The 144,179-nt window shown below is 38.1% G+C and overlaps 3 protein-coding genes and 1 pseudogene across 9 annotated transcripts; 2 read left to right on the forward strand and 2 right to left on the reverse strand.

Annotated features, from left to right (window-relative positions):
* The first annotated feature begins 972 nt into the window (after window positions 1-972).
* On the forward strand, window positions 973-15,943 carry LOC115918048 (annotated as a pseudogene). The gene is made up of 6 exons (XR_004063038.1): window positions 973-1,202; window positions 7,230-7,290; window positions 9,101-9,132; window positions 11,097-11,176; window positions 12,665-12,770; window positions 14,153-15,943. The product of XR_004063038.1 is annotated as a ubiquitin-conjugating enzyme E2-17 kDa-like (transcript).
* Window positions 15,944-21,385: 5,442 nt separating this feature from the next.
* Window positions 21,386-27,710, forward strand: LOC586593 (ubiquitin-conjugating enzyme E2-17 kDa). Its single transcript, XM_030979578.1, has 6 exons — window positions 21,386-21,725; window positions 23,773-23,836; window positions 24,626-24,657; window positions 26,139-26,215; window positions 26,710-26,815; window positions 27,626-27,710. Exons 1-5 carry the CDS (start codon window positions 21,702-21,704, stop codon window positions 26,744-26,746), a joined length of 234 nt encoding a protein of 77 aa, XP_030835438.1. The 5' UTR covers window positions 21,386-21,701; the 3' UTR covers window positions 26,747-26,815; window positions 27,626-27,710.
* A 14,714-nt stretch (window positions 27,711-42,424) lies between these two features.
* On the reverse strand, window positions 42,425-52,195 carry LOC584490 (cytochrome P450 2J6). Its single transcript, XM_030980127.1, is given in 10 exon segments — window positions 42,425-42,552; window positions 43,365-43,461; window positions 43,464-43,592; window positions 44,836-45,069; window positions 45,649-45,801; window positions 46,877-46,988; window positions 47,805-48,078; window positions 48,746-48,941; window positions 49,560-49,738; window positions 52,066-52,195. Coding segments are annotated over 9 exon segments (1,395 nt in total). The 5' UTR covers window positions 49,632-49,738; window positions 52,066-52,195.
* A 7,676-nt stretch (window positions 52,196-59,871) lies between these two features.
* On the reverse strand, window positions 59,872-103,901 carry LOC584509 (rho GTPase-activating protein 24). Of its 6 annotated transcripts, XM_030979583.1 has the most exons (9): window positions 94,173-94,467; window positions 92,208-92,323; window positions 85,590-85,721; window positions 83,964-84,114; window positions 78,455-78,580; window positions 72,148-72,280; window positions 66,547-67,633; window positions 62,742-62,855; window positions 59,873-60,531 (listed from the first exon to the last, which is right to left on the reverse strand). In XM_030979583.1, exons 2-9 carry the CDS (start codon window positions 92,226-92,228, stop codon window positions 60,445-60,447), a joined length of 1,851 nt encoding a protein of 616 aa, XP_030835443.1. In that variant the 5' UTR covers window positions 92,229-92,323; window positions 94,173-94,467; the 3' UTR covers window positions 59,873-60,444. The 6 variants fall into 6 exon arrangements, with proteins under 6 accessions (XP_030835441.1, XP_030835440.1, XP_030835443.1 ...); XM_030979581.1 differs by lacking the exons at window positions 92,208-92,323; window positions 94,173-94,467 and adding an exon at window positions 102,966-103,901 and having other exon boundaries at window positions 59,872-60,531; window positions 83,973-84,114; XM_030979580.1 differs by lacking the exons at window positions 92,208-92,323; window positions 94,173-94,467 and adding an exon at window positions 102,966-103,901 and having other exon boundaries at window positions 59,872-60,531.
* Window positions 103,902-144,179: the final 40,278 nt, after the last annotated feature.

The following is a 144,179-nucleotide window of genomic DNA, read 5'->3' on the forward strand; positions in this document are numbered from 1 at the left end:
GGGACCGGGGTAAAATGCAATAAATTATTGGAATATTTATTGCATTTTCTGTGTTTTTTTTAATTTATGAAACTGCCCCCTACCCTAGCCCCCGCTGCGTACAGTCATGGTTCAGTGACAAAGCAATGGCCTCGTAACTGTGAGGCCGAGGATCAACACCATGTCGATGTGCTACATTAGTGCCCTTTTGTGAGGCATTAATCCTCATTACTGTCATTTATGACTTAAGGGCATAGGTCCCCTAGTTGATAAACATAGTAGCATAATATACATGCTTTAGCAGTCACGCAAAACACATATTGGCAAATTATTATTCAATAAAATCTGAGACTGTATACTTTTATCTAGATCTAGTATTTTAAATTATTTTTAAAATAATTCCATAAATTGGGATAAAAAAAAATATTCCACCGTTATGAGCAACAGTGTACAACGTCTCAAGACGTGACAGATCACTTTCTCTAACTTCTAACCAATCAGAAGGCCTCGTTTTTTCTCCAAGAAGTGCTGGTGGACATTATGCGCCAAATGTGGTTCTCAAATTGCAAAAGATCCCTACTATTGGAAGGGGTAGGAGAAAGCAATTTTACGTCATATTGCTCCAGGAAGTGCCTGAAAATGCGTCTAATTGGCTCTAAAATTGCAAATGCTTCTTACTCTGGGAGGGGGCCAGAACCCCCTCCCAGACCCACCCCCGCTTGGTCGCTCCGCTCCCTCGCCGCTAAAGCCCTGTTCTGTCGCTTCATCGTTTTTCATATATTTAACCCCATGCCATTTTATGCCCCCCCCCCGGTAAGAAATTCCTGGATTTGCCACTGATGCCCATACCCCTTGAGCTTCGGGGGCTCCGCCCCCCTTGACCCCCGCCGGGGCTTTGCCCCTCGACCCCACTTTGCGAAACGTTCAGCGGAGCCTGCATGTTAGAGTGGGGTGCTGCGGATTTTTTTTTTTGTCAGCCCCCCCAAACGTTTTTGCTCATTACGCCACTGCCTGAACTAAATATCTTGTGTGCACAGAGCATGACTGATACATTTCTTCGATTATGAGCATTTAGCTCCAAACCTTTGGATATGCTATAGGCCTATTTATTCCTCAAAAGATCCGGAGGTTTTGTTCATTGCATCCAGAAAACATCAGGTTCTCGCTTTTGTGTTCATGATCTTCTCGATATGGCGTCAGAACGGTCAAAACGAATAGCAGAGGTAAGTATCAAGAAGCTTCTTCAACATTATTAACTCTCTATTTCACAAGAGCCAGTGAAATAGTGCTAGCCACTATAGATTAAGTCAATATTTTCCTTCCAAAGTATGTATTATCTGTGAAGCACTTAGATCTTTAAGAGGACAACCTGGTAACCTGACAGTCTCTGAATCCTCAGAGCACACGTCAATTTTAGAAAATTTCATCATGCGCTGAAGTTTGTCATCGCCATCAAAGTCCTGTGAGTTAGATCCGTTACCTACTTGGTTGATAGGGAAGAATCTTGATCTCTGTTATAACAAATATAATTAATTTGTCTTTGGAAGTCGGTACCTTTCCAATCGTTTTAAGAATGCCGGCACAGTTAGACCTCTGATAAAGAAATCCTCATTACATCCTGAAGATCTGAAGAATTATCTCGAAAAGGGCCAAGTATAATGCTTAGTTTTTTAATTGCTTGTCACTACCACACAAACTAAGCACACCTTGTCATTCGAAAGATTTTATCATAATACACAATATTTCAGAGGTGTTTTTTTTTTTTTTTTGTAGTGTACACCCCTAAATCGGATTTTGTGAATAATATTTTAAGAAAACCTTAAACCACTATGAATGTGGTGACACATGAAATAGAATTAAATTATCCATATTTTGATACCAATTTAAACAGAATTGGGTTAATGGATATCGAACATTAAGTAAAACCCATATTTTTGTGATTTGTTTTCGAAATATCGTATTTTATCAAAAACCGTTATTTTCCATAATTGTGTCATAAACTTTTTAGGAATTTGCCCATGTACACGGACAATATCCTGTGCACAGGAGAGGCTTATGTCTCTTTTCAGTGAAAAATTATAGCAACCAAAGTTTTTGATTTGATTTCCAGAAAGAAAGAAAAAAAAGAAAAAATTGCCCCCATGTCTATTAACTGTATTACTTTTATTATTGCATTGATGACGTGTTTGGTGTGTTTACATCGAGTTTTAAAGATAAGTTTTAAATAAAATCTCTAATCACCCATGGATATGGTGTCAAAAGATGGATACTTAAAATACCTTCAAGTTGATATCAATTTCATTGAGTTATGTAGTGGGTGAAATACCAATTTTGAGCCAAAAAGGTGCTTAATTTTTTGTAAATATTTTCCCCCTCTAATTTGACCAGTATCTCGGTATATTAACTGGACAAAAGTGATTGGACATTTAGTAGTGGAGAAAGTTCAAATGATTTGGAATGCTGAATGTAATTCATAAGTCTTCTTCTGTACTATGTGATGTTTCAGGAAATATGGGCATTGGCAGTTGCCTCCCCCCCCCCCCCCACCCACACACACACTAACAATTATTCGTTGGCACCCCCTCCATCCGACTACTTAGTAAAATCTTGTCATGGTAAAGACAGATTTTTAGCATATTTCAGCATAATCAAAGAAAGATAACTAAACAAATACTGATTGTGATTTTAATAGCTGGGATTATATAGACAGCCCACGAAAATTGCCCATTAACCTGACATGCCGGTCTTGTGAATCCATGCCATGCAGAATGCCGGAGCGTTAATGTGGTGTAAATTCTGTTCAATACATATCATATAGAAATGAATAATATTACATATCAGATTTGCCCCTGAAGACTGATCTCTAAGGTGTTCCTCCTTTAATTTTGTTTAGTTGCGTTAATATAGCTGGTACCTTTCTTCTTTCAAATTAAAAAAATTATTTGCTAAGTTGGAAGAAAAAATCTTATCTTACAACCATTAGAATACAGTTTATTGACACCACGTCAACTCAAAAGTTTGATAAACATTTTATCCTAGCATTTCACGAAAAAAATCTTCAAAACTCAAATGAGCGATTTTTCCTTTTTTTCATATTGAATATTCTTTAATCTGGTCAGGAAATTCAAATTCTATGTTTTTTTTCGTATGAATAACTTTTTCATTTTCTAAGTTACATAAATGAATTCTTTAACTTTTGTTTAAAAAAAAATAAAAATTGTGCATCATACATTGTGATTCAATTCTCAAACATTCATCCCACACCTATTTTCAGAATAAACATTGTCTTCATGTCTTATGCCTTAATTTATTCAAAAATTCAGAACTAGTTTGCGTTCTAAACACGTCTGGGTAGTTTTGAATCTCAATTTTTTACTTTCAAAGAAGGATGGCGGGGGTTGGTGAAACGTTCTTAAACCAATCCAGGATGTGCCAGGATGTACACTTTACCAAATATAGGGACTCAATCATTCCAAGATTTCTCCCACACTTACCCCCACAGTAAATGCATAATGCTGCATTTATCCATAATTTTTCTTCAAAATTAGGAAAAAAATTGCATTATAATCGTGTCTTGGTGATTAAAATCTACTTATGATGAGGGAAAGACTCTTTCCCCAACCTGCATGTATTTTTGATATATCCAACTGTTTTTTTCAAAAAGGAAAAATATTGTGCATCATTAACTCGTCTGGAGAAAAAAAACCCACATCGTTCCCATAATCATGGAAGACCTGTAAGCAGGGTCTTCTTTCCATTTTCTTCAAAGTTTTATTTGGGTCATTGGCTGATTTAAATGAACAATTGGATTTTCTGAATACAAAAAAAAAAAAAAAAAACCCAATGTTCTCAGCATCCCCTTCATTCTCTGAATATCCTTCAAATCGCTCTTAAAGTTATAACATGGTGTGCATCATAGCAAGCCTAAACAATTATACAGAATCTATCCATGTATGTGCCTCCACCCCTTTTTTTTGGCTGGCGTTCTGGATAGCCAAGATAATAGGGACTTTTAGATTTGCACAACGACAACGTGGATTGCTACGATCGACGTCCTTTTAATGCATTGCCTTGAATGGACGTCACACGTATCAGGCCACGCAAATCTAAAAGTCCCTAATGCCTATCTTGTCAGCAAACTACGTTCGCATCAGCCCCTATGCAAAATGTTATCGTGATGCTATAGAAAATACTGAGTATTTAAGGGTGTGTCTGTTTTGCTGACTAGAGACTCTAATCCTTGCCTTGAAATTAATCGCACTGCCACCATTGTGTGCTTCTTTCAAAGAGCACAAAAAGCCCTTAGATTGAACATTCCATCTACTTCAGCAAAACAACCACGCCCTTAAAGGGAGTATATCATGACGAGACTATGTGTCTTTCCTGTGGCCCTACTCGGGGCCAATCGGGTATAATACGACTACGGACGATGCGACCGCAGCATTCACGTCCTTTCAACATACGTGAAACCGAAGCGTGAGGAGAACTTCGGTCTGTTTCGCGAACATAACCCAGTTTAGCGCGCGCTGACCCAGTTAATCAAGTAGGCTAGCTAGTCTGCAGGCACAGACCCTAATTTGACACTTTATCAACAAATCATTGTGCCTTGAGAGAAGTCTAGCCCAGCTACCTACTGGTTTATAGGCGTTTTTTATTCACAACTTGCTAGGCCGTCGTCTCTTTCCAAAATTATTAATTTATTGAATTTTCTCTCTAAAAAAAGTTATAGAGTCTAAAAAGAAAAAAAGAGGAAGGAAAGAGGATGGAAGGAGAAAGAATCCTAAAAATAGTCATTTATGACATGAAATTGTACATATATGTATATATATAAATAATTCATAAAATAGTGTGTGGCAAAAATAGTCAACTGTGACTGATTGCCAAACAAAAACAAATCAAGAAGAAGAAGAAGGTTGTGTCAGGAGCAGCTTCAGTACATGGCCTATGGTAGTCTTATAGTGCAGACTCACTTTTACGACTGACCAGGGTTTGTGCTTGCAGACTATAGGCTAGCTACATTCGTTTACGTGCAGTTGTTTAAAAGAAGACGTAGATGGCGTCAACCAGTAATTCCCATGATACACTTCCTTTAATACTGGACACAACATTCAATGGGATGATGCCGACATTATTGAGTTATCCGTCTGGATAAATAGGATTTATCCTTCACCGAATAGGGACTCTTGCTATACATTGTTACCTTTCTTCGCTAAGTCGCTCAAATGATCTCGAGGCAGCAGACAGCAAGAATTATTGTGTAAACTGATAAAAACAAAGTCCACAGGAGTGGTTTTTAGAAGCTTAAAGGGCCACTCTAATCAAAACGGGCTAAAATGAATGGAAAAAAGACATGTAGTATAATTTTTGAGGGAGATTCCGAACATGACAACGATTTTTCTTAGAAAACATCAATAATTCTGGAATTTAGCTTTAAAAATGACGACTCAGAACGCGCAGAAAAAAGCCCAGTGTCGGTGATGCCGCATTTTACGTCACTGCAGATGCCTCTCCGGTGAAATGAAGGGTGATGTAGGCATTAAAATGTCTTTAAAACGGCTAACTATGATATTTATTAAAGAAAAAAAAAGACATTTATCCGAAAAAATAATATGCACCTGATAATCCCAGTACGTTTTTGGCAATTTCGTCATTCCTAATTATGATATTATGAAATTATCAAATCGGACATGCCCGCAATGACGTTAAATGCGTCATCAAACCACGTTACCGTATTACCCTTTTTTCGAAGGGTGTAGTCCAACAAGCATGAGAACTGTGTAAAATGGATGGCTATTATCTCTTTTTGGTCAATTTAGAGATTTTCTGAAAAATCAGAGGCTGGAATATTAATAAGAAGAGGTGTATTCATGTTTTGAAAGGCTATGTTAGTTGGGTTAGAGTGGCCCTTTAAACTACCTAAAACTCACACTCAATCTCTCCTAAGGACAATTGTAAACAACAGCGGGTTGTCTTGGGAACCACTTCTATCTTTAATAATGGGGTCCAGGGGTCCGCCTTAGGGCCCCTGGATAGCCGTCGTTAGCGATACAAACGCTAATCCACCCCTTGAAACGTAGATCTGTAATTGATACCTATTGTTCAGGGGGGGGATGATCTATTCATTCATCCCCCCCCCCTGAACAATTGGTATTACGTAAGGATTGACGCCCATGCCTTGAAATGTAAATTGCACTGCCCCCATTGTGTGCTCCTTTCATAGAGCACAACAAGCCCTTAGATTGAACATTCCATCTCATTCAGCAATTATGATTCCAGAACCTTGCAGCTAGTACACACCAATACTTATATGCTAGATGATCAACCTTTTCTGATCGATTCCACAACGTTTCTTTCACAATGGAATCGCATGACCATAACTGGTCTTTACCTTTACTTAAATGCACAAAACCCCTGAGCTTCGGGGGACTCAGACGCCCCGTGACCCCCCGTCAGGGCTTTGCCCATGGATGGTGGACCCACGCCAATTTACGCTCTAACCTGATCGTTAATACTTAAGCCCCCCCCCCCCACAAACACTTTGAAAAACGTTCCGCGGGGCCAGCATGTAACATGTAAGAGTGGTGGTAAAGCGGATTCTTTTTCTGCCCCTCCCCCTCCCCTCCCCCCCCCCCCAAAAAAAAAAAACAGTTTTGCTCATTACGCCACTGGGTGGCCTCAATTGAGAGGCTGCTACTGACAAAGACAGTTTAGACTGTGTATAATTATATTCTTGGACATGCTTTTGCCAACCATGTATTTTAAAAGCTTATCCGTAGTAGATTTTCTTTCCAATTAGGACACGGTGGCTAGACAGCGGGGTATGCATTTAGTTACACTCTAAGCGCTTTTTACACTGCATGGCTTTTTCGGATTTGAAAATTTTACATGATTCTGTAGTCGGCCAAACAAGACAATCCAAACACGGTGAGTTCAAACAGATCTTGGGTTATCAGCGAAAAAGCAGATTAACCAGATCCATAGTCGGGAGTCTTCAATTTCTTGTAAAATATCCATATTTATACCCTTCCAGTGGGACAGATGAAAATGATTGCGCAATCAGAAGGAAATAATTGAACTATAATTATGCCCTCTAAGTTTCATGGAAGAAAACACGCAACTTTTCTTGTGTGAACAAGAGAGAGGGGCTATTTGTTTGATTGTGCCTTCTCTAGTGGAGGGAGCATAAATAAGTATAACATTGATCAAATAGTCTATACAACAAAAGCTCACTTTTTTCCTTCCATTTTTAGGAACTAAAATCTTGGCAAAAACCCCCAAATAACTGCTCTGCTGGTCCAGTTGGTGATGATAGTAAGTAGACCTACTTTTGAAAATCAAGTTAATTCCATTTCCTCACAGCGAAGTGAGCATACCAATACAGAAGAAAGTGGGATTGTCTGTGTTTATACACTGTTGGTCATAATGGTGGAATAATTATTTTTACCCAAATTTATTGAATATGTTGACGATGATTTATTCCTCATAGATCTAGATAATAGTATACATTCTCAGATTTTATTGAATGACAATTGGGGTGTTTTTGGTTTGCGTGACTGCTAAAGCATATGTGTGCTACTATGCTAATCAACTAGGGGACTATACGTCCTTAAGTCATAACTGACAGCAACGGGGACGCCCCCACAAAAACAAAAAAACAAAGAAAATGCAATACATTATCAATAATTCATTGCATTTCCCCCCAGTCCCCGATTGAAAAAAATTCCTCTGTAGGGCCATGCATTATGGTGCAAGGCATGCCCGCGTAGAAGATTTTTTTTATGTTGGGGTCGGGGCAAAATGCAATGAATTATTGAAAATTTATTGCATTTTTTTTTTTTTTCTTTTTTTTTGTGGGGGCGTCGACGTACCCTAGCGCCCGCTGCGTGCAGTCATGATTCATTGGCTAAGCAATGACCTCGTTACTGTGAGCCCCAACGATCAAAACCGTGTCGATGTGCTATATTAGTGCCCTTTTATGAGGTATTAATCCCCATTTCTGTCAGTTATGACTTAAGGACATAGGTCCCCTAGTTGATTAGCATTGTAGCACACACATGCTTTAGCAGTCACGCAAAGAAAAACACTCCCCAATTGTCATTCAATAAAATCTGAGGATGTATACTAATATCTAGATCTATTAGGAATAAATCATTGTCAAAATCATTCAATAAATTGGGGTAAAAATAATTATTCCACCATTATGACCAACAGTGTACATGTAGATGTACAAAGAGAAGGCCAGCCTCAGATGCTTTATCTACACTCTTAACGCCCGTTCAAATATGAAGCGGCAACCCCCCCCCCCCTTTCCCCCAATTGTTTTTGATTTTGTTAGTGTTCAGATATGAATGGCGTGATTTGCCGCGCCTCTCATAAGTATAAGTATAAGTATAATAATTTATTGTCCTTTTCAAGAAATTTGGTTTCCACTGGTTACAGAGTAATACAATCAAATATATACATGAAACATGAGACAGTGATAAACAATTATGATAAACATAATGAATGAGGTAATAAATGAGTAAGCCACGGTATATAGGGTGGTTATAAAGATAATATCAGATTCCATTTTACAAAATATGAAGCTAAATTATTTGATATGATTATTCCATAGTAGGCCTAAATCTTAAAATGATAATAAATCCATAAATTATTATTATTATTATTATTGTTGTTATTATCAATTACTATATTCAGTAGTATAATTATTACCGACTTGGTAATGAGATGTGCATTACGGGTCAATACGCTTGTTAGGCATTATAATCTCAAGTAGAAAAACCACCTAATGATTCATACACTGTTAGCAGTAGCAGATGAAGATATAAAACAAATGTTGTAATACGGTCAGGAAAATCATCAACAAAACACGTGTATTATAAGATTGCCTGATATTCTTGTTGGTCCGATAGTATCCCTTGTTAGAACCTTTCTGTTTCGTGCAATGACCATGGATTAATTTTTTTGTTAAAGGTGCTGGGGAACCATCGTTACAAACTAATGTCAACAGTACTATTTCGCGTTTATTTTGGTTCTGGCAATTTCAAGTAATGTTATTACTTTATGAGCGAAAAGAAAGATATTGTTATTGTGAGTAAATTGTTTTGTTTCTTCTTTGCAGTGACCCATTGGCAAGGAACAATAATGGGTCCAGTAAGTATGCTTATGTTTCACAAAAAACATATTTTTTCATCTTGACTTGCAATTCACTCAAACATTAAAAAATAAACTGCTGCCGTTTCCTGCATCACAATGTATATGCAGAATATTGTGTATGATTCTTGTTAATTTGTATGATGTTTTTAATGTTTTCAATTTTGTAAATTCATTTTTAATTTAGCATTTGGCTACAATGAGTGAATACATACCTTGAATTGTTTTGAATTGTACAAGCCTTAAAGCCCCACTGTCCTACTTGTAGCTACTTGCTCCCTCTATATAGAAAACTTCCCCAATCGGTGCCTGTTGGTCCCCCATGATACTCTATTTCTTATGTTATTTGAGAGCTGAGTTGATGAGATAGGCACCTGTCAGTGACCTCGCTGTGTGGTCTAATCCCTCCTAGCCTCACTAGTGTTGATAAGCTTTAAGTTTATAATAGTACTGGGACTGCCTGTAAGAGAATTCAAATTAAAAAATAGTCATCTATTACCTGGATTGGCCCGGACACATTAATCTATGAAGACTATATACCTAATATAATTTAACCTTCAAGAAGTTATGCTAGAAAGAGCTTCACTTCTTAGCCTCGGTGTCCTAGCTTATGTTCTTGTAGTTCTTGTAGAAACAATCAAGTATTACACAGAAGTTGAACAGAATTGTGCAATTATTGATATACATATTGAAGACTAAGTCCACTCCAAAATATAATTTGCTTTTCATAGATGCAGAAAAGAAAGAGAGCAAAAGAATTCGAGTGAAATCGGATAACTAATAAGGAAGTTATGAATGTTGTTAAAAGTATGAAAAACTATGGAACTTAGAAAATTACTACACAAATTGCCAATTTGGTTATCACTTTGTGACGTCATTGCCTTACCATTTATCAATTGCTTTATATATTTTTTATCCCATTAATTTTCCCTTTTTATCCCCCAAAAAATGATTTCCCATGCCTTTGCCCGGGTTATATGATATGTATCATATTGCATGCATGACTTTTCAGAAAATCTTTTATGAACTTTGAAGATTTGAACCTATTTTCTGAATATTGTACATTCATAATCATTGATTTTTATATAAATAGTTTATCAAAATTCAAATTTTTCATGATTTAACTGAACAAAATTACTCTATATTAGTGCATCCGCACACAAACATATTAATATTAATATAACTTGGATGCTTAGTGGTGTGAGGAAATAAAAATTTTAGGGGGGACATTGGAAATTTATATCATCAATATGAAGAAAACAATTAGTGAATAATCAGGCAATGACGTCACAGACGTATGAGTGAGTTGCCAATTTGTCTTGTGATTTTCAAGGTTGTTCATGTCATTAAAAAAATCATATCTTTCTCATTAGTTATCCGATTTTGCTCAAACTTTTTTAGATTGGTTTGTCTGATTTTTCTGCCTCTATTGAAAGTAAGTTATTTTTGGAGTGGACTTGCCAACTAAAGTTACTCATACTCTTACCAAGTATTGCAACTTTTGTTATTGTTTTAAAAACCCTATCTGATGAAAATAAAACTTTATATCAATGGAAAGCTGAATGAACATAGAATACAAATAAAAGCAAAAACAAAATAGTATCCCCTTCAGTATTGCACAAAAGCAAATTGAAATCCTCAATTTTCACTCCCCTCCAGATTACGGGTCAACAGGGGTCGGATATGCGTACTCCACTTTCAAATCATTAGATTTCGAGTTATTAGCGAGCTGTTACTCCTCTGACAGACACTGAAATAGCTATACACTCAGGTGTAATTGATATTTTTGTAAGCTATGGCTTATAAGCTTTTCGTTGATATATAATTCATCTATTTCATTTTTCACTTCTGATAAGGTCTTTCATGATATATTCCAGTATATTCCAGATGTAAGATTTATTTGCAAAACATATTTGTCTTTAATAATTTTCTCTTCATTTTTTTCTCCATGTTTTTCCATACAGGATGACAGTCCATATCAGGGTGGTGCTTGTTTTTCCTTTCAATTGAATTGCCTGAAGATTACCCCATCAAGCCTCCCAAGGTAAAAATGAATGCACAACAATTATTTCTTTAATACATTTAACAGATCTTAAATGGGTTTGAAACTGTAAAGCTGTTAAACGATAAGTAAAATTTAATGCATTCATGATATATTTTTTGAAAGTGAGATGGTAATTTGTTTTATATCAGTTGATGTGAAGTAGGCTACGTCCACAACATGAAACGGTTAATATGTTTGTCTGAAGATCAAGTTTGGATCTGATTTTAAAAAGAATCAGTAACATGTATTTCTTATTTGAAAGTACATGTGGTATCTTCCAGTGAAGTGAAATTTGAAGATGAAAATTATATCAGAATTATTCACACTGACTTTAGAATTCACTAAATGGAAAGTCCATTTTTGTCCCTTACGTTACGAACCACATGACATGATTTCTTGTGACCATCTTGAAGAATTTTTGAACGCAAATGAATCGAAGGTGAGTCGATTCTTATTAGGAAACCCTTATTTATCTATGACAAACAACTTCTTCTGGGCGTCTTAAAGGATTTTGGAACGAAAATGAATTGATGGTGAGCCGAATAATGTGATTTTACAAAATGGCGCATAGAGGGCGTCATGGTTGAGTGACCACACTGCAAAAAGGAGGTTTTCTATTCGTGATGATAGGCCATCAATGCAATCCGTCTTTAGCTAATGAACATTGTAACTTCTTTGGCAATCTCAAAGAACTTCGAAAAGGGAAATAATAAATTTGAGTCGATTTTCATGATGAAACCCTTCTTTATCTAATGAACATTGTTACTTCTTTGGGCTGTCTAGGAGAACTTTAAAATGCCATTGAAATGGAAGTGAGTTGATTTTCACCAAAATAAACACCTTTTTAAAATTTGATCTTTGAGATCTCGTTTTGTGACTGTGGACCCGATGTTGCTTTCGTTTGGTTCGGCAGTTCAGCTACACCACTTCTCCATCCATACATCGATGGTCTGAATGTAATCTAAAGCTGGTTTATGAGTGCAACATACTCAGTCTTCATGAATACCAACCTTTGGAAGAAAAAGTTTGTTTTTTTTGCATCAAAAAATATGTTGTACTATTATAGAGGCAATATACATTAAAAAATATATATACATGTTTAGCGTCCCCTCCCGCTCATTTTTTTTTTTCTCATTTTTTTATTTTATTTGTTTTATTTTATTTATTTTTTTTTTTTTAAAGAAAAAAAACATGAAAAACATTGCTAAAATTTCTGATTTTAGAAAATAAATAAATAAATGCCGGCGGCCTCTTCAAAAATAGCCCGACCGTCAGGGAAAATGTACCGATCACCCATTTTTAAATTTTTGTTTATGGGGGGGGGGGCCTTAAAGGCTTTAAGAAGCAGTCGACAATTGAAAGTTAAATGAACCTCAGTCTAAGCAATTCATGAAATGTCTGTATAGGTATGAACTTAAGAAGGCAAGTACATTATTTACAAGGCAACATACTATCAAATTTTGGGTAAAATCTCTTTCCTACCCATAGGTTGTTTTCACAACAAAAGTCTACCATCCAAATATAGACAGCAATGGCAAGATCTGTCTAGATATCCTCATATCAGAGTGGTCACCAACTGTCACTATTGTACAAGGTATGTATTTATGGGTCTCTCCCAGATTAGAATAGCAAGTTTCATTTTGTCCATGAAGTCCTTCAAATACACTTGATATTTGATTGTAGGTGAGGTTCGGAACCGATAAGAATTGATTTGAAATTGATAATCATAATAATGATAATTTTTTTTTTTTTTTTTTTTTTTTTGGGGGGGGGGGGGGAGAGAAAGAAAAAAATCCGCATCACCACCACTCTTACATGTTACGCAGGCCCTGGGAACGTTTTCCAAAGTGTGGGGGGCCGGGGGGCTAAAGTATTTGAGATCACGTAAAGCAAAGCAAAGTGCAGCGTAAATTGGCGTGGGGTCCAGGGCAGGTGTCAAGGGGCGGAGCCACATGAAACTCAGGGGTTTTATGCATTTAATTACGGTCAGATGAGCAACCAGGGGCCCGCCTTGGGGCCCTTATTGGGGTCCAGGGGCAGAGCCCCCGGAAGCTGGCGGGAAAATCATGTCATTTCAGCAACATTTTGTAAATCACTGGTATCGAATTAGAAATAAAGCACGTTTGAATTTCATTGGGGGAGAAATGTCCCCAGAGCCCCCCCCCCCTATCATGACGTAAGTGCGAGGGAGCAATAGTGAATAAGAGGGATGAAGGTGACGAAAGTTACTACCCCCTCACAGATTTTTGAAGTTTTGCTGTATTAAAAAATTACACTTCTTAGCAAAACTATAGTATAAAAAACAAGCAATATACTTTTTTCACACTTCACTTTTTCGATATTTACTTGTAGTACATTTTGAAGGATATTATGCGAGGGAGCGTAGCTACCGAGTGAGAAGATTTTTGCATTTTATTTGTCTAAACGCTGCACTCTTGGGCCCTCCTGGGCCTTAAAGTGTGTTGAGTCAGAATTTGCTATACATTTTTGTTGTTGCACTTTTTCAAATTTTAGGGGGGGGGGGGACAATCCCCCTATAAAAATTAAGGGGGGACGTGTCCCCCCTCTCTCCCCTCCAGGGACCGCCGCCCCTGCTCCAGACAGATAAATCAACAAAGAATTTACTTTCTAAAAATTGATTATCGGCACAGGATTGTAAAATTAAAAATGTGGACTAGTTTGCACTCTCATACTCCGACGATTATTTCCGTTATCGGTCAGGTAGGACCAGTCCCTTTACCTTCCAACCAAGTCTACCGTCTGTCATATTGGTATTGTAAATGTGTTTTGTTTTTCATTTATAAATATATCTTTATTTCTTTGACACTTCTGTAGCTGTTACTCTGGTCTGCTTGCTATCTTACATGGTCTATATAATTAATTATGCATTGATCAAGTTTCAGCAATGATATTGCAGAGCTAACGTGCAACTGTATGCAAAAATAGTTGATGACTTTTTTGGTTTTGTCTTTATAGTTTTCGAAGCAATCTGCTTGATGCTAACTGACCCTAACTGGGATGACCCCCTCGTACCAGATATTGCACGATTATACAAAAATAACAAAAAAATTTCAACGAAAGGGCCAAAGAATGGACTCGAAAGTATGCCGGCAATAACAAACAATCTAAATAATCTGGAAGTATAAAAAATGGCTATTCTTACTGTGATTTACGTTACAAAACATATATCACAAATGTAACATTAGAAAAAATATTGTGTGTAACTTGCAACGTAGAGTGGAGCATAATCAGGTACTGCCATTCTGAACAGATGTGATAAAATTTTGTAACAGAAGAATTTAGAGTTGTGTCTTTTTTGTTTTGTAGAATGTAAATGTAAGGATCTTTGTAACTAGGTAAATTCTGCTCAACTATAAACAAGGTGACTAAAAATTGTTTACTTCTCAAAGAGAAGGTGAAATTGTAATCTTATTAATAAATATAAGCAAATTGAATGATAGGAGGTGAAATAAATATTAACTCATTAATTGTTGTGATATGTATATTTTGAAAACTGTTCCTCATAACTTTAATATTTTTGAATATCTCACTAGGCAGTAATCAATACCCACTTTTAGGTATATGAAACTGGCATATCTAATAACATTTATAAGAAATTCATCTTATATGCGTATATAATTTTGTATCTTAATTAACAATTCCAGTCATATCATGTCAACTTTCAATATATCGCCCTAACCCTTTGCAATGTGACTCACTTTTAGAAACTAAAGTTTCGCTGTCTTTCCCTTCTAATGTTATGTACATATTTGGATAGAGAGTTGACGGGGTGTGGGACAGAAGACTTGAGGGTCATAGTAATTCAGTTCACCTTTTCTTGTCTCAGGCAGCTCCGTCTGCTCTGTTAAAACCTCTTCACCTGTTTTGCATCATGATCAATCTAATGTTTTGTTATTGATTTTATATGTTGAACGACTTTTTTTTCTTTTGAAATGCCGAATAAATAATAATAATGATAATGATCTCTAGAAAGTGGCTGAAAACATAACTGAAACAGTGAAACTATAAGTAAGATAGCACATGCAAATGTATTCTAGCGGGGTCGTAAGGACCGCTATTCATAATTTGAGAAAAAGGTCATTATTCCTAAGGGTCATTACTCATAAGGTCCGCTATTCATAGTCGAAGAAGAGGGTCGCTATTCATGATTCAAAATATGGGTCATAATTCGTAGGGTTCCCTATACTTAATACGAGAAGAGGGTCGCTATTCACCTCATCTCGTATTATGGATAGCGACCTTCATTTCGTATTATGAATAGCGGTCCACATGAGTAATGACCCCCAATATAAATTATGAATAGCGCCCCTTCTTCATGTTTATGAATAGCGACCCCGATGTCGTATTATGAATAGCGGTCCTTACGAGTAATGGCACTCAATGTGAATTATGAATAGGATTTATAGAATGCAAATAAGTGTTAAAAATGGGGAGAATGATATTTCAGATTACATGTACGACATGTAAAATGATTCTTGCTTCCAATTGTTTTTTATATGTTTGAACATCACATCTATATGAATAAAGTTATTTGAAAACCTCAGATAATTATTCTTTTGCTGACATTTTTGCTCTGAAGTTTAAAAAAAACAAACATTATGACTTTTTTTTACATTGTGATGTATTTGATTCAAACTATCTACCCGTAATATATTTTTGTTGTATAAGTTTTAATATAATATTATTGATATTATCTTTTTTTTACCGACTCTGTTGGATGTTACTTCATGTATGCGTACAATAAGATATGTCAAATGAAAAGGGAAAACACATATGTTTGTTTAGCTTAAAATTATTACGGGTATACATATACTAAATAATGTACATTGCATGAACTGTGAAATGCATATTGTAATGAAGGATTACCAGAAAGCCATCTATCTTCATGTGATATGAAGGGTTCCACACACACATTTTTCACAGTAGGTCGGGGGAGTGTTTCACACTGATCCTAAGTTGAACCTATCTCTAAGTTGGACTTAACAATTATGGAAAGTCGTTAGCATCTTAAAAAACATTTTATGAAAGTTATTTCAAAAGGCATAAAAAAGTTGATTCAAATCATTCATAGTATCTAGGAGATTTCATGTTCTTGATGTGGAATTTATGTTAAGTCTAAAATACCTGAATTTTTCCTTTTGAATGTATTTTATGTTAAGGCTACAAATGGCTCTCCATAATTTTTAAGTCCATTAAGAATCTTTGTGACCCCCCCCCCCCCCCCCTGGAATGAAATATTTAGGTTCTATATACGTAGGTCCTCTGTTGAGATTTCAATAATCTGGGGTCCAGAATTAAAATATTTTTTACCGAACTCTCGTTGGTGTCGAGCCCTGTGATAGGCAAAATCCTCTTTGGCAATGTTAATACAATAATGAGTCCTTACATTATGTTCACTGCATGTATATGTAAAATTCTTATATTGAAAAGTTAAAAGTCGTTAAATCCCATTGCTAAATTCTGCATGGGTCTTTTAAGACGTTATAGCTATATGGTGTCAGTCCAAAGCGTTCTAGATGACAGGTAACCCGGCCGGAAACACAAACACTACACTGTGAAAAAATGGGCAACATTTTCAACACTTTGCCCAACGTTGTGCCAATAGTCAACCCAACCATCTATTGGGCAATATTTTCGTATTTTTCCCCAACAGCTGGTCAAGATTTTCCCAACAAATGGGCTACCGTAGTCGGACAGTTGAGGGGTCATTATCTTTGCCCAAATTTTGGTCAAAATACGAAAGAACTATGCACGTGTGAAGTAGGGTACTTACGTTTACCAATACCACTGGGCAAAATATTGCCCGATAGATGGTTGGGTTGACTATTGGCACAACGTTGGGCAAAGTGTTGAAATAATATTGCCCAAATTTTCACAGTGTAGTGACATTTTGTTAAAGAAATAAAATGTAGATAAGTGATTTTTTTTTCCTTCTCAATATACAGTGTGTTGAAGGACAACAATAATAATTTTACACAGTCCATTTTTTTCTCAACATATAATATGTTCAATTCTGATCACTCAACGCAAAATTTTTGTTGTGAAAATCGCATGGTTATGCAAAGTTTATATTTGGAATAAAATATTAGTTTAAAATGTGATAATGGAAAGACAGAAATTACAGTGTAGTACGAAATGTAAGATTTCAAAGCCAATTGGATCATGCAAGTGCATTTATTGCATCATAATCTAACCACTTAAAAAATAACGCCATAACCATGCTGCTGAGGCAAAATATAATATTTCAAAGCCAATTGGATTATGTATAAGTGCATTTATTGCATCAAAATCTAACCACTTAAAAGATAATGTCATAACCACGCTGATGAGGCTCAAATCATTACTTACTATTCCTAGAAACTTTTGAAGTAAACCAAAAATGTAACAGGTGATGGGGTTAAAATTAATTGAAAATTGTATTACATTATATTTGTATTCATTAAATATTGTATCCCATGACTGTGTGAGAATAAATCTAATACATAAATCAACTTCTATTGTATATTTTAACAGTTTGAGTGTTTAAAGTGGAAGCATTTAAGCGTAATCGCGTGATGTGTGAAAAATGACTGCTTTGTTTTGAAATGGTTCCTTTTTAATACTTAGTTCTTTATTCTATTCTATACAAAAATATTTAAAAGTTATATGTCAGGAATGGACAGAGAGGGGACAAGGGAGAGAGAGAGAGAGAGAGAGAGGGGGGAGAGAGAGAGAGGGGTGAAATAGAGAGAGAGAGAGAGATAGATCGAGAGGGAGAGGGGAAGAGAGAAAGAAAGCTTGCAATGTTGATGTTATCATATTTAAAATACCCTTGAGGACTCTACGAAAAAGGCAATATTTTGAAGATAAAATCGAAACAAAAAACTCCCATTTTTTCAAGTACCCCAAACTGCCCCCTTCTACTTCAGATAAGTGCCTCTTTTTCTTTTTAATATGTTCCCGTTTCACATTATTGTAATCATAGGCGCCGGAAGTGGGGGGGGGGGGGGCAGGGGGGGGCAGCTGCCCCCCCCCCCCCCAATCAAAAAAAGTGGGGGGGCAATACCCATTTTTGCCCCCCCAAACGCCCCCCCCCCCCCTCCAAAAAAAAAAAAAAAGCAGTAAAGGAGTAAACATGGTTTGTATTTTTAACCCAAAAGAACATAACAATAATAAAAACCTGAATTAAATCACATATACAATTCCATTCAAAGAAAAGGAAAGTTCACAGGAATTAAATTTCCTAAACATTGCGCATGCCACCTATACGGTATCAATGGAGGTCTTTATAATAGCGATACGCGCATATCGTGGACATATTGTGCGATAATGGGAAAGCGTGTCTATTTTTTTGTTATATGGGTGAGAAGACATGAGCCCCTGAACGCTGGCGTACTGATGAGGGGGGGGGGGGGGGGAGGGGATGTATTTCTTATTCGATACCAGTGATAGCAAATGTTGCTGTTATGACATGATTTTCCGGTATTTTACGTATCTTTACTTATTTTATGAAAGAAATTGGAATAATGATCAGCTGATGAACCATGAGTACATTAATAGATAAACACATATCGACAATATTTGGCATCATCATTAAAGGGCATTTATTCCAACTGTAAAAACATTTCTTTTGAGGGTGTACAATTACATATTACAATTAAAATGATTCTTGCCGCCATCATGACAATATACTGAGACAAATCACACGAATAGTTGCAAGAAAACTTGTATTATATTTGTTTTAATCATGTAAGATAGGGCATTCATAAGTACATTGATGATTGTTCACATAAATTTACAATATTTTCTACACATTTACAACACTATCGTGCTGATACAAATAAAGACAAAGAAGGATGATGATGATGATGATGATGAAGATGATGATGACGATGATTGTAACGATAATAATGAGGGGGGGGGAGGGGATGTATTTCTTATTCGATACCAGTGATAGCAAATGTTGCTGTTATGACATGATTTCCCGGTATTTTTCTCCATTTTTTTGTAAGTCATACCTTTTTATAGGTTTGTTGGAAAATAGAAATTCCCAAATTACAGTCTGGCGAAAAATACGCTTATTTAGAAGCCTTTATGTCATGATCTGCAAAGTGGCTGGGCTCGAGCCCCCCCCCCCCCCCCCCGCCCTCACTTTTTGAAAAAGTATGTTAAAGAGAAAAAGAAAGAAAGCCAGAGAGAAAAAATAAGTGACCTGCCAATGTCACAAATAAGGTATAAAAAATGCTCATCTGACCGTAATTAAATGCTTAAAACCCCAGAGCTTACGGGGGCTCCGCCCCCGACCCCACAAGGGGCCCTAAGGCGGTTCACTGGATGCTCATTTGACCGTAATTAAATACCTAAAACCCCTGACCTTCCGGGGGCTCTGCCCCATGGATGCTCATCTGACCGTAATTAAATACCTAAAACCCCTGAGCTTCCAGGGGCTCTGCCCCCTGGATGCTCATCTGACCGTTATTAAATACTTAAAACCCTGAGCTTCCGGGGGCTCTGCCCCCTGGACCCTACCAAGGGCTCTATATAAGGCGGGACCCTGGATGCTCATCTGACCGTTATTAAATACTTAAAACCCCTGAGCTTGCGGGGGCTCTGCCCCCTGGACCCCACCAAGGGCCCTAAGGCGGGCCCCTGGATGCTCATCTGACCGCTATTAAATACTTAAAACCCCTGAGCTTCCGGGGGCTCTGCCCCCTGGACCCCATCAAGGGCCCTAAGGCGGGCCCCTGGATGCTCATCTGACCGTAATTAAATACCTAAAAACCCCTGAGCTTCCGGGGGCTCTGCCCCCTGGACCCCACCAAGGGCCCTAAGGCGGGTCCCTGGATGCTCATCTGACCGTAATTAAATACCTAAAACCCCTGAGCTTCCGGGGGCCCTCCCCCTCCCCCTGGAACACGTCAATGGCCTTAAAGAGGGCCCCTGGATGCTCATATAACCGTAATTAAATACCTAAAACCCTGAGCTTCCGGGGCTTAGCCCCTTGACCCCCTGCCGAGGCTCATGCCCTGGACCCCACGCCAATTTACGCTCTGCCTGATCGTTAATACTCCACTTTGAGAAACGTTCCGCGGGACCTGCATGTAACGTGTAAGACTGGTGGTGATCATGTGATGCAGATTTTTCGTCTGCCCCCCCCCCCCTTCCGAACGTTTTTTCTCATTACGTCACTGCCCCTGGAAAGTGAGCCCCCTGGAATGTTTGCCCCCCCCCCCAATCCCAAACTGCTTCCGGCGCGCCTGATTGTAATATAAATGTCCCCTTCACCTTGATAATTGCCATTTTTAGTTTGAGAAGTGCCTATTCGTTTGTATCAAGTGCCCTTCCCCTTCAAATAAATACCCCTTTTAATGTGACACGTGCCATTTTTCCTTGTTGATAATATGATTGCCCCGTTTCCTTCTGAAAAGTGCCCTTTTCCCCTTCTCATAAATGCCCCATTTTAACTGTGATAAATGCCCCTATTAAAATCTGATTTGTGTCACTTTTAATCTCTGAGTAGTGCCCCTTTTTTCCTGATAAGTGCATCGTTCATGTTGAAGGGATCCCTTTTCCTTTCTAAGTGCCTCTGTTCCCTTCTATCAAGAGCCCGTTCCCCTTCTGTAACTGTTTACTCCCAAATCGTTTGTTGGCTAATTAGTGGCTAACTGATACGAGCAGTTTAGCCCCAAATGGAACATTTTCTTTACCATACAATTAAATTGATGGGCGTACAACACACTATAGCGACCAATCAGCCCGGACCTAAATGTTGGAAGCCCACAGACTCGTATGTTTAGCCAGCCTGGTGTTATCATATTTGATATAAATTGTAGCCAACAACGATTTGGGAGTAAACAGTCGCATCTCTCTTTAGTTACAGAAAATGCAATATTGATGGTACAACTTGGAGCGAGCTAAGTGGAGGTCGGTTTTTAAGTTGTAGGGTTCAGGACGCATTTCACCGGTGGACACATCTCGCCGTGATTTACGCGGCGACATGCGTCCGACCCTAGACACAATCATATCGCCGAAGCCAGACGCGTCTCGCCAGTCATTTTTCGGCAATCTGTGTCTATAGACACAGATCGCGAGCCGGACACTATTGCTGTCACACCAGCCTCACGGGCGTGCAGCTTGCTATGATGCATGCGCTATAGATATCGTCACCCAGCAAAAGAGTACATAAATGCTATCTGCGCGCGCTGCGCGTTTTTTGCACAATGCTACGCTCTAGCGCTATACGTACACTGCATGCATGATGCATGATGCGTGATATAGTCTATGCATTTACTGTGTAGATCCCTCTACGTACATAATTATATGCTAGAGAGATCGAGAACGTCGATTCATGTCGTTGTCGGTGAATTTGTCTTCGCAGAAGTGAAACCAAAGGCTAAACTAAGCCTGAATATCCACTGAACCAGACCTACTTATTCCTCAATAGATCGGAGGTTTTGTTCCTCGTGTCCAGAAAATATCGGGTTCTCACTTTGTGTTCCACCATAAATCTTCTGATACGGTCGGTATGGCATTAAAACGAATCAACAAGGTAAGTTAGATTTAGAACATGTAATACTGGATCTAGATCTAGGTAACTCAACTGTTACTAAAATAAAAAAATCTTAGTTTTTTGCATAACAAGTTAGGCAAGCCACAAGTTAGGGTGTTAATACCATCATGACTGTCCATTGTTCAGTTGTTTGTGCTATCAAAATCTAACAAAAATTACAGACCTTCCCAATATGACTCACTGCATGCTGCAGGAGTGCATGTGCAGGAACTAACTCTAGCTAGGGAGCTCTGATGCACAAGGGCCTAGGCAACACTGTGTAGATTAGGTGGAATTCACTCCGCATGATGACTGGTAATGTAAATAATGTTGGTATGATTGGGGGGTTGTGTGTCCAGAGGACTCCGGACGCTTAACCAAAATAAACACCGTCACTTTTGGCAAATGATGGTGTTTATTTTGGCTAAGCGTCCACCTTATGCATCTAATATTGAAATAAATATAGACTAGATCTAGGTCTAGGACTTACTTAGACTACCGTCAAGATATTTTACCTTTAGTTTATCACTATTGGTAGAGGCGACAGTCCGAGAATGAGGATCGTCCGCATAAAAGAAGAAATCGTTGTATACGCGGTCAAAATGCGTCCTTTTCTTACACGCTGTGCAGGTTTCACTTTCAGGTTCCCGATCCGCGTGCTGGCGATGTAAAAAACAGATTCCGCGTAATAAAATACCTCCAGTTTACCGTCTACTTTGATGGGTTGTCCGTCTTCCCAAGGATTTATCGCTCATAAAGTGAAAATCTCTGTACAAAGTCAATGTAAAATGCATCAAAAAATAATTGTGGAACCTGTTTTTCACATTGCTAACGCGGATCGTAAATCAGAATCGTCAGCGAAACTATGGAGGATTCTTGTTTTTCCGGACGCGTCTGTCCGCATTTTAATATGAAGCACTCCTTGTTTTTTCAGCGGGCCCGAGTTGTCCCCGGGTCCGAGTTGGCCCAGATCTCACTACCTTCATGTACTAGTTGACTGTAGTAGAGTCAGTTTAGCAATGCAGTATGATGACAAACCAATTAAAACTTAACCTTATTCCTTAACAACATTTAAATGATACACTTCAGTTTCTGTAAAGAGGCGGTCAGTGGAGCCAGATGTAGTCTCAGCAGAACAACCATCGATATATTAATTATAAGTAACTGAAGCTATTGCCTTTTGGTACAATCATGAATGTTACAATTAATTAAGCTACTAAAATTTGTTGGAGCTCGCTGTTTTTGGCCGACTATAGAAAGTCTAGAATCACTTAAAATGTTGGTATCCTTAAATAAAAATGGCTAATGTTGGGTTATCACTTTATAAAAGTAGCGATTCTGTTTAACTTTAGAGTAAGCTACTAAAGGCATCACTGAATGCAAACCCCGGTGGCTGTGAGCTAGCGCTGGTGTGTCAAAAAAATGTGGGAAAATATAGATGTAGGATGTACAATGTCTTGATTTTTATTCTTATAATTATTTTACAGTTAAACCTATTATTTAGTCGGGAAACAGAAACACCGGCCGCTGAAGGCAGGTGGCCTCTTTGGTCTCTAGACGTGTTCTACAACATACATGTACATTTGTCTCTCGAGTCTCGAGGGAGGCGAAATATATGGCCACTGTTGGCCTCAATGGGGTGGTGGTGACAAAGACACTTTTTTTACTGTGTATTTATTCTTGGACATGCTTTGGCCAACCAGAGTGTATTTGAAAGCTTTTCAGTAGTAGATTTATTTTTCCTTGAATACATGACATTATTGTAAAATAACAATATTTGAACATTTATATCCGTCCTGTGGATCAGATGACAACGATTGTGCAATCAGAGGGAAATTGAACTGTTCTCTCAAAGTTCATGCGGGAAAAGATTAACTATATAACAGATGGCATGTATTGCACAACTTTTCGTGTGTAAACAATTTGTTAGTAAGAGAATGAGACTATTTGTTTGATTGTGCCTGTCTAGTGGAAAGAGCATCAATAACTTTAACACTGTTCATGTAGTCTATACAACATTAATTCACTTTGTTCCTTCCATTTCTAGGAATATAAGGACTTTGAAAAGGAACCCCCAAGTAACTGCTCTGCTGGTCCAGTTGGTGATGATAGTAAGTATTATATTCCACATTCAAAGAATCTTGCGCTACGATTGGTTAAAAGTAAATCATGTGATGAAAGATAGTTCGCCCATCATTGATGGGAGAAGAAAAGTTTGTTACACTGTGTAGATATACTACTACATTCCTTCAGTTAAAGTGCACTGCACTGTGTAAATAGTAATACTATCAACACAGTGCAACACACTTTAATTATATACGTTGCGTATACGTACGTATGTAAGTATTGCATGCACTGTACGTATCAAACACCATTGCTAGCTATTAATTGATGACTTGTTGCTCTAAAATGACGGAAAAAGTGATATGATTCTGATGTGGAATATAAACATACATTTATAAGGAGAAAGCCTGGCCCCTTTTTTTTCTTCTTTTTTCTTTCTTTTTTCCCTCTTTAGGCTGATTTATTTTTCAGTTTCATTTGCTCTAATACATTTGTCTGGATTCATTAAACTTTTTTTTTCAAACAAACGATTACCGGTATTACAAAAAAAACTTTGATAAAGATTTTGTTTTGGTCGGTCGCAAAGGGCAATTAATATTACAACCACTTTTTTTTAAAGCTGGTCCATGGAGCGATGGATTTAAAAAAAAGGATGCTGGGGAACCTGGTCATCGGTAGGCTACAAACTAATGTGAACAGTACTGTTTTGCATTATTTTTGTTGTTGCAATTTCAGGTAATGTTGTTACTTTATGAAAAGAAAGGAAAGATATTGTTATTGTAAGTAAATTGAATTTCATTGTTTTTCTTTTTCTTTTTTTTTTTTTGTCTTTGCAGTGTACCACTGGCAAGCAACAATAATGGGTCCAGTAAGTATGCTTGTGTTTCACAAAACAATTGTCCTTTCTTTTTAAATGAGATACATGTAGAAGTTCGGACAGGTAAAGGCATCGGTCACCCGAGATGCAGTTAACCATGAGGGGAGGGGGGGGGGGGGGGGGGGGTGTACCTTGCATCCTCTTGACTATGTATTCACTTGGTATTGGTATTCACTCACACATTAAAGGTATAGACCAGTTTGGAAACGTCCCCTCTCTAAAAATGAAATGGAAGCTCTTATTACCGATCATGCAAAAGAATATGTTTTGACTAAGACGTGATGATAACAATTTTACCGGGAAACCGCCTACTACCGGTAATTGACATATTTGGTAAATTATTATATCTATCTGGACCCGATAGATATCGCGCATGTGTCACGCACGTGTCGCGTAGTCCCATATAAATCTTTCTGTGTACAGTGCTTTGAACTTTACCATGACTGGGCCAAATTTCTTATAATTTTGATGATTCCAGAACCTTGCAATACACAACGTTTCTTCCACAATGCAATCGCATGACCAGAACTGATCTTTACATTTGAGATAGGTATAAAATAGTGCTGAGGCTGTAAAAAAAACAACTTAGTAATCTATTACCAAGATTGGCCCAGACACAAGAATCTATGAAGACTCTAACCTAATACAATTTAACCTACAATAATGCTAGAATGAGCTTTACTCGTACTTATGTTCTTTTACTTTCATACACAGAAGTTAAACAGAATTGGATAATTAATGATATACATGTACAGTATTAAAGTTTCTCATACTGTTACTAAGTATTTCAACATTTTTTATTGTTTTTAAAAACCGTATGCTACATGGAAAAAATAATATTTATTTTTCGGGGGCTACTTTTCAAGCTTGCCCGCATGAAAATAGCACTCTAAAATTTGTTTTGCATTGAACTCTATTCAAATTTATAAGGGCTCTTTTCTGATTTTCGGGGGCTCTTTTGGGCATTTCGGGGGCGAATTGGCCCTGAGCCCCCATGTATTTTTTTCACTGATATGCTATAAAAATAAAATTTTATATCAATGGAAAGCTGAATGAAGATAAAATCATATCAAGGAATCAGAAAAAAAATTCCCCTACAGTATTGTACGTAAGCTAATTGAAATTGAAAGCCCATTTTTCCCACCCCCTCCAGATTACGGGTCAACACGGGTCAAATGTACATTTGTAAGATGAAGTCAACAAGTTGAAGCTTTAGAATTCGATTTTTGAGTTTTTAGCGAACTGTACTCCTCTTACAGACACTAAAATAGATATACAGGTGTAATTGAAATTGTTGTAAGCTATGGCTTACCAGCTTTCCGTTGATGAATAATTCATCTATTTCATTTTTATGCCTCAGTTACAAAGTCTTTAATATATATTTTATATTCCAGATGAAGATTTATTTGCCAAAAAAATAGTTGTTTTAATTTTCTCTTTTCCTTTTTTTTCTTGCATGTTTCTCCATACAGCCTGACAGTCCATATCAGAGTGGCGTGTTTTTCCTTTCAATTCACTTTCCTACAGATTACCCCTTCAACCTCCCAAGGTAAAAATGAATGCACAACATTGATTTCTTACATTTAACAGACTTTAAATGGGTTTTGACTGTAAAGGTATTATGTTACTTTGCAAGATGATGCTTTTCAAGATGATAAGTCAAATTCAATGCATTTATTGGATATTTTTCAGAGTGTGACGGTAATCTATTTCATATCAGTTGGTATGATGTACATCCCCAACATAACCTTTTTTTAAAGTTATCTTTGATTTAAGGCCAGATTTGGATATGATTTAAAGACCCACTGTACTACTTTTAACTACTTGCTCCCTCCCTCTTCGGAAGAAATAGAACCAAATAATATTTGGTTCTATCATAGTTTGGCTTTACGAAGCAGTTTACATTTAAAAGTTACATTTATCTCAGTCTAAGCAATAAGTATTCATGAAATGTTTTTATAGGTATGAAATGAAGAATGCAAGTACATCTTTACAAGGAAACACAGTATTACATTTTTGATAAAATCTCTTTCTTACCCATAGGTTGCTTTCACAACAAAAATCTACCATCCAAATATAAACAGCAATGGCAGCATCTGTCTAGATATCCTCAGATCACAGTGGTCCCCAGCTCTCACTATTGCAAAAGGTATGTATTCACGGCTCTCTCCCAATTTAGAATCGTACGTATCTTTTTGTCCATGAAGTCCTTCAAATACTCTTGATATTTGGACATGGGTTGATATTTGGACTTGATAATCAAGAGTTAAGGTGATGCCTTTATGATTTTAGTGACTTATCCTAAAGGGCTGTCCATCTGTTTTCAAGAATATGATGTAAATGGCTTTGTGGCTCCAGACATAAAAAACAACAAACAATTTACTTTCTAAAATGTGATTATCGGCGAAGGACTGTAGAATTAGACATTTGAACTTTGCACTCTCTTACTCCTAGCGTCATTTCCGTTATCGGTCACGTAGGACCAGCCCCTTTCCTTCCCACCAAGTCTACAGTATGTCATGTTGGTATATTTAAAAAAAAATTATTTAGAAATTATCTTTTTTTTGTTTTTAGTTTTAATGGCATGTATCGTTCATTTATGAATATTTACGCCGATTTCAAGTTGCATTAAAATTTTGAAATGGAAGCAGAAAAGAGAGGGGGAAAAAATTGACACTGTTCAATTGTTTGCATTTTGTGGAGATTCCAGACAGGCTGTCTTCATAAAATCATTGACCGTTTTGTATGTATCTTCTGGCCAGCCCGGTTCGGTACATTGAACAGGCTTCTCGGCTTGCATGTTCATGCATGTAGCTGTTGCTCCAGACTGCTTGTTATATTTTAACAAGGTCTATAGAGTTCATGATCAATTTATCAAGTTGCAGCACTGATATTGCAGAGCTCACATGCAACTGCATGCAGATATAGTCGATGACTTTCTTTGATTTTGTCTTTACAGTACTCCTATCGATCTGCTCGCTGCTAACCGACCCTAACCCTGATGACCCCCTCGTACCAGAAATTGCAAACACCTACAAAAAGGACAAAAGAAGTACTTAACATATGCAAAGGAATGGACTCGGAAATATGCCATGTGACCTCACTACTTTACAACATTTTTTCAACGTTAAGGTGAGAAGAAGACTATTGATTGTAAAGAAATACTAAATAATCTGTAAGTATAAAACATGGCTATTCTTACTGTGAACTATGTTACAAAACATACATTTCTGAGTGACTTTAAAAAAAAAAATCACATGTGTAACATTAGAGAATTATATGAAACTTGCAGCGTAGCGTGCCATGGAGCAGATTTTGCCATTCTGAGCAGAAGTGATAATTCTTTGTAATAGAAGAATTTAGAGCCGTATGTTAATTGTGTTATAGAATGTGAATGTGTGGACCTTTGTAGTTCAATAAATTTGCTCAAGTATAAATTAGGTGACTAAAGATTGTTAAGTTCTCAAAGAGTTTAAGCGCATGTATGTCTTCCTCATTTCAACCAAGGCTCAAACATGCACGCTGATGCTACCCCTGCACAGCAAGGGGTCACAGGGGCCGACATTTTAAAATGAGCGATCAAGTTTTGAAATGGAGAATCGTCTTTACACCCTTATAAGGTTTTTTTTAGTAGCAAACAAATATGGAAATAGTATACAAATAGTGAATGGTCATGAGTGCAATGGTACAAGATTTTGCACGAGGTGAAAGATAAGAGACGCTATATTCAACGAGGCGCAGCAGAGTTGAATGGAGCGTCTCATCTTTCACCGAATGCAAAATATTGTTCCATTGCACGAATAAAGACCATTCACTATTTGTTTTATACAACAACTCGGACGTTAACGGGCTTAAAACAGTTTTCCAAGGCCTAAATCTCAGCGATTTGTTTGTTTGTTTTCAATACATGAAATTGCTGATAGTGAGCGGGCACTATTAAGCAGGCAGCAAAACACGCGCGGAGCATGGTACGCGCGTGGTTTGCTGCCAACCTTTATGTTTATTGTTACGCGGAGTGCAATTTCGTTTGATCCTTTCGCACCATTGCACTCTGACGTCACTTAGCTCACCATATACTTTGTACATCGTTAGTGACGTCAGAGTTAGTGCTGTAGTCAAACGTTTAACCGTCCGGTATCCGACCGCCCATGGCGGATTCCGTTTTCAATTGGACGGTTTCGTTTTCCTGTTTTTTTAAATTTTTTTATTTTTTTATTTTTTTTATAATTTGTTTTTTTTTAAAGTTTCGATTTATATATGCCCCTCCACCTGTTACTATGCCTGGCAATGTCTACCAGCTCAGTAATCTGTGCGTTGACTCACCACTCCGAAACTAGAACAACACTCCAATTTGTCTGTCATCTTGGTTTGAGAGTAATCTTTGTAATAGATCTCAATATGTAGTTTATAATAATAATTCATCCAACTTTTACACACGGCGTACCACAAGGTTCTATCCTAGGTCCTCTAATGTTTTTAATTTACATTAATGATCTTACACATTCTTCTAAATGTTCTTTTAAATGAATATCCTTCCCGCATGGGTTTTTTTCACAGTCGGTCAAAAAAACAACTAAAAAAAACGATTTTTATTTTTTTTTTTTTTAAATCGTTTAACCAAAAACAGTCCGGCGATGACTGGCGGTTAAACGGAATTGGAGATATCCGTGATGTTACAGCACTAGTCAGAGTGCAATGGTGCGAAAGGATCAAACGAAATTGCACTTTGTGTCAATGATGCCGTTCAATGGTACTTTTAGCGCATGTCATGTGATCAAGAATTGACCAATGAGGTTGCAAGAATCTTAGTAGGCGTTGTATAAAAGTAATGAACTACTAGTAGATGATTATCTACACACATTGTATATTCCAATATATGAAGTGTGTTGTGTTAGCAAAGCACACACAGAAGTGAGTATTCTTTGACTTGTTTACCATTTGAGCTGCTGATGGACTTACTGCTTAGACTTACTTTACCTACATGTACATGACTATGAATATTTATAGATATAAAATGGGTTCTAGAATGTAGGCAATCTAATTGGTCAAATGACAACCTGTGACCACTCCTTCCTACCATGCCTACAAATTAAAAAATTGTTTTTGTATGATATATCACCCTCAACAGGCCTGATAAAACCCTGATTTAAATCGGTTTCCTGATTTTTACCAGATTTTTTTTCTTCTTCCCTCTTTTATCCTGATTTTACCTATTTCCCCGTTATTTTCTCTTATCTTCCCTATTTTGTCCTATTTTTTCCCCAATTTTCTTACTCGAAAGGGGGAATGTTGTTAGATTCCATTTTTTCCCCGCGAATCCTCTTCTCTTTTTTTACTCAAGGGGGGGGGGGGGGGGGGGGGGGGGGGTGGAGGGGTGTGGTTGAGGGGAAAACAAAAATCCTATTTTTTTTTTTTAGTGCTCACTATCATGCCGTCAATCTAGTACCGGTAATGTTTATTCGGTGGTTGAGTTTCCTTTTTATGAAACGCAGTTTACCACATATTGAAGTTCTTTTTCATGAAATAAGAATATTTTCAAATTAATGAATCAATGTCTTCATCTCTTCACAGGAGAGGAGTGCCCGAAGCAATATATCGATGAGAGATTTGTCCTGCTTTGACTGCACTGCAACCTCATAATCCAAGCCAGAAGCAATCAAAGGTCAAAGGTCAAAGGACGTCTGGTTATCAGAGACAATGATCATAGAATATTTAGGATCTTACTCCAATTTGCTTCTCCCCTTTCATTCTTTTTTTTTTTTCCTTATGTAATGATTTAATGGACTATGTCTCTGTGTCAGAAAATGGGAGTGGATGAAGCAAGGAGATAAACATTTGCAGCATTTAGGAGATATTGCAGGAAGAGTAAATCATCAGATAAAAACTTATGGTATATACTGTTTATGTGAAAGGAAACATTTCCAGGCTAGATCTATAAAACTTTTTTTTTTCGACCGTGAACTTTGATATGAACTTCCTCGACACATTTATGTATATATATATCTGTATATATTCATAGTTTTTATGATCAATTTTAGCCCATCTGTAGAGTCAACTAATAGACAATCAAGTGTAGATGTTTCAGCAGTTCACATGCATTTGTGACCTTTTGGGGTCATAACAATGAACTGATTCGGACCAAAAGCCCTTCGGCCTTGTCTCATGGGCTTTAAATATGCAGTGTAGATGGGATTAAAAATCATGGAACATTATACCAAGCCCTTTAAATGTAATAAAGTTTACTAGGAAAAACAAACTTGTGTTGGTTGTAGACAGGACAGAGATCCTCCCCCTCTTCCCCCCCCCCCCTCAAACAGGTTAAATTTGACTGAAGGGGCGAGGCCAAGGGGTAAATTGATTAGATTCCTTCAGATCTTGGCCAACAGAATGATGAAAGCTAGCAAAAACATCTAGAGACTAGAGCATCTTGAATTTTTCCATGAATTGTCAAATGTAAACTAAGCAAAAAGCAAAAAGAAAGTTGGGAAACTAAAGTTTGATTGATATCTCTCGATTTATTGTGTCGCTTTATAGAGGAAGATACCATGCATTCAGCAACTCTATGTCACTGCATCCGCTACAGCATAAGATTTGTTATTTGTGCTCTACCAGCAATATTCCATGACAGATTGATATGCCTCTACAAATCGAAGGGGGGGGGGGGGGGTGCCGTAGGCAAGTTTTGGTTGGGGGGGGGGGGGGGGTGTCCTCTCGTCCTGCTTTTCCTGTAATTGCAATATGATATCCTGAAATTTGAGTTATGAACATCAAATTTGGTGATATTATAGATAACTTAAAGAAGGTCATCCAAGTAGATTTGGAGATAAGTAGGTCAAAGTATGAAGCTCACAGAGGCCGATTTCTATAAAAAAAAAAATGAAAGTTTTTAGCCTAGTTATCACACTATCTGAAGTAACATTATAGAAAATACAAATTTAAACATTGGTGACAGTATGTATCACCATGGAAAGGCAAACTAATAAGATTTTAAGGTTATTATAATTAGGTCAAAGGTCGTAGATGTCAATGTACATTTATTTTGTTTGTTTTGGCCTCATTTCAATATTTCACGGACTATACTTCATGGTATCAGTATATAGGGAGATCAACTAATAGGTCTAGGGATAATTTGGTCAAAGGTCAAAGATCACAAAGTTCAATCAGTGATATGAAAGCGCGACGCTGCAAAATCACCCTGAAAATCATGCTTTGTTCAGTGCACACAAATGGAATAAAGGAAATGGACAGGTTTCCATGTTTAAAAAAAAAAAATACAAAGATATAATAAAATAAGTGGTATGATCCAATCAAACTCAAGTTTCTTAACTTTGTTTTGCCAACTTTTTGAAATCATTGCTAAGAGACTATTTCTACCCCGGCCCCCCCCCCACTCAGGTTTCAAAATGACCGCATGCGTGTTGCCAAAATGTCCTTTTCGTAACAAAAGAAAAAGGTCGAGCCGTATTGACTTTACACACCGGACTTTTGCTGAAAAGGGGGGGATGCTGAAAAAGGCTCGTATACAAAAGAAAAAGGTCGAGCCGTATTGACTTTACACACCGGACTTTTGCTGAAAAGGGGGGGTCGGTGGAACACGCATATGCGTACCCTAAATAACACTGAGTGGGGGGGCCGGGATTTCTACATCCACAAAGTTGGCTTTGCCAGAAAGATAGAGGAAAATCATCTATTTTCCAGATCATTGATACATGCTGTAGACATGAATGAGGAATACATACAAAGAAGCTTGGTCCTAAAAGGATAGCTTTTATGCCTTAACTTCACATTTGTACTTGTTATATATATGCTATGTAGTTCTGTTTCTTTTTATGTAGTAAAGGGTCCTAAAGCTATGCGGGTCCTTAAGCTACCCACCCGCAAATATGCCCAAGGCTACAAACTTCTGATATGACTGAGTATCAAGAATCTCGGTGAGGTTGCCAAAAAGAATTAGTAATTTTTCTATATTTTGCTGTAAAATTATCTTTGTTTACAACTGGGTCGAAATTCCTAACCATTAGCTTTAGAATCAAGATTTGAATATGTGAAATAGAGTTGCGTAGCTTTAGGATCCTTTTATTTGTCCATCAAAATCGACAAGGGCATCGATGTTGAGTCGGAAGTGTGTGTTATTGACGTTTGTTTGTCTTAATTATCTCAACGATTTAGCTTCAGAATATGAGGAACCAAGATAGGTGGAAGAAATTTGCGTAGACCACTGAATTAAATGACATTATACAATCTATAGCTACTGAAAACGAAGTGCGTAGTCGTGTATTTCAAAATTAAAAACCTGGCCAAGAGACGGACATATCAGTCTCGGTCATCCGACAACTTTTTGAGGGCCACCAGACCAATGGTCTTGTGGGCTGTTGGTCTAGACTGTGATGTCCCAACTTTATCTACATAAAATGTGTGCAAACTAAGACAAGACAATTAAATGTACAATAAGTACATATTATAAACTTCAGTTTTGGCATCTTCCTCGTTCAATGGTCCCTTTAATGTTAGTTTCATCTAATTTTTATACGCAAAATGTGGGAATTTCATTTGCACATAAAAAGAGCACTCATTTTCTTATAATTTGTCCAAACAGTATGTCCACTGGGTTGGCTTGATAGTGTGAAAAAACGATCCTGGCATATTACAATGATAGAACAGGGAAAAAGCAGGGAATTGGTTACCATTGATTGAATATTATTACACTTCCAAGAAAATAAATGTAAGAATTAGTCTAACTGTTAAATATTACAAATCATGACTTGATTATTTTGAAAGTTGAATGAGTGATAATTTCTTTGAATGACTTGATTTGACTTTTGGTGTCTGTAATATTGCTTCTCTCTACCCTGGTGTACTGTAATAGCTTAATTAATAGGAAAGTTGAACGATTGATCATTTAATTTTCAGACTAGTCTTGCACACGCTGCATTACAATTTCCCGTCCTGGTGTACTGTAATAGCTTAATTAATAGGAAAGTTGAACGATTGATCATTTAATTTTCAGACTAGTCTTGCACACGCTGCATTACAATTTCCCGTCCTGGTGTACTGTAATAGCTTAATTAATAGGAAAGTTGAACGATTGATCATTTAATTTTCAGACTAGTCTTGCACACGCTGCATTACAATTTCCCGTCCTGGTGTACTGTAATAGCTTAATTAATAGGAAAGTTGAACGATTGATCATTTAATTTTCAGACTAGTATTGAACACGCTGCGTTACAATTTCCCGTCCTGGTGTACTGTAATAGCTTAATTAATAGGAAAGTTGAACGATTGATCATTTAATTTTCAGACTAGTCTTGCACACGCTGCATTACAATTTCCCGTCCTGGTGTACTGTAATAGCTTAATTAATAGGAAAGTTGAACGATTGATCATTTAATTTTCAGACTAGTATTGAACACGCTGCTTTACAATTTCCCGTCCTCTACCAGGGACCCGTTTCACAAAGCCTTTTTTTCAATGACAAATGACAAAAATCAGTGACAAATCTGCTGATAACCAATCAGAAGCAAGGATTTCAGTAGCTTATAACATAGCCTGCCATTTGTCACTGATGACAAGTTTTGTGAAACAGGCCCCTGGTTAAAGATGCATGCCTGTGAATTGGCTTCTGATTGAAATACTCCCTAGGGAATGCTGCATGGGTGTTGGCTCGATTCTTGTTATTTAGTACATGTATGTTGTAAAGTGCTTGTGTATTAAGCACCATATATGTCCATGATACTATTTTTTACTATTATTACCTGATACATGTACGTCAAGACAGTTGTATTTTCTCTAAGAGTTACGTTGATAATGTTCATTTTCTAAATTGTGAATTACTTATTGGTTTATGTGCATCATAAAAATAAAGCTGTGCCACAATGATGTGTTTATGTGACAATCGCATGTACAGAGTAGGCAAGAATGACCTAACAATGTTAAAACATAAATACATGTATTGGGTAAGTGGCATAGCCTGTATTTGGATTTCTTTATAAAACATGTAAATACTGCAGTTTGGTCCACTCTTATAAGTCATAGTTACGTAATTTGCTTTGTTGGGGAAAGATGAAAGGACTTTGAGAGTCCATTTGAATATGGTTCATAATAGGAAAGTGTTGAATGGCAGCTTCACGTTAATTTTAAACTTTTAGGAGTTTTGATGTAAATTAGACTATCACAGGGACTCATCAAGATGATTGCTGTCTCTATTATAGTGTCTTACAGAAGTTTTATAAAAGAGGCAAATTATCTTTCAATGCACAGTAGACTCCAAACTAATCACTTCGGTGAAACAATTATCTTGAAAAGCAGTTTGTAATACTTTCGGTCACTTTCGTTTGCAATTTGATATGTTAAATAGTACCCCTATGGATAGTATTTTAGAAGGGTTCCCAGCGATATCCTTGAAATCGGGAAAAATGTGAAAATAAATTTCCTTCCATTTCTGGTCAGGAACTTTCGTAATGACAACTCATATGATCAGATCAGTGAATTACGTGCCATAGACAAAATGTCCTTTTCCAGTCAGGGACTTCAGGAATAATAGCTCATATGATCAGATCAGTGAAGTACGTGCCATAGACAAAATTTCCTTCCAGTCAGGGACTTTAGGAATAATAGCTCAGATGATCAGATCAGTGAATTGCGTGCCATAAACGAAAATACAAACATTTTATCACTCTATAAATGGTCTATTTTGTCACATGTTTAATAACGTACCCACTGGATGATGAAAACTTGATTGAAGAAATGAATCTGGAATACTTTTGAAAGTCTATGAGGGAAAACATTCAATTTATTTTTCAAGAAAAGCTGGGAACCTTATTTTAAATAACTGTTTTTTCCAAGTTTTACATACATGAGGCGTGATGACAACATACAAGAAATATTTCAAATATTCCAAAAATAAATCTAAAAATAGTAGAAAATTACAGATATGGAAAATACATCTGAGTATCCTTTGTTTGTGTTTGTTGATTTTCTATGTGTTTTCATGAGATTAAGAATGAAGTATAGTACATACCGGTACATGTATACAATGTATATATTTCACAAAATGGGACAGTTTTGTGGCAAAGGTTACTCAAAATCGAAACTGTCAATATTATTCTACTTTGAAATTAGGTTCGTCAGGTCATCATGACGTCATCAAGGCTCTATTTCGTGTACATCAATTTTTTTTGGTCATATCTCCAAAACATAAAGTCAAATCTGATTTTTTTTTTTTCTTTTCTTGGCGTGATTAAAACAAATTTCATACCAAACGGTTTCATGCATCAAAAAGACACGTCTGTTCCCCTTTATTTCATTCATTTAGAAATCCAATGAATCTGAAAATGTTGCCCTGGTAGATGTACATGCATAGAGAATGTAGTATTTTTGTCAAAGTCCCATGCAAGACCCTCCTGGCTGGCCTGATGAGACGAAAGAGATTAAGAAAGAGAGTGAGAGAAGAATAAGAACGATTGTAAAGGGAGTTGGCATGAGAAGGAGAAGTTAGAAAGAAGGGGTGGACGATATAGAGCTAAGTTTCGATCGAGAGCCGGAAAGAAGTTAATGATAAATGAGAGACAGAAAGAGGTAGCGATGAGGAAAAAGAAAAAAAACATTGAACGAGAAAGGGTGAGCAAGAAATATTATAGATTAATGAAAAGAATGGTGGAATTACAAATTGGGTAAAAGTGAACGAGAGAGAGGAAGAGGGGATACGTATAGGCCCGAATTCACAAAGGAGGTTTGTCGACAAACCTTTTGTTTCGCCAAACCTCCTTTTGTTCTTTACAAACCAGGTTTGTAAAAAAAAACGCGTAAAAAACGCGTCATATGGCGTACGAAAACCGTGACCAAGGTTTGTCGACAAACCTCCTTTGTAATTCGGGCCATATTGTTTACAATTATGAAGGCGTAACATGTACACGGCACAAGAGAAGTGTGAAAGCATGAATAGGTACAGGTATGTTCATGGTTATTAAGCCGAGTTGGATTTGAAGAGAAAGAAAGCCAAGTTCAAAAGGAGCGAGGGAGGGGGGGGGGGCGGAGAAGAAGTGTAAACAAATCATGTGTGATGGAGCGAAAATGATTGGAATGAAATTGAACAGGAAAGACGCAGAGAAGGGGGAATGCATGAACAATATTCAGTGACAGACAGTTTGAGGGAGGGCCAGAAATTTTTCTTCGTTTAAATTGTAACTAATAAATTCACCCCCTTAATTTTCTCTACTCCCGTTCTCTCTCTCTCTCTCTTCCTCTCTCTCCCTCCCTCTCTCTCTCCTCTCTCTCTCTCTCTCTCCCTCTCTCTCTATATATATATATATATATCTCTCTCTCTCTCTTTTCACTCACACTATTTTCATATCTCTCGACTACTTTTTCAACTTCTCAATGATTAATGCATAAAACTAAAAGCATTCAAAAAAGGCTCTAATTCATCCAGTTCACCTTTCACTCCTGAGTTAGGAAAAACACACACAAACACAAAATTTTGAAAGGGGTATGATTAATTTAGTTGATAATTGTATATAATAGAGGTTGGGGGATGAAATGGAAATGATCATGATCTTGGCTGGGATATAATACATTTTCAGGTACAAATTAAGCAGGCTTGGTTTTAAAGTGAAGTTCGAGGAGCTATATGAAATTAATTAAGCCCCCTCTCCGAAGAAATTAGTGATTTGATTCATTTTGAGAATAGACTGGTTAGTGTTTGTCATTACAAAATGATTACATGACAAAGTGCAAACTGCAAAAGTTACCCCCCCCCCCCAAAAAAAAAGAGCCCAAAACAGCAGCAATAACAACTACAACAACAAAAAAAAACATGTTATCAACTCTCCAATATTTAGATTCTTATTTTTTTTTAATAAAGTCCATATTATTTCAACTTTCACATTCAAATTAATATTATTATTATTATTTATTTTTTTTTTTTTTTGGGGGGGGGTCGAAAAATAAATTTGATGCGTTTATAATTATTCACAGAAAAAATGTACATACGACATTATACAAGTATAACATGAAATGAGTATAGAGAGAATAAACATAATTTTATAGCACTTTGACATTCATATTATATAGATATTTTCTCTAAATTTACATTTACATTTATATTTTCAATATTTGTTCAAGTAATTACCGTTCTACTACAGTTCTGTTATAGTGTTCTTAATGAAACTTTGTAAATAGGCTAATAATACCATTGAGGTAATATCTTTGAATTGTTGCCTTTAAACATATCGATATGTGTCATGTATTCAAAATACCACAAGTAGATTACGTTTTTATAAATCATGATGGGATAAGTGAAATTGGCAAAATAATGGACTTTTTGTGTGTGTTTTTTTTTCTTCAAAATACGATGTTCATTACGTTTAAGAAAAAAGAGGTCCACTGGCCACTAGCCCAATAACTATGTTGTAGTTTTCTAATTCTTAATTTTGTCCAGTGAGGAGGTAGTCGCTCGTATACCAAAGAATTCTTATTTCTGTACTGTGGATCATGGACACAAATGCAGGTGACATGGATACCCACGATTCTAAAGGTGTGGGGGGGGACAATTTAAAAATACCCCCCCCCCCACCCTTACGAATTTAGGAACAAGCCTACATGTGTAAGCCTATATAACTGTAGGCCTAATATATCAAATATTAGCATGGTGTTGTTGTTGTTTTTATTTTTCCTTGCAGTTTTTTTCCAGTTATCAAAATATAAAGTTATCAATTTTTTAGTCTGAGTTTTGCTATTGAGGATTCCCCCTAAGCCAGGTCCTACACTTTGCCCAGCTAGTCTTGACAGAACAAGCAAGGGGACTACCTTGTGAGTTTACACCTAGAAAATTGCTAATTATTTTAAAAATCATCTATGAACAGTAAATTAGTATACATCTAATAAAACAGTGTTTTTATCCAAATCATTTGGTATCATTTTTGTGTGTTATGTGTTCACGCTTGGATGAACAGGAGGCATTGTTTGCGAGAGTGCAAAATTCCTCATGTTCATCCAAGCGTGCACACAGCACACATACCCCACAAAAATGATACCAACAGATTTGGGATAAACACTCCTTCATAAGATGTATAATAATTCACTGTTCATAGATGATTTTTAATATAATTAGCAATTTTCTAGGTGTAAACTTTTTTTTGACTCACACTGTATATAGACTCGATCGCATCCTACGATGCTTCCTCCAAACTCAAAGCTTTTCCTATCTTTGAATATCAGAACATTTTGAAAGGGAATCAAATTCAGGGGATATATCTATACATGCATGATACAATAAATTATATTCTTTCGCAGAATAATAAAACGAATGAGGAAGTTAACTCAGCCTTCTCGTTAAGCATACAAAGTACAAGGACTTATTACAGTTGAATGAATAAACTGAGAAAAAAAACATTGTAATGTAAAACATAATACAGACCGATCTATATAGAGATTAAAAGATAATGATATTGTGATCAAATTAAATAGCATTGTACTTTATAAAGACCAGACATATTTTGTGCGATTTAATCAAAAATGAGATTAAGATAAAGGTATGAACACCAATTAGTTGTTAGACTGACCCCATGTTAAAGGTACTATGTCCCATTTGCAGGCCAAAAAAATGAAAAAAGTTAAATTCCAACTGCATTTGAAAGATAATACTTATTTAGAACTTCCCTAAAAAAAGGTGGGGCTTGAAAATGTCTTCAAGTGGGAAAATAATGACTATCAGTTGTCAAATCGACTTTAGGGCTATAGAGCCCAAAAGTAATAGTCTTGATTTTCAGACAATTGTACCGAATGGTCATACGTTTTATGCTGCGCAAAGATTCAATCAGTTTAATCTTGGCCATCACAAGAAGTGGGTTATTTATGTAGACAAATGCTCATGCACCCTTTACAACTCTTTTCATGTATGTTATTACCAAAGAAGAAAAAAAGCCAGTCAGTCACTCAATAGTGTCTGACAGTGAAGTCTAGCAAGTAAACGGGTTTCCTTGCATAATTTGAATATGAGGACACTGCTCACGTTTACATTTCACAGATAGGACATACATGACATATTCATAATTCCTGCAAAGTTCTACAGAATTTGAGGTTGGCTGCAAAAGGGACATAGTACCTTTAATACTTATGTTAATGTAAATACCTTGTTAAATAACTCCCCGGATAATCACCCAAGTCAACTACCCCTAGGACAACTACCCCTAGAACAACTTCCCCCTAGGGCAACCACCCTCTAGGACAACTACCACCCGGGACAACTAGCCCCCAGACATCTACCCCTTAGGACAACTACCCCCTATGGCAACTACCCCCGACAACTACCCCTGGACAACTATACCCCCTAGAACAGCTACCATCCGAACAACTAGCTACCTCCCAGACAACTACCCCCTACGACAACCATCCTCTAGGATACTACCCCCGGACAACTATCCAAGGGGGTAGTTATCCTGGGGGTAGTTGTCCGGGGGTAGTTGTTCTTGTGTAGTTGTCCTAGGGGGTAGTTGTTCAGGGGGTAGTTGTCCGGGGTAGTTGTCCGGGTAGTTGTCCTAGGGGGTAGTTGTCCGGGGTAGTTGTCGGGGGGGTAGTTGTCCTAGGGGGTAGTTGTCCGGGGGTAGTTGTCCTAGGGGGTAATTGTCCTAGGGGTGGTTGTCCGGGGGTAGTTGTCCTAGGGGGTAGTTGTCCGGGGGTAGTAGTACCAATACTCTCGTCAGCAACAGAATGACCTTATTTTCACCTGTATCGGGTTACACGGCAAAAGAACTTAAATTCCCATTGCGCCGTGGGAGGCAGACGATTAATTATCCAAAATAACCACTTTAAGTTGAACAATCAGTAAGATGAAAACGATCCAGAGTAAAAACTCCACAAAAAAAAAAAATCGAAATTAAGAAAGAGAGAGAGAGGGAGAGAGCTAGAATCTTGCAAAGTTAAATATACTAAAGACAAAACGCATAATCACAAACAAGGCGGTGTCGGACAGAAAAAATCCCGTGAAAAATCCTTTTAAAGGTACTATGTCCCTTTTGCAGCCAACCTCAAATGCTGTAGAACTTTGCAGGAATTAAATATGTCATGTATGTCCTATCTGTGAATTTAAACGTTAGCAGTGTCCCTCATATTCAAATTATGCAAGGAAACCTGTTTACTTGCTAGACTTCACTGTCAGACACTTGAGTGACTGACTGGGTTTTCTTCTTCTTTGGTAATAACATACATGAAAAAGAGTTGTAAAGGGTACATGAGCATTTGTCTACATCAATAACCCACTTCTTGTGATGGCCAAGATTAAACTGATTGAATCTTTGCGCAGCATAAAACGTATGACCATTCGGTACAATTGTCTGAAAATCAAGACTATTACTTTTGGGCTCTATAGCCCTAAAGTCGATTTGACAACTAATAGTCATTATTTACCCACTTGAAGACATTTTCAAGCCCCACCTTTTTAGGGAAGTTCTAAATTAGTATATCATTCAAATGCAGTTGGAATTTAAAATTTCGTGTTTTGGGCCTGCAAATGGGACATAGTACCTTTAAGGGAGAAGTTTCTTGTTTCGTTTAAGGATTTTTTAAGGGATTTTAAAGGATAATTCAGTGATGACAGACAGGCCAATTATATGGATAACCATGGACGGCGATTTCTTTTCATGACCGGGGGGGGGGGGGACGAAATGCGAGGGACAAGGGAGCAGTGGCGTAATGAGGATTTTTTTTTTTTTTTTTTTTTTGGGGGGGGGGGGCAGAAACAAAGCCGCATCACCACCACTCTTACATGTTACCCCCACAAGTTCAGGGGTTTTAGGCAAGTACGGTCAGATTAGCATAATTATCTTGATACCTTATTTTTGACATGCACTGACATGCAGGTCACTAATTGGAGTGGGTCCAGGGGGCGGAGCCCCCAGGAAGCTTTTAGGCATTGAATTACGATCAGATGAGCATCCAGAGGCCGATTTAGTGCCATTGGTGGGGTCCAGGGACAGAGCCCCCGAAGCTCAGGCATTTTAGGCATTAAATTACGGTCAGATGAGCAACAGGACCCGCCTTAGGGCCTGCCTTAGGACCCTTGGTGGGGTCCAGGGGGCGTGGCCCCCAGAAGCTCAGGGAAAATGCCATTTCAGCAATATTTGTAAATCACTGGTATCGAATTAGAAATAAACCACGTTTGAACTTCTCCAAGCTCCCCCCCCCCCCCCCCCCCCCCATCCATCAATACGCAAGGGTGAGAGAGCATAGTGAATTGGAGGGATGAAGGTGACGGAAGTGACTACCCCTCACAGGTTTTTGAAGTTTTGGTTGTATTAAAAAATTACATTCTTTCGCAAAACTATAGTATAAAAACAGGCAATATACTTTTTTTCACACTTCACTTTTCTAGGTACCTGTACATTTTTAAAGGATATTATGCGAGGGAGCGTACCTACCGAGTGAGAAGATTTTTGCATTTTACATGTCTAAACGCTGCACTCTTGGGCCCTCCAGAGCCTAAAAGTGTGTTGCAGTCTTTAGTCAGTATTTGCTATACATTTTTTTTCTCACTTTTTCAAATTTCGAGGTGGGGACGTGTCCCCCCCCCCCGTCCCCCGGGATCGCCGCCCCTGTGGATAAACTATAATCTGGATAACTATTTTCCAGATAATTGGCCTGTCTGACACCGCCTATTGATTACATTGTGTTTTTAGGTAAAAATATACCAATCATCCAGGCAATATTTAAATGTTATTCTCTCTCAAGGCGCATGTGGTGTACGGTAGACAACTCCTTGTGCCGCCTAGGACCCCATCGAGGACAATGGTGGCGAGTTGTCTGGTTTCTTGAAGGTGAATCTGTGAAGAAGACTGGTAAAACCAAGGAACGTCTCCATCCGGGCAATCTGCTCTCCGATACAAACACGGCGTCCTGAGAAACAAAACAAATGTTGAAAAATTGAGGGGAAAAATGAGGGAGGAACGCCTTAATCTTGAAGTGCTGTCAGGGTTATCAAACAAGGTAAATGAGATCAACTTGTCACGAGTTTAACTTTAAGAAAATTTAGGCCTAATAATTGCCTAGGTGAAATACGGGGTCCTGGCGTACTTATCCGAATGTCAAATGTTGTTAGGTCCAAGATTCTGAGAGCGACAGAGCCAAAAATCCTGACACTATATACAGTGACAATAAACAGTGATTATGTTATAAAAATATAGTTAGTCAGACAAGAAAATGACAAAACATATCGCGGCTCGAAAAAAAAACATGTATTGATGATTTCAAAATTTATCGGAGGTGACTTCACCCCTGAGCCCTCATGACCCCCCCCCCCCCCCCCCCCGCCTTGTAGCCTACACTTGCATTATGACACGAATACAAGCCAAGACACGGTCACAACTGCCCTTGTACCTCTTCGCATCTAGTAATGTTTTATGATGGATTTCGCAGAAAATTTTTGCGTCGGACGCACAGGCATGCATTTCTATCGTAGGCACGAAGAAACGCGCAAGCTTCTACGATAAGGTGTTGGACATAAATTTACGAGGAGGGTGGAAAGCGCCTATACGAGGAATGAGGAAGGACGTGTGTGAATCGCAGGAGTTGGCCCACGACTCGACTGCACTGAGCTGAGGAAAAGTACGTGCAAAAAGACACACGGTGCAGTTGTGACCATAGCTTTAAAAATATCATTATATTAGTCCACATAATTATGGAGAGAAAAAAAAAAACAGTGAGCCTACCAGTACTGAAAATTATCAGATCATCTCTCTTGACCAACGTCCCATCTTCGCTAAGAAACCTCTCAGGTGTGAAGGCATCAGAATCATCCAGAAGTTCTTGTTGTTCAACACATTCCAGATGTTTGAGAAAATGATAGTGTCCTTTGGTATGGTGTAGCCTTTGATTGTGACATCAGCAGCAGCCACGTGGGGCACACCCATTGCACCTACAGCCCCTTTACGCTGGACCTTAACGAAAATACGGACATTAATGGACAATTCTTAATTCATGTAATAAACATAACATCAAAGGCGTTTCATGCCCGTTGGGGTCATTTGTCTGACGTCATAGGACTGGTTCGATCAACCCATGGTGCGGTCATTACTGCACCGTGGGAGGTGGCATCGTACATACAAGGCATTAGGGAATTTTAGATTTGCACGACGAGAACGTGGACTGCTCGTGTGACATCCTTTTAGGCAATGAGATAGTTTACAGATAGCACATGGTACAAATTAATGACCCCAAATATCCACAGATCTTTTACACATGGAGAACTTCCACTTTGAGCATCTTACAATAATAACTGCCAATTAAAGTCCTAGATGTGCTTCATGAATACCTTTTGTTTGCCCTCTTGAAGATAATACTTCCACCTGCGTATCTTAGAATGTTCCGTTGGTGCATAAATGAATAATGTTACATAACTTTCATGAGCGCATATCCTGTATTCATCTCTGGATGGTTTTACCTTTTTGGTGCAAATGACCTTTATCTGCCCATGCGCAGATTGTATCTGTGAACTTTCTTATTGTGACGTCCTTTTAAGGCACTGGTAGTGCCCGGCAGTGCCATAAAAGGATGTCGCATTGCCTTAAAAGCATGTCACACATAGTCCACGTTCTCGTCGTGCAAATCTAAAAGTCCCTATTGACAAGTTGACTGTGCATCCATGGCATCGAATCGCTTGAATGATCGTGGTCTAACTGCATGCCTTCATTGAATTGATCAACGCAGGCTAATGACGCAATCGAAATTATTCCTTCTGTGTATATTTATGTACGGGCATTAGAGGGGCATATCATTGGCATCGCGTTATTTCCTAGTCCGAATAAGCATTGAAAGACATACCTTCGCCGGTAAGCACTATTTTTGTTTTGTAGCCCTCGAAAATGAGGGGACCCATCTCCAAAAAAGGGTAAAATTAACGTGTTTTTACCCTTTTTTCCAGGAGAGGTGGGGGGGGGGGGTGGCCTTGGATGCGCCACTGCCCCCAGGAACTTAAGTTACGTGTGCGACAGACATTATTAGACAATATAGTTTGAAGGTTTACTGGACCAAAGGTAACAGTCCCCAAGACCAGAAGTGGCGATCAGTAGTTGACTTTTTTTTTTCGTGCTGTAGCCGTCCAAATAATCATAAAACATTGCACGCGCCAAGGCCCGCTTGATCATTACTGAAAATGAGAATGTCACAAACGATCCGACTCACCTCCATCAGCACAGCGCACGTGTAAGGGAGATTCTTTCGATCCTGCCACCCCGGCATCCGTTCTCTTCCGACCACCTGATCGAGCTCTGCCTGGACACGTGACTGGACCTCAGGGAAGGCCATCATGTAAATGAAACACCACTTGAGCGTGGTCGTCGTCGTCTCGGTTCCCGCGATGAAGAGGTCACTGATGAGGTATTTCAGGTTCAGTTGATCGAAATACGAAGCTGCTCCCTACATTGAAACAAAGAGATACGTCCTGGACTAAACTCAAGCTAGCTGTTCCAGGGTTTAAAAAAGATGGGTTGTACGACACTTGCTCCTATATATAGTACAATCACTCCGCTACAGTAAGCGAATTCTTTATCCAACCCTTGACCCAACACTAAGCCCAAATATTGCAATATTATTTAGGGTGATTCATACATAACAAGACTATTTAAGACGTATATGTTACAGAAACGTGCAGCTCGCTTAATTACAATATATTTGATCAAACTAAATACATCCATATTTATGTTTAAATTTCTTACTTTACTTTTAACCATCTGTTTTTATTAATACGTTCTAAACAAGTCTTCTATTTAATAAATCGTGTCACCCGAACAGAGAGGTACCCGACCTTTCTTGAATATGGGGGTATGATTTCATATAATGTTCGTGTAACCGACAGCCCGACGCGACGCGACGCGACGTCACGGTGCGGTGGAACGAAGTAAGCCAAATAAAAATGATACAATCACTCTAGACCATGGTGTGGTGTAAATTTCCTTCAATAATTCGGATCTCTTTATCTGTAACTGTAAGCCTCACCTGAGTCTCTTCCAACTTAATCAGATACTGGTCGATGAGATCCTTTGGGTGATCAGGGTCTAGGTCCTTCATGTGGGAATCAAGCTGGGCCTGGCTAAACGCCAATAACCTATCGACAGTGTTCACGAATTGCTTAACGAATCCGAACGGAGTCTTCGAAATGCCTGGTATGGGGAATGAAGAAGGCCCAGCCTCCGGTCCCCGCGAGTCTCGCGATGTTGTTCAACAAGTATAGAACCTGAAAACGAAAGAAGGAGTATAAGCAGGGGTGGTGTTTCCAGCGACGTCACTCGATAAATTGACATAACGCCCGGTTATTTTGTACTCTAAGGGCCGGTCGAGTCAAATTTCGCCAACCGAATTGCAGACTCAGTCCGCCTCTGGCGCTGGGAAATGTCTAGCATACCGAGTCTATCAATGCTACATATTAAACTTGTATTGTGATCATTTTGTTGTAATACCAAGAAAAGTATTTTAACGATGTATCACTTTTTAACGGAATAAAGGAATGGAACAGACTAGTCTGGGGCACACATAGCCTATTATACAACAGGAGATTTCCCCCCATGATTTCCAACATTATTTAGCTCTCTATTGTCCCAATTTTGTTGTGGAAGTAAGATCAAATAACAGTGCCGTTCAACGAAATATATCACACTTTTACATAATCAAATAATCAATGGTAAACTTTGGAGGGGCGAGGTGAGGAATCGATAAAAGACGAAAGATTTCCATTCAACTTAAAAATTGCAAAATGTGATTAACATCAAGGTATTTCCCTTTTCGAAAGGCTTCAGCCCATGATCGATTGCCAAAAAGAGAGAGGTGGCGGGAGAAAGATTGACACGTACTGTCTGTGTCCTTCTCTCCCGTCATGCATTCGGTCCTCGGTGTACACGAGGCGTCATTTACATTGCGCTTTTTAAGGACATTCAGGTAAACATTAGTTTACAGAACAGGACCAAATACGTTTAATAGGCCCTTGGCAGCGTCTCAACAGACCATCATACTAAGGACTTTTAGATTTGCACGACGAGAACGTGGACTGCCATGTGTGACATCCTTTTAAGGCGATGTGACGTCCTTTTAAGGCACTGGCAGTGCCCGGCAGTGCCTTAAAAGCACGTCACATTGCCTTAAAAGGATGTCATACATAGCAGTTCACGTTCACGTCGTGCAAATCCAAAAGTCCCTAATACGTACAAGTTCACCGACATCTATTTAAAACGCGTGCATTGGGCAGAGATGCAACACCTTGACGCTGGAATGCAATGGCGAGGACAAGATTTCTGATCAGTATAACGAAGGTCTGCGTCGAACACATCACTGGATTTATAGGCCTACAAACCAATATGAGTGGTATAACAAGTTGGTTTATTTCAGGGGTATTCGATGTTGATATTAATTTGGTTTTAATAGAAGCAGAAAAATGAGAGAAAAGGCGAAAGTTTGAACAAAAACCAACTAAAAATAAGAAAGTGATACAGTCATGAAGGTGCGATTAATCAAAAAACATATAGCAACTAGGTGACGGTGACGTATCTAGCCAGGTGCTTTCCCATTTGCCCTGTACAAATAATAATAATAATAATAATAATTTTCAATCATGGATTTACCCTAATATAATTATCGGAAATATGTTTTATGCAACCCCCGTAAGAAACAAATCTATTCCGTCATCAATAATTTAAAAAATGAAACTTTATGAAATTTGATGTATTGAACTAATTTAACAGGACCTCGCAAAAACGTCACAGCTTTGCAAATTTGTTCACCTCTGATGCAAACTTCAAAAATTCATATATCTTCCTATTTTCAATCGGATATTGTTCAAACGTCCACTAATTTATTTCTCAAATTTTATCTGCTTTTGACAAAACCTACTTAATATCATGGTGGACTTCCTCATACCAAATATCCTTATCTGATTTTCTTTCCTCTTTCCTGATTTTAGCTAGGTGTCATTTCAATTTATCCAGATCAATTTGAGTGACTATGTGCGAGTAATGCAATGCAATGTTTTCCCTGCTTATTGTTGTTGTTGTTATTGAGATTAACGGCGTTTCCAAAGAGCGTCAGAGAGCGCGCCAGTCTCTGACGCACATATATACCAGCAAAATAACGCCTTGTGTGCAACAACGGGCATATAATGCTTTCAAAGTAGAGACCATACATGCTGAAAATCTGTATCGCTGTACTGGTACTGCGTTCCGAAGACAATCGAACAGATGACGTTGGCAACGGCTTGCTCGAAGAGGACATTTGGGTTGAAGGCAGTTCCTTTCTTTTCCTCGATGGCGCCCCCAAGCTGGGCCATCTCTGCTGCTATGGTGTCTTCGTAGCTCTTCTTGCCAACCCCGAGACTGCGAAAGACAGAGAAGGTAAACTTGCGATGTTCCTTCCACGAATCTCCAACACCAAGAATCAGACCTACAATCGTTATTGGATCAGAAAATAGAATCCCTGTACCTTTAGCATCATACTATGTGAATCGTGTCGCAATTGCGTGAAAACGGCTGATAGCAGGAAGACTCCCCAGGGAGAGGAGATGTTGCAAATTCATGCATGAATGAATTCGATGACTGGGGTAATAATGCAAATAATTTAAATTTGATTTACGCCTTTGTGTTCCTATTTGGTCGAGAATATAAATGACATTGTAACCATACAAGAATGAATCCCTATTTGCATATTCTTCAAATATCTGATTCAGTTTTTCTGTTTCATAATAAGTCACGATGGACAACGTGGAAGATGCACAGACGCCGAATCAACTCAAAAACGAAACGCAGGGCCAGTCTTATTATGCCATATATAGGTACATTTTTCATAAGTCTGTGCTATCATGCTAATCAAACTTTCGTCTTCAATAAAAATGGTTAAATCAAATTGAAGACTACCAAACTATTTGGAATACGGGCAGTTAAGGGCGAAATCCTGGGATCCGTTTTACAAAGCCTTTTTTCAATGACAAATGACAAAAATCAGTGACAAATCTGTTGATAACCAATCAGAAGCAAGAATTTCAGTAGCTTATAACAAAAAAACTGTCATTTGTCACTGATGACAAGTTTTGTGAAACACCCTCAGATCTTACCAAGTTGTCCCACTCCAGACATTTCAGTCAGCATTTGGCTATGTGGTCGGCTCTGCAGATCAGGATGGCGGAATGCTTCCGAGATTACCTCATAGAGTTCAAGTGCACCACTAACTTGGGGCCAGCACGGAAAGAAGTTATATCTCCGTACTTGTCCGCCCATGACGAGAAGAGGGCAAGGAGGTCCGACCGGCTTCTGCAAAAAAAGGATGATGACATGGATGTTGATGACGCTGACGATGATGTAATAGATTATGATGATGATAATGGTAATAAGGGTGTTGGTGATAATTATATGTTGGTGGTAATGATCAGTGAATTGATAGTAGTACTCACATATTAGACATACGGGGATGTGCTGCTCTAATGGATCACTTTTTCACAAACAATACCTAAATATGGGTCCCAATTTGAACAAAAATATAACTAAACATGGGTCCGTTTTTTCAAAGTTTCCACAATTTTGTAAAATGGGCCTTTATTTATAGAAAATGGCCTGTAAAATGAGTAGGAGTTTCGAGGCTTGACACACCCCCGTCCAAACCAAATCTGATTACCCCCCCCCCCCCCCACCCCCTTCCTGGTGTGACGCAGTCCTACTCCAGATGAATAGGGACTTTTTAGATTTGCACGACGAGAACGTGGATCTAGCTGCCACGTGTGACATCCTTTTAAGGCAATGTGACGTCCTTTTAAGGCACTGCCGGGCACTGCCAGTGCCTTAAAAGGACGTCACAACGTTCTCTTCGAGCAAATCTAAAATTCCCTAATGACGCTTCGTGTGCAACGGGCATTAGAGAGTAAAAAGCATTACCTTATGAGTTTGAAAGCAACGCGAGCAGAGGTATTCCCGTCGGCCCGGGGGAAGGTTCTTAGGTCGAGTCATCAGGTGTTTCACAATCACACAGCCACTAGACCAACTAAAGCCGTTACCAATAAATGGTAAATTGTCATCTGATTCAAATCCATGATGATAGTTTAATTACCGGCTCTCTAATAAAAAAGGAACAACAAAATGATTAAATTAATACTTTGAACATTGACAACGTAGGATTAACCATCATTTTTGTTAAATCATTATCATTGTAGACCTATTGCGTTCACGAGTAAAACGTCGGTAAATTAGCACAAAGCATGACAGGAAAGTCCTAAGTTTGAATATGATTTAGTGCGCCACTTATAATCTTGATAATATGCCCGTTCCATAATTATGTAGGCAACATTATTATTCTTACGACAACAGCAAAGGGAAAGATATGCAAAACATGGCTACATTACATTTAATTGTTTTTACACTAAAAAAAAAAGTACAATCCACTAACACATGAATAAAGAATAGTATCACAAAGCGTTTATTTAAAAATAAATATACCTCGACCTCCAGAGAGGAATCACTAAGAACTTTTAGATTCGCACGAAGACAATGGGGATTGCTACGCTCGATGTCCTTTTAATGCACTGCCTTGAATGGACGTCACATGTATCAGTCCACGAAAATCAAAAGTCCCTATTGTGGGGCTTCGACGCCCTAAACTTTTTGTTTGATGCCGCCTCTTAACCATTGCATACTGGATCCTAGTGTTCACTGTATTAAGCCTATTGGAATGAGAAAATTCAGTAATCAACAGGTTAAAACCCGCGGTCTTGTGAAAAACGGCTGAAACCAGCACGAACCTGTGCCTCTTAGGATTCATATCTCGACAAATCCTGTATTTGGGGCAGAGATCTTTCTCTTTCTCAGTTTTTCTCCTTTTATCTCATTAATTAGAAGTAGTCTGGCGGTGCTAGGGTATTGGATATTAATTGTTCCTTAAAGGGACTTAGTAAAATTATTCAGATGAGAGCAAATGCTGAGAATTAGGTAGTGACTTCAATGCTAGATGTAAAATTAAAGGTAATCTGAAAGTTTGATTGAAAACGGACCATCATTAACGATACAATGGAAAAAAATGATCTGGGGGGCGTTTCACAAAACTTGTCATCAGTGACCAATGACAGTTTTTGTTATAAGCTACTGAAAACCTTGCTTCTGATTGGTTATCAGCAGATTTCTCACTGATTTTTGTCGTTTGTCATTGAAAAAAGGCTTTGTGAAACGGGTCCCTGATCGATTCCTTCATTCTCCCAACTATATTATAACAATTTAATTACATTTAAGTGAATGTAAATCGTCACAAAGCAATGAATTGCTCTATTTTGCCTGATAGAGGGTAATTATAAGCACAGTAGAAGAAATATAATAAGTAACATTTCATACAAAAAGATACATTTTTCATCAACCTTCAACAATGTTACAGAGTCACTTTAAATGTATTTACACAATAACACTACCGGGGCTATGGTGAATTATGTATTCCTGGAAAAATTTCCTGGGGAAATCCGCAAGTACTTTTTGTATAGCTATTCTGTATAACTAAATATATTTGTGGGTTTCCGTGACAAAATCTCTTCCAAATTCTGACCACTGTTGTCCCTCTGACGGTCGGTAATGAAAATACAGTGCGTATCAAAAGAGTGTATACCAAACTTTGGTAACTTCGGATTACATAGTTATAATTTAAGGGTAACTTATACCCTGTGTATACCATATTCATAATTGTGCTGAAACGGATGAGTGTGCAGCAGCTTTTCAAACATTAATTGAAATCATTTCGCTTTTTCATCCAAAGTCCTCGACGATGATCGCACATATGCTCGAGGAGGAAGAGCAAAAGAAAATTATGTGTAAGCAACAAACGAAGGATCAAAACTTAGCCTATGCCACTACAACTTCCGGTACAACTTTCTGAAAGCAGCATGAAATTTGCTTTAAGTAGGCGCCTTCCAGGGGGGTAGGAAATTTTCCATAAAAAACTAAAAAGGCTGGAATACATTGAGAAGTGCGAGTATAGATCAATAGGGACTTTTAGATTTGCACAACGACAACGTGGATTGCTATGATCGACGTCCTTTTAATGCACTGCCTTGAATGGACGTCACACGTTTCAGTCCCCGCAAATCTAAAAGTCCCTAATATCACACTCTGATCCCCCTTCCATCCACCTTCACCCCTTCCCCAACTTTTGGGAAAAGAGTCCTGGATCCGCCACTGTATTATCAGTGAATGTGCATGTATTCCGCAATTCAACATATTCAACAATACAAACAGTGTTGCATAATTATAATCAGCAAATGAAGAATCCACTGCACTCTGCAAACATTATAGGCCTATATATACCTTACAATATTACAGAAATCTATAATGCCATATTATGCGGATTGTAATCATTCGGTAATTATGATGTCAGAAAAAGACCGGATTAATAAAAAAATATATTTACCTTGCTCAGATCTAGACCCTGTGCTTTGACGACTTAACAGTTTGTGCCTGCAACATTTATTAGTACGATGGTTATTGTACGGTGGTAAACATGCAGGTACTCAACATGATACTGTACAGTGGTTATAACAATAGTAAGCCTTCAATCGGGGGAAAAACAAATCTAGACAGAAGAGAAGGCAAAGAGCCATAAAAAAGACGGTAAGCCGAGCGTCGAAAAGGCCTCCCCCCCCCCCCCACCATTCAGTATTATTTAGGGTGCGCATATGCACGTTCCCTAAGATCCCTTTGAAAGCACCCCCCCCCCCCCCCCCCCCCCCCCCTCACACTAGCTCCCTAATTAGTCCGGTGTGTAAAGTCAATAAGGCCCGATTTTGTGTGTGTATTACGAGCATGCAGACTTTGTTGCGTGGAAAGTACCCCTTTACCGGAGATTTTGGGAACATGAATGCGGTCCTTCCGTTCCCGGAGTGGGGGGGGGGGGGGGGGGGGGGGGGGGGGGGGGGGGAGATAACAAAGTTTTTTAAAAATCACAGGGTAAAGAAGGTTACAAAGAAATAAATATGGAATGAGATACCAAAATGAGCAACGTGAAAAAGCCCTTCACATGACTTCACGTCACGGTCTCAAGAAATCGAAATGGTTTACAAAATGAGGCCGGGAGCATCGTGCGAAGACCGTCACAGTCGACAACATGAACATATAAGATAACAAAATAAAATAATAAAAGTCTTGTGCAAGTTCTGGTGAGGAGCTGAAACACGTTCATGTGCTTTTTGTTATAAATAAAAACGAATACTTTCAAGTCGTTATTGACATCTATGACAACATACTACAACGTGCGTATACAGGTTGTTGGTTCTCATTATATTTGTGTTATTAAATGTGCCCCCTACAACCTCCGGCTATACTGCCTTTCATCGTGGTGGTAGAAATAGGGTATACCTGTTACTACACAAAGCTTCTCCGAATGTCTTATGACCCAAAAGGACACACTTTGAAAGCGACAATGGGTTATACAGGTAAAAGTTTAAGGGGCACTTATGAAAGGGCAGTTATATAGAAAGGAAAATTGACACTCAAAATTAGCAAGGGGACAGGCCTGATAAAATCCCGATTTAAATCGGTTTCCCGATTTTTTTTATTTTTCCCGATTTTTCCCGATTTTTTTTTTCTTTCCCGATTTTAAAAAAAAAAAATTCTCTTTTTTTTCTTCTTTTTTTTGTTTTTATATAATTTTTTTTTCTTCTCTATTTTATCCTGATTTTCTCGATTTCCCTATTATTTACTCTATTCTTCCCTATTTTTGCCTATTTTCCCCCCAATTTTGTCCCAATTATCTTACTCGAAAGGGGGGAATGTAGTTAGATGCCATTTTCCCCGCGAATCCTCTTTTTTTTTTACTCAAGGGGGCGTGGTTTAGGGAAAACAAAAAATATTTTTTTTTTTAGAGCTCACTTATCATATGGAAAGGTGCATTTATGAAATAGGAAAAGGGGGTAGGCCTATAATGTCAAAGTAAAAAGGACCGACATTAGATTTGGATAGCCCTAATTATCAGAGGTGAAAATTAAGGAGCAATTGTGCAAAGGAGAAGGCAGTTGTCAAAGAAAAGGGACACCTTAATAGTTTTGAAAAGGGGCACTTAATTATCAGAGATGGAAAGTACACTTGAGAATTAGGGGTAAGGGACATTTATTAGAAAGAAAAAAGGGTACTTATCGGAAGTCAAAAAAGGGAGGGGGGGGGGGGGCTTTTCTTATGCAAAAGGGGGGGCAGTTTTGGGGTAATTGGAAAAGTGTAGGGTCCCTTGCCCCCCCCCCCCCTCCCCAGAGCCTCTGCACATACACATAATGTATACCAGCTGATGGTTTTAGACAAATTTATAGCACACTTTCCTCATCCGTCTGTCTTTTGTGCAGTACATGTATGTTTTTATTTTTAAATTATTACAATCTCTAAGTCTATGAACGGTCTCTAACCTTCTACATATCTCCCTCTCTGTACGCTCTCTAACAGCATCTCTCGTCCCTTTTCCTCATCTGAAATTTCTCTTAAAGGGAAAGTCCACCCCCAAATAAGTTTGTTTTCGATAGAGGCAGAATAATAAGAAAATCAGGTGAGTGAAAGTTTGAGCAAATTCTGAATGAAAATAAGAAAGTTATGAATTATTGAAGTTGTGATCAATCAAATACAAATTGGCAACTCTGTGACTTATTATACGAGCTCTCCTCATTTGCTTTGTGCATAATATTCCATAAAATCATGTTTTCTTCGTTATTGATGACGGAATATATATTTGTTCCTTGCAGGGGGAGTATAGAAACATATTTGCAATTATTATATTTAGGGTGCATGTATGGTTGAAATTTTTCTTGAGGAAAATGAAAATTTTAGATTTTTTAGTACTGAGCAAATGGAAGTTGAGCTCGCATGATACGTCATAGAGTTGCCAATTTGTGTTTGATTGATCACAACTTCAAAAATCCTAACTTCCTTATTTTTAATCGGAATTTGCTCAAACTTTCACTTCTTGTTTCTCTCATTTTTCTACTCCTATTAAAACTAACTTAATTTCAGGGTGGACTTTCCTTTAAGGTTTTTCCCACATTCTCTATTTCACCAAAGACTACAATGTTCACACATCCTTTTCAAGATTGTTTAAGGGGCAGTCTCTTCCAAGAAAGTAAGAAGACAAAACAACACACACACCAGGTAGTGAACTGCTTTTGTCATTGAAAATTCAGACAAAAGTACATTAATTCAAGTATAATACCTCACACAGGAAATTCATCAAAAGTTATTTCATTTATTCGATATAGTTATCTCATGTCATATACAATATACACAAAATATAATGTCCCAACTTTCCCCATACACAGAAAATAAAGTATATAAAGCCATACATATATACACAATTTGCTATTTCCAGTATAAAATATACGATGCATGCAAATTTGCATGCAAGTTGACAAAATAAATGTATGTATGGTCCAGCCACAAGTTTTGCGATTTCATCAAATTTAGAATCAAGCGGAATATTATTACTGGCTGAATTTTCAAGTCAAAATGATTTTGTCATGATCTGTAACAACATAATATTGAGGGACTATAAATCTATGATACTGCATATAACTCAGTTAAAAGAGGCAGACAATTGACATTATAGGTAGTTGAACCTTATTCATTGCCAGATTAATCTCCAGTAGTCTTTAAAACATTTGTATTTGAGACTTCTAAAATATTGTTTTATCATTGGTACTACATCTAGACATACAAATTTGTATTACCCCTCATATGCATGGGTGTCGATCCGGGGGGGATGGGGGGGATATATCCCCCCCAATATTTCAGTGGGGGGGATGGCCTGTACAATCATCCCCCCAATAATTCACCATCAAAAAATCAAAAAAAAATGAAGAGAAAAATTAAGGATGAGAGCCCGATGAGAGTAGTTAATGGTTATTACTCGCAAGATGACCATCAATATACACATTTTGCTATCTCATTTTCATAATACATACATACATGTATATACGAAGTAAATAAGGCAACCGTAAATGAGACAAGAATAAATTGAATTCTCGCTATCATATGGCTTCATCAGGAATTGATGTATTTATTCAATTTGTTCAATCAAGTACACGATACAATGAAGCGTCTTCTTTTACGAATAATTTAATGAAACGTAAAAGCTTCCGCGGAATGGGCGAAAAGGAATACAGACGAGGATTAAGAGTAATAATTTATTGAAACGTTAAAGCTTCCGCGCTTCGCGCGGTAGGGGAGAAACTGAGTTCATGAAGGACACGATACAACAAATCATTTTCTTTCACTAATGTGAAAGCTTCCGCGCTTCGTGCAGGAATGGGCGAAAATGAATTCAGACAAGGATTAAGAGACGAGAATGGTACACAGGATCGTCTTCTTTCTTTAATCATCTAATGAAAACACCAGAGCTTCCGCGCTACGCGCGGGGAAGGAGGAATTTGATTTAAACATTAAAGATTAAGATTCGAGAATGGTACATCGAATCGTCATCTTTCTTTAATAATCTGTCGATGAAACGTCAGAGCTTCCGCGCTTTGCGCGGAGAAAGGAGATCTTGATTCAAACAAGGATTTAGAGTCGAGAACGGTCCAACGAATCGTCTTCTTTCTCTTATAATTTAGTGAAACGTCAAAGCTTCCGCGTTTCGCGTGGTAGGGGAGAAACTGAATTCATGAAGGACACGATACAACAAATCGTCTTCTTTCTCCAATGTGAAAGCTTCCGCGCTTCGCGCAGGAATGGCGAAAATGAATTCAGACAAGGATTAAGAGACGAGAATGGTACATCGAATCGTCTTCTGTCTTTAATAATCTAATGACACGCCAGAGCTTCCGCGCTACGCGCGAGGAAGGGGAACTTGATTCAAACAAGGATTAAGAGTCGAGAACGGTCCAACGAATCATCTTCTTTCTCTAATAATTTAGTGAAACGCCAAAGCTTCCGCACTTCTGGGGGGGGGGGGAACTCCCCCTCCCTGCACGCAACCCCCTAGGGACCACGCTTCGCGTGCTCACTACCGCCCCCTGAAATGAAATCCTGGCTACGGCTTGGGAGGGGTGCAACTTGCCACACGCTTCTACCTCTTGATTGCTTTGATCCATTGCCGAAAATATTTTGGCACCTATCATCCCCCCCAACCACGGATACAAATCGACACCCTTGCTCATATGTCACTAACAAAATATATCATGTTCTTTCTATAAACCATAAGCTATAATTGTATTATCTCTACAAATCTATCCTGTAGCCGACAATATAATCCCAATGTCAACAAACACACACTCGTTTCTGATCCCTAATTTGATTTCGCTGATCCCATAACTTGTCAGAGGGCCCCTGTCCTCAGTATGAGTCATTTTGGTAGCAAACAACAGATGCAGAGAGCAAATTGGTAGCAGAACATGTCCTTGTACACCCAGGGCACAAATGCAATTCCCTCTCCAATCCCCCTCTCCTCCTCCCCCTCTCCCCCCCCCCCTCCCCCCCCCTCCCCCCCCCCCCTCTTCCCCCACCAAAAAAAAAAAAAATAAATAAATATTATATTCGCTATGGATTGAATTCCAACACTGGCACCTTATTTTGAAGTATGTTTTACATGCACTGTCCGTGTGACAAAAAGACAACTTTGGCGGCTCGCTGTTTGTTTCTTCTGTCTACGAAAGCAGATAAAATTAAAGAATGGTCAACACTTTGGAATGTTTTTTCTCTTTCTCAACATGGCATCTATTGTCTGACTTCACATCCGTTTGTGCCATTCTGCTGGGCACATGACCATGTACAACTCTGTAATTCACTTGATTCTGCGTGTTGATGAAAGTAAGCTAGGTAGATGGCAATATATATATCTGTGTATCAGGAATTGCTGAAAGTAGGGTTGAAGACTTTGTACAATATTAATATTTTTGTCACAATTCCAGCACCATAGAAGCCCATTATATTAACTGTACAAGTTATGCCAAAGAGACTTTGCAACATGAAGATAAAGCATAAATATAAAAACAAGACAGATGTGACTGCCTCTCCAATATGCCTCTGCCCAAGTTCAGTGAAGATCATGGCTTGAATCATCATTAAAATCACGATGAGAACAAAAAGCCTTCACTTACATAACCCTTGACCTTACAACCTTTGACCTCACAACCCCCAAATATGATCACCTGTGATGTGTAACAGTTACAGGTTCACAGCTCAAATAGATTATATTTGTTATTGATATGGTCACAACAAGGTTAAAGAGAGCAAACGTTGTCAAGCGTTGTTTCGCCTGCCTCTTGCGATGTGAGTGTCAGTGAGAACACAACATGTATATGAAAATTATGACATTTCAGGTTTTCAGAATGTGTATTTCGGTTCCGGCAGTTTACACTAAGCAATAATGGTAAAGTTGCATGAACTTTGTCCCTTGAGAATGAGAGAACACTGCTTGGGAATGCTGGTAATACTATCTCAGTTTACCATAATCATCAAGTGTGGAAACCAATGTTACAAATAAATAAATAAAGGCACAAAATAAACAAATTAAACTGAACGCAGTTAAGAATGATGCCTCCGCCTCCGAGTACAACATCCCTCATGTGCGACGTTTCTCATCTGACATGACCTCATGACCCCAAATCCTCTTGAGATTGTTCGTCCCTCAAAACATACCAAGAGGTTTGACTTGGATCATCTTTGAGAATGTATTCCCTAAGATAGCTTTGAGCCTTTGATCTCATCATCAAAGTTATAGTAATGTTTTGCATATAATTAGCCTACTGTACTTTTCATGGAAAGTTCATTGACCTTTCAATATTCAACCCGGGTCAGAATTCACCAATTCTGAACTGCGCCTTCAAGAGAAGTACCTGTGGTTTGAACTTGGTGATCCTACCTCAATGCTACAGAATACTATTGTGTGAACAGAGCTTTTTCATGGACAGTTCATTGACCTTTTGACCTGTGACCTTGGTCAAATTTTATCCATTTTCAAACTTGAACTGTGAGTTCAAGAGATGTACCTGTGGATTGAATTCCTACCTCAATGCAATAGAAAGTTACTATTACTGAGGTTAAAACTGGTAATTTCATAAAAATGACCTTTGACCTAAGAGACAGCAGGTCGGACATCCCCGAAACCATTTTGTCTCCAGCACCACATTAAGTAGGCAGAGGCATACAAATGTAATACAAATCTCTTCACAATACATGAAAGAAGGAGAAAGGCCAATCTATGATAACAAAAAGTTTACCAAAATTCCTTAGGATACTCAAACATATAAAAAAATAATTTCAGATTTGTTTCATATGCTCAATATTTAGAAGAAAAAGTATTTACACTTTGATACAATAGGAAATTCACACAAATATAATACATGTTAGAATGTTTAAAGCCTTCCTATATATAACATATTTATCTCTGCCCTGCATAATTTGGCTCGTAGAAAGGAAACGCTTCTTCATTTTGTTATCTAATAAAATATAATCTGTAAAAGCAGTTCATGGTAACAAAAGGCCTGCTTTCATCAGCTCAAGTTTGCCAAATAACCCGCTATTTTCAGACTTTGGATATTATCCCGAAGCTCGAAATTGCGTCTTCACCAGACCAATACGCTGATCACAAAATAGCTTGGACGGACGCAAATTACCCCACTATTTCCCAAATAGCGGGATAATTTCTCAGGATATTTTCATCGCCAAATATCCCGCTAATTGCAACTGAGAGCTGATGAAGACGCAAATTAACTGACTAATTTGCGATTCGGGATAGTTAAAATAGCGGGCTATTCGGGAAACTCGAGCTGATGAAAACAGACCTAAAGGCTAAAAAATTAGGCTACCGGTAGTCCATTCATCAAAAAAGAGCAATACTCAATGATGAATGCACGAGTGATTTATTGTCAAGATTCTGTTCATGCATGATCGATCAAAGCTTGACTATAAGGCACTTAGTCTAATTCCTTTTGCTTTGGCAAACTGTACCAATTAACAAAAGTGGTTGATTCTTTGTCATTTCTCTTATACGAATGACAGCTCGAAGAAACAAATACAAATGTAAGACACATGTTTCTTTAAAAATACCAAAGGCAGTATTCATCAATGAAAGTAGCTTTCCATCACACAAGTTGTCTCTCATCAGTTTAAGAGATGGATAGAGGAGGCGAGTCGGCTCAGTCGTTAAAGCGTCTGCCTGTCCTACCAAAGATCTTGGGTTCGAATCCAACCCAGATGGATGACTGAAGCCTGCGTTGTGTGTTAACGTACCCCTCCCCTTGTTTCATAGACGCAGGCTACCATATGTTAAGTAGAAAACACTCCGTCCCTCAGATAGGATGTTAAATGGAGGCCCCATGTAGAGGAGAGTCCCCAGAGAGAACCCACTGCACTATTTGTATATTAAAGAGTAGGGAAACCCTGGTGTAGTGGTCCACCTGTACACCCCCAATCATTTATAACAGGAGGAGACACCCGAGGGTTACAGTGATTCAGTTCGCTTTTCGCCTCCCAGGCACAGGTGACGCCAAATAATGCCAAATAAGGCACTTGTTCCATTAACTACATGGGGCAGTACTCATCAATAGAAGCAATGAGTTGCGATTGTCCATTTCTATTTCTACTCGATCCGTCAATGAGTTGTAATTAAAAGGATTCTATTTGAAACACAAAGAAAACACTTGAATGTACATAAGGCACAAGCTACTGAGATCTATACCAATCCATGATATCATTAATTGGTTAATCCCTCTCCCCATGGGTAGGAATCATAAATGTAAGCTTTGAAGCATTGAAATGTCACATTCTGTCCATCCCATGTAGATGAACTCTTGGAAGGCTCTATCGGTATTCCATTTGACTATTGCGGTCCATATTCATCGATGAAAGCGTTGAGTTGCTTTAGAAGCTGCTTGTTGCGTTCATCTGTCGCTCTCCTTGCACTTTCCTGATTGTAGGAAGAAAGAAAAGATTAAAGATTCAATAGAATAATCATTACTGATTATATACTTGTAATGATTGAAAAAGAGTACTGTAGGCAGTTTTGAAGTATTACCGGGGTGTGTTTCACAAAGACTAAGATCGACTTTAAGTTGAACTTAACTATGGCAGGCCATTCATGCCACTGGTTGCTCTCACCATTATGATCTTTAGATAATTTTTTTCCTTCGATAATGTATTATTGAACTAGATGGAATTTTGACTGCGCGCAGTCGAAAATGATGCCTCCGCCATAGAGCAATTTAAACAAGTTTGGAGTTTAAATCTCCAGTGGTTCTTGAGATATCATGATAACAATCTCAATGTATGGAATTTCATAAGTTGACCTCTGTGACCCTTGACCTTTGACCTACGTGCTCCAAAATCTAATCAGATTGTCTTCCTATGGTGATACACACTATCATTAAGTTTGAAGTTTAAATCTCCAGTGGTTCTTGAGATATTATGATATGGTGATACATACTATCATTAAGTTTGAAGTGAAAATTCTCCAGTGGTTCTTAAGATATCGCGATAACGATCTCAATGTATGGAATTTCATAAGTTGACCTCTGTGACCCTTGACCTTTGACCTACATGCTCCAAAATCTACTCAGATTGTCTTCCTATGGTGATACACACTATCATTAAGTTTGAAGTTTAAATCTCCAGTGGTTCTTGAGATATTATGATAACAATCTCAATGTATGGAATTTCATAAGTTGACCTCTGTGACCCTTGACCTTTGACCTACGTGCTCCAAAATCTAATCAGATCGTCTTCCTATGGTGATACATACTATCCTTAAGTTTGAAGTTTTTACATCTCCAGTGGTTCTTGAGATATCATGATAACAATCTCAATGTATGGAATTTCATAAGTTGACCTCTATGACCCTTGACCTTTGACCTACGTGCTCCAAAATGTAATCAGATTGTTTTCCTATAGTGATACACACTATCACTAAGTTTGAAGTTTAAATCTCCAGTGGTTCTTGATATATCATGATAACAATATCAATGTATGGAATTTCATAAGTTGACCTTTGTGACCCTTGACCTTTGACATACGTGCTCCAAAATCTAATCAGATCGTCTTCCTATGGTGATACATACTATCCTTAAGTTTGAAGTTTAAATCTCAAATGGTTCTTGAGATATCGCGCTAACAAACTCAATACAAGGAATTTCATAAGTTGACCTCTGTGACCTGTGACCTTTGACCTACGTACTCCAAATTCTAATCAGATCGTCTTCCTATGGTGATAAATACTATTCCCGAGTCTTAAGTTTAAATCTTAAATGGTTCTTGAGATATTGTGATAACGGTCAAACGGGACGGACGTACGGACGGACGGACGTACGGACGTACGGACGGACAACCCGAAAACATGATGCCTCCGGCACCACCTTCGGTGGCGGAGGCATAAAAATGTAAATTCTGTAGATTTGTGACCATGATTTCTTTACGTTCATTGAGAGACCAATGCCAGTAAATGGTAGTAACAAACAATGGCATGAGCGGCCTGCCATAGTTCAGTCCAAATTCAATCTTAGTCTTTGTGAAATGCCCCCCCCCCCCCCCGAGCTGATACACAGCTAGTGTATCTGAGCCTTTTACTAATACATGATTGTCAAAGAAGAAGAAGTTTGAGGCCACAGAAGAAATCACTCTCAGAAACATAAAACATTTAAAAACACTTAGAAAAATACACAGTACATTATTTCAGATTGTCTGCAGCATGAGTATAGAGTTAATAATTTTAATTTAAAGAACGCAGGAGGGACAACTCAAAAACACAATGCCTCTGGCACAAAATCGAGAAAGAACAGAGAAAAGGATGAGCAAATGAAAACAATAGCACTATACCCTTGCATCCCAATCAGTGGTCTTGTAAATTACCACATTATTTTCTGTTTATTAACGATGACCCGACCTCTCATGTCAGTGCCCCCTCGAGGATGGGATTCATGCATGCTACACTCCTGCACATTTCACCATGACACAGGAATGCTCCCCAGGGAGTGGAGAATGCGCATACATTGTGTGCGGGTAAGCCTGAATCCGATGACCGGGGTAATAATATATATCTGTAAAGCGCTTTGAGAGGGCCTGCGGTCCTGAAAAAAAGCGCTATATAAGAATGAACTATTATTAATATTATTACATGGTACTCACAGAATTATCATATTGTATCTGCATGCCCTCGTACTTGATTTTCCACTTCCTCAGCTTCATTTCATACTCTTCCTTCTGCTTGCTGAGTTCCTGCTTTAGCGCCCTCACTTGTTCCTAAAGGGACAGTCATGGAAAGTAGGGGAAGGGAAAAATAATATTATGGTATTCAAATTTTTGTTCCACACTTTAATTCAATAATCACTATCATGTGAATCTACATGTATTAAAGAATGAAAATACAGTTTATAACATATATCTTTGATTATGTTGATGAACTGGGAAACAAAACCTATTTTAATGCTGCTTATAAGTATCGGATTGCATGGTGATGTATATATATACAGTAGGCTTACGGTGGCACCATATGAGAGAGAGAGGGGGAGGATTGGGGAGTCCTGAAAAGGACTGTCGGTAATCTTTCTTTACAGTCCATGGTGCAACCGGAAGCCTATTGTATAACACCTATTTTGTCCCTCTAAACTTTGAGTGCGACACAAGAGTTATACAGTATCAATTGCAACTTGCAAATAAATGAACCACCCGTTGTATTAAAACAGGGTTCACAGTATTGAGCATCAATTAAACAAACAAAAAATTACTCAGAAATATGAACGTTCCCTCATAACAAACCACATACAAAATAACTATATTTCGAAAAGGAAAATAATATGAATGTTTGGAGGAGACATTTCACTCACAACTTTGGACTAACTTAACAATCTTTTCATCAGATCATTACAAGATTGGTTTATTGTATTAAAATACTTTAATCCCAGATGGACTATCTTTGAAAACAAATCCAAATTCTCAAAATGTTAAAAAAGCTGGAAAGAGAAAGCCAAGAGGATATTTAAACCAAATGTCTTCAAGGAATGATTCACTGCTATGACTCAAGATACCCAAGCCACAAACTACACCATACTCTTAAAGGGAAATCCTACCCAGATAGACAACTACTCTATTAGAAAGAAAGCAAACAAATAAGAGAAGCAAACTGATGAAAGTTTCAATAAAATCTGTCTAAACGTAAGAAAATTATTAATTTTGGAAAGTTTTAATCGTATTGGCACTTCAAATTGGCTGAAGCGGTAATGCCAATGTGATGTAGTGCCGGACTTCTTTCCCCATCTGTTCCAAAATATAAAATGACTAAAACTTAAACTTTTCAAAAGATTATGGTTCAGGAGGGTCTATTCTATTCTTTTTAGAGGACCTATAATAATATGCGATCTATAATATATTTTGAGTAGTGCCCCAAAGGAGAAGAAACTTACGAGAAAAACAGATATTAGTGATATTTTTGTGCACGACAAATGGAAGAGTTATCCACGTCCTACGTCACAATCCACTGATCAAACTACCATTTGAGATTCGCATAGACTTGGTGATCTCATAGTTCAAACATTCACAACTTCCTAACTATTGGTCTGATTCATTTCAAACTTTTGCCATTCTGTTTCAGTTATTTTTATGCTTCCACACAAATCAACTTATTACAAGGGTTGGATTGCCCTTTAACTTCAAGTCACTTATTTTGGGGACAGGAACTGTCTACAAAACACTAGATAAGAGGGAAAAAATGAGGAGGGGGGCAAGAAGAGATGTAATTTAGCTGGGGATTTTGTTTTGCTGCATGTCATCAATCTTAGTTTATTTGTTCATCCTTTCTTTATCATTTTTTTTATTTTTATATATCCCTCTTATTGAACTTTCCTTTTGTAAAAAAAAGAAGAAATTATATCTACCCTGGTTACAATTTTGGGGAGGGTGGGATAGGGAATTAGAGATTAAAACAGTGATTTCCTATTGAAATCTATTTATGCGGATGGTCATATCTCAGCCAATACTTAACATATTCAATTGATTTTCAACATTTGGACATTAATTTTGATGCTCTTTTGGAAAATGAAGTTCAAATTTGGAAACTCTAAAAATAGTTTTTTTGATAACGTCACACTTGACCCCTCTATTTTGAGTGGTATTGTACATGTACATTTTGATAGTCGAGGCAAGAACATGTGGTATTTCCCACACAAAACTGGGGATGTGACAGAATATTCAATATGACACAGTTCGGTACTGAAGGGTTGAAGCAAGAAAACAACATCACCAGACCCTTAGTGCTGTTCACCAAGAAATATTATCAAACAGAACCAAATTTTGTACCGAGTCATTGTACACAAAGAGTGATGTAACTTTCAAAGCATAACAAGATCTAAAAGGCTGATTATTTTGCTCTGGTTCACAACATTAAGGTTTTGAATAGATGTCTGTCTACCCCCCCCCCCCCCCCCCCCCTCCTCTCCTCTCTCTCTCTCTATCTATCTCTCTCTCTCCCTCATATCTCTCTCATCTCTCTCTCTTTCTCATCTCTCTCTCTCTCTCTCTATCTATCTCTCTCTCTCCCTCATATCTCTCTCATCTCTCTCTCTCTCATCTCTCTCTCTCTCTCTCTCTCTCTCTCTCTCTCTCTATCTCTCTCTCTCCCTCATCTCTCTCTCTCTCTCTCTCTCTCTCTCTCATCTCTCTCTCTCTCTCTCTCATCTCTCTCTCTCTATCTCTCTCTCTCCCTCATCTCTCTCTCTCTCTCATCTCTCTCTCTCTCATCTCTCTCTCTCTCTCATCTCTCTCTCTCTCTCTCCCTCATCTCTCTCTTTCTCTCTCTCTACCTATTTCTCTCCCATAATCCTCCTCTTACTCCCTTGGGACCGCGATCACCATGGAAACCAAGAAAAAAAGGGATTATTGTGATGAGTTTGTACTGATATGACCTCACATATGGGAGCACTAACTGCATTGTTTTGGCACATCACTCGAGGTTGTCATACACGATAGTGCTGGTCCCCTGGCAACCAGCGTACTGATATTATGAGATATTAAGATGTGTCATGAGGCCTGTCATCATCAGACCAAAGTTGCAAAATAACCCGCTATTAGATCAAGAAAATATAGAGAGAAATCTTGGTCTTGTTTCCAAAACAGCCCGCTATTTAGGAAACAGCTGGCTAATTGCGTCTGTCCGAACAAGTAGTTTGTGATGAGTGTATCGGTCTGGTGAGGACGCAATTTCGAGCTTCAGGAAAATATCTGAGTCTGAAAATAGCGGGGTTACTTTGCAACTTTGGTCTGATGAAAACAGGCCTTTATATGGGTGAAGAAAAAAGGTCGCGCCCCTGGTAGAACAAGATTAAAGGGATGTCGACCTTGTATAAGCCTTGTCGACCACGACTCTATCAATGCTCTATCACATACAGGCTTGTACATAAAATGCTTATTTCCCTACGATACTTCCTACCATTGATTTCTTTGAATTCAAAGTTAGTTTTGATTGCGTGCATTTTCAATAGAATATCCAGGGATACGAAACCAACTTCATCCAAAAACCTAAAAAGGTTGATTATTTGGATATTGTCAGAGGTATCAGACAATATCAGAGGTACGTTATAATCACTTGGGATTTTGTATTAACTGGTAGTCTTTCATTTAAAAATTTGAATATGTGTATCTCTATTTTGGTTGCGATGATAACTAATAGGAACTGATTAAAGGCTTGATGGGGAAGTTCTCCCTAACAGTAAGGTAATTAGAATAAGAGCACACCAGTCACATCATGGACCTACTAACAGCTGGAAATACATATCTGTTTGACATGCATATCCATACATTGTATCTTCTTAAAAAAAAAAATATACATGTATATTAAGTATGAACAATAGCATTACCAAATATTTTATGAAATATGTAGCAGACTCTGGCTGAGAGCTCTCATAGTGGTTCACCAGTGCATTCTCCTTACTGTACCTACCTGTAAATGTGAATATGAAAGAGTCAGATCTCCCGTGTTTGAAAGATCATTCTCCGGTGTACCCTGCATCAAGTCGATCCCAAGACCACTCCTTTCCTTGCGAGGTGACGTCTCCTGCTCACGATGATTGCTCGTAGAGTCGCACGGCGTTATCTGCAACTGGCATGCTGGGTTGATCATGACTAAGGACTCGCCGTCCGATTTAACGGTGACTGTTGACGCGATGGACGCCGTATCCGCGATTTCCGAGTATGACGTATGCTGTGACCCTTGTTCCGACGGTCCACTTGACGTGATGCTAGCAGTGTCTGAAACAGATATACTGTCCCTGAAAACAAGGCCGTCGTCTACACTATAACTACGTTTCGAGAATGCTGAGTTCCCATAATGTTCCATGTCATATTCCTCCTCTGGATTTAAATCAATGAGGAGTGAGTCTGATGTCATAGTCAGCGCTCGAGCGGTCCGCCCCGTTTGGCGATCTTGGAGTTCTTTGATCAAGTCGAAACTTCCCGTCGGCATCTGACTGTGTGCTTTATGGCGCGGCGGTGGTACGGGTGCGTTGGGAAGGTCATCATATGACTTTGCGCCATTGCTAAAATTGATGCGGTCGTTTGACGGGAACATGGTATCGTACTCCGCGAGGAGTAAGTGGATGAATTTCTGGCTCATCGAAGTGGCTTCCATCATCGCCGTTGGGTCCTCGTTGTTCGCGCGGAACATGTTCGGCCCGAAGACCGTTGAGAGGTTCAGCACGCCCATCCGATTGTACTTCTCGTACTTCTGGACATCGTGCAAAAAACAGCACATGTACTTCATCAAGTTATAGTTGCATCGCGGAAGCAACGCCAGCTCGCGGATAAGCTCCGCCTTCCCATCCTCCTCCCGCTCCTCGTAAAGTTTGATGGCCTCAAAGAAGTGTTCGTAGTGTTGCCACGGGATGACAGGCTCGGGGAGGGAACGTAGATAGAGTTTTAGAAGGGAAGCAATAGTGTGTACATCTGCTTTTAGTTCCTCAAAGTCTGGTTTTTCGCCAATATCAAAGAGGTCCTGAAGCTCTTTGACTTTGTTGGTCCGTCCAGGCAGTCTGAAATTTATTTTAAAAATTAAAAAAATCAAGCAAATGGGTATTAGAAGTTGAAATATCTAGCCGACAGGACAGGTGGCGATTTCATTTATCATATCTATCGAGAACAGATTCAATGACCCAATGGACCCAGGGCATAATATTAATACAAATAGTTTACTGCTTTCCCAGATCCAAATTCCAGTTGTTACCAGTTGATAACAGTAAGGATTTCCAACTGATATCTACTGGTTTGAACTGGTCTCAACTGGTACCAATTGAAACCAGTTAAAAACACATATCAATAAATATCAATACAAATAGATTACTGCTTTAATTGTTATTCATGCGTTACCAAGACAAAAGACATTTACACCTGTACAAACTGAAATATATCCTGTAGTACAGACATAAGACATAAAGAGCAGCCATAGTGAGTATCAACTACATCCCTCCCTCCCCCCCCCACCCCCCCCCCCCCCTCCCCCCTCTGTCAAACCACAACTACATCATTTTGTTGACACCTTTCCAACTTCTCGCCCATCCCTAGAAATAATTCCTTGAAAGATTAAGATAAGAAGGCAAGTCAAAGCTAGGAATCGGCTTTACACAGGAAATCAGCTAGGCTCAGTGCCAGAGGCATACGGACAGTACACACATAGCCACACACCTTGGCAGCGCGTATTACACTCTGGCACTGTCAAGATGGTGTCAGGAGTGGGATTAAGATTTCGAAACGGGCGGCTTGTTCACACACGAAGCGTTTGTGTATGACAAGAAGTTTCTGTATGCAACAGAGCTCCTTGGGAGTGTTTCACAAAGACTAAGATCGACCTTAAGTTGGACTTAACTATGGCAGGCCGTTCAATTAAGCCACTATTTTCTCTCATCATTTACTGACATTGGTTTCTCAAGGGAAGTACCAATCGTGGTCAAAAATCTACAACATTTCCATTTTTTGATAGTTCATTATTGTAGGAAAACATATTATCTAAAGATCATAATTGAGAGACCAATGGTGAGAGCAACTAGTGGCATGAACTGCCTGCCATAGTTAAGTTCAATTAAAGTTGATCTTAGTCTTTGTGAAACACCCCCCTGGACTTACTATCTGTATGTTTCAAGATACACAAATAAGAAGTGTATCACACTTTATTTTCATTTTCATTTTTATATTTCCAAGTCAAGATTAAAGAAAATTGTATAATCTTCAATACAAGCACATGTTATGAGATATCTGAAGTGGGAGGATCATGAAAAGAACATGAATGAGTTGTTAAAAATGATCCTCACAAAATATAAACAATAACATCTTCCACATTATACAAAATGATGGGGTCTATTATGTTAAATGTGAACACGCCTTAAAGGAAACGTAGGCAATCTCTCCATTTGTGAATGACACACCATCTCCTGTTGATGATGGCAGATTAGCTAGAGTGGTAACACATGTACCAATTTCCACAGGTGATTTGTTCAGGGGTTCTTGAGCAAACAAACAAGTTAGTCTGGTGGAGCCCTGGGAGTCAAGAAATGTCCTGGAAACCCAAGAATCATCATTTTACCGTAATTAACGTTGTACAAACCGCCCTCGTGTATTAACCGCACCCCTCTTTTTCGCCGACTCTTTCGGCAGCAAGCCAGGTCCGTGTTAAAAAACCCATGCGGGAAGGCCTTTCATTTAACTGCGAGGTGCAGCTGAATGTGTAAGATCATTAATGTAAATTAAAAAAAAGTAGAGGACCTAGGATTGAACCTTGTGGTACACCGTGTGTAGGAATTATTATTATAAACTACATATTGAGATCTATCAGAAAGATTACTTTCAAACCAAGATGACAGACAAATTTGATTGTTGTTCTAGTTTCCTAGTGGTGAGTCAACACACCGATTACTGAGCTGGGAGACATTGCCAGGCATAGCGCCAGGTGGAGGGGCATAAATCGAAACTTTTTTTTTTCGGCGGCAAAAATGTGCAGTTTATACACGGTTAATTACGGTATGTGGAAAATATCAGATGCCCAAACATTTTAGCCCGAATTCACAAAGGAGGTTTGTCGACAAACCAAGGTGCGTCGAAACGCGTCATATGACGCACATAAACCTACCTGTAGGTTTGTCGACAACTACCTCCTTTGTGAATTTGGGCCACTGTCTTTGAATGGTAGCGTTGAAGCCTTCAGTGGTTGAATGAAAGAATCTGTATATTAAGTAAATCAGTTTAAAGAGCAGCATTCTCATCTACATGTATGCTTGACACTTTGCCCTTTTCTTTCTTTTATTATAATAATTTTGTTTTTTTCGAGGGGGGGGGTGGAGTGAAAGTATTTTCATTCAAATATCTGTTTCAATACATTACATCAGATCTACATGTACGTTAATGGTCCCCTTGTCTTGTATATTTTTTAGTTGAGTTATATTGTTGCTATATGTCTATTACAATATTTCCTCACAAGTGTAAATTTGAACTGCATTTACAATTAATTTGATTATACCCCGAAGGTTATAAATGTCTCTCCTTAAACAAGCATGAGAACAACACAGTGATACTTTTTAAAGGGGGCAAAATATTATCAACAGTATCTAAAGAAGGGGACATTGCTTCCTAATATATGTAATTGTATCCCAAAATGTCTATAAACTTTTCAATCACTAATCATTGTATCAATTATGAGCATGAGTCCTTCCTGAATTGTCCCTTTCAGCTCTGCTTTAACTTTATTCACAGAGAGGATTACCATCATTTATATTCTCAGAGCCACATGTTGCTATGTCATGCCATAATTCAAAACAGTCTCATCAGGCAGAATCTAGGGTTCATGTGCTTCATAGATAATTGTCATGCCGATGAGGAAGCCAAAGAGCTTGTGTTCAGACTAAACCCTATTTTGTTATTACACATGAAGGTACATTAGGCAGTGGCGTAGGTAGGTACAGGGGAATGTGCCCTATCCATAGGATGCCCCCCCCCAAAAAAAAAAAAAAAAAAAAAAAAAAAAAAAATTGAAAAGAAAGAGAGAAAGAGAGTGAGAGAAAGGGAAAAGGAATACGAAAACAAGAAGTCACAACTGAACCCCCTCTCATAACCCCCACCCCCTCCCATCCCACCTTTAATAATCAGAGACCTTGTTACTTCTCATTTAATCCCTCTAGTATGACTGACCAGAGCATATTACCCCCTGGAGTCTATAGAGAATGCACAACTATATCAAAATCAAATCATACCCAGCAGGTCAACGTGCTTTCCCAAACCCCAATTGGTTACATGATTATTGTATAATCAAAGTATACGGAGTTTTAGTGATCACATTTTAAATGAAAAAGTGGCCCTTGCTACACCTTATAAAAACACAAGTAATCCTATCAAAATTAATTATCCAACAAAGTATGTCTCTTTGTAAGGTGCCATTTGCTGCATAAGCCATGCTAACATCTCCCGTGTTTACAAAACATAGACGGATAGCATTATCAATCATCAAAAGTTTTAAATTTGGCACACCAGAAATAACAAATTGGCAATAGAATATCAATGAACTTAGTTAAATCCTAATTTTAGAATGGGCAACTGTTTAGTTTTAAACTAATTGCCAACACTGATTTGCAAGACCTTGAAGAAGAAACATGATTGCATTTATATCACCCAACTGCTGAAAATAGAATTTACTGACATTTGATTATGACCATGGTCAATGGAATAAAGAAACAAAAATAAATAGCTTCATATGATTTGGTTTTGTCGCATTAAAGTTTCCACAGAAGGTAGTTCTAGAAATTATATTAGGCTTATCATTCAATTGGTTATGTTATTTAGTTTCTAAACAAAGCCAGGTTTCATAATGTTTTGATGAAATCCCAATGATTGGTAAAACCTGGCTAAACTCCAAGGTTATTTTTATTCCAACATTGGTTCGTTAATCTTGAGATTCATATAATTACTATCAACTAAATCTTAAGATCATTTCCTACCTCCTTCAAAAATAGAAGTGAAACTGGGGAGTGCGTAAAGATAGATCGAGTAGAATCATTGCTGCAAAAAGTGCAGTATTCAGACTTTCCATGTCGAGACTAGCCTACAGAAACTAAACTAGAATCGTCACATCTAGACAAACAAGCACTAATGACGAACAATCACCATCTTTCTTGTACCCTTGAGTAGTCATTGCCAATTTGCTACTTGAATATAGCAGTAATGATTGATCTTAACACTTTGGAAATAATACATCTCTATACTATATATATCATGTAGAATTGCAGAATATTTGCTAATTAATGTCACACTAAATTAACTTTCCCTGACTATATACCCTTTACGTATTATACATTAATTTAGCTCCTGCACTATCAGATTGCCAATTTGATACTTTGTATCAAAGGACGTTGTATGCAAATTCCTACATATACATGGAATGATTCCTAACCACTTCTCAGAATATGAAAAAAATAAATGCAAATATAGAAAGAAACAGATAAACAAAAACATGTTGTTGCCAATTTGATAAGGTGTTCCTTTACAAAATGCTACAGGGATTTTTTACCTGAAAATACCTTCCTCGTACATGCCATGGTTCTTGATGAACCTCACACACTGTTCAATGATAGATGGAATCTGCTTGGTTGTGGTCGTGCTCTCGGATGTTAACGTGTCTAGGAGACTCTGTCCAAATATACCTGTGACAACAAGTAAATGTAAAAAGAATCAGGGGTGTTTCACAAAGATCCTAAGTTGAACTTTTCTCTAAGTTGGAGTTAACAATTATGGAAAGCCGTTAGCATCTATGAAAATGTTTTGTAAAAGTTCTTTTAAAAGGCATAAAATGTTGATTTAAATCATTCATATTTTCTATTATTAAGGAGATTTCATGTTCTTGATGTGGAATTAATGAAAATCTAAAATACTTGATTTTTCGCTTTTTAATATATTTTGTTTTAAGGCTACAAATGGCTCTCCATAATTTTCAAGTCAAACTTAGAGTTAAGTTCGACTTAGGATCTGTCTAAATATATCTGTGCAAGGAGAATTAAGAGAAAAATAAATGGAATCTGTTACATTCTTTTTTTTGCTCCTAGGATCAAAACCCTGGCCTCGACCTTGAGTCTGTAACATTGTTTTGAGAAATTTGAGTACATGTGTTCCCTTTACATTTTATGTGTGACAGAAAATCTGAAAGTTCAATAGCAGATTAAAATCAGTTAGCACTATACATGCACATTATCTACATGGACCAACTTGAATTTTTTTGTTATTGTTTCATGACCAGTCCTTTATTATTAATCGTATATAATACAGTCTGAGATTTACTCCTGAATTCTGACTAAGTAGAAATCTGACTTTTTATTTTTGTATTCAGTAACTTTATTTGTCTTTAAATATCCAAATCTGTCTTTTATCTCATGAAAACCAAGTAAATGTACCAATAAAATATTGCCTGCTAAAAGCCAGAAGGGAATTAACCATTAGACACGCCGGCCCAGACATCTGGAACTCTCTGCCCATTGTAATGAGAAACCTTAGGACATTGTATTCTTTTAAGAGGGCACTTAAAACTATGTTATTGTCTAAGTATTGATCATGTCGTGTGTAATTCTACTGTATTCATGTTCGTGTGTACATTGACTGTATATTCAACAATGCTGTGTAATCGTCCATGACCTAGCATCGTTTTTCCATTCATGAATGAACCTGCATTCAATCAACAGATGTATGAGATTTATTGTATTATTACCAACGCTCCTTCTCTCCCCTTTCCTTTTCTTCTCTGCAAGTCACTCTTTTTCATTTTTATTTGTATTGTTGTATCTAAGTTGAGGGCTGCCGGCACGTCAAGCTACTTTGCTTATTTCTGTAGCCCTCCTGCATCGAATGTATGTTAATTATGCATTCAATATATTTGTTTAAATTCAATATATTTGTTTAATATTGTTTATTATCTGTATAAAATTATATACACTTGAAATATTGTATCTATGTTAATGAAAATGTATGATGAAAAAAAAAAAAAAAAAAGATGCAGAAACCAATAAATCAAATCAAATCAAATCAAATCAAATTACCCCTCAACAGATGATATAAACAGTGAATGTTTTTGTTTCATTGTCCACAAGATATTCAGAGTTAAAAACATGGACCATTTCCTTAAAGGTAAAGACCAGTTATGGTCATGCGATTGCATTGTGAGAGAAACATTGTGGAATCGATCAGAAAAGGTTGATCATCTAGCATCTAGCATCTGCAAGGTTCTGGAATCATCAAAATGATAAGAAATTTGGCCCATTCTTCGTAAAGTTACAAGCACTATACACAGAAAGATGTATATGGGACTACCCTGTATCTCTCACAGACCATGAGAGAAACAAATTTACCAAATATATGAATTAGTAGGCGGTTTCCCGGCAAATTTTTTATCATCATGTATTAGTCAAAACATATTCTTTCACATGATTGGTAATGAGAGCTTCCATTTCATTTTTTGAAATTGGGGCGTTTCCAATACTGGTCTTTACCTTTAACAAAATCTTCACAGTGCACTGCCATGGCAACAAAAATATGTGGTTTCTCCTTGCAGTAAAGGCCTGTCTTCATCAGCTTGAGTTTTCCAAATAATCTGCTATGTTCAGACTCAAGCTATTATCCCGAAGCTTGAAATTGCGTTTTCATCAGACCGATACGCTCATCACAAACAAGCTCGGACTATATTTCCCAAAAAGCGGGATATTTTCATGACCAAATATCCCGCTAATTGCAACTGGTTAATTTGTGATCGGGATAGTTAAAATAGTGGGTTATTTGGCTAACTTGAGCTGATGAAGACGGGCCTTAAGTGAAATTAATATTTAGGCCAGGGAAGGAGAAAGGAAAAATAGGTCATGGACAACTCCCAACCCGCTCAGTTGAATCATCAATGCAATATCTGTGTCTGATCTGCGTTTTTTTTTTGTTAACGGCCACCAGCTGAATATCTTCATCTTCTGTTTATAACTAGTATAAGCTGATGCAATGATACTCAAGATTCCATAAATGTACATAGCTTAGTTTATGATTAACTAGATGGAATTTTGACTGCGCGCAGTCGAAAATGATGCCTCCGCCATAGAGCAATTTAAACAAGTTTGGAGTTTAAATCTCCAGTGGTTCTTGAGATATCATGATAACAATCTCAATGTATGGAATTTCATAAGTTGACCTCTGTGACCCTTTACCTTTGACCTACGTGCTCCAAAATCTAATCAGATTGTCTTCCTATGGTGATACACACTATCATTAAGTTTGAAGTTTAAATCTCCAGTGGTTCTTGAGATATTATGATATGGTGATACATACTATCATTAAGTTTGAAGTGAAAATTCTCCAGTGGTTTTTGAGATATCGCGATAACGATCTCAATGTATGGAATTTCATAAGTTGACCTCTGTGACCCTTGACCTTTGACCTACGTGCTCCAAAATCTAATCAGATTGTCTTCCTATGGTGATACACACTATCCTTAAGTTTGAAGTTTTTACATCTCCAGTGGTTCTTGAGATATCATGATAACAATCTCAATGTATGGAATTTCATAAGTTGACCTCTATGACCCTTGACCTTTGACCTACGTGCTCCAAAATGTAATCAGACTGTTTTCCTATAGTGATACATACTATCCTTAAGTTTGAAGTTTAAATCTCAAATGGTTCTTGAGATATCGCGCTAACAATCTCAATGTATGGAATTTCATAAGTTGACCTCTATGACCCTTGACCTTTGACCTACGTGCTCCAAAATGTAATCAGATTGTTTTCCTATAGTGATACACACTATCCCTAAGTTTGAAGTTTAAATCTCCAGTGGTTCTTGAGATATCATGATAACAATCTCAATGTATGGAATTTCACAAGTTGACCTCTGTGACCCTTGACCTTTGACATACGTGCTCCAAAATCTAATCAGATCTTCTTCCTATGGTGATACATACTATCCTTAAGTTTGAAGTTTAAATCTCAAATGGTTCTTGAGATATCGCGCTAACAAACTCAATACAAGGAATTTCATAAGTTGACCTCTGTGACCTGTGACCTTTGACCTACGTACTCCAAAATCTAATCAGATCGTCTTCCTATGGTGATAAATACTATTCCCGAGTCTTAAGTTTAAATCTTTAATGGTTCTTGAGATATTGTGATAACGGTCAAACGGGACGGACGTACGGACGTACGGACGGACGTACGGACGTACGGACGTACGGACGTACGGACGGACAACCCGAAAACATGATGCCTCCGGCACCACCTTCGGTGGCGGAGGCATAAAAATGTATTTAAACCCTACATGTACATGAATATTAGCCTTTTGTGTTTACTAAGTTTTCTGCCCCGATGAATAAATATGCTAGATAGATGATGCCATTTATTAGAGGTTGGCTGGCAACACATCTACATAGATTGTTATTAGAAGGATGCTTTAAAGCGGGACTGCACTACATGGGCCCTCTATATAGCAAACAATGCCTAATCGGTGACTGTTGGTCCCCCATGGTCCCCTTTTACTTACCGGTATGTTGATTGAGAGCTGATTTTATGAGATAACCACCTGTCAGTGACCAGGCAGGGAGGTTTAATCCCTCCTGGCCAAACTAGTGCAGATAGGCTTTAAAGGAACTCCCACAGATCATAAGAACAAACTTTGCCAAGTGCTCCACCTTGCTGTATCATTATTTCAAGTTTTATCACAAAGTAACAGTCCTGGGAAAGTTCATTTTTGAATAATTTTGTCCTATTTTGTTGTTTTCTCATAATTCATAGATTGCTGTTCCATGACTCCAAACTTTGAAACCTTGTTTTAACAGTAGGGACTTTTTGATTTGCATGTTCACTAGTGGACTGCGACGTATGTGGTCACTTTTGAACCAGTGCGCATGCGCATCGACGAGCTCATCGTTCGTAGCAGAATTCTCGAACGCGTTTGCCCTTGTTTTGCCGTCGTTCGCAAACTGTGACGGTACGTGTTCGTAAGCAATCTTTTGTAGGCACGAAACATCACATTGAAGTCACAAAATGGACCCAATTGACCTTATTCTGGAACCAGAGAGTGGTGGAAGTATGAATTCTCTAGCTTAACTTAACACATTTCGTGTCTGTAATTTCCCTTAAATCAAAATTGTTGCAGAATAATTCATAAAATGAACACATTTTATTTATGCATCGCCAATTTGTTGCAGCATAATTTTCGAGATCAGTCCCATGCACCGAATTTGGTGTGTTGAATCTTTAGCTTTACGATCAAATTTCGCGCTTACTGAGCAGAATAATTCATAAAATGAACACATTTCATTTATGCATCGTTAATCTGTTGCAGCATAATTGTTTAGAACAGTCGCATGCACCAAATTTGGTGTTGGATCTTTAGCTATTTGATCAAATTTTGCGCTCACTAAGCGAGCGTCGTAGTTGTGTAAAATCGAAAAGGTAACGAACAGCAGTCAGCGTGCCTCGTCAACCCTGCTTAAAAATGACCGCATACGTCGCAGTCCACTTATAAACGTGCAAATCGAAAAGTCCCTAGTATTGAAATTTGAGCTGTTGAAATTGTGAAACACTGAAAGGATTAAATTGAGTCTGAAGTAAGTAGATTTAACCCCAAATATCTTTCTAGTTTCTACTATTAAAGGTTGTCTGTACTAGTTTGGCTAGGAGGGATTAGCCCACCCACGAAGGTCACTGACAGGTGGCTATCTCATCAACTCAGCTCTCAATTAACATAAGAAAAAGAGGATCATGGGGGACCAACTGTCACCGATTAGGCATGGTTTTCTATATAGAGGGAGCAAGTAGCTACAAGTAGTACAGTGGGCCTTTAAAGAAAAACTTTAAAAGAGAAAGGAGAAGGGATTGATGTAGAGTGTAATCCAGCCTCAGCCTATTTCCTTAGTATGATCTTTAAAATATGATTAAGAGGAAAACATATTTCATTTCATGGAAATATGACATGACATATTCTTGGAAACCAGCCATCCACATTGTTATACTTGAAATAAATTCCAGGTTTATAAACTCTTGATAGGGTTCATGATGTCCCTAAGGATTTCATATCATCATGCAAGCATTTCCTGACATGTCTTTCATCTTTTAACATTGGATGAGTTCAAAACATGTCGGCTGGTATTAAAAGTCGTCATCTCCACTACAATTTGAGCTGTTGTAAATCATAGTCCAGCTGAACTGTCATGGCTTCATTGTCATGTCCTATTAGTAATAATTTCATTTGAAAGCAGCTGTTCTTTTAAATGTCATCATCACTGTTGATATTTTTTATGCTTGAAATGATTTGAAAATCGGTGACTTCATGTTTTTATATCATTGTTGTATATCCTCATAGTGTGTATCTACAATGTACCGGGTATATAGGAAATCTATTTATTCAGATGGTCATATCTCAGCCAATACTTAACATATTCAATTGTTTTTCGATATTTGGACATTATTTTTTTATGCTCTTTCAGAAAAAATGAAGAAAAAATTGAGAAATTCTAAAAAAAATTATGACGTCACACTTTAGCGACATCTACATGTATCTAGAAATTCTATTTCGAGGCGCTTTAATTATTACCTCGGCTTTACAGCACTCCAGCATTTCAAGGAATTAATTCCTGCCAGGTACCACAATACCTCACCTGGGTTGAGTGTGGCAAATTAAGATTAATGCCTTGCCAAAGTACATTAGTGCCGTGGATCAAACCATGACCTTTGAATTTCAAGTTTAAACCACTCGACTACAACACTTCTTTATACTACTATGTACATGTGTGTATATCTCCTGGTTATCAAATCAGTTTCTTAAAGACATTTGTTTACAATACGAAAGAGTCATACCTCCCCCTCTCCTGCCGTACATGACCCTTCGTATGACCTGCGTCCACTCATCCATCTCAAGCTGATTGGTGGCCCAGAGAAGGAAGCTGTCATGGTTTCCGGCCAGACGACCTTGGCTTGATTTACCTGGGAGAGGGCGCCACAAGGGAGAAGGAAAACAAAAAATACAAAAATGAGAAAGGTAACGTGAGTATATATTGTGTAAAAGCTCATTGTGAGGTGAATTGTGAGATGCCTGGATGTGGGACGTCGCTCGTACTGTTGGATGTAACGCCATTGATGTTATGGTGTTTATATGTTTGACAATTTGTATAATTGTGTACATTGTGTGTAATACACCTGTACAATAAATCAATTCAATTCAATTCAATTCAATTCAAAGACGGCCTTTCTATAAACCAGCAAATGACTGTTGTAAGCTCAGTTACATTTTTGTTTTAATGAATCAAATTTAAATTGAAAGAATTGAGCTCGGTTGTGAATATACTGTAAAACCAGGGGGTGTTTCACAAAGATTTTAAGTCAAATTTAACTCTAAGTTGGACTTAAATATAATGGAGAGCAATTTGTAGCCTTATAATGAAATATATTCAAAAGCAAAAATTCAAGTATTTTAGACTTTTCATAAATTCCACATCAAGAATATGAAATCTCCCATGATAATACAAAAGATGAATGATTTGAATCAACATTTTAGGCCTTTTAAAATAACTTTTACAACATTTTCAAGGATGCTAACGGCTTTCCGTAATTTTTAAGTCCAACTTAGAGACAAGTTCAACTTAGGATCTTTGTGAAACACCCCCAGAAGTGTTTGCATGCATGACACTTAAACAAATATCAGGAGTGGACAAGATTCAAGAAAATGTCATGCTGCAAAGTATCTTAAATCACAATCCTCATAACACCAAACTCTGGAAATTTGCAGGAAAAAAATGGCTGTCATTTGAAATTCACAAAACTTTTATGTCACACCAGTTTCAGGTTTTATTGTTCACCTGTACTTGAAATTGGGAGGTCCAGGATTCAAAACTCAGTTTTGTCTCATACATTAGGTCATCAATAACATGAACTGCCACAACATTACCATGTATTGGCATGTTTTCTCACAGCCAATCAAATTTTTATTAATTTTTGGACTTTGTTATTTATTATAAGCTTTATGAAACTGGAACTACGTTTAGGTGATACATCATACAGTCATGTACATGTAATGTAGCTATTATACATTTGTAGTTGTGACAGGTGCCTACATGTATGTACTCACTCATACATCAATTCATGGATGCTCATGCACCTAAATAGAGATTACTTGGGAGATTGTATTTGGGAGAAACTACATTTTAATTTATTTATTTTTATTTATTCAATTCCCAGGAACATGACATCATATGATAACATAAAAAGACGATGAAAGCATACACAAATGATGATAAGAATGACAATTAGAGAAAACAGCAACAGCAACAACCAATTACTGGAATACCCCAAAGAAATATCAATTGCTGTTTATAAAGCCTAAGGGCTCTCCTCATTGGCTTTTTTTTTTTTTGGGGGGGGGTCAATGTTAATCTTCCACCCCCCTCCAAAAAAAAAAAGAGAGGAAAATTATGATGTACTATGCATGAGTGTCACAACTTTCTCTCCTCTACTTGCTATGCATGGTAAAGATTACCTTTGCATTTGGATTATGCATTTATCATATATAAAATATGGTTTTGAGTCTTTATTATGCTACTAAAATTACAAACAGGTCATCAACAATATTTTCAAAACAATAGTACAGTGTTAAGTAAATCCTGTTTCTACTGATTATGGTGTTCATTTCAAACTATCAAACTATTGCATTAGTAACAGAGTCCAACACAGGTTTGGGTCTATATTAAAGTGTACCCTAACCAACGTCTCAACATCAACACATCTTTGGTGTGGGACAGATCGAGGCTAGGAGGGGTTGAATGAATGGAACAAGAGGGGGCTCGATCGATCACCCCTCCTCTCTTCGATGTACTAAAGGGCCTCGCATGGGAGGGGTCAAAGCTACAGACTGAAGAGGGTGAACGTCTGTTTCGGAATCTCAACTGACTCATCGAGTCTCTACCAAGTCAAAGGGAAGGAAGCGCTAATTTAGGTCAGGGTGGTTTAAAGCGAGTTCTGTTCCTTCTATGGGCACGTAGGTGTCTACACTGTCTTCATTTCGTCCACATGGGTGAACCAAGATGTGTTTAGTCTGTACGTTAGGGAAGCATATAGATGATTTGCCCTGTTTTGGCTGGCCTGATATAGGGTGTGTACCACAGTCAAACATGTACACAGTACAGGTAATTTTAGTTCATGTCTCACCAATTATATTGTACAGTGGGTCCCAGAAAAAAACGAAAACCCAAATTTCATGGCAGAAATTTTCTATCATAATTCATAATCCTTGATTTTCCTTGATGAGATATACATGTCCTGTATGAAAAGCTCTGTTTCTTTTCTTTCACTTGCTTATTATTCATAATTTACAATTGACTGACTTAAAACAATAGAAAGAACTGCTGCCAGAATTTGATTTCCACCAACGAATTGCAACTTTGGATTAGTATGGAGGGTAGTAACCCTAATGATTGTTTGAGAAGAAAAAAAACATTACATGAAATTAAAAACTTTCGCTTTCATATGACACCTCATGCGTTAAAAAATGAATGATGTATGCCGGAGACAAAGTGAAATAAAAACACGCTTGATTTCTGTCCTAATTAGTGGATAGTTGGGTTAGTAGCCATTTAGCTTTCCTGACCTAGCATAAGTTATTAATAATAAGTTGTACAGCAAATGAAAGAGAAGAAGCAGAGCTTTTTAAACATGTACCTGTATATCTCATTAAGAAAATTATTCATTAAGATAGAAAATGTTCTGCCATGAAATCCAGTTTTGTTTTTTATCTGGGACATAATGTAATATACATGTACATGTAGATATTGATGGGATGAAATCAAACATGATTTAGAACTACTTTATTTCATTTTATCATGATCATTTTATTTTTAGAATGAAGGTTAGGCAGGGCTTGACACAGCGTGTATATGTTTACTGATGAATAAAAGTTCCAGACCCCCTTCCAATTAAATTTAGTAGAAGCCCTATGTTAGGATATGATGATTATTCATTGTCAGATGTCCTATCAACATTAATCTCATTTGCCCCAAAATACTTAAAGTACAGCTTCTGGAATCCTCAACTTTTGATTCATTTTCGAAAGACCATACACCGTGGCTGATGTAAAAATTATATTGTTTAATCATGATTGGAAAATTGAGTGTGCAATTTACCACTTCCACTGTGTGTTTATCAAGATTAGGTCAAGTGTACTATCAGTTTCGGGAAGAAATTTATTACATTTTGTTGTGTCATATAAAGAAGATTGTCAATAAAGGAAATATTAGTGAATAAAGAATTGTTTGGGAAGGAAATACATCGTCTGTTATTGGGAATTGAAAGTAATTGAGAATGGATGATATAATGAAAAAGATCATTAATCAAATTCCAGCATCACATTTCAAAAGTATCCATGCAGATCAGTCCATTATTGTAATGGCAAAAAAAGATGCATACTGCATGAAAGTTAATGATACACGTTCATGAGTTTCATTCAAACTTTGGACACAGGAGAAGTAGAAGAACAAGAAAGAGAATAAGAAGAAAGGGAATGAGGTGGAAGAGCTGGATGCACAGAAGAAGAAAACAAAATGAAAGGGAAGGAGAAGGAGGAGGAAGGGGAGGCAGAGATGAAGAAGAAGATGAGGAACAAGAAAAAAGAGAAGAAGAAGAGGGAGTGGAAGGGGAGGCACAAAAGAAGAAGAAGAAGAAGAAGAAGAAGAAGAAGAAGAAGAAGAAGAAGAAGAAGAAGAAGAAGAAGAAAGAAGAAGAAGAAGAAGAAGAAGAAGAAGAAGAAGGAGAAGAAGAAGAAGAAGAAGAAGAAGAAGAAGAAGAAGAAGAAGAAGAAGAAGAAGAAAAAGGAGAAGAAGAGGAGGAAGAAGAGGAGGAAGAAAATAAAGACAAAGTAGTAAATAAGAAAAAGAAGAGTTAGGACAAAGAAAAGCGTTTACCAACATACAAAAGAACACGCCCATATTGATTTAAAATACATGTATCAAGATCATATTACCATTTAATGTTTTGATATGAGCAGGACCTTATCAAGGCTTCATGCATTGCAATCCTTATATTACAATAATAAAATAAATCATTATAAATCTCTTTCCTGCAAGCATTGATATATTACATGAATGAGGAAATAACTAATAATTTAACTGTTTAAATAGACTTTGATACCAAAGTAAATACAATTCTAAAATGTTTGCCTCGTAAATCATGTTGCTCTTCCTTCCTTATTCCTGTTCAATTTCACATTCTTCAATTTGTACCCACAGTGTCTTGCCTCAAAAGATCCCCTTCAAAGGATTTTACAAACATTTTAATATGCTTTTTATTGTTTGAAGAAAAAACACTTCAAGATGCATATTATGTTTGTTAACAATATCCGGTTTTGACAGAATATAAAGCTTTTTGCTATACACTATGAAGCATTTTTATAGCAAATTTTTAAAGCAAATTATGTCAAATTAGTTAACTATTTTTTGCTGCAACCTTTGTTTTAGACATAAAGGTACACAAGGTATAGATCATAGAGGATGCAGGCCTGAACATGTACACCATGTTGATTCATACATGTGGGTGTTTCCATAACTTAGGGACCCCCTTTGTGACATTTTTGGTGTCCTGCTTTAAGGAAACCACACATATTTGTGGCTCTGAGTACAGAATTAAATAATGGAGTGAGATTGTAAAGTGATTTCCAAGCATGATATTGCATCCTCATACCTAGAATCACTTAAAAATCATACCCCACTATTTCAGTCTTTACTCAGAGCTACAGATAAGTGTGGGTTCTTTTAATTTATGTAAGCGGGACACCAAAATTGTCACAAAGTGGGTCCCTAATTTATGGAATTACCTACGTGTAGTTGATGGTTGCTTGAAAACTTTTCCAATTGAAGATAAAGCTGATGACATAGGGATGAGTGGCGGCCATTTTGTTTCAGAGGGGGAAGCTTTCCAGGAGCATTCGATTCAAATGAATCATACATGTACCTGTAGCAATTTGGTTGCTTGACAACTCTTTCAAATGAAGATAAAGCCGATGACAAAGGGATGAGCGGCGGCCATTTTGTTTCAGAAGGGCTGCAAACTTTGCTTTTAACAAAATTGCACAAGGTATAGATCATTGAGGATAGAGGCCTGCAAATGTACACCATGTTGATTCATACATGAGCTGTTGGTTGCTTGAAAACTTTTTCAAGTGAAGATAAAGCTGATGATAGGGATGAGCGGCGGCCATTTTGTTTCAGAAGGGAAGGTTTCCAGCAGGCAGCATACGATTCAAATAATGCAAGCAATCCAAGCATGCCATCCAGTGCGTCCACACGGGCTGGAAAATTGATAGAAAGATTGAAACGACACACACCTCCCTTACCTGGTAGGATTTCAAAGAGGTACTTCCCCGGTTCTTCAGCCGTGTAGGTGTGCTTCTTGAGGACATTGCCGTGGAGAGGGATGTAGCCCAGGGCGCGGACATCGTCCTCCTTGGCATAGTAGTACATGAAGTCACCAGCCACCTAGGAAGCATGTAAAGAAACAAGAAAACATGCACATCTACATAATACTGGTTATTGCATGCAGAGATGCCAACTTTTGGAAATCAGAAATAGGGAGGATTTGTAATCGACACCAATTAATGTGCGCGTAGCGCACATCTCGAGCGCGTAGCGCCCGACACATGCAGCCGGGGTCCAGGGCCCGCCTTAGGGCCCTGGAAGCTCTGGGGTTCTAGATGCTCTCTGGTGCAATCTGAGCCTTATTTTGGAGCATTTTACATGTGTATTTAGTTAAATAATTCCCCCTTTTTTTTTAAATAACATAAAAATTGTACAAAATGCATGATGAATTACTTTCAGACTTCCGATTACACAGGTACTTGATACTGTATTCGGTCTTATACTTCCGAGACCATTTCCTGGTCTTATTTTGCTGATTTTCCGCCATTTGGATTCTGTGGCAATATCCACGCATTGGTTACGGCGATCCATATGCTGAAACAATCTTTCGCTACTCTTAATTTGTCTTTTAACATAGTGGAATTATTACATGCTTAAGTTAGCAGATGATATTTCTCTTTCAATTCACAGATATATATACTGATAAGCGCCCTCCAAAAAAAATCATAATAAAAAAAAAATAAAATAAAAAAAAAAAAAAATAAAAAAAAAAAAAAAATCATTTTTTTTTTTTTTTTTTTTTTAATAAATCGGGAGGATAAGGATGGTGATCGTAAGGTCGGGAGTTGGGGTGAATTATCGGGAGCCTCCCGATAAAATCGGGAGGGTTGGCATCTCTGTTGCATGATATAACTGCAAGCAGCTTTTAGAAGAAATTGTAATGCTGGGTAGTGGGCATAATATCCCTCATGTATAGTTTTGGGCATTGCGATTGTACAGAGCACGAAAAAGGGATGGTTCACCATAAATTTGAGGGAGTGAGAAAATTTACTATTTGGCGTGGTATAGTACATTCCGGAATCCCCTTTTCCACCGATCACTGAAAAGCATCTGCCTGCCGAACCCAGGCGGATGACTGGAGCCTGCGTTGTGTGTTAACATGTGCCTCCCCTTGTTTCATAGACGCAGGCTATGTTAAGTGGATACCGTTCCGTCCCTCAGATAGGACGTTAAATGGAGGCCCCCTGTAGAGGAGAGTCACCACCTTTGCACGTTAAGAACCCACTGCACTATTCGTATAAGAGTAGGGGGAAACCCCGGTGACGGTGTAGTGGTCCAACTGCACACCCCAGTATACCCCTATATCCAGATGGACCTTGTGGAAGATTAGCCCTGTCGGCTAAACAAGCTATCCCACCGCTGTCACCATGATGAGTTTGAGGGTCTTGGTATTGTAGATAACTCAGGATAATAGAGAGTCGGCAGTCTGGTTTGTAATGGTAGACATGTTGTTTTTTCAACTACGGCGGATACCGGATATTTGGATATCGCAACATCTACTAAAATACTACTACTACTACTACTACTACTACTACCTTGAAGTATCTCCGTTGCCAGGAGCGGAATGCTCCGCCCTGCTTCTTGAGCCACCCCCGATGGATGACATCTTCATCCTGAATGTTGATGATGCGGTCCGTCATCCTCCGGTTGGAAACATGGACGTCATTCTGAGACAGAAGAGGAGGAGGGGGAGGAGATGAAAGTTAGAGTTAATTGGACAAACTGATGATTGTTTGCTATAAAGCAATATTGATTTAGAACTGAAAGATTGCTTGACATGAATTAATGTAGGTGGTCGTTAACCCAACAACGAGATACAATTTGATTTTGGTAGAACATGCCTTTTTATTTTTGGTAACATACCATCGGTAGGCCACTATCCTAAAGATCTCAACCAGTATGTATTTCACATTATTTTGGAAAATGTTCATTCCATTTGTAGATATAACACATGATTTAGTGCATTGAATGTAGAGTGAATAACAAAAGCCTGTATATCAAATATGATCTACATCCAAGTAGTTATGTAAATATTACAATAACGTGAAAATCACATTTCATTTTCTTGATTGTTGAGGCCTGAGGGGTATACTATTTTTCTTGCAATTTACAAAGTGCTCAACCAAACTTGCAATGCACCATTAGACCATTGAAACACAGGTTTGCCAGAGCAGATTAAGCAGAGCAAGAAATTAGAGGGAAAAAAAGCAAATTTGTATAAATTATTTTTACAGGGTATACAGCACTTCCTGTGGTAAGAGTGTAACTTCCATACATAAATAACTGGATAAGTACCGTTCCTTCAATATTAGCGCCTTTCATATACCGGTACTACAGCTTTTCATCCTTTCAATGTAATATAATGCCTTGTTTCTGCTGTTTTTTCTTGTTCCATATTCTTTTGTATCCTTCTTTTTTCTAATCAAATCTTGTGCACGAATATTAGACCGAATGAACCAAGTGGTCATTAGACGAAATGCTAATTAGACGTGGTGGTTATTAGACAAGTTGGCAAGTGGAGAAAGTGGGTAATAGATGAAATGATTACTAGACCTTATGGATAGAAGATGAAATGGGCATTAGACAAACTGGAAATTAGACTGACTGGTTTAGACTAAATGAATAATAGACTGAAATGGGAAGTTGACATATTGAGATACGACCTAATGGAAATTAGACCAAATGGCTATTAGTCTAATGGAAATTAGACCAAATGGCTATTAGTCTAATGGAAATTAGACCAAATGGCTATTAGTCTAAACAGTCATTAGACAACATGATATGTAGACAAAATGATCATTAGACCATATGAATAGCAGATGGGCTGGGTGCAGGCCATTTAGGAATAGACTAATTGGGTATTTAATAGACGAACTTGTTTTAGAACAAACAGCAATGCACCTGGAACTGTTTTTTTTAACCCAAGAAAATTATCATTCCTTTATAAAGCCCATAAATTCTTTGCCAGCACTAAGGAACCAAGACAGAATAGTAGATTTGCATAATATGACTATAAAACAGCTTTTAAACAAACGTTTACATTTTAATAATCCTGGAACATCCAAAGCGTCTGTCTATCTCTGAGAATCATTATGGTATCGTGCCAGAAAAAGTCAGTAGCCTGTTTTTATTACCAGAAAGCATAACAATAGGCACCAGACTGAGAATTACACAATACAAATGTGGCTAGCTCGCACCAGGGAAAAAAAGGGTAATTGTTGATGCTCTTTTTGCAACAAAGAATAAAAAACTGTACCACATTTGTTCTTGTTGTTGTTTTCTCTTTTTCTCTTATTGTTCTTCTTTTGTTGGTTCTGTTACTATCTGTCCTCTCTGTTTGTTTTGTCTGTACTTTATAAAACCTGGTCTGAGTTTAACTTTCTTTAATTTGTTTATAGTTGAATGACCTGTGATTCTGTTTTATGCATACAATTTTTTTTTATGCACCATGTAACACTTGGACTTATGAAACAAGATTTGTAACGTTATACTGTATAAGTTGACAATGTATGTATTACAATGTTTACAATGTTCACAAAAAGTATGTATCAGTTCACTCAGTTGGTTATCAATTATTTATATAATATGTTCCAAATGTGTATATGAAAAATATAATAAAATTTTGTTTAAAAAATGGTTATGACAAAAGCACAGAAAATATTCAACTCTGAAATATATTTTCCATCTATTTTTTTATCCAAAAATATCTGTAGCCTATATTTCTGTGTATTTTTTTCCCATAAGAAAGTAGAGAAAAAATTAGTTTTCTGGGAAACACCATAATAATGTAGAGAAAATGGTTTTTTTGGGGGGTATAAATATGTCAAAAACAGCCAGGATAGGCAATATAATTGGATAATTTTCTCATAAAATGAGGGATCTTCTTTAAAAGCTGGGTGGTACTGAAAGGGTTAAGTTATGCTAAATATTAAGGAAAGCTTGTAATAAACAAACATAAAATTATTAAAAATAACACTTCAAATCTCTTTTTACTCCTCAATTTTCCCAGCGAAAGGAGATCAAACCAAAAACTCAACTTCCTGACCAACTTTACTTAAAATACTCTTAAATTAGACCCGATGTTGCCTTCTTCAGAACATCACCCCAAAATTATATATATATTAGGAAACATGATGTAAACACAAAAATAGAACATTGTTCTTAACATTCAGTTAGATTCTTCTTTGTTGGTTTCCAGCACTTTCCTAATATACATGTCTGGGACTTAATCCATTTTGTACTCTAAATTTAGCTGAATGCCAGATACTGATCATTTTATAAATAACAACTCTCAGATAGATTATCCCTCATGACATTCTAGAAATGAGGTATCCTAAGTTCCTTACTATGTTTAGGAAGACACTTTATGCAAAGTCAGATAATTCTGTTGGAGTTCAGAGGAAATTTTAATTTACCCTTTTTTTTCTTACATATTTGTCACAGTAATAGCTTTGGTTTTCTGAATTATCTCACAGAATGTTTTGTCAGAAGTTGCTACCAATAATCACTACAAAAAAACAAATCAATAAACCCATCTCTGGAGCATGGTTTTTAGATGGCGGCAGAAGCTTCACCGGTTTTTCCAGTGTAAATGCTTGCTCTCAAACACAAATGAATCATTCCGTTTTTCAGTCACATACCGATAATTAACTCTCCTCAGTTCTGTGCTAACGCATTCAGGGCAGCAACAAATTATGATGCATTCTCACAAATCATCAAATAAACAAACGCTGTCGGTTTTAGAAAAGAAGATATTTTTTATAATGGTTTTGGGCTCTTTGAATGGGCCGATACATTACATGTGCCTCCAAAATGTCAAGAATGTCAGGAATCTTCTTCAAGTGTACAAACACTTAACACTTACACTTTCTGATTTAGACCCCCCCCCCCCCCAAAAAAAAAAAAAAAAAAAAAAAATGGAAACGGGGGACCGTTTAAAGAATCAAGGCAGCTGATATGTCATAATTATGATAATTATTTAAAACTCTCACATGAAACTCCAAATTGTGAAGCAGCACCTCTCGCTCATCATGAATTTTTGGAATATGTTTTGAGATACAGACAGCTGCCAAAATAACTCTGCCATAAGCTGCTGTAGTATCAGCCAAATTTATCCAAGGTTGCCACGAAAGACTGTGGTACACGCCCAGACTTAGTCAGAGGATGACAACATGTATTTTCATCACAAGAGCCTTATTTTACTTTCATGTGCAAGGCAAAGAAAAGCATGTCTAGGGTCTAGACAAGGAGGTAAATATTCCATCTTCCAAACGATTCTATCTTTAAAATGAGAGGAAATAAATGTGAGTAATAAAGTCAACATTCATGTGAGTGACCATCCAGTTGAACCAAATACAACTTTTAGACCGTGGGACGACCCTGTTTTCTTTCAGTTTGGTTTTCATCCTAAAAGGACTAAACCAATTCGATCTTAAAAGATGTGTTGTTTATTACAATAACAGAATCACATGTTCCATTTTGTACAACATGCTGATTAATTATTAACCCTAAAAAACACAATTAAAAAAATGACGTCTTTTATCATGTTATACTTTACTGTTTTTTGGCCAAAATTTTCATTTTAATAATATATCTAAGCTTACAACTTTGTTTTATTATTCACTTGAATACATTATGACCTGTAAAATGCTTTCCATAATGATTTTTAGTTTGTACAATTGTGACACTATCTACTGTAGTACTATACTAGTAAGAAATCTATAAAGATTAGTTTCAAAATTTCTGAGAACATTTTTCCTATACTGGTCACTACGTGTAGCACGCTAAATAATATTTCATCCTTATCACTTCATGTGCCAGTCCTTTAAAAGTACATATGGTTTCAGTTACATGTAAATAATTAACCAGATCAAGTCAAATTTGTAATGATAACAACATAAATTGTTCATGAATGTATGTTATAAAATATTTTTTCAATTTAGCATAATGCAAACAGTATGTCATTATAATTTACCAGATAAGAATATTAAATTGTACCCCCCCCCCCCAAAAAAAAAATAAAAAATAAAAAAAATTAGACACTTCCTCCCAAAAGATCTTGTTTTCATTTCAAAAGAACTCTACAGATCTTCAAAATTAGTTTCTATCTCGCAAAAGCAGTCTGCGTTTGATTAATGTGAATTAATGATTTATAAATGGAACATGCATAGAATACCATACGATAGTCACAAGACACTACTTATTTGAGCCAGCGTGAACATTAATTTTCATTGCCATCTACAATGTTAGATGAATAGCTACAACAGATGATGGTTGGAAACTGTTGAAGAATCTTGGAAGGATGTTTTACACACACAAAGAAGGTATCCTATACATTCAGAATTCTTTGCAAGTATGAAAGGTTTGATAATTGGTTCAAGTGGTTAAGACTGGTTTCATTCTGTAAAATTAATAAATAACAAGTGACAAGAGTTTGTTCAAGTCATGAAAGTTTGTTGCCATGACAATGGCTGTCCTGCACAAAGTTTCATGTTGTGGTTTGTTTAAGTGTTACAGTATAGGAACCATACAACACTAAGAGATACTAAAAACAAGGGATAGGGTTCTGGGGGTGTTTCACAAAGATCTTAAGTCAAACTCTAAGTTTAACTTAAACATCATGGAGAGCCGTTTGTAGCCTTAACAAAAAACATATTCAAAGGAAAAATTCAACTTCAGACTGTTCATAAATTCCACATCAAGAACTTGAAATCTCCTTAACAAGTGAAAATATGAATGATTTCAATCAACATTTTAAGCCTTACAAAATAACTTTAACAAAATAATTTCAAAGATGCTAACAGATTTCGATAATGGTTACGTCCAACTTAGAGATAAGTTCAACTTAGGATCTTTGTGAAACACCCCCCTGGATGAACAGAAGAAAAGGGTAACAGAAAAACAGATGGAAAGGGTTAATGGCAAAAACCACAAAAGTCCAATTCCACTTTTCCTCGCCAGGAATATTACCATAGCAACTGCCCAGGACAGGAAATGAACATGAAGCCTAGACAACACACAAGTAACAACCAGACATCACAATACAGATAAGTATTAGTTTTGAGGAACTTTGACAGCCTGCATGTAGGCCAATACACAAGTAAGTTTGCTGCAGTGAAATGCAAAATCACATTATGAATGCATAAACAGAAGTGACAGTTAGAAGACAGAAGTTAACCTTGAAAGTTCACCACCCATATCAGCTGCTGCTTGGGAGCAAGAAAGGTGCTAAGTCACCGATTTAACTCACAATCAAAAAGCTTTTAACGATAGCAACTGAAGGGTTAATTGCCATATCCTATTTGGCTAGTATAGAAATCTTGTTTAGATTGTGCAATATGTCACTGACATGTTTGCAAAGTACTAGGTGATGCTGGATATGATTAAAAGTGTGTTAATTTGTTTCTCTCAATCATAAGCCTTTGCAACAATGTTTATAATGCCTTTCTCTCCTCAACAGAAGATGATCTACACTATACAGACATATACAAAGTTAGTAAAATCACCATGGCACCAACTACATGACAGAAAAGTACAGTATACTTTTCTTTTAGGCCTAATAAAAAAAGATGTTGTATTGCCCTTTGCGACCGACCCAAAAATCTTGAAATCTACGGTCAGCTTCTTTTTACCATTTTTTAGAGAAAAAAATATTACATCATTGAAAACTGAGTACCGATAATATCAGCCCAAACAGGGAGAAAAAAGTTTGGAAAAAAAGAGTTTGGAAAAAACAGATTTCCTACAAACCGATCCATGTTTTGGCACCTAAAGGGCAATACAACATCTTTCTTTTTTAGGCCTTATTAAGAAGCTTCCATAAAGAGTGAATATAGTTTGTTTGGAGCCAGAAGGGCATTAACTCTGTGTAAAAATGACACAAGTTATTAACACCTTTCTAACTCCAAACACTGCAGCAGACCATACATATAGTTAGTAACATTAACAGAACAGTCACTGCACAATATTTTCTACAGAAAAGAGCTGAAGGTTAAAGCTAGGGGGAAAAAATATAGAAACATCATTTGAAGTTAAATGTACCTCTAGAAAAAGTTAGTATCACGACAGGAACACCAAGCAACAGTAACTATGCTATAAACAACACAACGATACAGAAATATAGAAGAGAAATGTCAAGGAAAAATCCCAGTTACCTCTGGATCAAGATAAAACATAATGTGCGATGAAAGTTGACCAGGTTGTGTTATCTAATCGAAGATGACGCAAATCTAAACTCTTCAAAACTCCAGATAAAATTCCTGTTTGGCAACTGTATCAAAAGTAAATTTGATAAACTATTTAATACACATGTGTAGATTACACGAAAACTCGTTCCGAACTTCCGAGGCAATGAAAGCTAAAATCAGGGAACAAAATGAATAGGTATACGAAAAGCACAACCTCTACACAGTGTATACATACATACACTATACATAAAGATTATAACTACACACTTGAAAGATAAGTTTTGGCAAGTGTTACAAGTAATTAAATAAACGTCTTCCTCTAGACTTCTCCTGTACATGTATACCAGCCAAATATACTTACATACAGCCCACAATCACGGCCCACCAAAGGCACATGACGATTCCTCCATAGGTTGTGTCAATTTTATCTTGACGCAGGAAGCGGGACATAATTAACAGGGCCAAAACACTTTCAATTCATAAACACTTTCATTCAAGCATAACAAACAGTGATCAGAAGTTTTGAGCATTGACGAACCAATCAGCATCACCTACTCAGAGGTACTAGAAAATATCTAAGAGTCCTCAAGAAATATCTATGTCTATCTGGTTTCATTCTTGCAGTTGCACAATGAAAAGTATATAGTGTCAAGTTCAGAACAAAGTATTATGTAGAAAATAGAAGCATATACCAAGTAATGCACACAGTAGTAGATAGTGTCGACAAAGCTGGCATTACATAATTTGGATAATTAATTAACAGTTTCAATAATTTGTTTTAAAGATATGAATGGTCATCTTTAAGATAACAGTTCAATTGGAAATATGTTTGAGGAGTTATATAAAAGCAATCTGTATCCCTTTATAGATAATATAATCATTACATTCACGTATGTGGCTTTTGAAATGAGGACCTATTTATGATCATGAAAGTTAAACTAAGGTAAATAAATCCCTATTAGATGTGTCATACATTTGTAGCACCATGCGTGTATTCCTAATGATATATCCTCATCATTTTTTAATATTTTTTAATTGTGCAAATACATGTAAATGCAAGAACTGCTATTAAACCTATGAAGAAAACTTTGGATGTAACTGTAATACAGGGGAAACACATGACCACAGTTAATGTGTTATGGCAAGCTAGACTATAGGTCCTATAGGAAATTCACTAACATAGACGGGAAGTATAGATCCACGATTTCCGGGGCAATTGTTCACGAGTTACCTTGAAACTTAGGTAAACTTTGTGGACATGCAGCTGCTAACTTCTCAAAAATTTGTCCCTATTTTCATGAAGTGACGGTAGTGAATGAAAATCGCATACAATTTGCGTGCAGATTTTCCTCACTACCCTCAATTTGTGAAAACAGGAACGAATTAAAAGTTCTTTAACTATTACCTTTGTGAATTAGTGTTGCAGAGAGTAAATTTTATCATATTTTTATTCCATTTTATTTTACTTCAGAGGATTGTAGGAAACTCATAATTCCATTGCCTATATGACTTCAAAAATAAAATTAGTTAGGGCGGCTTGGGCTGTAAAATTGAGGTAATTTATTATCATTACATCTCCACATAAAATACTTGTATAATAAAAACATTTTAAGTCTGCGTCACTGCTTTCATTTCACTTCCAGGCACTACGTAATCAAGCCACATGGTGTTAATGAAGAACCAGCTCATATATGACAATAACTGGACAACCCACATTAACGAGTCCAATATTGCTGAAGTAAGGTTAACAAAATTAATATTGCACACCACAAAAGTACCTATAAATTCCAATGACTGTTTACCATGGTAAATGGGCTACCCTGACAAAAGATTAGAAACACATAAATAAATAAATAAATAAATAAATAAATAAATAAATAAGTAAATAAATAAATATTTATTTTTATTTCTAAAGAGTACATGAATATTTACCAATTGCTGCTAAAAATTTATGTCCTTCCTCCTCTGCTTATTCCTCCTAAGACAATACCAATCAATTAAGCCAACTGATTAATGCAGAATAAGATCATGCTTGCACAGCACAAGAAACGGACACCCCGAACATGTCCATCCAATCAAGAGATAGCTAACCATACCAAGGCTTCCATATGATAATGACTGTACACTGGAGTATCAAAACTGAAGAACAGGTGCGACGTGACTGATCATCGTGATAACAAAAGCTTTACTAAAGAACGATATGTTTCCTTCAGGATGTATATATACTCCACACAACAACAAACAAACTTTTAATAAAATGGCCTCAGACAGACTCAGAGATGGAAGGAAACTAGAAGTGGAGAAGAAGTTTCGGTCCGGTCGACTGGTTATCACAGAAGCTCGATAAAAGCACGATTGATAATAAAATAACGCTCACAATATGTATTCACTGGCAACATCCATTATCAATCCAGCAGCAAGAACTATGTTATCTTGCTCATAACGACGAGAATGTTGACCGAGTACAGCTTACCAGGTTTTTTGTATGAATTAACTAGACTCTGCTGTTTACTGATAGTTTACTATTCACCAATAGTTTAACAATCAAGCGTAACTTCAGTGAATACACACAATATGCTTGTCTGTTCGAATGCATTGTCCCTGCTGGTTTATACAATACCTCAAAGCCGTGAGTATATCAGGTACTTTTAGGTTTAAAGATATCATTATTGCGAAATCTATCAAACAACATGAACCACAAGGATATCGGATAGTAAATCATCCATTACACATGGTAGATAACAGTTCATTGAAGCAAGGAGGAGAGGGGTTAGATGGAACAATTGGGGGTGGGATAAAAAAGGGGAAACCCCAAACCCTTTGTATCCCAACATATTTCTTAGCTTCACCTCCATCAGAAGTTCCCTTGCCCTTGCAACAATACAATCGTTCTCCTAATTTGGGCATTTTCATTTCCTTGTAGCTTTCGGTATTCAATAGCATGGGTTTAGCGGCAATGTATTTGCAGTTTATAGTAATTGTGCACTGTACCTACAAGGGAGAATGGGGTGGGTGGACTGGGCCAGGGAGAAGTGGGACACCCCATCAAACTCAAAAAGCGATATACATTTTATGAATTTGTTTAAATCCTACATAGATTCAATATTCTCAAATACATAAATCTTCAGCTGTACCACGATTTTTGGTTTGATAATCACTTCTATGTTTAATGATCTTTTTTCCCTCACTTATTTGTTGGCGTTCTGTATCAAATGTTTTGAAATGAATTGAAAATTCCAGGACTTGTTTTGTGTCAGGTTGTGATCAAACTAAACGATAAATATTTACACAATACTGATCATTCTGTAGCTTATAGTACAAATAAATAATAGTTCTATACTAACATGCGAGAGAAGGGAAAGTAATCATATATGTTTAATTGTATCTATATGTAGATGCTCTTAACAGTAAGTAAATTTTAGGCTAACAGTAGGTGTTTCATTTTTGTTTTTATTTTTTAACTTTTTAATTTGTAAAAGGGTGCTGTGACTAAAAACAAATTGAAAAATACTGGTCTGGAGAATAATGGGCCTATCATGCCCATTATTATTTCATCACACGTCTTTCCATACACTGTGGATTTTATAGGTCACTGGAACACAATGGGTATTAATAATGGTAATAATATGTGTCTATTATGGAAGCTTTATGAGGCATCAGCTTATACAAAGCATAACTTTGCTACTTTATTATGGCACATGAGCCGTGTTCACACGATGGCCACGCAATTTTGGTCGGCGTAAAGGTCCTGTTTAGAGCTAGTCGGCATAAAGGTTGGCATATACAGTGACCGTCTGACCGATAGTTGTGTTAGCTATGCCAACCTTTATGCCGACTGATATACTCCTGGATTTTCCAGGAGTAACGCGCTGACACGACTAGAGCGTAGCGTAATTTGACCGTGAGGATGCTCTCACTTGGCACCCGGAGTATCTGTGACCTTTCACAAGGGGTTGTATGACCTAACATTTGGAACTTCTGGGGTCAAAACTAGATTTTGCGAGGTTGAGATGGGGAGGGTGGGCTGAGATAGACTAGTACGGGCACCACCACTTACAGAAGGTACGCTGAGTAAGACTAGGTCATTGGAAGGTCGTGTTAACTTAATCGTGGCAAGTTGGTCCGAGTAAGAGCATATATACATGTACATGTATATAGACAACTAATGGCGTAAGTCAAATATTTATGGAATATTTATTGCTGCGGGGGAAAAACTTACACAGACTTGAAAGCCACGTCTAAACATGGCTATAGAGTTTAAAGCAGGATGTATACCGGTAGTCTCTAAATGATCTATTTTGCTAAACAGGATCACAATTATTGCAACTGATTGCAAACACTCAACGCAAGTGCAATTTCTGTACCCTATTGTATAATACACCCCAAGGAAATCATGTTTGGATAACATTCCTAAAATACATCACTGTCATGTTCACAAATTTCAATTGATGACACGGAGGCTACCTGGGATATTTGAGATTGACTTTGGTTGATTATTTTAAAGTAGTTGCAATATCAACCGCAATCAGGATAAAATGTAAATAAAAGTTGATAATGCTGAAAGTTTTGCTCAACCCCCCCCCCCACCCCCCCCCCCCCCCCCCCCCCTCTGCCCTTCCTTACATTTTTTACATAAATCTATGACATTCGAAGAAATTCTAGGAAATTATTTTATTTGTATCTGAAATCCAACCTAAAGATTTGGTTTCAATAAAGAAGGAGTTATGATAATAATTAAACCATCCTCAACCTCATTACATGTATATTATATTATATTATATTTTGCTCCCTAAAATACAAGATCCTGGTTATAGAGATATTATAGGGATTAACAAAGTAAAACATAAATAGAACTTTGAACTTTAAATGTGTTGTTAATGAACCCTCTAAATAGATATGATATTAAATCCCTGTTAACCTACAGTTCATATACCTGTGACTATTACGCACGTATCAGCTGTCAGTGTCACAGAGAGGCAAGAGAGCCATCGTTGTGTCTGTCTGCCTAGGTGCCTAAATGATTCAGAGTCTTGATGTACATGTAAATGGGGCCAGACTTTATACAAAAACATGCATGCTACTGGTCCAAAGTTTGATCTCAGGACTTTTTCCCTGCTTAGAGGTCATGTGAAGGGGAAGGGGGAGGGAGAGGGTAAGGTCACATGAAGGAAGGGGCAGGGAGGGGTAAGGTGGGGTCAAATGAAGGGGAAGTAGGGGGAGAAGGGGAGTAAAATTTAAAACAAATTGGTCAGACTTTTAGAGGAATTAGTTTAGCCTATTTTTACCTTTCAAAATAAATATGATATCAAATTCCAAAAGAAAAATAACCCCTTCAGAACATGGTTTCGATACGCTTTATGGACAACTTCTTCTTTGGCTTGCAGCAGGTAGGAATTAGAGATCACAAAATAGGACAGATTGTTAAAGCAAAACCAGCCAGAATTGAAACTATCATTGAGCAACCAAAAAGATGACCAGAAATTAAGTCGCCATCTTCATGTACAGACTCACCATAATCCTCTCTTTCCCATCTTTTCTACTCCATCTTTTCTATAATAATACCCACACATGCTCTTGTGATTGACAGCTGCTGTCCATCACACCAATTAAACCACTGATAGAGGATGAACTCACAAGACAGAGGATCATATAAATAGACCAATTTTAATACCGAGGTCCCAAGAACACCTCACCCTCTCCTAATTGCCGCTGATGACAACATTGAGGTCTTTCAAGCATAAATAGCGAGCATTCCCTGACAGCGACCTGCACATTTTTATTCCATTAAAGGTAATGCAAAGTTTTGAAAATTGGTTGGATATTAATTCTTTAATTTTTTTATACATTTGGATGCCCCTATGCACTAGAAAATTTAGCCCCTACCGATTTAAATCGTTAGCGGCTCTCATAGAGGACGGGGTCTGCATGAACAATATTATTCCTGTGGAAAGGTTTGCAGTATTAGGTGCCTATTCTACCTACAGCATCATTATGGTACATGCAGCCCATGCCACTCTGACGTAGCCGCAAAGTTGTCATTGTTTGACAAACAAGTAAGTCTATACTTCCAGTGGAAGTTGAGACAGAGACCACAGCATCCCCTCTGGGAGCCGGATCATGGCTGATAAGTGATAAAGTTTCTCTAATGGTTTAACATATCAAATTTGTCTTTGTCTGCATGAACAAAACAAGCAAGTAAACTTTCAGAAAAAGCCACCTTACACAACTTGAAACTTTGTAAGTAATAATCTGTACAGTAAGTACTGCAGCTCTTTAAACCAGGGGGGTGTTTCACAAAGATCCTTAGTCGAACCTAACTTTAAGTTGGACTTAAAAATTATGGAGAGCCATTTGTAGCCTTAAAATAAAGTTCATTTAAAAGCGAAAATTCAAATATTTTAGACTTTTTATAAATTCCACATCAAGAACATGAAATCTTCCATGATAATAGAAAATATGAATGATTTGAATCAAATTTGTATGCGTTTTGAAATAACTTTTACAAAATATTTTCAAGGATGCTAATGGCTGTCCATAATTATTAAGTCCAACTGAGAGTAAAGTTCGACTTAGGATCTTTGTGAAACACCCCCCCCCCCCCCCCCTGGGCCCATATTCATGAACCTTTGCTAAAGTAAAGTCTATCTAAGCACTAATTGGTATTCTTATAACCATACTGAGATATAGTTTGCAACTATAAGCCCTATTCCTAAATCCTAGTTGGATTGGTTCAATCATAGAGGCTGTTCACACCGGCAGAGATAGCGCGCGCTAGACCGCGCTATCTCATTGCGGTTTGGAAGGTACTGTACAACGTCGTTTCGGTCCGCCCAACAGCGAGCCACGGCGAGCCAAAACGGCGTGCCACTGGAGCACCTCTTGTGGGTGGTCCACGAGAGATAGCGCGGTCTAGCGCGCGCTAGAAAAAAGGGGGTGCTACGATAGACCGCGCTATCTGCATTATTGTAGAGCGCTTAGAGACTTCTGATAAAGTAAGTGTTAGGCGCTATATAAGCAAATATAATTATTATTATTATCTCATTGCGGTGTGAACAGCCTCTTAGTTCTGGATTGATGGACCTTCTGACAACTAGTTCAAAAGATTAAGACTGCCGCTTCATAGGAATGACAGTTTGGGTCTCTTGCTTGTACCCTTTGATGACAATGAGTCAAATTATGAGTCTAGTCTCACTCTACCAACAGTTTTATTTGGTTGGACCTTCTGACAATTACTGAAAACTTTCCAAAGACCAAAGATTCACAATCACAGACCCAAAGTTTCAGTCTCTTGGACCTTCTGACAACTAGTCAGAAGATTATCAAGATGGAATACTCACAAGACCTCCATGTATAGTCCAGAGAAAGTTAAAAGAACGAAGTCTCCACTCACTGAGCGGAAAGGTTGCAACCCCCAAAATACACCCGTCAGGAGTCAGGACTGTCTCCATTTTAACATTGAGGGTGTGTTATTTTTCTCAACACGGAAACAGTCCATAAAATGGACTACTCAGGAGCATGCTAGTACATGTATGTTCAAACTTTTCTTTAACGATAACATAATCAGTCAGAAAAAACATAATTATGGGTGAGTCAGGCAAGTGTAATAAATACCCCCACAAACTACATGTGTACATGAATGTCTGTTTACTATAGGCCCCTAATGAGCTCCACACATGAAAGCTGCACTAATCCAGGTATGTTGCGGGCACAGAAAACATTCCCGTTTTGTCAACCACAAAAAAAAAGAGACATATATAGGGCGATGTCTCAGCTAACATCCCTGTAAATCACTTCATCCATTATGCAACATTGGACTCAAAGAAAAGGAAATAAAGGCTTTGCTTCTTTGAGTCTTGCGCTATTTTTAGGGTTGCCAATGTGAGGATCTGCGAGAGTGATACAACTTGGATTCCGAAGCCGTATAAACTAGGTTAGATATATGTTTAATAGTCATCCATCTGCTCTGAGATAGATTAACACTAAAGCAAGTATATAGCTAATGAATTGCAATTAAACATAATTAGCTGCAGTAGGTTAAGGATTTTTCTGTAACATTTTTTAAAACAAAGAAAAGGAAAAAAACCTTCACAAAATGAACAATTTTTAAATAATTGAAATAATAATAATAATAATATGGATATTTATATAGCGTCGATATCCACCAGGCTCCGACGCTCATGGCGCTGTACACATATTACCTTAGTTGTAGCCGAGCTGCCAAAGTAACTAGCACTCAAGCATATCAGGTACCCATTTACACCTTAGTGGAGAGTCAGAGAGTGGCAAATGTACATTGTAAATCTCTCCAATTCAAAAGGACATTAGTGCCAGGGCAGGACTTGAACCCTGTACCTTGTGATCTGCAGTCGGGTGACTTATCCATTAGACCACACCTCTATTGGCTAAAAGATTCAATCACAAGATCCAGAACTTATTGTTCAAAAACAGAACTCAAACATTCAAACTTTTACCCATAACCAACTTTCAATACTGTAAAAATAGAATATTTCACAAACAAAAAGTCTCATGAATTGTGCAGGTGGTCCAGATTTACAAAAGTTTTTAAGGTATGAAGCGCAATGCTTATTTTTGTTGTGATTTGTGACAATTTTGTGTTGCAAATACAGCTAGCGTTTAAAATTAGCCAACATTTGTGGTATAATCATGTACAGTACTTTATGTGGAAAAGATTATACATCATTCATGAACATACCAGTGCCCGTAAAATGCAGAACTCATGCATGATGATCGCTGAAACTTAATCCAACTTGGCGAAGAACTGTAGCAGTCGATTTGTAAAAATAACTAGACGTAGCTTTCGATCAACTTGATAAACAAAGTAAAAAATCACAGAATAATTTCCAACTGATCAACTAGATATATAGCTATTAAAAGCAGATGACATTTGGATAAGTCGCCTCTATAGAACTCAATCAACTTTGCAAATGAAGCAAGCACTTTTGTTAACAGTCACAAACCAATGTTACCACAAAAGCTATATTACAAAACATGTCTACATGTAGCACTAAACAAGTTTATAGTGTGAATGCAGGATGAGCAACTGTTTCGATATGAATGTTCCTACATGTATATATACTAACCTTGATAGGGAAATAAAGTAGAGTATAAACAGGAACTATCGCACAGATCAACTTTCAAATTCAATGTTCCAAATGATTGATTTTAGATCACAGGGAAAAAATGTAATGACAATGCAATATTAAAAAGCAGGATATGGATGCCTATGGATATGTACTTCAAGTCCAAAGTCACATGCAGGTAAAAGTTGGCACTACCGTTGCAATTTACTGGACGCAGTGATTCAATGAGCAAAGGAAAGTATAAGCTACATTTTAGGGGAAAACCCTTACACTACTTTCAACATCGGCTGTACTGACTCTAGTCAATGCAAGACAGCTTTACAAAGCAATCCGCTCATCAACACAAAAGAAGAATTCATTGAAGTCGTGATTCAAATCCCAGATTTTCCCCTGGAAAGTTTATTCTTGTTAGTGTTCATTCATGTATGAGCTAGTCTGGTATTCAGCTACTACATTTAAATTTCTTGTGATACACTTGATACATTAGAGTTCCTGCCCTCCCCCTCAAATGTTATGATAAAATAAAGCAGGATACTGACATTACTCCAATCAGTAATTGAGTATTTTTTCACACTTATGTATCATGTGGGTGCTACATTCTCCTAACAATGGTCTGGAAAAAGTAGGATTATAAAAGAAAATGTCTGCAACACAAACAGACTGCTATCTAACTTTAGAAGATTAGACTTTTTATGTTTGCCTATGTCATTGCTTTCGTATTTAAAATTAGATAAACAGAGAGACTAAAATTGATTAACAGAAGTCGTAATAAACAAGAAATTGCTTCTCGGATTCCGGGATGAAATAAAAATGCCTGTAAACTTGGGAATTTTTTGAAGTACACTTCAAATTTGGAGGTGTCAATATCCTTGTTGAAACTGATTTGAAATTTGAGCATTGAGGATACAACTCCCACATACTTTTCAACGTTTTGATATAGTCATAGTCATGGAAGTAAATATGAATTATTTATTAATGTAACTGGCAAGAAATTATTGTTAAGTAAGAGAAAATGTACGATGCTCATTTTCAAAGAAAATAAGTAAAATTCTAATTGTACTTCTTTGCTTAGAATCATAAATCTATATATCTATATCATTATGAATAGAGCAGTAAAAAAACATTCTAGGTTTGAGAGGTTTGAACTTTAAAGTATAAATGTTTTTAAATAAAATAGATCAAATATAATTGTGTCAAATGTCACCTGTATCATGAATACACTATCAAACGTGATACCGAGCTGAGCCTTCAGGAAGAACAGGACGGAATACTGGCCTCTCTAAAGGTACCAGTACAATATTTGTGGTTATCTTCCATTGAAATATGAGGGGAACTGGTTAGAATGAAGGCCAAGTTGAATAAAGTGGATTTAAATAAACATATATTGCATCCCGCTTTGAAGTCTAAATATAGATGATATTTGTAAACAATTGCCAATAAACACGTCGAATCGGGGTGAATCTGGAAGAGTACCCAATGCTTACTTAATTGAATATCAATAACAATCTCTGCCAGATTTGTCTGTACGTCAACGAAAGAACCTCTCAAGGGGTTCATTATCGTCTCATCTGGATCAACTGTCAAAGAAGTTGACCTACAAGTGTCACATGATCGACCACCTTACCTTTCGCCGCGTCGAGCTGCGCACAGCCGGGGGAGAATGCCTGGAAACATGGTCGAAATTGTAGTGATGGCGGGTGTGGGGGTTGCCCGGCGAGAGAGGGAGAAGGCTAAACACCTTGCTGGCGTGGACAGTGAAAGTTTCGTCGCTACGCTGCCTCCGATGCGTGTACTTGGCACGCTGCGCTGCCTTAGTCCGATCCATGCTCGTGGTCTTGGAGTCTTTGGTGGCGTGTCTGACATAGAAGCTTCTCCGGGATGAGCGCTTTCTTGCGATCATTCTAGAGTCCAGGGCGTCGCTCATGACAAGGCAACGACTTCCCCCTATCAGGAGAAGCAGTAGGGGGGTCGGCCACGTGACCCGTTACTTGCAATTCAATTAGCCAACGACTCACTCTGCATAACCCCCCTTGTACAAAGCTTGCGCGGTATAGTTGTCAAGTTGAGACTCTTTGCGTAGCTGCTTGATACTCACTCAGGCTATAAAACGAATCACAAATCTCCTTCACTAATTATCTTTAAATGTTATAGAACAGAATCCTCAAGAGGTGTAAATGCAAATAATCTCTCTTCCTTTTTTCAAGAACAAGCGTTATCGATATCAATCAGAGAATCTTCCAATGTCAACGGGTATCTATCGGCAAAGACTAGCCATTTCTTGAGGAGGGCTCAGCAATCCAACAATAACTCCAAACGTTGTTAATACTCTGGATTTGGATGGTGAGAAGCCTGGAGATCTATCCGGCGTGTTAATTATCTCTGTCAATAGCGTGTTCCCCTGAGATGCCTCGGCAGTCGCAGGAAATGACTGAATCGGTGCGAGCTTCCACGCAAACGAAAGAGGGGGAGGGAGGAGTAGACGATGCTCCTAGGTTCTACTTGACTATCTTCAGATAATACGAGGGTAGCATTGCACAAGAGGGCCTTGGGATGTATCATGCAATATCATTTCCAATAGTCCATAAAACAGCTTCCCACCAATCAACGGTTTTTCTGCGAAGTGCCTATATGATGATTTCAAATGATGCCCTCGAGATTCAAAGATGAAAACATGCACTATCAATTCCAATAGTCCATAAAACTGCTTCCCACCAATCAACAGCTTTTCTGCGGCGAAGTGCCTATATGACGATTTCAAATGATGTCTTAAAGATTCAAAGATGATGTCCTCAAGATTCATACATGTAGATGATATCCTCAAGATTCAAAGATGATGTCCTCAAGATTCAAAGATGATGTCCTCCAGCGATCTTGGCCCACTTCTTAGGCATGGCTTGCAATATTTCACTTGTGGAGTGCCTAGCTTGCATCAATGACAATCATAAAGTGACGGCTAAGCGCACGTAAAGAGCCAAACCCTACAAATCCTTGATTAAGAGGCACCCCACTCTGCGATGCCCTTCTAGAAAACTGTGAGCTTTTTGTTGCCTGCTAGTCTGCTACATATATAGGTGTCTTGTCTGTAGCTTGGCAGATATCAAAAACAAAAAAATGAGGTGCAGCAGGCCCCTCTAACTAGGTATATATTTAGCTGAAGTTCAGTCTAGAATGCAATCTGGCGAAACAAATAACAGCAATTGCTGCCCTTTTCACAGTGTGACGTAGAAAGGTTGCAAGTGACACAAGTGTGGTTATTTCCAAGATTCAAAATCACTTAGGACAAATTAATAATCACTAGAACTTGACATATCCTGTTTAGATGATCATGTTGCTTCATGCGCACAGTTCTTATTCTAATTTTTGTTTTCTCTCTTTCTGTGTGTCAGTTTACCACTTCCAAACAATAAATTAGGTTCCAAGAATTTAAACCACTTTGACAAATTGAAAATCTTCAGAACTTGACGAATCCGGTGTGGATGATCAAGTCGCTACATGCACACGGTTGTTATTTTAATCTTGGTTTTCTTTCTTTATGTGATTCAGTTTCCCACTTCCACACAATAAATCTTGTTCCTGGACGAAACAGTAGGTTGCATCCTAGGCAACAAAACACTCATAATAAATGCCACATTAATTCCGCTTTGCATAGAAATTTGCTATAAAGTCATTCAATATTGAACACTACACCTACGTAATACCGGTTAGCTGTGTTCCTACTCATGCGCTTGACCGTCATTGTCCGCTTTCAAAAAAACGATCACAAGGCATTTTTTTACAGCAGCACCACAGATTTTCAAAATTCTTCTTCAGTTTTCTTGAAGCAACTTTTCTGCTCTAGATTTCACAAATTATGCCTCTTCTAAAGAATTAAAAGCAGAGTTGAAAATGATCAGCCGAGATACACTACGCTTCAATTGATTGTCCTTGTCAAAAGTAATGCTAGCAACCAAGTAATCAGAGACGATGCAACCACACCCTCCTAAAAGGTTGTAAAACTATCCACATTGCTCTAATCCAAAACCAACTTTTATTTTCATATCATTCAAACATGACATGACAAATTATATCCTTAGCGATGCAAATCAGATTGTCCAATGGAGAATGAAAAAAGAAACTTTGAGACTGATCTGGAGTGTGACTAAAAGCCCACTCCACAACAAGAGTTTACTTTTCAGTGTGAAAGTATAGAGTGGATTGCTTTGTCAGAAATATGGAACATCATCTGCTTTAAGATCCCACAGATGAGTGATAGATCTCACAATCTTTTCCCCAGGAAGAGTATCTAGTGCATGGATTATATCTCTGTTACGATCAAGACATATTAACACGTTCTCGTGGCAGAATGGAGCACACCTTTTTGGGCTGTAAACACAAGTAAACGACCTAATCTCAGAGAATATGGGGATCCATGTATTTCCAAGTACTACATGATGGGATCAACTAAGGCCACTAAGTACCAAGTTACCAACACCATGAAGTGGAACTTGCTCATTAGAGTACGGCGCGGGTGTTGTTTTGCCCTGGATATCTTTAATAACTTATCAACTTTGGCCCTAATATTTCACGGCCTTGACAGCATCTATAAATGGATAGATCATTCAACAGAGATGAACACCTATGAAACTGACTGTAACAGACTTTACTTGTATCCTTCAAATCATCCACACCTCTTCTGATTTGGTTTATTTGATTTTTCATTTTTTGCTGTTGCAGTATTAAAGTATGAAAGACTGCATCCCAAAACCATTGCAGCCCAAAAATTATTAGTTCTGTTCACACAAAGAGCAATTTTCAGTAATTTTTTCTTCTCCTTCTTCTTCTGTTAATCTTCAAAGGGCTATGCAGCCTATCACAAAGATCTGTTGAAACTTGATTACCGTTTTTGTATGTACATGTAGGCACACTTAACACCAGTTTTATACACCATACTCTTTGCGAGAAGTTGCGTATTTAAAGCGTACATAGGGTGCGACTCTCCTACACGCAGGGCGTCCATTTAACGTTTTAGTCCAAGAACTTAAGCGCACTGCAAAAGTAATGAGAGCCAGACGATGCTACAATTGCGCCACACTGCCCCCTCAAATCTAAAAAAGACATTTTGGAATTGTGCTAAGAATCTCATTCTGTTGTGTGTGTGTGAACAAAATAATTGACTATAAGAGATTAGAAGAATGCAAATCTAATCATTATTATGTATTTGTATTTAAATATTTATTTGCCACTCATAGCCGCTTTATCTGAGCAACAAATTAAGTCAGCGAAGTGAAATAAGAAATCTTGTCTCTCACACGTGTACATGTCCAGAGATTTGAACTGCGATATAAACCTCGCCTTTTCATAAGTATGAATGGGCCTAATATGGCCTTATTAAAAATCAAATAGGAATATTAGGCAGAGTATGAGGCCCCTCAAAAACTGATTGAAGAAAGGGGAAAGGGAGCAGCATCAAGTTTTCCATTTTCGTCTCTTCCTATATGTTGCCTATAAATGGTGTACAACCCGAACGACTTTTAATAAAAGCAGAAAATTGAGAGGAACAGGTCAGTGAAAGTTTGATCAAAATACGAATCAAAATAAGAAAGTTATTGATTTTTGAAGGTGTGATCAATCAAACACTAATTGGCAACTCTCTGACGTTTCTTGCAAGGTTCATTCACGTTCATTTTTTCTGTACTAAACAAAGATCTGAAATGTCTATTTTCCCCAAAAAAATTGTTCAATCATAAATGCACCCTAAAAATATTTATTGCAATTTTTTTCTATACAACCCCTGTATGAAAAAAATCTATTACTGGCCAGTACTTCATCAAAGTGCAAGAAAATTAAAATTTGACTTTTTAAGGAACAGAGAAAAATGAGAGAAAAGCTTGCAAGATACAATGTACGTCCCAACTCACAATGTTGCCAATTCATGCATATCACGGAGTGACTAGAGTAGTCTATAATCTTGCAGTGCGCATGTGAACATACAATAAATTATGATACAACACGCATGCTCCTCCTGAGTATCAGAAGAAAAAAAAAAATATGGGGAAAAATAACTAATGGCTAGAAAAGGTTGAGCATTTGGCCAATAAAATGTTTTATAGAAATACATGTACCATTGACTATGTACACTACATTGTAAGCAAAGTTTTCTGAGACTTGTGACATGCTGTATATTTACAAGTACCTACAGATTAGACCTCAACACCTACAGGATAAATGTGCAGGAAATTTGTGGTACATGAACAGATTTTGGTAATCTGGCAACACCTTATAAGGTAAACCCCTCAGATGGTAGAAACGGAGAGAGAGAGGGAGAGAGATAGAGACAGAGAGAGACAGAGAGAAAGAGAGAAAAGGAGAGAGGGGGATACTGAGAGAGACAGGCAGAGACAGAGAGACAGAGAGACAGAGAAAGAAAGACAGACAGAGAAAGACAGAGACAGAGACAGAAAGAAAGAGACAGACAGAGACAGACAGAGAAATAGAAAGAGAAAGAGAGAGAGAGAGAGAGAGAAAAGTATATCATCTTTCACACCAAAGTCTATGTACAACTCTATTTGAATGGTAAAGCTGACATATATTGCAGGATAACAACAATTTGGGGGTATTATTCAATTATTCAATAACAAACACAGGATGTGGGTGGTAAAAGGATACCTAAAGAGGTTTATTGCATGTTATGATGGTATGGCCCTATGAAGATACAAGTTTCCAAATAAGGCAGAAATTATCCTAATTTATATCCCATGGTTTCCATAGTTCTGAGAGGAGAGGAAGAGGTTGTAATGTAGTTTACTGTTTCCATGGAAACAAATGATGTTTTCAAAGTTTGGTCATAATTTATGCTCCCATCATTTAGCCTTGGTAGACAAAAAATCATCAGTGGGAATTACATTGTGTGCTAAATGTAATCCAGTGGCTTGACACCCTGAAGCCTGCATGACATAATTAATGGCCTCATTACATAGTCAAATTAAAATAAATCAAGCTTAATACTAAAGGAGATTGCTGTATACTGGTATTCCTAGTCTAATACAAAAAAGGTCTGCATATAAAGGCCCTACCATAAATTCTCTTGCTCAAGTACTGAAGCCAGCATCACTGCATACAAAAACCATTACATAAAATATATTTTAAGAGCTGAATTAAGAGATTGCTATAAAATGACATGCTGAGTATAATTATTACAAAGCAAAACTGCATATAAAGGCCACATCTAATACTTACTTCACTAACTAAAACTAAGAAATTTCATTCTTGGTCCATTCGGGTGCAGAAGAGCATGATTATTCTATAAAGTATATCATATGAATTACATAACTTGAATATCAATCTCCTCTATAAATGAAAGCTAAAGTTTGTAAAGTTCATGTAAATAGAAACTGAACAACTGTTGAGAATAGGAAATGATAGATTAATCAAACTATTGTGTGCCAAACAAGTACAATTCCCATTTTCTTTCATTTCCTGGATGACTTTGAAAATGATGCATATACACTTTCATTTGATAGTATAATAAAGTGATACAAATGACTCATTGCTATGTTACAAATATAGCTAATGATGAAGGGAAATAATGATAAAAAATCATCAACAAATGATCAATGTTTTGTCCTCCAAAAGTAGAAAATCATCTTCAGTGAAGGAGCAGTTTACTAACAGCAGAATAGAACAATCATTTTGCCATAGAGATCTCTAATTAAAGAGATTAAACAGCTGTGAAGGAAAACAAAAGGTACAATGTGAAATAATGAAGGTTAACAATTTGAAAATTGAGGGTCTATTAAAAACAAATCTCGGATTTGATTCTTACGTTTCCTATTGCAAATTACATTTTATTGGTTCATTCATCAAAATCTCTTTGGTTTGGTTGCTATGTTTCAATCGATAATTAAAAAGTGAATTGGTTGTAAAAACATCAAGCACATGTGACAAAACAAGAGTCAGACAAAAACCATGTTAATGATTTCCCAAGTATCGATACAGAAATTTGTCATAAAATTAAACAATCAATCAAATCTTTGTGACCGAAATATACATGTAAACAGTAGGCCTGTCTTCATCAGCTCGAGTTGGCCAAATAGCCCTCTATTTCTGATTCAGGAAATTAGCTCGATCACGAAATAGTATAGTATTAATGACTGCTTTGAGAGAAATAGTTGTTTTTATACGCTCAAGGGAAGGTTAGAATTGTGCTATTGCCCCGAGGCGTGCCGAGGGCAATAGCCCAATTGTAACCTTCCCGAGAGCGTATAAAAACAACTATTTCTCGAATATTAAAGCAGTCATTAATACTTTTATATGCCAAAAAAATAAATAAATAAATAAAAAATAAAAAAACTTTAGTCGAAGATGGGATTCGATCTCTTGCGTACAAAAGGTGATGTAACTAAAATCAGCACCTTAAACCGCTCGGCTATCGCGCTCTGTTACCATACTTAATAGTTTTCTCTAATATATACATTAAAATGGATTGGAAACGGCTTCGCGTGGTTGATGATTCGCGGCTGCTCCATTAATCGGGCCCTTCTTTTACTTTTGCAATGCATATTGGCACGAACTTACATGTAGATCAAGATCTATCGGCAGATGTTGTTTTTTTGTTTTTGGAAGTTTATTTTCGTCTTCATGTCAACAATGCAAGATAAAATTGTCGGTAAGATCGATCGAGATTCCGATTGTATTGAAATTACCGACCAATTCTTCGCACACGTACGGTATCCTCGATCGCTCAAACCATTTTTGAACATGTAAACCTATGGGGTAACCATGGAGACTGACCTATTTTCCCAATAAGGTCTGTTTTTTACAGGAACAGTTAAAGTTTATGAATGCAATTTCGACCAATCAGATTGCTGGATTACTTAAGTGAGGTATATAATAGGCTATATGAGAAAACCTTTAAATTAGGACCAGACTTTCATGCAATAGTGTGTAGTGCATTTGAGTGATTTTAAGCAAGTTGGAGCCCAAATTTATTCAATTTTGATAATTCCAAATTGTCAATGTCCTCACACTATACTGTACATGTACAGTATATACATTGTATACATAAATTCTTAAGGGTACAGTTTCTTTCACAATGTACAGTGTAATAGCCAATAGGCCAAATTAATACTAAACTTAAGCTCTAAATATCTAAACTACAGTGTACTGGAATAAATGAAATGTCATTTTACAATGTTTGGCAAAGGGAACAAGACCGAAACCACCCAAACTTCAAAGTGCGGTGACTTGTGGGAAGCAAATGTTGGCAAGGGCATTGAGTTCATACTATGAGTCAGCTTTAAAGTTTAATAGATGAAGATTCTAATCTCTGTTTTCTTCATGCTATGATTATAATGTAAAAATGTAAACATTCCTTTGGCCACAGGCTATATCAGACGATCGACATACCCCAACGAGACCCACAATTTCAGTCTTGCAAGAGGCCCCAAAACAATTTATAAGATTTCTTGGATAAAATCGTTTCAAACAACATTGATGTGCATTTTCATCGTCATGCAAAATGTCACAGGAAAGCCAGAAAATGAGAAGTCAACTCAAGTTCCGGCTTACGGCAGTGTCTATTGATCTGCACTCACTCAAACTTTGACCAATATGCCAGACAAAATTGGATCAAAATGATTACCAAAACAACTAGAGTGTCAATTAAGACACTTATAGATAGAATTCATGTACGGCGGTGATATATCCTTGAAGCTGGTGGTAAAGCAAATACCGGTAGGTGTTTGCAATGGTAAACTATTCAAGGGTTTATGGTCATTCTTACTTTCATTCTAGACATCCAAGGAAACAATCGATCAGGCTAAAACACGCTTGTGCTGACACAAAGTAAACAAGCCAAAAGATACCTGACGAAAATAGGATCAAACGACTATCAAAGCAACAAAACACTTTTGCCGTCCTGTTTCTTTTCTTTTTCTTCTTTCAGTTTCATACAAATAAACTTATTGCAAAGTTTGGATGGCCCTTTTAGTTTTGATAATCATATTCTCACATTGCAAATCCATACAAAATCAGACCTGAATTTGGATCCAAACTTTACAAGAGGAAAATTACATTTGGCTTCATCAAGTTTATAAAATGATTCATTCTCAGATAACAAAAGCTTTTCAGTTATTGACCTATATGGACTTTAAAAGATTATTATAATTATTATTATATTGAAATGAAAATGAAAATCCAATACCCAGTAAAACGCTTAAATTTAGTACAAAGATTGTAAACTATGTTTTGACACCAATACATGTACACAATAAGGCAATAAGCAGTCTGGCAGATTGGTTTCACAAAACTAGTAGGAACGTAATTTCAAACTCCTGCAGCCACATGAGGGCAGCATATAAGAAAACGTACCATAAATGATTGGAGTTGCAGTTATAACTTAATTTTATCATCATTTTTTTAATTATCCCCACTCATTGACTATCTATTTTTTTCAAATTATTAACTCAACTGTCACTCTATTAAATTCCCTTTCATGTTTTCCAGTACATGAAGAAAAAATGTGGTATTTATGTTTCAGTCAATTTATAAAGAAAATGAGATCCTTACTTCAAAACTTACAAACAGTATTTTGAACAAGTATTTTTTTGTTCAAATCGCAAATATTATAAAGATTATGAACAATTCTGATTGTATGAATATAGAAACAAAGTTATTTATGTATTAGGGATCATTGGACAGCCTGTACATTGCCACAGACAAAAACACTTGTTTAATTTCAGTTTTGGCAATTTCCTGTAATTGTTTATGACAATTCTTCCATTTCAACCTTAACCCAGAGCAATAGATGGATTACTTTCACTTTTATTACCCTAACCAATAAGGAATTTTTTTTTAAACATAAATAAATATTCAAAAATAAATATTTAAAAAGTTTAGAAGAGACAAGAGAGATTTTGTGGCCCCTAAACTATGATAAGAAAAGACACTATTTTGTTTTACTCACATTCAACATGACTAACGCTTAAACGCAGCATCAGGATTAAGCTGATAAAAATACGATATATATACGTTCTATCTATCTATCTATCTATCTATGTTATGTCTATTTGGTTTATGTATTTGTGCGTTCTTTTATTATTGATGTACTATTTTTGCAACTGTAAGTTATAGGGAGCTGCAATCTACAAGCCCAGCTTTTCAGCAGTCCCCTCCATGACCAACCTGTGTTATATGCCTGTTGTACACTGTGGACCAATTACAAATATATTGTTAAGTTTCGTTGTTTTACTATGTACAATGCAATCCCATGTACTTTATTTATTTTGTTGGAAATGGAAATAAACGAAATAAAAAAATAAAAAAAAATAAATGAAAGTCACTATTTCCATGTATATTCATACACATGGCAATATTAATTTTCTTCACAATAAAGTTTTGTTTTTTTAATCAAAAAATGGCTACAGCACACGAGACTGTTAGCATCATGAGCCTTTAAAATAGTTGGGAATTAGGAATTGAGGAATTGAGCAATTGATTTGTACATGCACTTAACCCTGTGTGTACAGGATCTGAGTGGTCCCTATAATAAGGCTATGGGAATTAGGGAATTCGAGAGTCAAGGAGTTAATACGATTCAAAACGTAGATCTTTGCACCTAAACGATGGCCTTCACAGTTTATTCTCCAGCTATCTCAGGATGCACAAACTTCCTTCCTTTACTAACTCTCGTATCAACTGACTTCTAGCTGTAAATGTAATTTAATTTATTGTTTTACCTTTAAAGGGAATAAATACACAAATGCTACAGTGTTTTTAAAATTCACTCAGCAGAAAAAGAAAGTGGACACTGTTTATAATTCAGGGCCCATATTCAATAAACTTCCAAGATGTTTATTTTAAGTCTAGATAAGAAAAATTACTTAAAAGTTGTCCAGTTTAAGTATGAATATGGTGATGATGGTTCTTTTACCTGACTGCTAAGAAAGTATAAATGCTTGTAAGTAAGCAACCAGACGACCGACGGCTTTGGGTCCTCTCCGATTGACCTGGTAATGAGGATTAATGCCTTACCAAAGGGCACTAGCGCATCGACTTGGTTTCGAACCCGGGTCATCGGATTACGAGACCACTGCCGACTGAGCTATCGCGCCTCCTGAAGAAGGTTACCTTACCTGTATTTTACGCGTTTAGCACTCTGTCTTAGCTTAGATGAGAGGTTAGACAAAATTCTTGATCAGATGACGTCATTTCAGAAATTCAAATTGGTTGAGTCGAGTGACTCAACTGCAGTTCAATTTGCCTATACAGTAGATGCAATTTGCGAGTTAAAATACACAACTGAAATATTACTCCTAACAAAACAACAACAATATATATACTGGTCTTAGGGCTATAAATGTTCAACTGTTTATTGTTGTTCGTTTGTTTCTTTTCTTTTCTTTTCATAATCTGTTTTAAACAAATTAGCGAAAAATATCTAATTTTCATAAATTCTGACCCAACATATTTCACAGTGTACATTACCTCATCACCTTCTTGGTGCACTGTCTGCGCCTCGACGCCAAACGAAATATGCGGTTTGCGTATCTTTGACGTGAACGAATAGTATTTCCTCTTCACGGGTCGAAGATGAGCAATAGCTTCAGGGATTGCTTGCTGCTCCTCCATTGTATTGTGTCCACTCAAATCACGCTCGCAATCGGTGATAAATAACCTCACAAAGTTTAGGTAAAAACCCTGAAATAGCAGTGATACTGTAAACAGCAGTAGACAAACAAAAGTCAGCTCTCAAGTCTCAATGAAACTCAAGGTTCACCTTTTATAATACGCACTTTCAATTGGTAATCAATAAATCAAAGAGGTTTCTGGTAATACTTCACACACAAAACGGTGAAATTGCAAACAGCCTGGAGACAATGTAGAACTGCACAGTCTGGTCTCTCAAATCCAGGGTTCGTGTTTTAGACTCAAACACGCAATCAGTGATAAATACCAGTATTGAGGTTTCGAGTATAAAATGCTTTTATAAAACGAACAGTGCTGTTCTGCTCTTGAAATCAGCTTGATGAATCAAGGTTCATGCTTTAGATTCAGGTCTAAATTCCAGAAACAGAGCCTTCTGAATCTTTTCATACAAGTTCCCACTTTCTATCTGAGACAATACGAGGGTGTGAAAGAGATTGCTTACTGTTAACTCCAGGTGTGTCGACACCTACCACGGTGTGAATGGGATTATGTAACAAGATACAGGTGGAAGGATACAGTCAGGAAACTGTCCATTGTGTGCCAAGTCCAAAGCGCAGAAAAAGGAACTGGTACAACAAAAGTAATCTACAGTGTAGTATGTCCATGTATCAAGGCCAAAGGTCATCTGGTTTTATGATAAAATACCACATTATTTGTACAAATCAGCCATTTTGATGATGTTCATATAGTCAGGATACTGTCCATTATGTGCCAAGTACAAAAAGGAACTGGTACAACAAAAGTAATCTAGTATGTCCATGTATCAAGGTCAAAGGTCATGGTTTTATGATACATACCATATTATTTTTACAAATCAGCCATTTTGACAATGTATAGTCAGGAAACTGTCCATTGTGTGCCAAGTCCAAAGCATAAAAAAGGGAACTGGTACAACAAAAGTAATCTGGTATGTCCATGTATCAAGGTCAAAGTTCATCTGGTTTTATGATACATGCCATAATGTTTGGACAAATCAGCATTTTGACGATATTTAGTCAAGAAACTGTCCATTTTGTGCCAAGTCCAAAGCACAGAAAAAGGAACCGGTACATTAAAAGTAATCTACTATGTACATGTATCAAGGTCAAAGATCATCTGGTTTTTATGATACACGTACCAATACATGTAATTTGTACAAATCAGCCATTTTGACGTTGTACATGTATCCTGTAAGTGTAATGCTGTATCACAACACGATATCAGTTGCACAGTCACTTGGCACATTGGCAGTTGGCACTACGATCACAAAACAAAATCATTCTATGACAGGTCCCTGCTAATCATTTCATGATCTAACTAAAACATCCAAACTTGGTCAAGTTCTACATGGTGGCTAAATCTTCATGGATTTCTGATCTTTCACTTCTTTTATCATGGCACGAAACTCTCTGCTTCCCTCCAAAAACAACAAAAGCTGACGGAAGACCCAACGGTTTCCTTCCCTTCCTGGCGTTGGACAAACAAATTATTCAAACTCCTTTGGTGGAGCAGGGAAATGGGCACACCTGTAGCGTTTCAACCAATATCCTAAATGATCTTGCCAAAGTTCCTCTACCGGCCGAATAAAATAAAATGTAGCATGTCATTATCAGTCAGTGCAAATTGCTGTGTACTGTACTTCTGTGTGATTGTACATATGACAATGCAGTCCAAAACTGAAAGTTGGCTGTCATGATTTTTCGTTTCCTGTTACATGTTCATAAAACATAGTCATTAGTCAGTTTTCCTAAAACTAGCCTCATTAAAACTCCTCACAGAAAGTGTACATAATAGTTTAACAACTAGTGATCCATTGCCTAAATTGTATAGCCTAGCATTGTAGAACTTTACAGAGCCTAAATCTGGGGATGTGACAGCATCCACAAAACCAATGACAGATAGATTATCTTGTTTGTACATGTACATACTTACAACAAGAAGTACGAGAGTCAATTTAATGAGTTGATAGCCTAATCAATCAAACTGCTGAAGGAAACAAAAAAGCTTTGCCCCTTGAAAGTACACTGTGTGAAACTGTGAACGCATGGGCATACCACGAAGAAAAAAAGATGTCATCTCAAAATAAGGGATAGAAATATATCAATAAAGAGCACTTCAGTAGACAAGCCCTTTAGATAGCACCAAGAATTAGCATAAGGGAACCCACAACTTAATAATACCAACATTACCAGATGATTTTCTTTTTCCTATCAAAGAAAAGGGACTAAAATAGACTCCATACAATTTTAGAGAACATTGATTAAGGGTGAAAATTTAGTAATAAACATCCTTTAAAAGTTGCTTCCAACTAGGGGAATGGCATTTCAAGACATAGGCTGTGTTTAGTACATGTACATGGGATATCAGAATATAACACTAACCATACACATAATCTAAACACCAATTGCAACCCTAATCCTAACAGTGTATATTTGAGGAATCAAAACCCAGACGAACAGGGCCAAGTACTACGCCCAAATACCACTAAAGCTTGAGGACATTCATGATCTACTGAAAAGAGATTTGCAACATTTTGCATATTCAGTGAACTACAATACAGTATCAACTCTTCAGGGTAATTGTTTGTGGGGCTTTCGGTATTGTTCATTTTACTTTGCCTTCTTCTTCTTCATCTTTTTTCTATTCTTCTCGTTTCTCTCCTTCCCCCCTCCCCTCCCCCCCCCCCCCCCCCCCTCTCTCTCTCTCTCTCTCTCTCTCTTCTTCTTCTTCTTTTTCTTCTTCTTCTTCTCTCCTCCTCCTCCTCCTCCTCCTCCTCCTCCTCCTCCCTCCTCCTCCTCCTCCTCCTCCTCCTCCTCCTTCTCCTCTTTATTTTCCTTCGCCTCCTCCTTCTTTGTCTTTTTTCCTATTCTTCTCCTTCCTCTCCTCCCCCTCCTCCTCCTCCTCCTCCTTCGACTCCCCCTTCTTCTTCTCCTCCTTTTTACATCTTTTTATTCTTCTTCTCCTCCTTCTTTTTCTTCTTCCAACTTTTTCTCCTTATTCCTCTTCCAACTTTTTCTCCTCCTCCTTCTTTCTTTTACTTTGCCTCCTTCTTCATCTTTCTCCTATTCTTCTCCCTCCTCACTTCCCCTCTCCCTTCTCTTTCTCCCTCTCCCCACTTCTCTCTCTCTCTCTCTCCCCCCCCCCCATTTCTCTCTCTCATCTTATCCTCCTCCTCCTCCTCATCCTACTCCTCCTACTCCTCCTCCTCCTCCTAACCCTATGGTGTGCCGCTGTAACTTGTAAGGGGTGGCTTTTTCACCCAAAAAAAATCCCTAAACATGGCTCTGATTTTTAACAAAAATATCCCTAAACATGGGTCCATGTATCAAAACTTCCCAAATTTCTGAAGTCTGAATGGCAAACACCCGAAAAATTGCGAAAAATTGCGAAAAATTGGCTTTGCTTTGAGAAAAATCCCCAAAGGCACCCTTAAAAATAAATCGGGACTAGGGCCGGTTCTGAGGCTTCAGCAACATCCCCCTCCCCCCATCCAAACTAAATCTGCATACCCCCCCCCCCCCCTTCCCACCCCCGGGCCACACATAGGAGCATCACTATCCTGGCTGTGTAGTAAAAGCTGTACTTTTGATTATCAACATTTTTAAACACCACTACACAAAACTCATCTGATTTCACTCAAAATCAGTACTTTAGTGACAATTGATGACACTTAAATAGCAGTAAAATATATTTTTTGCAACTTACTGATGTTAAACAGGGGTGATAGTGAGCACTAAACAAAAATAGGTTGTTTTTTTTCCCCTCAACCAGGCCCCCCCCCCCCCCCCCCCTCCCTTGAGTAAAAAAGAAGAAGAGGATTCGCGGGGAAAAAATGGCATCTAACAACATTTCCCCCTTTCAAGTAAGAAAATAAGGGGAAAAATAGGGGAAAATAGGGAAGAATAGAGAAAATAAGGGGGGAATCGGGAAAATCAGGATAAAAATAGGGAAGAAAAAAAAATCTGGTAAAAAAAAAAAAAAAAAAAAAAAAAAAAATCTGATTTTTTTTTTCTCTCTTTCTCGGGAAGAAGAAAAAAAATCGGGAAAAAATCAGGAAAAATCAAAAAAAAATCAGGAAACCGATTTAAATCGGGTTTTTATCAGGCCTGGTTAAGAATAATTTAAAAATTCAAATTGTAAGTCTAGTGTCAAACTTTGCTTACAGCTGCATCGACATGACTGTGTACAGTCTATGCAATAATGTGTGTTGTGTATATTTGTGTATGGGTCTAATAATACCCCCCTTGAAACTTGATACTTGATGAGGTAATCCCTGAAGCAGCTTTTCCAAGCTATACTGGGATGGGATGTGTTGTGACAGCAGGTGAAGGTGCAGACAACAAAAGGGTGTAGATCTACAATGGCTTTATACAATAAAACAGTGACGTGCAAGTAAAAAAAAAAATCATGCTGCTATATGGTTTACAGCATTCTGGAACCTACAGGAGGTTCCAACCCTCTGATGACAGGGAGGGCAGTCATCCGGAAAGCAGCAACTGTTGGGTCAGTAACTGCAATGAATGGTATTTTTAACCCTAACCCTAACCCTTACAGCAAGCATGCAGTGCTAGACGTCAATACGCATTAGCATTGACTCTCTAAGCTTTGCTGGAGTGCCCCGGACCAATACCACAATATTTACATTTTCTTTCATTCTCTATCTCGTATAGTCTACACTATGGTGGCCCTGAAGGGACATCGCGAACAGACTAAATCGTGAAAAATATGCGATAAAATTCACGATATCGTCAATTTTATCGCATATTTTTCACGAAGAAATTCACGAAATTGACGATATCGTGAACTTTATCGTGAACTTTTCACGATGAAATTGACGATATCGTGAATTTTATCGTGAAAAGTTCACGATATAAAGTTCACGATATCGTCAATTTTATCGTGTACTCTATCGTGTACTCTATCGTGTACTCTCCTGACGGGCGCTTCGTAAACAAAACCAGCCCTAGCTGGGGGAGACAGAGAGAAGGAAAAAAGGGAAAGGGAAAGAGAAGATAAAAGGAAAGAAAGAATAATAAGAAGAAAAGAGGGAAACGGGGGGGGGGGGGGGGGGGGGGGGGGGGGGGGGGGAAGGGCTCTTGCCTCCTCCTCCCCCCCCCCCCCCCCCCCTCCCCGTCAAAAAATAAATCAGAGAGAGAGAGAGAAGGGAAAGGGAAAGGGAAAGAGAAGATAAAGGAAAGAAAGAAGAGGAAGAAGAAGAAAAGAGGAAAACGGGGGAAGGGCGAAGGACTCTTGCCCCCCCCCCCCCCCGCCAAAAAATAAATCAGAGAGAGAGAGAGAAGGGAAAAGGAAAGGGAAAGAGAAGATAAAAGGAAAGAAAGAAGAGGAAGAAGAAGAAAAGAGGGAAACGGGGGCAAAGGGCTTTTGCCTCGTCCCCCCGCCTCCCGCCAAAAAATAAATAAGAGAGAGAGAGAGAAGGAAAGGGAAAGAGAAGAAAGAAAGAGAAAAACGAAAAAGAGGCAGAATAGGAAAGAAAGGAAAAGAAAGAAAAGAAAGGAGGCAAGAGCCCTTCGTCCCTGTTTCCCTCTTTTCTTATTCTTTTTCCTCTTCTTTCTTTCCTTTTATATTTTCTTACCCTCTCCCTTCTCTTTCCCTTTATGGCGGGAGGGGGGAGGGGGAGGTAAGAGACTTTCGCCCTTCCCCCGTTTCCCTCTTTCCGTCTTCTTCTTCTTTCTTTCCTTTTATATTTTCTTTCCCTTTCCCTTTCCCTTCTCTCTATCTCTCTCTCTCTCTCCTATTTATTTGTTGGCGCGGGAGGGGGGGGGGAGGAGGCAAGAGCCCCTCTTTTCTTCTTATTCTTCTTCCTTTCCTTTTTTATTCTCTTTCCCTTTCCCTTCTCTCTCTCTCTCTCTCTTATTTATTTTTTGGGCGGGGGGATGCAAGAGCCCTTCGCCCCCGTTTCCCTCTTTTCTTCTTCTTCTTCCTCTTCTTTCTTTCCTTTTATCTTCTCTTTCCCTTTCCCTTTCCCTTCTCTCTCTCCTTATTTATTTTTTGGCGGGGAGGGGGGGGGGGGGGAGTGAGGAGGAGGCAAGAGCCCTTCGCCCCCCCCCCCCCCCCCCCCGTTTCCCTCTTTTCTTCTTATTATTTTTTCTTTCCTTTTATCTTCTCTTTCCCTTTCCCTTTTTTCCTTCTCTCTGTCTCCCCCAGCTAGGGCTGGTTTTGTTTACGAAGCGCCCGTCAGGAGAGTACACGATAGAGTACACGATAGAGTACACGATAGAGTACACGATAAAATTGACGATATCGTGAACTTTATATCGTGAACTTTTCACGATAAAATTCACGATATCGTCAATTTCATCGTGAAAAGTTCACGATAAAGTTCACGATATCGTCAATTTCGTGAATTTCTTCGTGAAAAATATGCGATAAAATTGACGATATCGTGTATTTTATCGCATATTTTTCACGATTTAGTCTGTTCGCGATGTCCCTTCAGGGCCACCATACTACACCAACTAGCAGTCGCACATCACAGCACTCACAGTCACGCGCACGTCACAGCCCAAAGTCTTGTAAAGAGAAAAAAAATCAGCATCACACACAATTAAATGGGTGGGACTGGGATTCCTAGATTTTACAGAATGCTCATGTGAAATAACCTTATTTGGCCCGGATAACTGTTAAGCTAGCAATTAAGTGACCATCTACACATTAATTCTTTTCCATTCTGTTCTACATACCTCGAGGAAGAAACTTGTTCTTGATGATTGCTGGCTCATGGCAGTGCACTCGTAAAGTCAAAACTTCAAAAACTTCAAAACCCTTGCTGAGCTGATCACGGTCACGCAGTGATTGTTGATAATTCTATCCCGGAAATAATCAGACAAATATATTAGTAGTCTATATGCTTCCAGACTTGACTCTAACCATACTTTGACGGGGATGATATAAGGGACGGACGGGGCATATGAGAGCCGCTAGAGGGGAAGAAGTGGTGTGTATTTTAAACGTCTTTGGGGGTGTAAGTTGTAACCCATACCCCCCCCCCTCAAATTTCTGTCGGAAAATGCGCCGCCTCTGTAGGCAACAAAAAAGAAGGAGGAAGAGGACGAAGAACCCCCCCCCCCCCTCAGTTTTAGTTAGGGTATACGCGTATGCTCGTTCCCTCTTTTTGAAAGCACCCCCTATCTGAGGACTGCCAACATTTCCGAACCCCCCCCCCCCTTTCGCGGGCTTTTCGCGGGCTTTTCCTGCCATGGAGACCCCCGGAAAATACGGAAAAATGTACCCCCCTAAATTCGAATAATTTCTCAGGAGTCCAAAGAGATGAGAGAAAAGAAGAAAAGCACCCCCTTTTTAAAGAAATCTCCGGGTGAAAAGTCAAATACACCGCTTTTTTTACAATTCTCGGGCCGGACTTTGTCGCACGAAAATTAAAGTACCCCTTTACCGGACATTTTGGTAACACGCATGCGGTCATTACGGCCCCGGAGTGAGGGGGGGGGGGGGGCGGGACGAAGAAATAAAAGGAAAAGCTAGAAAAAAGGGATCGAGAAGAAGAAAATAGCAATGGGAAAGAAAAGGAAAGGGGGAATGAGAGAAAAGGAATTGAAGGAAAGAAAAGAATCCAAGATAGAAAGAGAAAAGAGGGGAAGTGGAAAGAAAATGAAAGGGAAATAGGAAAATGGATATGAGATGAAAGAGGTAAAAGATATAAGAGAAAGATAACTGAAAAGGTGAAAAGAAACAGGAGAAAAGATAAATCGACAGGACGGAGGATGAATAAATGAAGAGCGAGGAAAATGTAGGTAGAATAAAGGGAAATGAGAATGACGAGGAACAAGGCCCAAGTAAAAAAAAAAAAAATTATGAACTCAGACAACATCGTACTGGCTTACTGGAGGGGGAAGGGGCGTCATTGGTGACTGCTGTCACTTGTTTACAAGAACTAGAGAAATACGAAAGAGGGAAGGGTCTTTACTACGAAATTCTTGGGTCAATAATATTCAAAGGGGGGCGGGGCCTCTTCCTGAAAAATATAGGTCCCCAATATTGGACGTGGTCGTAATACTACCTAACAAAGTGTTTTAATGATTTTTAACGCGATGGTGGATATTACGATCAGATTTTAAAAAGTGTCATAATGCACCGTTCTAAATTACAAAACGTTCAATTTTCTAGCTTGGTCGCCACAAGACTTTGCAATTGACATTACTCATATTCTACAGTTACCTATATTACTCGACCGGGCATGGTGGCTCAGTGGTTTTTTAGAGCACCCGCCTCATGAACGGGAGGTCGTGGGTTCGAACCCCGGCCGAGTCATACCAAAGACTTATAACAATGGGACCTTCTGCCTTCTAGCTAGGCGCTCGGTATATTAGATTAAAGAAGGGTAGTAATAACAATGTTATGCAGGGTCCGCTGGAAGAGCAGTTCCATAACTGAAGTGGCTACCCAGGGTTAATAAAACTTTATTATTATTATTATTATTATTATTATTATTATTATTATTATTATTATTATTATTATTATTATTATTATTATTATTATTATTATTATTATTATTATTATTATTATTATTATTATTATTATTATTATTATTATTATTATTATTATTATTATTATTATTATTATTATTATTATTATTATTATTATTATTATTATTATTATATAATATAATAATTATTTATAGGGCGTCATGAGAATGCGAGATACCAAAAAATCATGCCTGTGTCCCCGACTGAAAGGCAACAATCCACAATTTTGTTTCACTTTTCATATTTTAATTTTAAAAATATGTTCGTTTCTTATGATGGTTATTTCAACCAATGTCAGATCAAAGTCGAATCCTATAGACAGTGTGCGATGGGATTTTAAAGTACAGTTTTGACGCGATCGTAATACTAGGGAGTGGGGGGGGGGGGTAGGGTTTAGATTAGAGTGTAACATATTATCTGTCCTGTCGGCGAATTGGTTTATTACTCCCTAAGAATTTGTCGGCAAATTTCGGAGTATCACCCCCCCCCCCTCAAAATGTTATAGGGCATGGCTAATTAGGGATATAGCTAGGGCTTGAAATCCCCACCCCCTCTGGGCCCCCTAACACAAATCTTAATAATTGATCGATTTATTTGATCAATGAAATCAATCGCACGATCGTTAAGGAGCCGAATTTCTACCATGATTATCCGAATTATAAAACCGTTGTCACAAAATAATATGAAAATAATGTTTAAACTCTCTTTCAAAATGTACACGTAGGCTTACTTTGCGATTGAAAAATAAAAAAGATTATTCGTCTTCTGCTGCTTCTCATCTTCTTTTTTCCCCTCTCTGAATCACTCTGCAATCGTAATCATGATCAGTGTATTTCAGTTGAACTCATTATGATGCCACAATCGGAAGTAATCCCATGATGCAACGCCATATCGCAGCTTAATATAGTCTGTTAATGATGAAACAAAAACATCCCGCTGGCAAACGCTGGCAAACGACGTCAATTTCAAAGCCAATTCCATTTCCCCCTTCCCTGATCATTCTAATAAAACAGGAAAGAAAAATAGCACTGGATATCGATCCGACGTGAAAATGCAAAGTAAACGCTTCCCCCGATAAAAACAACATTATGCTTTTTCAGATCATTGACCCCGAGGGAGATTCCAAGCGGTTCTTGCGCCATTATCAGCGGCAAGACTTGAGCTGGAATACATGCACGCATAACCAAAACTATAGAGAGTGGCTTAGCTAGGAGCTACAGGGGCACGGGGGTCACACCCCACCCCACCATAATGCCAGAAAAAGAGAAAGAGAGAGAGAGAGACAGACAGAGAGACAGAGAGAGACAGAGAGAGACAGAGGCAGAGAGGAAGATAGAAACAGACAGAGAGAGAGATTATAGAGGAAGAGAGAGAGAGGGGGAGAGAGAGAGGGGGAAAAGCGAGAGAGAGAGGGAGAGAGAGAGAGAGAGAGAGAGTGAGAAAGAAAGAAAGAAAGAGAGCGAGAAAGAAATAGAGAAAGAAAGAACATAGACATATTACGATCACCTCCGATACCCCTAATCAAGTATCATTAATGTGCATTTTATCCACCGAGTAGGCCGGTCACCACCCCCCCCCCCCCCCTCATTATCTAAACCAATGATGCGCCATGGCGAAAATGAAGGTATAACCATGATGCAAGCACATTACCCCCATCCCTCCCCCCTTGATCAGAGAAAAGAAAATTTAACATCCTATAATTATCAGCCGAAGTTTTTTCTTTAACACCGATCATGGTTCTTGCTAGAGGTATCAGCTGGAGGAAAGGAGCTAGCTGACTTGATGGCTTACAAAATATTGATGTTGTGAGATATGAAACGTGAGATGAATAAGAATATGTTCAAGTTTTCTAAACTATAAAAGAGACTGACAGCGAGAAATACAGAGGATGCAGGGATATGAACATGATGATGTTTATTCATTGCCAGCCGATAACATGAGCCTACAAAATACCCATGAATGTGATGGTCTGGTGTAATTTCATTGTCAATTATTATATTTCTTTTATAATGATCATGATGAAAGTATTAACAAAACTGTAAGTTATTACACGTTGGTTAAAACTCTTCTTATAAAATTCTATTTCATATATCGTATGGTCCTATGATAAGATATAGCAAACGTATAGTCAACAACTATATTAATCATACCCTTCCCAAGTATTATCATTTTTCAAGTCCTATGTGAATTTCTTTTTCCCCGATTTTTTGTTTCTTGATATTATTGTGACATATTAAAGCTTACATACAAAGGCCCTTATTCAAACACTCCACCTTTCATTCTTGAGTACGAAATTCACATAATAGGCCTATATCAAATTCACAAGAATATGAATAATAGAGTTGATAACAGTCCATCTCCCACTTCTTCTTTTTTACCCCGTCAATTTTACTACAAATAGAAAAAAAATTAAGGTTGCCCGAGTCAGGCAAACAAAACTAATTTGTTGAGATCTGATCATTTTCTTCTGGAAAGATGAGACTCATGCCAAAGACCGGTACTGCGTAGCCGAGCATAGATCCATGCAGCCGAGTAATGTTGATCGCGTTGGGGAAAATGAAAACGATGAGTGCGACCTCTTTCGGGTTGGAAATGGCAACTGCCTCAATACAACACATACGATACAAAAGATGTGACATGACTTACTAGCACTGAATTAAAAAAGAATTTCAAATCCAATCAAATTAAACAAATTGATTGAATTAAAACCAGGATTTATGTACAGAAAAGCACTAATATACCTTAATGTAAACATAAACAATCGAAACATTTCGTGCTGACATGATAAATAAACTAAAAAACAAATGTACCGTTGTGAAGTCACGACGTTTGTACTGTATATTGAGGGAAGGATTAACGAATTACGCGTTATATTAAGTGGTCGTTTCAGGTACTTTGCTAGGCCTAGACGGGGTATCGGATGTACCCCCCCCCCCCCATATGATTTGGCCTGGGCAGCCCCTATCCCTCTTCTGTGAAATTACTGACAATGCCCTGCGCGTTATTTGCCCCCTTCTTGCCCCCCCCCCAAGTATTGGATTTAAAGCTTGATTACCCTGTTATTAAACAACCATCACGCAAGCACCCCCTCTTAATTACTTCAAAAGCCCTTGAAGCAAGGTCGAGAAATGATGAAATCCAATAATGGGATACGCATGTAATAAGATTCGTTTCTTAATTGTCGTCATCGGTCTCAGTCTTCGTCCGTCGTCATCGAAAGAGACAGCAATAGCAGATTCAGAGATTGCACATAGAGCGACGTGTGCCCGTGGCAATCTAGACACTGTTGTTTATGTTATTATTCGTTTATTTATCCTTTTTTTTTAGCTAATGTTTTAACACACATGTGCCATCTCCTCATATTTTATTTTTGCTCATCATATATTTCTGCAACATCACTGCTCCATCCGTCAAACTACGTAATCTCCATACGACAAAATCACGCAAGAACCTATCAGTAATTCAAAACCCTTGCCAGCATAATACAAGTCTAGATTTGACAAAACTGGCATAATGTTTACAGTTTTACACAGTCATGTAATAAAAGTCGTTTTTTGAATTGCCATGATCAGTCTCAGACCTCGTCCATCTTGCATTCGGTAGAGACGTATGGTTACAGAGAGAGGGGCAAAGGTAATTGCAATGGTAATTCAGAATTGTTCCGTAAACAGATAAAAACTGTTAACATATACATTTTAATTTTGCTCGTCAGATATTTCTGAAATACATTAATAGCCTATTTTAAAATCTTCATTATTACTTGCTTTTTAACAACCATCGCAAAAGCATTAATTCTCAATAAATGCAGTGCAGGATGAGAAATGAGCTAATATTAATGTCCTACACATCCAAATATTCGCTCTTTTAGTTGACATGATCAGTGTCAGACCTTGCCAGACGTGGACCGAAGAGAAAACAATGGCTGATAAATCGAATGGGACATGAGAGCACGTAACCATGGTAACCTTTTTTTTTTCTTCTTCTTTTCTTCTTCATGTTTTTCTCCCCATACGGGCTGAAACCTTGTGATGAAATAATGTACAATCATGCTCATGTCATTTTCGCTCTTCAGATATTTCTAGGACATAATCATAGCTCCTTCCTAAAAATATGTACAATGTGACGCTCGTTTTGTTATGGCGGGGGTGTGGGAGGGGGCTTGCTTAATAATTGACAGATATTTAAACTCATATTCGTGCCCCGCACCTGAATGAATATCTGAGATCCGTCAGATCAAAGCGTTATCACAAATTACTGTACACACTTTTTGTTATCTTGTGTTTTTTCCTCTCTTTTCAATATTCATTATTTTTTCTTCATATTAATATTGTGTTCACTTTAATTTTTGTCATCGTTGTCTTCGGCTTTTTCTCCTCCTCCTTTGGCGTCTTTCCCCCTTTGATTTTCCTTCTCACTACTTTAAACAAAAAATGTTTTGTTCTTCTTCATCTCGCTCCTTTACCTTTCTCTCTTTTCTGTTTACGTCTCCTCGAGATTCTTCTCTGTTGTTTCCTTGTCTCGCATCTATTCAGTATGTAAATCCAGTCCCAGTTGGTTCCTACATCAAGGAGAAGACATCTGTCAAAGTACAGCACCCACCCTGAATCTCGCTTTCTCCTCACGATTCATTTATTTGGTATCTCCCCGCGCTGTCGTCTCGTCGAAGCTTCCACAAGTATCATTATAGCCACGATCCGGTCAACGACTACGACAAGTACTCTCCTGCATCGCTGAACTTCTCATGTATAGGCGTGCTGTGATATGCATACGGAATGGAAGGGTCTGTGGTGACTTGAATAAGTTGTCCTACGTGACAGAGGGGATGGGGACATGCTACATGTAAGATGTAAACTGTCTCGGGGGCTTTTTACTTGAACAATATTGACTTTGTAACGTTTCCAATTTTATGCCTTTTAATAATTATTTTTTCTACCATTTACTTTATTTTTATTGTTATTGCTTTATTCTGTTTAGTGAATTTGTTTCTGATTATTTATTGTTTGTAAAGATATGATTTCTTTTGATTTACCAATAAAAACATTTGTTTTAATATAAAAAAAAAAGCTTATCGATTTGATAACATGGAATTGTTTTGATCCTGTGACTTTAGCTTATAATGGAATGCCATACTTTTAGAAGGGTGCGATTTGATATCAACGGCAAACGTGGAAACATTACAGCGGACAAAAATACATCATTATGATTAACGACTACTTTTGGCAAAGCTGGCATTACAGGGGTCTGATATAAAAAAAATTTATGTAATTATCAAAAGGAGTCGTTGGTGTAGAGTAAACGTAATGAACAGAGATTGTCGAGCTACGAAAATGCCCTTTACTAGTTTTACGATATTTATAAAAAAAAACTATATAATTATGAATAACATTTTTTTTCTTAAATATCTATCTTGTGCATTGAAATATAATATAATATAACATAATTTGTTTAAGACAAAGTCCAAGTAAGATCAACGTTTCTGTGCGGATGACACATTTAACAATAAACCTTTATAGGGTTGAATCCAGCATGTTCAAAGTGTTAATCTACAATTTTGAAAACGTGATTACTCCTCGGCCATTTTAAATAGTGATTTAACACTTTATTTTCCATGTACATATCTTTAAGATCTTGGATACCTACTTAACTTTACCCCTGACCTTCACTGAAGAGTGGCTAGAGAGGTTCATGCCCGTCGAAGTACATGTCTCATCTCATCTGAATGGTTTAGAATGATGATCACCCGAGGGGATAAGAACGCGTCCATACTAGGTTTAGTTTTGTTGATGGAAAATATCAGTAAAGTCATCATATAAATGACCAATATATCCGTATGGCCAGCAAACAGTGTTACGAGTATTACATGGAAGTTCACTCCCGCTGAAGTAGTAGGTCTCATCTCATCTAAATTGTTTCGTGGAATATTTAATGATGACCCGAGAGAATAAAACGCGTCCATACCATGTTAGTTATATTGATGAAAATATATCAGGAAACTCATATTAATGACCAATATTACCCGTATGGCCAGCAAGCAGTGTTACGAGGTATCTCTGGGAAGTTCACTCAGAAGTAGGTCTCATCTCATCTGAATTGTTTTGTTGAATGATGATGCCCCGAGAGAATAAAAACGCGTCATTACCAGATTGTCGTAGTGAAAATAGCACGAAACTGATCGAATAACGAAATACATTTATTTTTTTGGACTGAAAGTTTGTTCATTATAACATCTGAATTCATGTATTGTGAATTACGATGATATATAACGAAATCGATGTATGCAAATGTCTTTTCTTGAACTTGTAGCTTTAAGCTAGTTTAATTCCAATACATTATCATTATGGCATCTGAATTATGTATTGTGAATTGCTATGGAGGAAGATTGGGGGCACGTGTCCCCCCCCCCCCCCCCCCCACCTTCATCTAGCTGGTCCTAAGTGAAATTCTTTATTTTGCTCTTTCGAAACGGAAAGTCAACAGGTAGAGGGAGGTACTTCAAATCAGATTTGTACAAAAACGGGGACTTCGTATGGACACGTCCCAGGAAAGAAAAGTGGACGATCATTACCACGTCTGCAAACACCTGCGCCACTTGTCTCCGGTGGCCTGCCCTTGGTCTTCGGCCTTAACCGTACAAGAAGCCGCTGAAATGAAATGTGTCCCGCGGGCGCGCGCAAAACACGAGATGAAAAATTCGCGGTGAGATAAATCGTATTTCTTTTCACACCATAGGTTGTGAAATTGGCTGAGAAGTTGATGAAATTTGAAACCATGATACGTCGTTTGGAACAAGCAGGACTTATGAAAAAGGCAAATATTGGCGTTTTACCTGTAGGCTTTTTGAAGTGATAACTAAGATTTTATACACGGGTGACTGATCTGCTGTCATACCTGAAAGGCGTGAGTTGATATTAAACTTGAAGGAGAAGAAGAAGGGGAAAAAAGGGAAGAGCTCCTCTTCAGTCTATTTGCTTCTGGCCTATTCGTGAATACAGAAAAAGAATATGATATTTTGATGGATATTTGTCTTAATACACAAGGCAGGCTATTTTAATTTCTAGGACATATCAGTTTACCTAGAACTTTGAGGGTAGCACCTGCTTTAAAAATGACATTCTAAAGAAGAAACTCAACCAATATGTAATCAACCTCCTTGGATTTTTTGTTAGTTAAGGCACAGTTTTTCATCAGGAGAACAATTATGTTGCTGTTGATCATCTAGCGAGAGAGAGACAGAGAGGGGAGGGGAGCGAGAATGGGAGACAGAGACAGAGGAAGGGCAGAAATACTTACATGTCTATGCAACCAATATAGAATTCTTTTGCAAAACTTATCAATGATTTTGTTGAAATGAATCTTTTCTGCAGTGAGGCTTTAACAATTAAGATGCTAAATAACTATTTATAAATTTGGAGGGGAGAAAGACGATCACTTTCACAGATTTTCAACGGAGAGGCGTTCCTCCTTCTCTTTTAATCAACGACCTCCTAATAGGCGCAATTGGTAATTTGCATTTACAATTTAGGTTGTGCCTGTGTATTGGTCATAATATAAGGAATCACAAGACTAATAATCCAGAGCTTTACAGGTTGTTGTTGTTGTTGTTGTTTTTGTTTTTGGTCGAGGGAGCAGAGCCACGAAGCAAGAAGATTTTCAAGTTCGGAATACTGAAACTATGCATTATAGAGCATCCTACAGCCAAATGTACCAACGAAAAACTGAATAAAGTGCGGGGGGCTGGGGGCGCACCCCTCCCCGGTACCGCGGCCCATGCTGACACCCCCTCTAGAGAGTAACGCTCCTTGATCCACTGACCAATAGACATGCACCATATAGCTGTCAATGATATAAGCTCGATTGTCGACAAGAGTAAATAAGAATATAAGTATACCGTAGAAATTAACCGACAATGGTAATATGCATTTGCTGACAGCAATCTTGGGTTAGGTCCCAAATTCTGACGCCTTTTTGATGCGGTGCCTAACATTGATACAAACAACATACAGCTGTCCATTAATTTTTAGCTCATCTGCCGGTACATGCAACTTGATCCTCTGCTTTGCCGCCACCCCAAAGCACCCATCATACCAGTTTGTTTAAAATGTCCCTAGACGTAAGCTGCATCACGTAAAGCCACTTCAAGGAAGAGAGTGAAAGGCGGACGACTTTTGATTAAATGGAAGTATTGGGAGTTGGATTTATAACGAAAGGGGGAAAGAGAATAGAAGGGGTGAGAAAGAAAAAGGAAAATGGAGAAGATAGAAAAAGAAAAGAGAGGTGGCAGAAGAAAGACAGGGGAAGAGTAAAAGTGAGAAATGAGAGAAAATGAGAGAGATAGAGGGAGAGAGAGAGAGAGAGTAAGAAAGAGATAGTGTGGGAGAGAGAAGGAGATAGAGAAACAGAGCTAGAGATAGGAAAGTAAAGGGCACAGACAAGGAACCATCCTAGAAAGTGAAATGAACAATATCGAGGGAAAAATAGGAAATGAGATAAGAAATGTAAGGAAGTGAAAACAAACAGTATTTTCCTGAATAAGTTTACTAGAGAAATCAAAAAACGATAAATATTATATCAAAAAGGAGAGCTAAAACGATCGTAGGTTTTTTTCTTCATGAAGCTATATACTTTTCCCCATCATACGTCGTCCTAATTTGTATTCTTCATTCACAATATTCCGTGCTTGATCTCCCCCCACGATCACGAACTATTTGTGTAACTGTGCCCCCTTTTAAAGATACAGACAGAGACATGGTACGTGCAAAGATTTCGTCTGAAAATACACATTTTGCATGAACAATGACAAGATGCAAAATGTCACAGGAAGTCAAGAAGAACGGATCTTCCTTTCGACATAGAGCAATTAGGTTAATGGTTCAATTTACGTGTACTTCGCCTGTCAGGAGAAAGCAAACTTCTATATCTGATCGAGCGACGGAGCGAGCAAGGGGGTGCACGCCCCTCCTTTTTTTGGCCATCCCCATACATGTATGATGTTTGCACGATGTTTCTATATTATCAAACAAATACCGAATTAAAGGCTTCCGCAAAGGTGTTGCCCTTTGCGTAATATCAGTTGCGTCATTACCAACGCTAATCAAGATTATAAAGGAGATGCGTGAATGCGTCTGTGAATCAGAGCAATATTTGTTAACTGTTCATTTTGTAATTCACTCTGCGTATGATGTCATTCTAGCATGGCGCATAAAAGTAAGCACATAAGTTGCTGACGCAGCCCTGACGCCGTGTCTGCAACGGGAAATAGCAACCGACTACCACTCAATTTTGAAAGGCACCGCAAAAGGGTTGATTGGAGTGTGAATTTCTTCCTGGTTTATAGGTCCCAAGTAGTTATATTAATTTCTTGTAAATGCGTGTTGTTTAATGCCCGATGTGGGCCTACACAATGAGTCTTTCAACTGCGCTATTAACTGCTCTAATCAAGCCTTACTTCAGTTGGATAAAAGCAATTTTTGAACTGTTTTCATTTCACATTTGTACGATATCATTTTCATACGGTGCGTCAAAAACTGCGCCAGTTGCTGACTCAGTCCTGCGTCAGGCAAATAACGGCTCATGAATGGTCTTGTCAGCGTCACTTCGATGTGCAAATGACGAGAAACCTCACAGTATATACCGATTTGGAAACCCAGTTATATGGAATTTGTCGTTCCATCGTGAGAACACTATAAAAATTGACGCCCTAGATACTAGCACCTCTCTATTCAGTTTATTACGAAACCCTGGATCCGCCCCCTTTTTGTCGCAACCGTGGCGCCAACGCTTCCAAATCTTTTCAGGGCAACCCGGCTCAGATAACATTGCTGGGAAAGCTTTTGTTTATAAACCGCCACCAGAAAAGGGAGCGATTTGTCTCAAAGTGTTAGAAATTTGGTGCAAAGGGCTCGGATCAATTAGGAAAAGCAGGGTTGAACTAACAGCTCAAGTTACAAGAACTTGATCTTTTAGAACATCCGCTGAAACCGCTTCGTTCGTGTTTACGCAATGGGTTGCGTGACGCGTGATCTTTTGAGATGTTAGGTTAATGCTATCAAGTCTGTGTTTGTGTGTTTGCGGTGACGCCGGAAGGAAAGGCGAGGGTTTATCATGTATCACGAAATAACATTGAATCCCACAGCTCATACCCATTTATGTTTTGTGACCAAATTACATGAAAAGATTAAGAAACAAAATCCAGATAGAAGTCCCCTCCTCCCTAATGCGATTTGTAATTTGTCACAAGGGACCTACTAAGCTTGCATTAGCTTAATCGTGCCTTAAATAGGCCGGTTCGCATAATCCCTGGGGAGACGTGGCACTGCAGAAATACGTCAGTTACGTAGAAGGGAGGTAATTAGGGAAATTGTTAATACTTGCCGAGACATGTTTTTTTATATGTGGCATTAGGGGAAATCAGCAGAAAGAGGAGATGATATTATGCTAGAAAGAGAAACAACAAAGATGAGAAATATCTAGAGAGGGCATGGGTATTTGTGTGTGTAAATGAGAGATATTGAAAGGAAAGAACTGCGTTAAGATGGAGAAAAGTGTATAAATAAAACCTTGCCATTTGATCAATGCATATCATCTTCGCAGCAGTGACATTCTTTAAAGTGACCATAATAATGTGGGCTCTATAACATAAACGGCTTGGAAAGGGCTGTTGCCTTAATATGTTCATATCTTGCGTAGATGTATCATGTGACGTACTCTGAAGTGGTCACAAAGGCTGACTCAAACGTCTGTGTAGTTTGCGTTGCAGCCACTGTTTTGCTTTCTTTGTAATTGTTTTTTGACAAGACGTTGTGAAATCCATATGTTTGTATTCTACATTCATTCAGTTTTTCATTTGTATCAGGTTGTATCTTCATCGGGTAGGGTCTTTAAATTCGAGGCCTATTTTTCTTGAAATTTTAAATTTCACATTTCTTACTTAAGATGATTATTAATTTATATGCAATTCAATTAAAAGAAAATACTACAAAATGTGCGAATGGCACCTTTAAAGCGGTTGTTCCAATTGTGTCAGCTCAATCGAAAAAAGCTCCCCCTGAAATTCTCCTCACGTTCTGTAAATTCAACTAAAGATATACCATGGATCTAGAACGATACCTCGATAAGACGATAGAACAAGGATAATTTAGTGTAAATCACCCTCCAGCTGCCCAGTATGTCCGAGTTAATAAGCATCAACGGGAAATAAAACCATCCAATTACTCGATAACAATGTACTGAAAACACCCACAGGCGTTTCACCTGCCCAGCACATCGGTGCCCTCCTTTTACAATGACTTTGAGCCATCCCCAGCCACTCCCTCTAACTGTTACTTTGAAAATATTAAAATTTACCCTTTTATATTTTACCATAAAAATTAGAATTCTTTTGGGTCGTTAGATGTGTACCCATCGTCGTCGCCCCCAAAAGGGGGTCACATTTTCACAGTAAATATTGTGTACTGAGAGGTGGTGATGGGGGGGGGGGGGGTCAGCCCCTGATTACTTGACCAGCTTTCTGGGGACTCTAGCCTATAGTCATGTTTATCTGACTCTGCTATACGCCACTCCTTTGATAGAGTACAGAACCAAATTTAATTATTAGACCTGGGAATTGGCAAAGTATTTCATTATTTTCACTATTTTACAAAGTCGTTCTCTCGCGATACAGAGAAAAGCAACAAAAATGGGATGTATGAAGTGGTTATACCTGAGTAATTATCTTTGACGTTGCGTTAATTTGTCTTGGAGGTGAACAAAATGATGGGAAAAGAGTGAAAGGGAAAGGAGAACGGGGCAGAGAGAGACAGAGAGAGAGAGTGAGAGACTTTGTAGAGCAAAAATGCAGAACAAAAAATAGAGAACAATAAATAAGTAATAGAAGGACAAAAGAAATGTCAAATCTAGTACAAAAAGTCTTCTGACAATTTGCCAATCTTGAAAATCAATATGACATTAATAGTATGAAACTATATTTTTTTTAGGCTACACAAAGATGATAATAGTCATTTGCATCTTTTTCAGACCTTCTTCAATACAAAATATGAATATAATTTTTGTTGGACACGTTGCTGGAATAATTCCCAAAAAAGTGATAAAGATGTAAATACGAAAGGAGAATTATCTATAATTTCTTGTTTTAGAATAGTCGAAAGTAATATTTATACGGTATTAACTATTAAGTCAAAATTAAAAACAATCGCAAACTTCTGCGATATAACGGTTGTCTGGTTTTAAGAGATACAAATGTAAATTTAATGTATACAAATTGTACATGTACTTTGTAGCAGATAGCATCGACCGTCTCGACATGGGTACAGAATTAGAGACACGGTATGACATGTATTTTAAATGTTTTTATTTTAATTCTTGAATATTAAATAATTGCAAGTGTTCTCGTACTTGTGATTTGTATTTCAGTTAACAAACTAAAATATAATGATGTAACAATTTCAGGGCACCTTTCCCCCTATATTTATTCATTGAAAGTTGCATCTGTCCCAGAAGGGGCGTCTCTTAAAGGGACAAATATATGCGTCATGTCTCGACAATCATGAATGTGGTGAAAATGAAAATCCCTCTGAAGAAAGTTGACGAAATTTTCTCACCTCACTTGGGTCTGATTTTCATTCTGGGACACGGCGCAGGACACGGGACCCATGTCTTGAAATTTGATTTCAATCGAGAGCAAAAATAGACGGGACAATCGAGAGGCAATCATTCTTGCAGTCGTGATTTGAAATTCTAGCCGGTTTTTTTTCGGCTTTTTCAATTCTCCCGCTCGCCAGTCCCCTGATAGATCTGCATCGGCCGATATCATACCGGGCCATCGTGTCACGCTGTATGCCGACTGGAGAAGGAGAACGAGCATGACGAGGAGAGATCCTTGCCCGAGATCTGATTTTGGAAGAGAGAGAGAGCATTAGAGAGAGAGAGAGAGAGAGAGAGAAAGTCAGACAGACATAGAAAGACAGACATTGAGAGAGAGAGAGAGAGAGGCGCGGGACAGGCAGAAAAACAGACATACATAGAGAGAGAGAGAGAGAGAGAGAGAGAGAGAGAGAGAGAGAGAGAGAGAGTGGGGGGCAGAGAGAGGGGGGGGCAGACAGAGAAGCAGTGATCATTGCGTCGCGCTGTATTTAGTTTTTATTTATTTATTTCTAATCTTTTGACAGGGTAGCCCATTTACCTACAAGTAGTGGTCTTCCATGGGGCCCTGCATAAACATGAACATATTTACATCGTTTATAACGTTTATACAAAACAGTTTTTTAAAAATACTCATTCGCAAAATAAACATAATCATTAACCTAGTAAACGGTAATGTCAATAGGAAAATATTGATTAAGTCTCAATTATGTGAATAAGGCATGTTATTATTACAGAACATGCACGACATGTATGACAACTGGAGAAGGAGGACCAGCATGACGAGGAGAGACCCTCGCCCGAGATCTGATTTTGGAAAAGAGTAGAAGTGCGAGAGAGAGAGAGAGAGAGAAAGAGAGAAAGATACAGAGACAGACAGACAGAAAGAGAAATGAAAGACAGACAGACTTAGAAAGACAGAGAGAGAGACAGACATACAAACATACATACATTACAAAAAAGAGAAAGACGAACACACAGAGAGTGAAAGGGGGAGAGAAAGAGAGACATAGAGAGAGAGAGAGAGAGAGAGAGAGAGAGAGAGAGAGATAGACAGAGAGACAGATAGAGAACAGTTGTCATTGCGTCACGCTGTATGACAACTGGAGAAGGAGGACGATCATGACGAGGAGATATCCTTGCCCGAGATCTGATTTTAGAAAAGAGAAAGAAGAGAGAGAGAGAGAGAGAGAGAGAGAACATTAGAGAGAGAGAGAGAGAATGAAAAAAGGGTTGAGTAGCATAGAGAAGGGATGTATTCGAGATGGAGGAAGGAGGGAGGATGGGAGAAAGAACAGATAAGAGATATAGGCTAGATAGTAATGGAGGCGAAGAGAGTACAATCTAACGTCTTGGGAGAGTAACCCATCCGGTAAAAAGGAAGAATAGTTTGCATGTTTCGAACGGAGAAAACAGGAAAATTAGAGCGGCACAGAACTTATCACTTTTATGAGACGGTGGTCGACGGATGAATGATGCAGGCAGAGCAGCGATGTCGCACCGTGACGGTACCAGAGGAGCGATGTGGGAAATGTAATATTTTCCCTAATGAACTACGGGGAGAGTTCGATCGGGGACGATAATGAGGATGACGATATGGAAACGAGGGATTAGAGACATTGAGAAGGATTTGAGGTAACGGGGGCGTCGCCGGAATAATTTTTAATGGGGGGGGGGGTGAATAAATAAGTTTGTGCTGACACGGCTTGTATTATTTGGAATGTAGATGTCGGGCATAATAATTGTTGGCAAGTTTGCAACCATGAAAACAAAATCTTCACTCCTGCCCAATTTTTAAAGTTATTTTTTAATGGACAAAATGTAATTTTCGTTTGACCAACAATCAAGCCCCCTATCAATTGTATAAATAATCGATGATCAACGTGGATTTAACTGCAGTACCCCCCCCCCCCCCCTCCCCCTCTGAGAATTGTTAACATTCGTAAACTCGTGTAATCCCCGTTCGGTCTTAAAGTTCGCATATTTTGCGATGTGGTGAAGTCTCCAGCAAGCTCTAGACCGAATGTAAGTCATGGTTTGTTGAAACAGTTATAAGGATTTACAATGTGTTTCTAGACACTTAATAAATTAACGGGATTTGTCAAGAGATCTATCAGTAACTATATAGAAGAAGCGCGTCATGGGAGTGATCAGGGTATTAGAGGGAAATCTAACCTTATACTGCATTCACCCCGAGAGAGGACCGACACCAGACAGATCAAAAATTTTCAAATGTCGCTATGTCGGGGACCGATGCATGCCCAACAACAAACCGAAGATCCCGAACCGTCCACGTATACACATTCCGAATACAAATAGCCAGTTCACACGGCCGGCATCAATCACTATGAATATGACTGACAAAGAAAGCGGACAAAATATACAGTTCCTCAGGTAGACAAAGGAAAATTCCTTCACTGCTATTATATAAAAATGTGTATAACAGATGTATTCACCTTTTTACATAATAGCAGTGAATGGATGTTCCTTTGTCTACTTGAGGAACTGTATATTTTGTCCGCTTTCTTTGTCAGTCATGTCATAGTGAATACCGGTAGCCAAAATATAAACATATACATGTACATGCAGAACAGCTAGCAATTTCCCCCTGTCTATTGCATGGTGGGGTTTTTAGTCATACTCTGTTGATAAAAGCGAGAGAGCAAAGGGTGATATAATCATGTTTATTCTCCAAGCTCCTTTCCTGTCTATATAACTCTTGAATACCCCCCCCCCCCTTGATGGAGGATGGGGGCACATTTCCTTCACGCCCCGTATCTATACCTCACGGGCACAGTTTACATACAACATCACCAAGTGCAGAAAGCTGCGATCGCTTGCAAGCTTTGTAAACACTTGCTTCTGAAAAAAATTCCCATCCGCCGAGGCAATATTGATATCAACACGTTTTAGCATGCATGTACTGTTTAAAAATACATAAATCCCTTATCTTATCCTAATGGCTACCATGGGTAACTAAACATAAAACATTCATTGATGAATTAAACTTTTCGAGAGGGCCGAATTTATTTTATTTTTTTAAACTGCATTATTATGGAAGAAATGGCTAGAGACAGACAAAAGGAAGAGGAGGAGGAGGAAGGAGATGAAGAAGAAGAGGAGGAGAAGAATGAGGAAGGAGATGAAAATGAAGAAGAGGAAGAAGAAGAAGAGGAGAAGAAAGAGATGAAGAAGAATAAGAAGAAGAAGAAGAAGAAGAAGAAGAAGAAGAAGAAGAAGAGGAAGAAGAAGAAGAATAAGAAGAGGAGGAGGAGGAGGGGGAGGAGGAGGAGGAGGAAGGAGATGAAGAAGAGGAGGAGGAGGAGAAAGGAGATGAAGAAGAAGAAGAAGAAGAGGAGGAGATGACGACGAAGAAGAAGAATAGGATGAGGAGGAGGAGTAAGGAGATGAAGAAGAAGAAGAAGAAGAAGAAGAAGAAGAAGAAGAAGAAGAAGAAGAAGAAAAAAAAGAAGAGGAGGAGATGACGACGACGACGAAAAAGAAGAATAGAATGAGGAGGAGGAGGAGGAAGGAGATGAAGAAGAAGAAGAAGAAGAAGAAGAAGAAGAAGAAGAAGAAGAAGAAAAAGAAGAGGAGGAAGAAGATGGAGTAGAAAAAGAAGAAGAAGTAGGGGAGGAGGAGGAGGAGGAGGAGGAGGAGGAGGAGGAGTACGACGACGACGACGAAGAACAACTTGACATCCATGGTGCAGGCCAGGAGGAGTTCACCCGAACCGAATACTAGAATTAGGTCATGATCATCTTTCGCCAGAAGAAGGTAGGCAAATCAATTTCCGATCGTTTGACTCTAGATCGATTGCCTGAAGGAAAAGTATATGCTGACACAAAGTAAACTCGAAAAGTGTACGTCCGCAGCCGGGCACTGATTACTAATCCCTTCTCTCCGGCTACCCCCTTCCCCACATTCCCGTCTACCCTCTTCTCTCCTCTCTCTCTCTCTCTCTCTCTCTCTCTCTCTCTCTGTCCGTCGGTCTGTCTGTCTCTCTCTCTCCCTCTCCCTGTCCCCTACTGCTCCCTCCTCTTCACCCCCTCTCTTTCTATCCATGTTAAATTTGTATTAAAAAAAAGTTTCCTTGATAATTCATTGGCTTCCTCGTCGATATGAAGCCATCTTTGTTTGTTTCCTTTTATATATATATATATATAGTTCTCGAGAATATAACTCAACTGTGTTAGCTTCTCTCTCTTTCTCTCTCTCTCTCTCTCTCTCTCTCTCTCCCTCTCCCTCTCTCTCTCTCTCTCTCTCTCTTGTATGTGTGTGTGTGTGTGTGTGTGTGTGTGTGTGGTGGGGGTCCACCAGGAACCAGTTCTTACGCGTTGATGATCCATTTTCACTGCAAAGAAAGGAACAAATAATTAAATATTATCTTATTTTTCGATTGGGGCACTTTCTCGCGCCCCTTAGAACCCACGGCTTTACGGGCCTCCGTCATTATAGCCTACTTGTACACAAATCATTCACGTCTACCTCCATCCAGGTATTTGTTTCACGTCTCCAATCATCTTGAGTGACGTACTGTAAATACAACACAAATCATCACGTACAAATGACGGAAATGGAAACAGTGCTAGCAAACGTACGTCGAAAAGCACGCACGCCATTGCGCGCGCAGACGCTGAAAAGCGCGGCAAGATGACAGCGATTTATCGTCGATACGTTAGTATAGGTCATCACACTCGAACGCGACCAACAGACGACAACGGTCGTACATGTGATGGTACTCCGTAACAACCAAGCGACGAACTAAGGATACTAGTTTAACAACGCGTTGTTTTGTGAGTTGGTGTGTCTTTTTGCAGAGTGAATTTACGTGCGTTTCAGGAGTAAGTACCTCAACACGATTTAGTTTTTTATCTACGGTTTGGATTTGAAATCGCCTCCCTGTTTTCTTTTGATTTTCCCCTTCATTTGCCATTTTCATGTAATCATTTTTATATTATTCTCTTCATGTTCAACAAATCTCAACAGCAGTTCTTGTTACAGAGGGTTTGTACTATTCAGACGTCAGACCATTTTTTCTATGTCTTTTTGGTGTAACTTGCTCTGGGGTGGGGGAGGGGGTCATTACATTTTTTTTTATATCGATGGTTTATGCTCTTCTACTCTTTGAATTAAAAAAAAATCATCTATCTAGTTCCGTTTTTTTACATTAAAGCACTAAACAGAATAAGAATATACTAGACACCGCTTTATCATAAATTTTACCCTTATCTGAGGGTCATTATAATTAATATGGTGCCAATTTGATGCAAATGATATAAATTTCATTTAATCGTTAATATATTAAAACGTTATAACAGTCTGCATGCATGTATACAATTTGTTGTATTACAACCAATAAGAACTGTTCCATAAAGTGAGAGCTTGAACGTCGAGAAATCATTTTTTATGATATAATTTCAGATTTCATTTTTTGCGCTGTTACGGGCTAACTTAAAGTTGACTATTGACTGCGTCCTAAAATATGTATGGTTCGGAGTCGCGACAAGTCTCTTGTCGGGGAAGATGTCGGTCGTCTTGACAAAGACGGTTTTGTGAAAGACTTCGCGGATAAGTCGAGTGACAGTGTCGATATGTCGATGATCTTGTATCTTATAACAGCTTCGTTAGTTGTTATTTTTTTTACCTAACTGCTAAGAAAGCATAAATGCTTGTAAGTAAGCAACCAGACGGCCGGCGGCTTTAGGACCTCTCCGAGGGACCTGGTAATGAGGACTAATGCCTTACCAAAGAGCACTAGCGCATCGACTTGGTTTCGAACCCGGGTCACCGGATTACGAGACCACTGCTCTACCGAATGAGCTACTGCGCCTCCTCTTCGTGAAACGACCCCCTGGTCTTTGAAGCAATACGTGGCATTTTCAAATTATATTTATAGCCTGAGTAGCTGGAAATTCCACCCCGAGTATTCGAAGGCAAATCATGCGCGACTTCGAAACATTAATCTTGTAACGGGTGTCGAAGTCTGATATGGTTGTTACATGCGCGGATGCATGCAATAACATTACACCTTGACCATTTTACGCTGCATTTAAACAGTCCTTTGTATGCATCATGGCTTTTGACATTTTCGGTCTAATCAAACTATGTTTAAGCGGATTCATTGTTCTATGAATAATTCAAGCGAACATCAATCGTAAAAACTGTTAAAGGAGATTCTCTTACATTTTGTAAAATTCAGTTTTGTCTACTCCAAATTAATGTAAAATCATTTTTGTTTCACAAAGTGCACTTTGGCTACACCCATTTCGTCTATTTTCCACTTTGGTAGTTATTCTTTCTCAAAGTCATTTTGGTCATCGGGCCCCTTGCTTTCTTGCAAATTTAAAAAGAATGAATAGAGTAAAAGATGAACGAGGCAGTGGTGTATCCAGGTGTTCAGAAATAGCGGGCGGAATTGAGTAACATAATGGTAGTCACAATGGCGTAGACCCTACTCCATTGTAGATTTTTGTGGAAGGGGGGGGGGGAGGTGGGACTTTAAAAAGGGGCAGGCGCCACCTTATGTTGGATAAGCCGCGGGTGTAGCCCAAATGGGATTAGATACCCCTGGTGTCACAACGTTTCTATAAACGCACTTCCTAAGCATTTACTCGAGGGGGCCTCCTCAACACCCCCTCCCCCCCGCCCCAGATTTAAAAAAAAAAGCAATATCCCGCTCTTTGAGAACACCATCGCGCCAAAGATATTGCCAAGTCGCAAATCAGCCCTTTACAGAATTCGCCGATGCTCTTCGGCTATTTGCCATTTTATGTCTCCCCGAGTCAGTGAAGGATGTATCATATTTGAGAGGTAAATAGCCAGGGAGAAAGGAGATGATTATATTGATACTCGTGCGGGAAAGGCGATATATTGGCGGGAGAATACTGGAGTAAGAAATTGAACTTCGTGACCGGATGGCGCCGAAAGCATTCCGTCACGACCTGCGGCTGTATAGAGCCAGATTTTTGCTGTTGCTGTTGTTATTTCTATGATCGGTACATACAGTCAGTTTAAAGGAAATCTAGAAGTGAATCTGCATTGTATTGTTTGGCAATTCTTGCAGGAAGGAAACACGGAAAACAATGCGAAATCACAGCCGGCTTGATAGTCTTAATCTCTGTATAGTAGAATGAGAGTTTTCAAATATTACCTAACAGGTGGTTGCCAATAAGGGAGAGAGAGAGAGAGAGAAGAAAAAAAAGGGGAGAAATGGAGAGAAAGAGAGAAAGAGAGAGAGAAAGAAAGAAAGAAAGAGAGATAGAGGGAGAAAATAAAATATAATCCTTCTATATTCAGCAGCTTACAATCATGCCATTGCCAACTGAAATCTAAGAAGTCTGACTAAATGATCTTTGGAGTTTGCCTGAACTTTTTTACGGAGTCTGAAAGTGTCATGTTCAGTGGTGTGGCTATTTCTGTTTCATCTCCAGGAACGCAGTGGAGGATGCAATAATAACAACGAATACAAGAAAACACAGTACAAGAACAAACACAATAAAAAAAGAAAACAGCAACCAATGCCTGCATACCCCCTTTCCAAACCCACTCACTTCTCACATCTCTATCACTTCGTAAGACCCCCCCCCCCCCCCCCCACTCCCCTTCAATGGCTGGATTCACACTGCGCTGCTGGTCGTGTCAATATGCAATTATGAAAATTAGGCCAAATATTCTGCGAAATAGGAACTGCTATTATCATCAACGTTGATTAAACAAGGATATGAGTTCATTGGTACATTATGTGGGTGGTTGAACTGGTTGGATTCGTGCGGGATAGTTACAGGTAATGTTTTTACTCAAAGAAATCGTTTGGAAGTGGTGAACACAATAATTATGGCACCTCACACTTCCCTGCGCTCTATCAATAACAAAAAAACACCGTGTTTTGAAGAATGTTCCGATATTTCATGATTTGTTACTTGCAATACGCTGTATTACAAAAGTTGTTTGGATGCATGCACTGAATACCAGTTCCACGTGGTAAAGAATAATACTCCCTGTTTAAAATTTTGTTTAACCTGGAAAGGTTGGTCTGCCTACTATCATATTAGAGGTTGTGTTTGACAAATCAACTCTATTTTAACGCACACAATTGTAACAGTAGTACTCCCCCCCCCCCCCCAAAAAAAAAAAAAAATGGAAAAAATTAACCAATCAAAACTCTTTGATATATCATAACTCAAATTAGTTGAAGACGAGCAATTTCCAAAGTAGGGTAGGATACAATTGTGGGCCAAAAGCTTGTAGTCAATGTGCCACGAGTGCAGACATCAAGGAAGGGATAGTGGGGAGGGGACTGAGCTCTCTTATCGACCTGTCACGAAAAAGGGAGTAAGTAGACCTACGATGCGACATTCTTTGAAGCATGAGTGAAATAGGACGATGTTTGAGGAGTAAATATGGACACAGGGAGAGAGATGGGGGAGAGAGTTGTGTTCTCGATGCATTAAGCCTAGTTTTCAAATCTCGTGGGACTATTCGAGGCATCGTCAAGACATTGCTTTTCCTAGCGAAAGCGAGCGAGGAAGGCAATTACACTTTCCCCAGAGTATCTAGGGTGTAATTAACAGTTATTCTCGCTCTACTTTTCAGTCAGGTAAACTTACAGGTTTCATCCATAACCACGGTAACTGCCATGGTAAGTCAACGAGTGTAAACAGCTCTTGAATGATGTCAGGTGAATTGATGGCGTAGGGTGGGTTCAGCCAAGTTCAGGGGGCATTGGTTCGGGAGGGGTGGACTGGCTGTGGGGAGTTTGGAGATTTTCCGTTATTGCTCGCTCGATACTTTGGCATGTTGGTCGGTCGATTTGTGGTCTGAGGGCCGGTTTATATGTGAGATGGGCCAGTCACACAGAAATCACCCTACCGAATATCAGTCCCAGTCCGCCCTGGAAGGGGGAGGGGGGCATTGGAGTTACATGGTGGATGAAATATGAAATAACTGCCCATTTGATAAAGGAAGGGTGTTGAAGGGAATCATATCACCTCTTATTCCCTGATACCCATTTCCCACCATTCGGAATGGGAGGAAGG

Source organism: Strongylocentrotus purpuratus, unplaced genomic scaffold (assembly GCF_000002235.5).
Source record: "Strongylocentrotus purpuratus isolate Spur 01 unplaced genomic scaffold, Spur_5.0 spur5_scaffold_10, whole genome shotgun sequence".
NCBI lineage: Eukaryota > Metazoa > Echinodermata > Echinoidea > Camarodonta > Strongylocentrotidae > Strongylocentrotus > Strongylocentrotus purpuratus.

Coding starts and splice junctions, on each gene's coding strand:
- LOC586593 (XM_030979578.1), top strand. CDS start 21,702: ATGGCATTAAAACGAATCAACAAG. Junction 23,837..24,625: donor TGGTCCAGTTGGTGATGATA/GTAAGTATTATA, acceptor TTGTCTTTGCAG/TGTACCACTGGCAAGCAACA. Junction 24,658..26,138: donor AAGCAACAATAATGGGTCCA/GTAAGTATGCTT, acceptor TTCTCCATACAG/CCTGACAGTCCATATCAGAG.
- LOC584509 (XM_030979580.1), bottom strand. CDS start 103,265: ATGAGCGACGCCCTGGACTCTAGAATGATCGCAAGAAAGCGCTCATCC. Junction 62,856..66,546: donor TTTCATATTCACATTTACAG/GTAGGTACAGTA, acceptor CTGTCCCTTTAG/GAACAAGTGAGGGCGCTAAA. Junction 60,532..62,741: donor AGATACAATATGATAATTCT/GTGAGTACCATG, acceptor TCCTACAATCAG/GAAAGTGCAAGGAGAGCGAC.